At 38.2% G+C, this 144,179-nt stretch overlaps 1 protein-coding gene, 2 long non-coding RNA genes and 3 pseudogenes across 4 annotated transcripts; 5 read left to right on the top strand and 1 right to left on the bottom strand.

Moving 5' to 3' along the window:
* Positions 1-25,932: 25,932 nt before the first annotated feature.
* Positions 25,933-34,114, top strand: LOC140518044 (uncharacterized). Its single transcript, XR_011971812.1, has 2 exons — positions 25,933-26,246; positions 30,767-34,114. It is a non-coding gene; the product is annotated as an uncharacterized lncRNA (long non-coding RNA).
* Positions 34,115-35,141: 1,027 nt separating this feature from the next.
* Positions 35,142-36,511, top strand: LOC140517476 (small RNA 2'-O-methyltransferase-like; annotated as a pseudogene).
* Positions 36,512-48,321: 11,810 nt separating this feature from the next.
* Positions 48,322-48,894, top strand: LOC140525645 (large ribosomal subunit protein uL6 pseudogene; annotated as a pseudogene).
* A 17,445-nt stretch (positions 48,895-66,339) lies between these two features.
* On the top strand, positions 66,340-66,839 carry LOC140517469 (E3 ubiquitin-protein ligase rififylin pseudogene; annotated as a pseudogene).
* Positions 66,840-79,840: 13,001 nt separating this feature from the next.
* Positions 79,841-82,677, bottom strand: LOC140518043 (uncharacterized). The gene is made up of 2 exons (XR_011971811.1): positions 81,944-82,677; positions 79,841-80,761 (listed from the first exon to the last, which is right to left on the bottom strand). It is a non-coding gene; the product is annotated as an uncharacterized lncRNA (long non-coding RNA).
* Positions 82,678-83,432: 755 nt separating this feature from the next.
* Positions 83,433-122,217, top strand: FBXO33 (F-box protein 33). Of its 2 annotated transcripts, XM_072629782.1 has the most exons (4): positions 83,437-84,109; positions 111,360-111,470; positions 116,360-117,045; positions 118,914-122,217. In XM_072629782.1, exons 1-4 carry the CDS (start codon positions 83,496-83,498, stop codon positions 119,183-119,185), a joined length of 1,683 nt encoding a protein of 560 aa, XP_072485883.1. In that variant the 5' UTR covers positions 83,437-83,495; the 3' UTR covers positions 119,186-122,217. The 2 variants fall into 2 exon arrangements, with proteins under 2 accessions (XP_072485884.1, XP_072485883.1); XM_072629783.1 differs by lacking the exon at positions 111,360-111,470 and having other exon boundaries at positions 83,433-84,109.
* Positions 122,218-144,179: the final 21,962 nt, after the last annotated feature.

Here is a 144,179-nt window from a genome sequence, read left to right as displayed (position 1 = left end):
AAGGTCACTTGATATAATTTCTGCTATTTGACGATTTTCAAAAGACCACAATTGGTTTTCTATAATATCTTAATGCCTAAATCTTATTAAGTTCGCCAGAAACACAAATTGCGCATTTAATTACCTATACATTTATTACATGATTTTGTAATGTTTAAAAAGGTTCAAAAGATGTTAATTTCTAGGTAATTAACAATTTTATTAATAATGTCAGCATTTTAATAGAAGCCTGGTCATTTGGCCATCTCTCTCTTAGGCCAAAGACAATAATGGGGGCTCACTTGTTATATGCCCGTTAGAAGAGGAGCATTCCCAAGGATGGTGGTCAACTCTGATGCGTTAACAATTAATGAAGAGAAAACAAATATTACAGTGAGTACCTGGACCTGAACTTTGATTATGTCATTTACTTCTAAGTCAGTCCCAGCCTTGGGCAATCTATTCAAATAATGTATCCCCATCCAAACCTGAGCAGAACACAATGGCTGCTCCACCTGGGTAGGGTCTGGGTAAAGGAGAACGTTAGTTCAACCTTCAGAGACTGAAGTCTTAAAATGAGGATAAAAGAAAAAGGGGGAAATCTGAATCTCCCTAAATCACTGGCTATTAATAATCATTTCTCTCAATTTCTTTCCAATAATTCGTAACTCTATAATCATTTCTATATTAATATCTCTGATATTTTATAAAATATCTTAGTGGAAGAGGAGATCTACTTAGCTTCTTTGCTCAATAGATATAGTCCTGAAAAGTTTAGTATAAGACAAATTTCATAAACCTAGTCTAAACTTACTAAGAGCTCATTATTTAATTGTGATAATTAACTGTGAATTCTTTTGTAACAGGATGAATCAATTTCCTAGTTTATATCATTATTGTCATGTTTTGTTGTTTGGTCATTCAGTCATGTCTGACATTTTGTGACCCTATGAACCATAGCATGCCAGGCCCTTCTATCCTACACTACCTCCCTACACTACCTCCTGAAGTCTGTCCAAGCTTATGCTTGTTTCCACGACGCTATTCATCTATCTCATCTTTTGCAGTTCCCTTCTCCTTTTGTCTTCAATCTTTCCCAACATTGGGGCCTTTTCCATTGTGTCCTGTCTTTTCATTATGTGGCCAAAGTATTTAAATGTCAGCTTTAGTATTTGACCTTCCAGTGAATAACCTGAATTAATTTCTTTAAGTATTAACTGATTTGATCTCCTTGCCATCCAAGAGACTCTCAAAAACCTTCTCTAGCACCACAATTCTGAAGTATTGATTCTGTGCCACTCAGTTTTCCTTAGAGTCCAGCTCTCACAACCATACATTGCTACCAGAAAAACCATAACTCTGACTATACAGACATTTGTTGGCAAGGTGATGTCTCTACTGTCCAGATTTACCATAGTTTTCCTTCCAAGAATCAAGTATCTTTTAATTTCAAGGCTTCAATCATGATCTGCAGTGATCTTTGAGCCCAGAAATATAAAATCTGACTCTGCTTCCATTTCTTCTCCCATTTTCCAGGAAGTATTGGGACTAGTTGTCATGATCTTAGGGTTGTTTTTTCTTTAACTTAAACTTCAAGCCTGCTTTTACACTTTCCTGTTTCATTCCCATCAAGCTTCCCAGCAACAATGAGAGCCTTGCCTAAACCTAAATTTGCTCTACCTGTTAACAAGACAGATCTGCTTCCCTTTTCCTGCCTCCCCTTCCTTGTGGATAAAAGTACCCAACACATCTGTTCCCCTTCCCTGTGGTTAACTGCCCATGCAGGAGCCCACATCTGGCTGAGTGCCCAAGATTTATGTATGAAAGCAAGCCCCTGACCTTCTCCAAGCTGCTGATTCACCTAAGGACAAACCCCATGATTTTGCATCAAAAAAGCCCTCTTGGCTAGGAGAATATCTGCCTCTTGAATTCTTTCCAGATGACCCAACTCCTGAACCTCATCATCCTCTTCAAATTTCTTAATTTTTCTTCACTTTCTGCCATCAGACAGGTATTGTCTACATATCTGAGATTGTTGATATTTCTCCTGGCAACTTTAATTACAGCTTTTGAATCATCTGGTCTTTTTGAATCATCTTTGAATCATCTAGCATTTCTCATAATGTATTTTGCATATAAATTAAATAAATAAGATGACAATGTACAGCCTTGTCATACTCCTTTCCGTATCTTAAACCTCTCAGTTGTTCCATGTTTGGTTCTGATTGTTGCTTCTTGATCCACATTCAGGTTCCTCAGGAGACAAGTAACATGATATGGTATTCCCATCTTTTTGTAAACTTGCCACATCTTGTTGTGATCCACACAATCAAAGACTTTAGTGTAGTTAATGACACCAGAAGTAGATGTTTGGGGGTTTTTTTCCTGGAATTTCTTTCCTTTCTCCATGATCCAGAGAATGTTGGCAATTTGATTCCTTTCAAAACCAACCTGCCTTCTGGTAATTCTCAGTTCACATATTTCTAAAGCCTAGCTTGCAAAATCTTAAGCATAACCTTGCTGGCATGTGAAATTAATGCAAATGTTTGGTAATTTAAACATTCTTTTGCATACCCTTCTTTAGGACTGGAACATAAACTGATCTTTTCCAATCCAGTGATCACTGTTGAGTTTTCCAAATTTGCTGACGTTGAGCATATCACTTTAACAGCATCATCTTTTAGGATTTTAAATAGATCAGCTAGAATTCCATCACCTCCACTAGCCTTATAGTTAGCAATGCTTCCTACAGCCCACTTGACTTCATTCTCCAGGCTGTCTGGCTCTAGATCAGTAACTACATCATTGTGATTACAGCTGATGCTAAGATCTTTCTTGTGTAGTTCTCTATGTATGCTTCCCATCTCTTCATAATCTCTGCAACTTCTGTTAAGTCCCTACCATTTTTCTCTTTTATCATGCCTATTTTTGTATTTTCTTGATATCTGATTTTTTAAAAAAACTCTCTTGTCTTTCCCATTCTGTTGTTTTCTTCTGTTTCTTTTCATTGCTCATTTAAGAAATCCTTCTTATCACTCCTTGCTTATCTCTGCACTCAGTTGAGTATATCTTTCCCTTTCTCCTTTCCCTTTTACTTTCCTTCTTTCCTCAGCTATTTGTAAAGCCCCTTCAGATAGCCATTTTGCTTTCTTGTTCTTCTTTTTCTTTGAAATGTTTTTTATTGTTGCCTCCTGTATAATATTGCAAATCTTTGTCCCCAGTTCTTCAGCACTCTATCTACCAGATCTAATCCCTTAAATCTATTCATTACCTCCACTTCATGTTCATAAGGATGTTATTTAGATTATATGTATATAGGCTGTTGGTTTTACCTACTTTCTTTCATTTAAGCCTGAATTTTGCAATAAAAAGCTCATGATCTGAGCCATAGTCAACTTCAGGTCTTGTTTTAACTATCTGCATAGAGTTTCTCCATCATGGACTGCAAAGTATATAATCAGTCTGATTTCAAAATTGACCATCTCGTGATATCCATGTATAGAGTCATCTTTTGGGTTGTTGAAAAAGTCTTTGCTATAACCAGGGGGTTGTCTTGACAAAATTCTATTAGCTTCTACCCTGTTCTATTTTGTATTCCAAGGCCAAACTTGCCTATTATTCCAATTATCTTTTGATTTCACTTTTTAGCATTCCACTCTCCTGTGATGAATGTGACATATTTTCTTAGTGTTGTTTCTAGAAGATGTTATGAATCTTCTTAGAATGAGCAAGTTTGGGCTCTTTGGCATCAGTGGTTAGAGATGGACTTGTATTATTGTGATGCTGATTGATTTGCCTTGGATTCAAACAGGTATCATTCTTTCATTTTTGAAATTATACCTCAGTATTGTTTCTCTCACCCTTTTATTGACTATGAGGGCTACTCTTCTTCAAAGGAATTTTTTGCTCACAGTAGTATATGTAACGATCACCTGAATTAAATTCACCCATTCTTCTCCATTAAGTTCACTGACACCCAAGATGTTTTTTTGTCTCCTGTTTGACCACATCTAGCTTCCTTTGGTTCAAGGATCTTCCATTCCACATTCCTATGCAATATTGATCTTTACAGCATTTAACTTTCATTTCATCACCAGACACATCCACAGCTAAGCTTTCTTTTGCTTTGGTGCAGCCACCTCATTCTTTCTGGACTTACTTGTAGCTGTCCTCCACTCTTCCCCAGTAGTGTATTGGATGCCTACTGATCTGAGAAGCTCATCTTCCAGTGTCATATCTTTTATAATATCAATAGTGTTCATGGGATTTTCTTGGCAAAGATCCTGAAGCAGTTTGTCCTTCTCCAGTGGGTCACCTTTGGTCAGAACTCTCCACTATGACCGGTCCATCTTGGAAAAACCTGCATGACAGAGCTCATAATTTCATTCAGACCATTACATCATAACATTCCAATAAATTAGTACCAGAGAATCTTCTAAACCTAAAAGAATCTTGTAATTTCTTTCTCTACAGCACCATTTATGTAATCCTCTTTACTCACATAGCCACCTTCCTAGTTCAGACTTAAAGCATAGAGCTGACCATGGTTCCCTGTTACTATTAAAGGCAAATATAAAGGTCTTGGTTTGACATTTAAAGGTCTTCATGAGTTGGCCTTTCTTGTACCTTTCCATTTTCTTATATTCTACCACCATTTACCCAACTCTATAATCTAGCCATATTGACTTACCTGCTGTCCGTCATATACAACCTTCCATTTCCTGTCTTCCTCCTTTGTGTTGGTTGTTTTCCATAACTAAAATCTCTCCCTCCTAAGCTCCAATTCTTAGAATTCCTGGCTTTATAAGAGCTCAAGCTTGTGCCTCCTCAAGGAGGCCTTTACTGTTCCCCATAGCTGAGAACCCTCTCCTCTAAGGTTACTTTTCAGATACTCTCCATTTATCTTGTATTTTCTGGTTGGTATGTATTATCTCCCTCATTAGAATATAAGCTCTTTGCAGACAGAGATTGTTCTTTTTCTTCATATTCCTCAATGCTTAGCATAGTGCCTAGAACATAGTAAGTCCTTACTAAATACTTGTTGATTGATTAATTGACTCATAACTTTAAAACAGGCAAATTATCCTTTCTGATATGGAGAAAGTAGCTGTTATAAAGCATCTAAAGGGCAACTAATAATGTTTCTCCATGAATTTACCAAAGAACTTGGAAAAGGAGCAAGAAAATTTTTCCTTTTTTGCCACTACCATCAGGCTTTGGTGCTCTGGTATTCTTATGTATTGAATAATTAGGAACAGCCTTCCATAGCTGACTGAACGCTTTATTATCTTTCCTTTTTTAAAAAAACAAATTAAATCCATTGATAGATGTTGGATGGACTTGTGCCTGTATGAATTTCATTCCCGCTCCTAATAAAAATGTAATGAATACATTCATAATTAACACCAAGTTTATGCCTACAATAGCAAAAACATCTAATAATTTTGCATTTTCCTATTGACACTTTTATTCACAAAGAGGCAGGACAGATGGTAAAAATGTGGGCTTTCAAGTCAGGATGATCTAGACTCAAGTCATACCTCTGAAATATATTGGATGTCTGTCCTAACTTCTTAGTATCCTAGGTAAAGACGATGAGATACAGAGAGTTGCCAATTGACATTAATAGAGGAAGTTTCTACACTGGAAGTTTTCTGCATTGATGAAATCACAGGTCCAGATTTTTTTAAAGTGTATTTAATTGTATCAATTTAGGTATAAAATGATTTAATTTGTGCACCATTTTATATTATCATGTAGAAATTATTTTTAGAGTACCCATGGTAAACGAGCCAAGCCATATACCCTTGATAATAATGTGTCCTAAACATAATACTAATACATATATGAGCTCAATTGTATCTTTTACTAGTTTAAGAGATAATATTGATATTATTGTTGTCTCTCACCTATAGAGATCAAAGGGTCTCTTTTCCCTTCCTCCCCTCCCCATCTCCCCACCCACCCATCTCAGTTCACACTAATAAGGAATGGGGTCTCTGGCAAGCAAACCTTTTACCTCCTCTCTTTGATCTCATCTCTCAGAGGAGAATAAAATATATGTCTCCTTAAGGATATAAGGAAATTTACCTCTCCTAATCTCTCCCACAACTACCATTCACCACTTAAGTCAGGATTGGTGACCATCAAATTTATACATATATATATATATGTATATATATATCAATAGGAACAAATGTATAAGTAGCAAACAAGGATAGTGAACAATCAGAGGACAAATGATTTGAAGAAAAAAACTGAAAAACAGGCAGTAGAAACAGAATAAACTTCTCCTCCCCTATCGCCTCTCCTCTTCTGGAAGAACCAGAAGAAAGCATCCATCAGTTCAGTGGGGATATGAGTTATAAGCCAAGTTCTCTTTAGCAGGCAAGAGAGAAAGCAAAGCCCTATTTGTTGTACTTCAGTCTCACCCAAAACTGCCATCATTGGAAGCTTCCTAATATCTGGGCTTCCTAATATCTCCTGTGATTACCCCAAAGTATTCCTCTGGGATAGAAGATCAAGTATACCACACTGTCCCTAAACCATCTCTTTCTTCTGTTTAGCTCAGCGAAATGGCTTTTCCCCAGAGTCCTCAATTCTTGTGCAAATGTCACTTCTGAATAAAAGTTTGATTGATTGCTATCAATACTTAAAATACCCTAGTCCCTTCACCAATGTTGTCTGGCAAGCTGAGAGGTGAAAAGATATGTAAGCAGATAATTTCTATGTGATTAAGTCATGTAATAAAAAGATAGTTTGGCTCAAAAGTGTCAAATGCTCTGGGATCTAGCCTCTCCAAGGGAGACTTCTCTTGTAGCAAATAAGAAGAGCTATGGCTGGGTGCTTGTTCCTTACTTAACCTATCTCCAATAAGGTTATTAGATTAGAATAACTTATATACAACACACTTCAAATACTGAAATTCTGAGGGTACAATACTTTGGGGCTCAGGATAAAAGGCACTTTCCCTGATCATTCTCAAGAAGAGGTTAATATCACAGCTTAGCTCACTCCCACTACACTGGGTACACAAAAGACCATTACAAATAACTACCATGTCTTTGATATCAAAGTAAGGAGTAAGCAGAGGTCTGAAAAGTTTAACAGAACAAAACAGACCAAAAAAACTCTAAATAGTAACTGGTCTTTTTTAGAATATACCCAAGAATACATAAAAGACTAAGAGAAAACTAAGACCTCAGTTCAGACTTTTGTGGTTGTTCAGTAGTTTCAGTCAAGTTCAATTCTTCATGACTCCATTTGGGGTTTTCTTGGCAATGGCACTAGAGTGGTTTGCCATTTCCTTCTCTAGCTCATTTTATAGATGAGGAAGTGAGGTGAACAGGGTTAAGTGACTTGCCTAGGGTCACACAGCTTGTATGTGTCTAAGGCCTGATTTGAACTCAGGGAGATGAAGTCTTCCTGACTCTGGGCCCAGCATTCTATGCACTGTACCAACTAGGGGAGACAATTAACAATGAAAGAATCCACATTTTCTCAGTCAATCAAAAGTCACCTCAGTGTAATATGATCACAGGGTCATCCTTCAGGGTCCTGCCAAACCTTAATGGGTTTATACATCTATATTTTCATTACCCATCTTAAATTTCTTACTGGCAATAAAACTGATTGAGTATTTTACTTACCATTAAGCAGGCCTTAATTAAATGAATAATTAGCCTTAAGGGAGAAAAAGTGAAAATGGAATAGAAGGGTAGAGGAAGAGGAAGGACTGTGGAAGAGTAGAGTTGAATAAAGTGCATAGGAATGCTAGTGAATGGAGATATAGAAGGGAAAAAGGACTTAACACTGTACCATCATATTTTATATTGTACATATTTGTATTCCCTGTTATACTATATGTTCCTTGAAAGCAAGATTTAAGTTTTCATCTTAATAAACATTTGTTGAAATGAAGTAAGTCTTTGAACTCCCAGTGTGTAGCACACAATAGGTACTTAAAAACATATGCTTGCACACAATAGATGCTTTAAAAATGTTGCTGGGTTGTTGTGTATTTATACATATATATCAACAGTATATATGATCAGTAACTACATGCCTAAATTACATGTAAGGTAAGTTACACACACACACATACATGTCATAGTAATACAGGGTGTCACAAAAGTCTTTAAAACTTAAAACTGCACTAAGACTTATGGAATACCCTGCATATGCATATCCAAAGAAAAAAATTAATAAGTCTGACAATTAAACAATGCAAACTAGCAATATGCCATCAAAAGGGAGACAGAATAGTGGACATTTTTAAGCATTAGTATATACACAGAAAAAGCAGGAATGCCTAACTAACAAGAAGATTTGACTACAGTATTTCCACAATACTGATACACAATCAAATACACATAAACAGCAAAGCAGTAGCATAACTCAGCATGTAGCATTAATATATGTATCTTGAAATATATGCGATTACATGCCAAAAGCATTATATGAGCAAACATTGGAATTATTAGCTGGCTATATGTGCAATCACTTTCCTGGTTTCATTTGTTACATTACGGGTTAATGTGGAACACAATGATCAATTTGCCCCTATACCTCAACTAAGCTGATGCTATTAGTTAACCATAGTCCTCCCTGGAACTATAGTTTTCCATTCCTTATTGGAATTTGTGGAGGATCTAATCTATCATCACTACTAGGTTCTGTAGAGTGTCTATGTGTCCTAGGAATCTCAGTGCCTGAAGTTCTTAGCAGGAAAGGCCCTGCTTCTGGATTCAATTCACTCCGCTTTTCAGAACTGGGCCTAAACAAATGTATCGGGCTATAGTAAACAATGTCTTCTTTGCTGGGGATGTTATTTATTTGTTTGTTTGTTTGTTTATTCATTTATTTTCAGATTTCAACATTCACTTCCACAGAATTTTGAATTCCAAATTTTCTCCCCATTTCCCCCCTCCCCCTACCACACCAGGACAGCATGCATTCTGATTGTCCCCTGCTCCAATCTGCCCTCTTCTCCACTCCCCACCAATCACCCTCCCTTCTACCTTCCTGTAGGGCAAGATAGATTTCCATACTCCATTGCCTATATATCTTATTTCCTAGTTGCATGCAAAAACAATCTTCAGCGTTCATTTTTTAAGCTTTGAGTTCCACATTCTCTCCCTTTCCCCCTCTTCATCCACCCTCATTGAGAAGTCAAGCAATGCAATAAAGATTATATATGTGTAGTCATGCAAAACACTTCCATGGCAGTCATGTCATAAAAGACTAATTATATTTCCCTCCATCCTGTCCCACCCTCCATTTATTCTATTCTCTCCTTTGACCTGTCCTTCTACCAAAGTGTTTGCTTCCTATTACCCCTTCCCCTAATCTGTTATCCCTTCTATTATCCACCTTCTCTTATCCCCTCCCCCCCTGCTTTCCTGTAGGATAAGATAAACTTCCATATGCAATTGAGTGTGTATGTTATTCCCTCCTGAAGCCACATCTGATGAGAATAAGGCTCACTTATTCCCTCCCATCTTCCCCTTCTTCCCCTCCATTGTTAAAAGCTCTTTCTTGCATCTTTTATGTGAGATGATTTACTACATTCTACCTTTCTCTTTCTCTTTCTCCTAGTACATTCCTCTCAACACTTAATTTTCTTTTTTAGATATCATCCCTTCATATTCAGCTCACCCTGTGTGCCCTCTCTCTGTCTCTCTCTGTCTCTCTGTCTCTCTGTCTCTCTCTCTCTCTATATATATATATACACACACACACACACACACACATATATATATACACACACACACACACACACACACACACATATATATATATATATACGTGTACACATATGTGTATGTTCATCCTTCATTGCCAAAGAAGATCATGCCATCAGAGAAATAATGACATGACTTGCACTTGACTTGACTTGAGGGAGGGCTGTGCAGGTTACCAATCTCACCTCTCCTCCAGAGCCATCTGAATCCAGTGACCAGATATTCATCAGGATGACTGAAGATGACCCAGGATGAGGCAATTTGGGTTAAGTGACTTGTCCAAGGTCACACAGCTAGTGAGGGTCAAGTGTCTGAGGTGAGATTTGAACTCAGGTCCTCCTAACTCCTGCACTGGTGCTCTATCCACTCCACCACTTAGCTGCCCCAAATATATATACATACATATACATGCACATATACATATATACACACACATACATACATACATATACATATATGTTCTTCCAACTATCCTAATACTGAGAAAGGTCTCATGAGTTACAAATATCATCTTTCCATGTAGGAATGTGAACAGTTCAACTTTAATAAGTCCCTTAATAAGTCTCTTTCCTGTTTACCTTTTCATACTTCTCTTGATTCTTGTATTTGAAAGTCAAACTTTCTATTCAGCTGTGGTCTTTTCAACAAGAATGTTTGAAAGTCCTCTGTTTCATTGAAATTCCATTTTTCCCCCTGAAGTATTATACTCAGTTTTGCTGGGTAGGTGATTCGTGGTTTTAATCCTAACTCTTTTGACCTCTGGAATATCACATTCCAAGCCCTCTGATTCCTTAGTGTAGAAGCTGCTAAATCCTGTGTTATCGTGATTGTGTTTCCATAGTACTTGAATTGTCTCTTTCTGGCTGCTTGTAATATTTTCTCCTTGACCATGGAACTCTGGAATTTGGCCATAATATTCCTAGGAGTTTTCCTTTTGGGATCTCTTTCAAGAGGTAATCATTGAATTCTTTCTATTTCTATTTTGGTTCTAGAATATCAGGGCAATTTTACTTGCTAATTCCTTGAAAGATGATGTCTAGGCTCTTTTTTTTTTTATCATGGCTTTCAGGTAGTCCAATAATTTTAAAATTATCTCTCTTGGATCCATTTTCCAATGAGATACTTCACATTGTCTTCTATTTTTTCATCCTTTTGATTTTGTTTTATAATTTCTTGATTTCTCATGAAGTCATTAGCTTCCATTTGCTCCATTCTAGTTTTTAAGGACAAATGGTGATGGGGGTGGGGTCAGGGCTGTGGTGGGGCTGGGACCAGGGCTGGACCACACTTCCCTCTCAGATAGGTGAGAGACCCTTCCCACTGACCTTTGAAGATGTCTTTGGTGTTTGTGGGTTGAATAGTCTGCAGAGCGCAGCCGCTGCCAGTGATTCATTCTCCTAAGGCCTGCTCCAGCTCCCCAGCATGGCCTACGCCAAACTGCACTCCACTTCCAGTCCAGTGATATAGACCTTTACAATCTTCCAGATTGTCTAGGGCTGGAAATTTGCTTCAGTCTGTCATTTTGTGGCTTTTGCTGCTCTAGAATTTGTTTAGAGTCATTTTTTACAGGTTTTTTGAGGGATTTGGGGAGAGAGTTCTAGCAGGTCCCAACTTCTACTCCACCATTTTGGATCCACCCCTGGGGATGTCACATTCTGAACCAGCATCTGGTTCAGATGCTGCTAGTATTTGAATTTTTTTCTTTTAGAGTCTATTGAGGTAAACATCCATCACTTGTCTCTCCCTCCTCATCAGAGTCAGCAACTCATCATGATGGTTTGTCTTTACAAGGCCCCATCAGTCCCTAGTGGTATTCTGTAAATAGTCAGGTTGCCCAGACTTACTTCAACTTCAATGGGAGTTGCTTTTCATCAGTCTGCTAACTTGAACACCAAGGTTTTTCAGCAGAATTCAGTCTACTTTTGGAAGGTTCCCTGTATCATAGGAATCTGATAGTGCCTACTTTGTAAGTCCAACACTTTAGAACCACTGGCTACCTAATAGAAAGTCCAAGGCTAGAAATATTGACATGGCATACATATGGTATGGTCCACTTTCATTCTTTTCTTCAAAGTCTGTATGCACATGTGTCTTTCCATTTTTCTACACCATCACCATAAATGATGCTTATGGGTTGCTGGACCATCAGATGACTTCTAAGGTCTTTCATGTCTGATAGATAACCCTGCCTAGATTGTTTCCAGAAGTCAGGAGTCAATGAGCTGGATCTCATAAATGGTTCCTTGTACACATCACACTCATGTAGTAAAAATATACCTATTCTATTATTGATTTTCTGCCTCAACCACTCCTTTCCATTCTTATACTGGAGAATCTCCAAAGTTAAATTTATTAGGACCCACTAGTGCTCTCTTGATGTTCACAGAAGCTGCTTGCCTCTATTCCCCTATAAATGTGAGCACATGCCACTTGACTAGTCAACATATGCAGATATTGGGTGCCTTGTTTGTAGTATCTTACCCATATTTTGAATAGAGTTGGCTCTAATCAGTGTTGATGCTTCACAAATGGTTGGTAGATTCAGACACACAAGAACCATAGCATAGGGTCCATCCATCTTCCGGGCAACATCAACCACTTCAAGCTTAATGTGATACATCCCAGGCATAAGTAGTCTCTGACACTTAGTCTACCAAATCCCAAACCTTTCTTAGGCTGTAAAAGTATTGTCAAGAGTAAAACAAAAAGTAAAAAGAGTAAAACAAAAGGGATAAACTGAGGCAATTCTCCAAGCAAGATAGCATTTATTATCAGGGGCATGCTGCCTGTCAATAAATGAGTCAGTGGGTTGCCTCTACATAAGCCAAAGACCCTAAGCAAAAGAACTGTTCCCCTTTTACAGGTTTTGGTGAGTACAGAACAAAGTACAGAACAGGGTAGATGATATTACAGAGGTGAGGGCAACATTACTGGGGGAAGTTTGATAATAGGGGCTAGTAATGAACCACCACCCCCCATGAAACTAAGAAGTGCTCATTATTTCAACGCAGCTGTTAGGTTTAGAGATAATGGATCAGACCTTTTGGACAGCAAATCAGACATTCTTGAAGGATAGCTTGCTGGTGTAAAAATACTAGACCCTACTTGCTTGTGTTTACACACATCTCCCAATGTCGTCTAAATTCCTTGAGGTAAGAGTAGACCAGTGATTAGCAGGAGAGCTGGATTTCTAATCTTAACTTAGGGCAGCTGACAAAGAGCCATTACTCAAGTGGTTACAGGACAAAATCAATTACTTGTAAACAGGATCAATAAGAAAACTATACAGGATCAATTCAATCTTTTTAGTATTTTCCTCAAATGTCTCTAATTGGAACAGGATGATAATTTGAGATCCACTGCCTAAGAAAGGGTTTCATTCCACGTTCTCCATATTGACCATCACTTGTGAACAAATTTATTGAGTCTAAATAGAATGGACCCACAAGTATATGATGATCATGCTTTTTGTTTCAAGGGTAATGGGCAACCTCCTTCCCTGGCTCAATTACGGTTTCTTAATGCTCATCCCGTAGATTTCAACTTCTACAGAAACAAAGCTGCATTCTCCTCATGAGTGTATCTAGCCTGCACAACTTCTCTGCAGTTGTAATAGAAGGTTATATGTCCCACAGCTGATCCAACACTTCTATCGATCTCCATAATGCCTCTCTGTTTGCCTCTAGATGGTACTGTTCATTCATCAGTCTGTCTTGGTCTCTATTCCTTTGTATCTTTATCTTTCTAAGAATAATGATTTTGTTCATGGGTTCACCTTACACCAAACATTCTGTAACTTTGTGCCATCAAATCTACATCTTCATAATGGCTCTGTTGCTTAGCTTTCATGGCCCATGTGCAAGAATATGTTATTCAGATGGTTGGAGTTTCTCTCTCTCTCTCTCTCTCTCTTTTTCTCTTTCTTTCCACACACACGTGCGTGCACATACACACACACACATACACACACACACACACACACACACACACACACACACTGTTTAATCATCAGCACTATTAGAGTAATGGGGAATATTTTTAGTTTATATTGGACCATAGATTTCTTTCAGACCCTCAAGAAGTTATCTTATGCTATATCAGATGTCTCACTGCAGACAGATACATACTCCAAGGTGGGGTCTTATAGTTTCTTATAGCCTAGCTATCCATTTGGTTCACCATCAACCCCCTTCATGCCACAAAGCTTCACTAATTTTTTTTATTACAGAATATATTGTTGACTTCGTTTATTTGTACATATCACAAAAACTTAAGTGAAATCATTCCATCATTTTTTTCATGTACCTTCTCCCCCTCCATTGAGCAAATTTTTCAAAACCTGAAAAATAAAGCTTTTAACATATGGTCACATAGTCCAGCAAATATTTTTCTATGCTATATATGACATGTGTGCATGTGTGTGTGTGTGTGTGTGTGCATGATATGGCCACCTTGGGAATTTTGATTGACTGTGCATATTTGTTTAAAAGGTTATTTTTTTCCCCAAAGGTGAGAGAGATAGAGAAAATAAATGTTTGCTAATTGAAAAAATAAAAATTAAAGTACACCCTCTGACACTTTCCAACATAATTCATCTTGTTTCTCTTAGGTACTTGACAATCCTGTGGTAGTTAGCCTATACCTTTACCCAAGAGAGCAAATGTCCTTTCCTAAGAAGACTCTACCTTTCTGCAATGAGACATGTAATCTTAGTTCTGCGCATAGGTGGTGCTTCTCTATACGACTCAAGGAATCTAGGCCTCACTTGGCTATAGGTAAGGCTTTTATTTCTAATATAATATAGACTTAGTCTTACCCAGAGATAATGTGTCTGTTTCTGGCAGATAGAATCTTTCTGCAGCCTCAATCAATCAATCCATTAACAATTTACTAAGCACTTACTATATATCAGGAACCATGCTAAGCAGTGAAGATAAAAAGAAAAAAGTCTATCTTTGTGGAGCTTACATTCTAAAGGAGAGACAACATATGTAAAAAAAAAGGCTTCTAATTGTGACTGAAGTCCAACCCTCAGCCGCTTTGTTAAAGTGCTCCTTATTCAGGAACCACACATTTCTGGAAGAAATTCCTCCTATTCTCCAGGTAGAAGTTTGCAAGCCAATTCCCAAGTTCTGGGATTTTATGGATACAGAATTAGATAGATGGATGGATAGACAGACAGATAGACAGACATAGATAGATACATAGATACGTAGATACATAGATACGTAGATAGATGAAGAGGTGAATAGGCAAATAGATAGTAGATAGATGGATGGAGAGATTAATGCATAGATAGACTAACAGATCATTTATTAAGCATTTACTCTGTGCCTGGAATAAGGTTAAGTGCTGGGATACAAATACAACTAATGAGACAGTTCCTGCCCTCAAAGAGCTTATATTCTAATGGGGAGAATTTTATCAATAATTCACTTTCTTTCAGCTCTGACTCCTCTGACAGAAAACTGCTCAGGCAAAATACCACAGCTAGAAATCTTTTTCTCCCAGTACTCCTGGTTGTTCCAGTATGGTCCCTTTCCACTGAATTTGAGCAAGAATACACATATCTTAGTAATGCAATGGTTAACCATGTTTATCATTATGGGTTTCAAAAACAAAGCAGAGGGTCTGAACCTGGAGTTCATGAACTTACCTTTATTTCAATAAACCTGGTTTCTTTAGTGATGCTATGTATTTTACTTTATGCATTCAAAAACATTATTCTGAGAAGTCCATAGTTTTCAGCTGATCAACAAAGAGATCCATTACATAAAAATTCCTGCCATAAAGGTAAACAAACTTTTAAGAAACAGATAAGTCTCAGGAAATAAATAGGCATGCATATTTTTGCAAGAGACAGAAGGGTGAAGAAAAGGGAAACTAAAGGAATTACTACCTTGGTCTGCAGTTGAGCGATTCTCCAACATAGCGTCTATCCTAGTAGTCCTCATGCATTTTCTGCTCGCATAGCCCCACTGCTAAAATCTGGTGCTGAGGATCTCATGATTGACACTACTTCCCTTCAGTGCATCCTCTCTCCTAATCTCCAGTGAAGCTGCTTATTCAAAAGTAAAGCAACTGGCTAGGAAAATGACAAAAAAAATGGGGAAAAAATAAGACAATAGAAGGTTACTTTCTTTGTGAAAAGGTATTCTTCCATTCTTTCAGAGTAAGAAAAACAAAGCATACTATCAGAGGAAGACATCAAAGTCAAATTTTCTACATCCAAAACTTCAAAAACAAAAAAAGATGCAGCGATCTCAGGTCATGGAAGAGCTCAAAAAGAATTTTGAAAATCAAGTAAGAGAGGTAGAAGAAAAATTGGGAAGAGAAATGAGAGCAATGCAAGAAAATCATGAAAAGTGAATCAACAGCTTGCTAAAGGAGACCCCAAAAATGCTGAAGAAAATAAAAGTAGGCTAACCCAAATGGCAAAAGAGGTCCAAAAAAGTCAATGAGAAGAAGAATGCTTTAAAAAGCAGAATGGACCAAATGGAAAAGAAGGTTCAAAAGCTCACTGAAGAAAATAGTTCTTAAAAATTAGAATGGAGCAGATGGAAGCTAATGACTTTATAAGAAACCAAGAAACTATGAAACAAAACCAAAAGAATGAAAAAATAGAAGACAATATGAAATACCACATTGGAAAAACAACTGACCTGGAAAATAGATCCAGGAGAGATAATTCTAAAATTATTGGTCTTCCTAAAACCATGATCAAAGAAAGAACCTAGACATTATCTTCCAAGAAATTATCAAGGAAAACTGCCCTAATATTCTAGAGCCAGAAGGTAAAGTAGAAATGGAAAGAATTTGCCCATCATCTTCTGAAAGAGATCCCCAAAGGAAAACTCCTAGGAATATTGTAGCCAAATTCCAGAGTTCTCAGGTCAAGGAGAAAATATTACAAGCAGCCAGAAAGAAACAATTCAAGTATTGTGGAAATACAATCAGGAAAACACAGGATTCAACAGTTCCTACACTAAGGGATCAAAGGGCTTGGCATATGATATTCCAGATGTCAAAAGAGATAGGGCTAAAACCAAGAATCACCTGCCTACCAAAATTGAGCATAATGCTTCAGGGGAAAAAAATGGAACTTCAGTGAAATAGAGGACTTCAAGCATTCTTGTTGAAAAGACCAGAACTGAATAAAAAAATTTGACTTTCAAATACAAGAATCAAGAGAAGCATGAAAAGGTAAACAGGAAAGAGAAGTCTTAAGAAACTCATTAAAGTTGAACTGTTTATATTCCTACATGGAAAGATGTTATTTATAACTCATGAGACCTTTTTCAGTATTAGGGTAGTTAGAGGGAATATATATATATGTATGTGTGTGTGTGTATTATATATGTGTAGGTATGTATATGTAAATGTGTGTATGTGTATATGTATTATATATGTGCATATATATGTATATATGTATAGATAGACAGAGGGCAGAGGGTGAGCTGAATATGAAGGGAGAATACCTAAAATAAAAAATTTACTGTTGATTGGAATGTACTAGGAGTAAGAGAAAAGGAGAGGTAGAATGTAGCAAATCATCTCACATACAAAAAGGAAGAAAGAGCTTCTACAATGGAAGGGAAGAGGGGAAGATGAAAGGAAACAATTGAGCCTTACTCTAGTGGGATTTGGCTTAAGGACGGAATAACACACACTCAATTGGATATGGAAATCTATTTTACCCTGCAGGTATGCAAGGGGGACATAGATAGGAGAGGGAAGATAATAGAAGGGACAGCAAACTGGGGAAAGGGATAATCAGAAGCAAATACTATTGTGGGAGGACAGGTCAAGGGAGAGAACAGAATAAATGTAGGGGAGGACAGGACAGAGGGAAATGTGGTTAGTCTTTTACAACATAACTACTATGGAAGTGCTTTGCATTCTTACACTTGTATGACCATACTGAATTGCTTGTTTTCTCAATGAGGGGGTGGGGAGGGAGGGAGAGAATATGGAACTCAAAGCTTTAAGAATGAATGTTAAAAATTGTTTTAGCATGCAACTAGAAATTAAACTGTACAGGCAATGGTATATAGAAATCTATTTTTCCCTACAGGAAAATAGAGGGGAAGAGGGATGGAAGAAGGGTAGGTAATAGAAGGGAGGACAGACTAGAGGAAAGGGTGGATGGGGTGCATGCTGTCCTGGAGTGGGGGGTGGGGAGAAATGGGGAGAAAATTTTGAATTCAAATTCTTGTGGAAGTGAATGTTAAGAACTGAAAAATAAATAAATTATATATTGGGGGGGAAAATAAATAAAAATAAAATCCTCACTAGGTACTACCATCCATATTAGCCATCATCCTATATCACTTCTCTTTCAGAGCCAAACTACTTGGAAATTCATCTCTACTCACTGCCTCCATTTTCACTCCTCTTTATCTTCTAAATATTCTAAAATCTATCTTCTGAACTTATTAATCAACTTAATTAATAATCAACTGCTCTCTCTAAAGTTACTAGTGCTTTCCTAATTGCAAAATCTAAGGCCTCTTCTCAATCTTTAACCTTCTTGACCGCTGTATAGCATTTGACACAACTTTCCATTGCTCTTGGATATTTTTTTCTCTGAGTTTTCATGACACTGACCTCTTCTAGTTCCACTCCTATTGACTATTCCTCACTCTCTATTACTTATTCATTATCCACGTCATATACCCACTGATTATGGATAAGCCCCTGAGGCTCTGTCCTGGCCCTTTTTGTCTTTTCTATACATATACTCTTGCTTGATTTCATCAGTTCCCATGTGTTCAATAGCCATCTCTATGTTGCTGACTCCCAGACCTATCTAACCAGCCCTCTTCTCCCCTCCTGAGCTTCAGTTCTGTATCATCAGATACCTACTGGACATTTAAGATTGGATATCCTGCTATGTGCCAGGAACTGGGCTAAACTCTGAGGATTAAAAGAAAGACAAAAAACAATGCCTGCTCTCAAGGAGTTCACAAGATGTAACCATGTACAAGCAATATACAGGATAAATCAAGATATAAGCGCAGAGGAAAGACACTAAAATTAAGAAGGATTGGAAAGGTCTTTCTAAATAAGATTAGATTTTTCTGAGACCTGAAGAACCCTGGAGGTGAAGGGAAGAGGAAAAGAGTATCCCATATGGGGACTATCACTCTAAGTTTTATAAAGCACTTTACCTATTTTATCTCACTTGATCTTCACAACAACCTCAAGAGATATTGTTATCAAAGATATTGTTATCTTCATTTTACCAGTGAAGAAATCAAAGTTGACACCCAAGGTGATAAAGCTAGTAAATAATCAGGGCAGGATTCAAACTGAGATTATCCTGATTCCAAAGCTAGTTCTCTACTGTGCCAAGTAGCTGCTGAATCTTGTCTTTCTGTCAGGGCAAGAACACTCACTTTATTAATATTTAGAATATGTCAGTAAAAGAAAAAATTCTACATATTAAGTTATAATTCTAGGCAGGGAGTAGCAATAGGTGGCATGTAGAGAAATAGGCCTCCATGAGTCGAATGGGCCTCTTCATTTTCTTTAGATACTTAATAGTTTACAGAAAACACATACTCATGAAAGTTTACAACCTAAGGTAAGGCATTCCTTAGTATCCCTTGAAGGGAGTTTGTCATGTTTCAAGGGAGAGTAAACAGAGGGTTTTCTAATGTTAGTCTGTCGTTGACCTTGGGAGTCCCAGATACTGTGGATTCTGCTTGCCTTTGGTTGTCCTTACACAAGAACTAGAAGAAAGAAAAACATAGGATTAGATGTGACTCTCCATTTACACTTGAAATGGAAGCTTATTCTATCTATCTTGACAAGGAGTCTAGAACACATCCCTTCTTTATCATCCACAGAGCTACCACCCAGCTTCAGATCCTCATCACTTCTCACCTGGAATTCTCTTAGAATCAAATAAAATTCTGTTTGACATTTAAAGACCTTTATAACTTGGCTCCAACCTCCATTTTCAGACTTACGTAATGCCTATGGTGCAGCCAAACTGGCCTTCTTGTTGTTCCTCCCACAAGATGTTTCTTTCATCTCCTTCTCTGTTGCCTTTCCAAGGTTTTCCCCCTTTTCTAGAATGTCCTACCTCTTGGCTTCTGTTAGAATTCCTAGTTTCCTTCAAAGCTCAGCTCAGATCATAACTCCTACATGAGGCCTTTCCTGATATCCCCAATTCCAAATGCCAGTCCCAGCCAATGAAAACAAAAATTAGCTTGTTTTTATTTTATACATATATTTATATGTCTCCATGCTGTCTCCCTTACTAGAATCTAGAGTAGAGTAGGCATTATTTCATTTTTGCTTTGTATATTCATTGCCTACCACGTTCATAGTAAGTGCTTAATAAATGCTCGTTGACTGATTAATTCAATAAATCGTCTATAGAGGATTAATGAGAAAAATGTGGCAAAGTAAGAAGGCATGGAGGATTTACAATATGCCTAGATGAAGCAAATATTGACATCATGAAATCATGATTCTATCAAACCTTGGTTACTACTGGATTTTTCTTTTTCACTAAACCAGTACCCAGATATTTATTAACTAAAATCCGTACCCAAGATTGGGGCAGTTGATTCCTTTGTGGGTTACTTACCTGGATTGAACCCAAGAGTTCTTCCCATTGTTTGTCAACACTGCCATCTTCTGACCAGAGGCAACATTTATATCAGCTTTGCTCCTGCTCCATGTCCATTCTAAGTCATCTTGGCCACAGTGACCAGCAGTAAGAGAACCCACTGATGCTGCAAGCTTTCCACCTTATTGCTGGACTAGATAAAGGGGTCTGTTCTTGAAGCTCTTGCTGAGCTCTCTAATTCTGAATTGCAGACTGCTATGCTGAGATTATGCCTGAAAATATGCCCTAGAAGTGGTGGGTGAAATAGCACACAAATTTTAAGAAATGTAGATGCTACATGTAGATATTTTTATGTAAATGCTGCATGTAGAAGAAATACAGTAGATGTTATGAAAATATTTGTTCCCAATTTGACATTGTCTACATTTTATTTGTCATTCTACTTTTTCCCTCCCGTTTGGAGTCTAAATTTACAAAATAACTGCTATTTCTAGAATTTAAACCTTTTTAGCAGCCTCAGTACTAACCATGGTGACAGATTCCATTGAGGACTGTATTGGCTCAATAGTGGCTACTGTTTCTCCATCAGGAGATCTGTTATTATCACAATTCTCATAATACAGAAATTTTATAACCAAAATTAATTTTCCTTATGTTTTTCTAGAACATTGGTATGGATTAAAATTATATCTGCAACTGAATTTGCCCAATTTGTTTCACCCTCTGAACTTGGTTTCTAAATTTCCAGTCTCAGAGTGTTCTATGGAGTAGATTACAGTGGGGAAATATGTTTGTTATGATTGGGCCAGGAGTGGGGAAAGGTGGGGGGAAGAGAAGTGGGAAGAGCAGTGTCTTCACCACTTTTAATAAATTAGAAATGCTGAGCAAGAGATTAAACTGTGGGAATTACCTTCTTTCCAATGCTTTCATTCGAAACAAACAGAAAGCTCCTTTTCCTTTTATATTCCTATCCTCTGGAAATAAGGGTCACTGGTTCACTCAGTGTCTAGACTGAGTATTTCATCCCATCATACTGGCTCCAGTCAAGCCTGATGTGTCCAACATATTTGGCTCCCCTCAGCTCCACAGCAGGTACTGAGAAAAAAAGAAAAGAGAAAGCAGTCAGAGAAAGTGCTGACAGGGTACTGGCCAGGAAAAACTAATCATTCTGGGTGAGTCCTTATAGTTGACTTAAATGAAATTCTGTTGTTCAATTCTGTTCAACTCTTTGGAGACCTATGTGAAATTTTCTTGGTAAAGATACTTTATTGGTTAACCTTTTCTTTCTCCAGTGAATTAAGGCAGAGACCAAGTGACTTACCCAGGGTCACACCACTACTGGTGTCTGAACCCAGGTCTTCTTGACTGCAACCCCAGTGCTCTATCCACTGAGCTGCCTACTAGCCTCCTGGATGAAATGCCCATTTAATAATTATATTGTATTTAGAAAGATTTGAATAATATTCTCCTTAACATTGACCCTTACTTTCTAAAATTTGAAAAGAAGGTTTACCATCAATGTTGCACTTGTGTTGTGAGCATTGTTATGGAAATTAAAGACTCAAACAGATCAATGTGATATTTAAACTTCAACTTCTGGGACAGTATCTTTGGGTTTTTTGTTTGTTTTTTGTTTTTGTTTTGTTGGGCCGACTCCAGAATTCCAGAAGAGTGAAACTTTCCAGAAGAGTGAAGCTGGAAGAAAGTTGGTTATCTATCTTGGAGTCACACAGGCAGGCAGGGTTGAGAAACACACCCAGTCTCTGTCTGCCCCCTGCCCTCCATGTGCTTTTCTTCATTTTTGAATGGCTGCTGCTGCTGGACAAAGGGATGAAGTGGTAAGAAGTTTGGAAGGGAGAGCTGAGAGTGATGGTTGATGAGACAATGAAAGCAGATTAGGGGAGCAGTTTTTGTCTCTCCTAACTTCCCAGTCAGAGAAGGAGTTAAATATGTAAGAAGCTAATTCTGTGTCTAAAATCAGCACCTTATTATCCAAAGGGAATTCATTTGAAGCTTGTTGCAATGTCAACCTGAAATAAAGAACGCTACCAAAGTAGCAAAACTAGAATCTTTAATGGAGTCAAGAGGATTGTGATCTCATGGGGCTACCATGCAGCACTGGAAGACTTGAGTGCCTAAGAGAAGCAGAAGGGGACAGGGTTAAATACATTTCTCTTTAGAAAGTCCACTGAGCCCTTTTCCCCCAGGATAGCACTGAAATCAAAGAATGAAGTTGTCCCCCCAAAGACAGAAGCCAAGTCCAAGGTCTTGAAGGCCAATAAGGCAGTGTTGAAGGATGTCCATAGCCACAAAAAGAAGATCTGAACATCCCTCACCCCTCACCTTCCGGTGACCTAAGACACTAAGACTAAGAAGGCAGCCTAAATGCCCTCGGAAAAGTGCCCCTCAGAGAAACAAACTTGATCACTATGCTGCCATTAAGTTTCCCTTGACCACTGAGTCTGCTATGAAGAAGATTGAGGACAACACCCTAGTCTTCATTGTGGACGTCAAGGCCAACAAGCATCAGATCAAGCAGGAGGTAAAGAAGCTGTATGACATCAACGTGGCCAAGTTCAACACACCGATCTGGCTTGATGGAGAGAAGAAAGCCTATGTCCAGCTTGCTCCAGGCTGTGATGCTTTGAATGTTGCCAACAAAATTTGAGTCATCTAAACTGTGTCCGGCTGTCCCACTGCACCAGTAGTAAAAAGTTTTCGCCAAAAAAAAAAGAAAAGAAAAAAGAAAGACCACTGAGAAGGCTGGGGGAGGCAGCAAAAGGAGAGTCAGAAGAAATTTGTTTTACAAAATAATCAGAATGAAGGGGCTCCTTTCTTTTTTCTTTTGGTTTTGAGAGCACTACTTTTAACTGGCTTCAACTGCTCTCAGGCAATTTGAGGCTCTGGGATCCAGCAAGGTCAGTTCATCGTCAGCCACGTTCAGCAGTGTCCTCTAACGGTTATTATTTTATTCCTCTAACCATTGTCTATGTGATTAATAATAAGTACAGATTTGGTTTAAAAAAAAAGGGTGGGTTAGATGTTTGTGAAGGAACAATTTCAGCAAGGCTGAGGCTTGAGGCAGGAGGAGCAGAGGGTAACTGCATTTGGAATAGGGCCTTTGAAATAGGGCCCCCCACCCCCAGCAATCTAAATTCCCATAAAAAACAGTCTATAAGTAGAGGGAGATTAATAACGTAAATGTAAATTGACTTAGTAGAAGAAAGCCCTAGTAGGCAAAAGACTTTTTTTTATTAAAAGAGTAATCTGTGCTTTCAAAGTAAGCTTCTTTCCTTTCAACCTTCTTAAACTTTTGCCAATGCCTCTAATAAAATGCTATATCAAGAGGATGACTCCCTTACTACTTACATTCCTTAGGCTCACAATGCGAGACTTGAGCATAAGAAGACTGGCTAGGGACAGTGGGGTCCTTAGGAGCATATTCAGGTGCTTTGCTGATGCAGTCTTCTACATGGAGTTTAGGGGAGCCCGGTTGTGGAAGTCTATGATAAGACCATCTTTCCACCTAAAAGCTTGCTCAGGTATTCTGTGGCTATTTCAGGTTTGTTTACTTTACATGGTTTTAAAAAAGGGGTGGGGAAGGACTTTAATTGACTAATGAGATAGAACTGGGAGGGAATACAAAGGTTCCCTTCACCATTCACTAAGTGGACCCCAAACAGCCAGAACATCTATACCTGGGCCATCTATTTACAAGTAGAAAACTAGATCCCTCCATTGCAGAAACAGAAGCACTCAGTCTTCAAGTGGGGGATGACACGCAGGCAAATACACTGCACAGAATAGCCTGTTATCATCATGCACTCTTAAATGGGAGGCCTCTGGAGGGGCAAAAAAAAAAAAAAAAAAGCAAAAACTGCCCCTGATGAAGGAGGGTGTGAGACCCCCACAAAGACCAGGGTATCAGGGGCAGGTCGTCTGGAGAAGAATTTACAAACTCAAGCATTGTTGAAGTCAAGGTAAAGATTTATTACGCTTTTCAGCGGGCAAGAATTCTTACTGAACCTGCAACCTTAAAGGGGTACAGGGAAAGTGTATTTTCTAAAGTATCATTTGTGCCAAATATGCTAACTAGGTGTTTTGGGGTGGGATTAGGGAGTGGTTAAGGAGTGGCCGGTTCTTAAAGGAACATGCACTTTTGGTATCTACTGTGCAGGTATTTTACCCAAAATTCATTGGAAAATAGCCCAAGGTGGGGGCTACCTGGAGGTGTGGTTTTAGACCTGAACCATCACTAAGTCAACCAACAGTCAGGACTGACCAGGAAAAACCAGGCTTCTCTCATCAATGTCTTGTTAGACAAGATAAATGTAAGGGAGTATAGGTATGTCCAAGTCTAGGGTACATGTGATTGGTAAATGAGTAGTAAATGTCGTTATGACCCAATGCACAGCCCGTTAAGCCAGTACACAGCTGGTTAAGCCTAATAAGTTCTATAGGTACAGTTGGCTACTATAGCAGGAAGGGAGATAATGGTTGTTGCTAGGGCAGGCTGTGTCCTTGGGCTGGGGAGAAACTTCCTGAGATAGTATTTTGAGGCTAGGGAGAAATGTGATTTTTAAAGAGAAATGTGATTTTTAAAGAGAAATGTGATTTTAGAATTGGGACCAAGTACATGCAACCAAGCACCCCATCACCCCCAGCCAAAGAGACTAAGAGAAGTCAGTCAGATGAAAGCACGTAGAAATACCACTATCCTTTTTCTCCTTACCCTTCAGCATTATCCTCTACGTTTCCCCTCTGTACTGTTAGTAGTTGTTGGGGTTTTGTGGAACTGCCTGGTTCTTGCCCTGACCTTCCATAACTACAAGAATCCTATTACAAAAGACTTTCCAAAGTACAAATAACAAGGCCTTAAGGCTTTATCTAGAGAAATCTGCATAGCAGTCACTTGATTTTAAGGTCATTCTTTCATCTATACCAAAATAAGAACTGTGTTCATATTAAACAAATGGTATTTTAAAAAGAAACACAAGGTTTGTTGCTTATTTTTTATACTTTCTTTTTGTATTATGAACTTGACAAACAACGAACATGAATGTTTATATATAAAAAGAATAGAAAAAGAGGGTTTTTGAAACATATATCTCTATTACATGGTACTTGGAATTTTAAATAGTATCTTTAAACTTAATAAGATAGTACTTCTAATGCCTAGCTTGTATTTCCTTCAGAAGCTCTTTCTGATCTCTTCTGTGTATTTTTAGACATATCATTAATGCACTTTGCTTTCTTTTTCTTCAATGCTATTCCTCCAATCCTCCCCACAACTTCTCCCCCTAAAAAAAAGCTCTCCTTCATAACAAATTAGAATAGTAAAGCAAAACAAATTCACAGACTGATCCTGCCTAAAAAATGTTTGAAAATCGTTCTGTACCTCTAGTACATCAACCCTGCAAAGAGATGGGAAGTATTCATCCACATTACTGTTTTAGAACTCTGGGTAAAATACCTGCGCAGCAGTAGATACTAAAAGTGCATGTTCCTTTAAGAACTAACTACTCCTAAACCCCTCCCTAATCCTGCCCTGAATCACCTAAGTAGCATGTTTGGCACATGTGTTACTAAAGAATATCCTATATAAACTTTAACTGTACCCCCTCTAAGGTTGCAGGTTCCCTAAGAACTCTTGCCCACTGAAAGCATAATTAATCTTTTCCATCTTGACCTCAAGAATACTTGAGTCTGCTAATTGTCTTTCAGTCAGCTCACACAGGGAACTCCAGTCTTGGGGTTCCTCTATCTTTCCAGCGCTCATCATATTGACATAACCTAATCTTGTTTGTCTTTCTTAGACCAAACTCTTGGAGGCTGACATTTTCATGCTATAACTAAGATAGGACTGAACTCTTCTTTCAACAGTGCTGGAATTGGGCACCCATGGGCCTCTTTTCTCCTGAAGTCTCAGCTCTGAAGAGTGGGTGAGTCTTATACCCAAAATCCTTGCTCCTATCTTTTGGACTCCCTTTATTTGGTTGCAGTCTGCTTTTCTCTGCTAACAGACTCTGGACGCAAAGACCTCATAACAGGTCTCTTCTGAAAGAATATCCTTTATAATTTGGCTATGGTCAGTCAGAATCCAAAATTGAGTATCTGGTTAACAAAACCACCTTATAAGTCAAGTCACTTTCAGTCTGATGACCATAAATGTTACCAGTGCTGGTGTCAATTGATGAAAGATAATCCTGAATTATGTTGGCGCCATTGGGGTTCCTTTGACCTGTCCAGATTAATATATCTCAAAAGCAAGTTAAGTTAGAAGGCTAATAAAATGTCTAGAGGTGAATGGGAGTATTTCCATCAGTGGTTTGCTGAAATGGCTGAGGGAGTAGAAAACAGAGGTTTCCTCCCTTAGGGCTCACAAAGCCAATTCAGTACTCCTACCAACACCACCTCTACCCCTTTGGCATGGTCTACCTCCTTCTACCCTGCCCTACCCTCTGGTTCAGAGGTCTCTGCCTGTCCCCCCCTCCCCCTTTCCCTGCTGCTGCCCCTCCTCCCTACTCCTCACCCTCCCACCTCTCTTCTTCCCTTGAGGCTCTGATCCTGATGGGGATAATTCCACCCTACTTCTGAATCAGATCCCTGAACTCAATCCCACCAATCCCATTAGAATTTACCCCTTTAGTGTGTGTGTTCGTCCTTTATTGCTGAAGAAGATCATGTCATCAGAGAAATGATGACATGACTTGCACTTGACTTTGTTTTGAGTGAGGGAGGGGTGGGCAGGTCACCAGCCTCACTTCTCCTCCAGAGCCATCTGAATCCAGTGACCAGATATTCCTCAGGATGACTAGAGATGACCCAGGATGAGGCAATTGGGGTTAAGTGACTTGCCCAAGGTCACACAGCTAGTGAGTGTCAAGTGTCTGAGGTGAGATTTGAACTTAGGTCCTCCTGACTCCTGCACTGGTGCTCTATCCACTCCACCACCTAGCTGCCCCAACCCCCTTTAAGGTAGTCAACAAATGGAGAATTCAGACCACTTAAATTGAAGATAAGGAAGGCCATGTTAAATCCACCATCAAATTTGTTTATAACTTTAGGGCATGGGTGGAGGCTGAATTACAGGCCATCAAAAAGGATTTTCCAGACCCCTGTTAGGACCATAAACTTTGCTGACCACTTCAGGGTCACCATCCAGTCTTACTGTCCAGAGTGGTGATCTAAAAAGCCTGGCATTTGTTACTATTGCAAAAGACCTGGGCATTAGAAATCTGAATGTAGGACTCACCTCAAGGTTATGCAGAGTAAGGGACACCTGGGATGCCAAGGCCTTCTCCCCACAACTATGGCCTATTGGTAGGGATTTCCAACACACTTAACTAAAGACAACCTTGAATTTTGTCAGTTCTAAAAATCTAAAATTCTAATTCCAAATTGGTTTATGTTAAAAAGCCAACAATGAAATTAGATTTGTGTGCACTTTGTCTCTCTGTGTTTGTAAGAAAATAACTGTCTGAAAGATTTAAAATGCAACCAGCCAGCAAACTTCCAAAGGCTCTGGTTAGATAGAGCACTGGGAAGGAACTCCTCCTGAGGCTTTCAGCAGGAGATTAAGACTTTTTTCGGGGGGAGGGGGGGGCAACCCTGGCCAAGTTGGGGCTACAAAAATAAAGTTAGATAATAAGTAATTTTGAACTGACAAAACAGGGTGAGACTCTCCCAGAAGTTGGTGGAAAGGTGGAATCAGGTAGCAGCAGCTTTATACTGATGAGGATCTAGACCAAGCAGTCCCAAGACAGCAAAGACTGGTGAGGGAAAGCTGAGTTTTTTTGGTACTCCAAAGTTGGATGAATTCAGGTTCAGTTAGATCCCAAAACTAAAGTTTGTAGATTACGTTTAAATTAAATCTAGAGCACTGTCTTTGAACACACCCATATATCCAACATCAGGGTAGTGTTTAAAACTGCAAAAATAAGTTTTTGTCTTTTAAGACACTTTGATCAGGGCTTTTATATCATAACCTTAAATGCAATAACTTTAGGATTTTGACAATTTGTTTAAAATGTATATTAACATTGTAAAAGCTGTGGGGTTTTTTCTAAGTAATGTTTGTGAAGGGTATGAGAGAAACACAGCTCTCTTGATTTGTAAATTATTAAGTGTTAGCTCTCCAGATTATAAAAGGTGAAAAGAAGCAGGATGAAAAAGGAAGGAAAAGATTTTTAATTTGAAAACTGCGTTAGGCAGTTAAACCTTTTGTAATCTGTTAACAGATTTAGGAATAGCCAGAACTACACTCATGGGTTCCAATAGGAACATAAGCCACTGCATGTCTCCAAAAAAAAATTTTTTTATAATCACTAAAACATCTAAGAGGATGTCTTTTTAAGGATTTGTCCCACAAACTTCTTCCTTTATTTGGGACTAGCAATAGACAGTGCAGATTTCTATCTCCTTTTGGAAGAATGAAAGATTTGGAACTCTTTGATCTTCTTAAGAACACCTGAATTTTATGATATGCAGATTAAAGAAGAAAATGCCCTGGATTGAAATTAACTCCGTGGTCAGGGAAAAGAAAGGTTGTTGTAAACCACTGGTTTAACAATAGTCAATTATTTAATTATTATCTCTGAAAGCTGGAGGTTTCTGCCTGGGAAACTAGACACACCCTGTCAGCATTAAATCAAATTAATTAGGTCTCTTTGCCTGGGCCAAAAGCAGCAGTACAAGTGAGAATCTTAGGGTTTCATTCCAGCACATTTAAGCTAACCTGATGATAACAGGTATGATTTCAAACTCTTAAACTTTATATGCATTTACAACTAGCAACTATAAATCCATATTTTATTTAAGTCAGTCTGACTTAAAGGAAATAAGAACAGGGTCTGAGAATGCTCTCCTTATAACTATTACAACCTAATAGGAAAAGATATTTGCTATTTGGCATTAAGAAATTCATTGTATTTACCTCGGTTTACTGTTTTATAAGGAGATAATAATGAAACCCACTTTCCAGGCTTGTCGTGGGGATCACACGATTGTAAAATGCGTGGCATAGAACAAATGCCATCTGCATTTTTTTATTATATCTTTTTTATTATATTTTTTTATTATATTTTTTATTATATCTTTAATTAGATATAATTGCTTCATACTTGGTAACTTTATACGAGTTTTTAGATGGGATCAATATACAATGTCAGTGGTGATGAGATGAATGATTTTCTGTGTAAAGCAATTTAGAAGCACATCCAACTAAATTAAGGTCACCTGATTGGTAATTAATTGGTTTTATTTCAAATTGAAATACATGATAATTGTTTATTGTATTGATATATTTCTGCATTTTCTTATATTATATAATTTAATGACAATTGTATCACCTATGTGATACATTGCTTTTTTAGAAAAGCAATTTCTCTTACAAACTAGTTGTTGTTAGTTTAAGAATTGTACTGTCAGAAAGAAAGAAAAAAATAGGTTAGGAAGCTGTTAGGTCATTCTATCTGACCATGTGCTGTAATATTCTGTAGTGCTATAATTTTAAAAAAACATAACTTACAAGTTTTGTCTATATTTAAAAGAAAGTTTCAGCTAAAATTATTTGGCTATCACTTAAGAAAAATTATGAGATTGTTAACTAAGCTCTTTGGAGTTTATAGTTTTAATCAAGTCCACCATAAACTTACCTGTGTGCTTTCACAAAATACCCCCAATATCCTGACATTCCAGAACAACTCTCCCCTCCTCTTTTCCTGTTCCCTTTGTTTATGTGTATGTACTTCTAGATATCCCAGAGTAGCCCTACCCATCCCCTTTCCTATTCTCTCTGCTTAACAAAGATGTAAATCTTTTTAAGTTATGAGGTTAAAGTCAGGAACCTCTCTTTATTTTTGTTTTAAAATATTTTTGTAAAAGGAAAATTGGTAATTTTACAAAGAAAAGATCTTGTAAAATTTCCTTTGTAAATCTACAAGGATTTTTAGAACCATCTAGTTATAAATTCTTATCAATCCTATGCAAGAGTTCTGTTGTGGAATTCCTACTGAGGAAATGGGAATCCTTGCACCAAATAGGAGTGTAATTTTCTAGTCTGCTTCATCTAAGGATATATTTATATATATTAGTTTGGAAGTTTGAGAAGTATAATTTTTAAAGGCCTATAGTAGACTGTCATTATAATAAGGCTAATTTAATTGGGTATGTTCTTGGCTTATAAAAACTGAATCTCCTCCCCATTACAAACACCTTTTTGACTAGAGAATTTAGGTAACTAGGAATTTTGTAGTAATTAAGTTTTAATAAATTCCAATTTTAAAGGATTTACTTTATGAAAGTTTAGTGATTATTCCTTTTAACATCAGGATAAATTTTAAGAAAGGGAAATATTTTTATGAAGAAATGTTCTGTAAAAAAACTTTTGTGTTCTTTTAGAAGGCCTACTAAATTTTCATCTGGAAGCTAATTTATTGCGATAATAATTTGATATTGATAGGAACTACGTCCAAACCTACTATGAATTTTCAAGTTTCCTTCCTACGTTTGTTGTGTCCTTGGACCAGCGTTAAATGGGTGCTTTCAGTGAAACCAAGCCAGAGTCAGCAGCAAATTGGAAGCAGCATCAGAGATCTCAAGCCAGTAATTAATACTAAAGCATCTGAATTGCTGTAATGAGCTGTACGTTGTAAAGATCTTGCTATTCTGATCTGAATACATTCCACGGCCTAAGCAAGAGTTAAAATTAGTGTTCAAACTTATCATACAGATGACGTGAAGCAAACAGGAGTGTCCAAGGCAGATGGAGCAAATAGGATGCAATATGTGACATATGAGATAAGATGCAAGATGTGAACAGCCAGAAAAATGATCAGAGAAGACTATGCATTGAAGCTTCTCACCATGGACTGACTTGCGTGGTTTCCCAATTACTTGACATTGGGGGCAGAGCCAAGATGGCAGAATAAAAGTAGAGACTTCCCTGAGCTTTCCCCCAAAGCCCTTCAAATAAAAATACCTGTAAAAAAAGACTCTTAACCATTTACTCGACATTCCAGAACAACTCTCCCCTCCCCCTTTCCTGTTCCCTTTGCTTATCTGTATGGACTACTAGATATTTCAGAGCAGTCCTCCCCTTTTCCTTTCCTGTTCTCCTTGCTTATCAAAGATATAAATCTATTTAAGTTGTGAGGTTAAAGTTAGGAACCTCTTTTTGTTTTCATTTTAAGGAATAGGATTTCAGTACAGACAGTTATGTTAGTAAAGAGTAGTAACTTATGAGCTCTCTTGTGTTATCTTAATGGAAATTTGATTTTACTTATTTTTGTTATATAAACAGGAACTAGAACAGGTGAAGGAATGTATGCAACCTACTTAAGACTCAAAGATGTTCAAATTGTTTAAGGGATTCTAAGAACAGTAGAGTTTTTCTGTGATGAATCTCTTACTGTTACCAATATGGGATTATAATCACATACCTGAAACTCTGATTATTGGAACTTTCTATTCAAGACCTTATGGGACTGTTAACTGATGTTATTTTGAGTCTGACTCAGGTATCATCAAGAAATGCTATTGAGTCAATAATCCATGATACCAGCAACCCTCTGGGGTCTATGAGCTGCATCTGTGAGCTGCAGATGGCATTCTCATGGGAAGAGTTGGGAGAATGATTATTTGCATGAGCTGAGGTAGGATTCTCCTGACTCAATTTCCCCAATGTGACACCTGGCTGACTTTAGTTAGGGAAACATTGTTCCCTTCCTATAGTTATGTCCATATTCTTTTACAGCAAATTTCTATTTTTATAAGCGCAATATTCGATCTATTAAATAATAGATCTACTGGAACATTTGAGTTACTGTAGTAAGAAGGAAATATAAGATTGAGCTATTTTGACCTAGAATGTTAGTCCAAACAATTAAGTATTTAGCCTTGACATCAGCTACTAGTTCCTGTATAAGTTAGGATCCTTTAATTCCTCATAGTGGTATGGGATAATTAGGTGAAGGACCCATGAAACCAGAATATGATTCTGTTATTTAACTAATAGCACAGCTGTCTCAGTTCTGTTACAATTAGATCTCTTAGAAGAAGAATGGCTTGTGGTCTATCTTGTAAATGCTTAAAAAGGAATATCCACTTTAATTAAGGGTTATTTATTTGAACAAGGCTAGAAGTTGGAAATGTTTTATTATAAATAACTTACTTGATATGCACTCTTTTAAAAATGATTACTCAATGTATTTACATATACCACCCATGAACCTTTTGTTACAATGATAGTTAATGTCAACCTTTAAATGAATTCATTTATGTATTGGAGCCCATAATTCCTTAGTAGAATCTCATTCTCCTAATGGGATTGATGCGAAGTATGAAAACTGGATTCTAATTTTGCTGTTCTTGAGTTTCTTAGATATATCAGCATGACAATTGGCCAACCTAAAAATGTAAGTTTCCTGGTCTAAAAGGTCCCAATTTTGATTTTATAATAATAGAGACATAAGAGTTGAGTTAACTTTCATTATTTGACCTAGTTATTGACAAGTGATTTAAAATTGTGTTAAGATGAGATTTATAGGAGATTTCAACAAAGAAAGAGGATCTCTATAAGAAGTCTTAAGAAAACACTCTGCTGAAAACTGCTTATATCACACCCAGATAAGGCAATTTCTTCACAGATGATGTCCCCAGACAGTTTATGAGACGAGACTTAGATGGACAATTTTATTCGTTGTTCATCTTTTCTCTTTGTGTCTTTTATCTAGACTGTCTAGTTACGAAGAGGGAACTGCCCCCTATGATTTGTCAATGAATCAATCAATTTCTCCCCTTCCCACCTCCCACTTTGCTAGCCATCATACATCCCAAAACTTTTGATCAGTTAGTGATTCATTAAGGAGGCTATGTCTCTCATTAGAATCAGATGAGGGAATCTGAAAAATCTACTTCCTTATCCAGAAACTAACCAGTGTAGGACATTTTTCTTAAAGATTTACCCAGACCAAGATCTAATCAGTAAAGGAAACTCTAAGTTTGGGCTAATGGGTATATTCCTGTTCATTGTGTTTGCTCTGACACATCTGGGAAAATGTTGATTCTAATGTCAAGACAGGGGATATGGAAATTGATGTCTCTTTGATCAAGATTTAGGTAATCTAAGTCATATAGCCCAACACTTTCATTTTAATGTAGCCCAAGTCCCAGTGTGTTAACCAGAGTTGATTGGCACCACTTGGGAACACCTACTCTTTGAAGGACATATAAACTGTACGCCTCAACCCCAAAATGGGCTCAGTTCCAATATTGCAGTGGCCTCAATCCCCTCTTCCTAGAAGAGAAATAAATGTGTAGATGGATACAACCTAGACCAACTCTCAGGGGTTGACACTTTGGAGTCTAGTTCCAAACTGCATCATAGAATGGGAGAATCAATTCATAGTCTCAACAAAAGTGCTTTAGTATGCCTATGTTCTCGCAGCCCCTCTAACAACTGTCACTTTATTTTTTTATTATCTTTACCAATCTGATGGGTATAAGTTGTTTTAATTTACATTTCTCTTTTGTTAGTGATTTCTAACATTCATATGATTATTGATAGTTCACATTTCCTCTTTTAGGAACTGTTTACTCAAATAATCTGACCATTTATCTATTGGGAAATAGTTTTATTCTTACAATTTATATCTGTATCAATTGCCTATATATCTTGGAAATTAGGTTTTCATTGGAGAAATTTGTTGCAAAGTTTTCCCTCCAGCTATTTCCCTTTTATTTCTAATGGCATTCCTGTTATTGATACAAGGATTTTTCATTTTAATGTAATAAAAATTATTCAATTTACCTCTGAGGTCTATTTTTTTCTTTTTTTATTATAATTTTATTTGTTTTCTGTGTTCTACAATCACTTCCATATATCTTGGATTTCTTCCCCCTCCTTCCCCACTGCCTCCTCATTCCCTCTCTGAGACAGCACACAATTTTATATAGGTTCTATACATACATTCCTATTAAATACATTTTCACCTAAGTCATGCTGCATAGAAGAATTGAAATGAATGGGAGAAATCATAAAACAAAACAAAACATAATACAAAAGAAAATGATCTGCTTCATTTTGCAATTGAATTCCATAGTTCTTTCTCTGGATATGGAAGGCATTTTGCCTTAAGAGACCATTGGGAATTTTTTAAGTCCTTGCATTGCAATGAAGGTAATTCTACCAGAAAAATTCCTCAAACACTGTGGTTGTTGCTGTGTATTAAGTTCTCCTGGTTCTGCTCCTTTCTCTCAGCATCAGTTCATATAAGTCTTTCCAGGCCTCTCTTCCTGTTCATCATTTCTTATAGCAAAATAGTATTCCATTACATTCATATACCACAATTTATTCAGCTGTTCCCCAACTGATGGGCATCCCCTTGATTTCCAGTTTTTGGCCACCACAAAAAGAGCTGCTATAAATATTTTTGCACATGTGGAACCCTTTCCCATTTTTATGATCTCCTGGGGATACAATCCTAGAAGCGATATTACTTTTTTGGATACTGTAGCCCTGTCTCCTTGGCAGCCATAGTTACAGAAGACTCAGAAAAAAAATCTTGCCACCAAAGTCCTTGGTCACCTCCAAAGCCTCAAAATCAGAAAAAATATGATTTGTAGAAATGAATAAAGGGCGAAAAGAATACAGATCTTAGTGAAGATGAAGAACAGGAATAGGGGTGGTAAGGGAAAGAGGAAATTGATGGGGTGATGGGACCTGGACCCCTAAAGGAAAAGACCATACCTCTAGAAGCAATCCAGTCACATATAGACCTGACCTTGTAATTCCTCAAATAAAAGTTACCAGTGCAGGCACTGCCTGCTCAAGGACCATGCCTCTGGTAAATCTTTGTATAAACAGAACTATCTTGTCTGTTTAACGAAGCTATCTCTGTTGACTTCCTGAATTTTCCCATAATTCCAGCAGTCTAGACCACTGGTGTCTCTGCTCAAGGCATCTGGCCCATTCCAGACTACTTACATATACCGACCATTCCTTAATGCCACCCAGATCACCTAATTAGCGTCCTTGACATCCCTTTCGTTGTTCCTTTTGCATACAAGTGTCAGCATCATCCTCATTAGTTTGCAAGTTCTCTTAGGAATTTCTACTTCTTCTATTATTCTCATAATAAACTTTGCCACTTGACTAGAAGACAGTTTGAATGCATGAATTCATTCCAGGTGACTGCCCTGCCTTATACTGTGACATTTTGGGGTTCCCAGCACCCTTAAAATGCATCAAAATGATAGGTTATGATCAGATAATGAAATTTCTAAGCACATGAACATGTAAGCAGAACACTTGTGGGTGATGCAAAACTTAAGAATATGATTCTCTCTGTGTGTAACTGAGGTGGAATGGAGGAGTAGGTAGTGGTAATTAAGAAAATTAAGGAACTGGAAAGTGAAAGCGTTTGAAGGAGTAGCAATACGTATATTGAAGGTCAGGGTGGAGTGACCAAACATTCAAGGAGTTTAAGTAAAGGAGAATATTAAACTCACACCTTTAATACCGTAACAGTGGTATAAGTTTGATTTAGATTTTGTATGGAAACACAAACCCCAAAAGTCTGCAGATTTGAGATGTACCAATTGTAAGTTCTTATGGAGGCAAAAATATGAATCCATTGAGGTGATTGCTGGACTGGATATTGAAAAGAACATATTAACTATGGACATTTATAGGTTACATACAGGTGCTAGAGACTATTATCTCTCCCCAGGGAGAGATCTTTAACTATTACCTTGTATCAGTATTCTGTGGTGGAAAAGATCCTTGCCTCCTTGGATTGGATTTGATAATACAGATAGAACTAATAGAACATCTAGAAGCCAAGGAGTGATCCAGTTTCCAGAAGTAATATTTAGATTTTTCCTCTTCAAACACAGTTATGATCAGCACACCAAATTCTAAATTAAATCCCTTGTTTTCAGAAAAGACACTATTCCGACATGCAGATCACAAGTTTGAATGGTACAGAATACAATTTCAGGGCTGGACTTTAGATGCAGAAAGACATTATGGTTATTTAGTGGCGTTTACTGGATTAGGGGAACCACCACCTGGAGCTGAGCCTGTTTGGTTCTGTACTCAGATAAGGGTCTTTGTGAAAAATATACTAAACACTTTTGAATCTCTACATAATGAAGTACTCACACAACAGTTGGTGCATTGATATATCCAAGTCACCATTGTTGACAAAGAGGATTGTGATTTGAGTGACAATGATGGGGATGCTTTATGATTTGGAGTGCTACAGTGGGAAGGAGCATAATGATGGTGGCTCTAATAAGACTTGCTTATGATGAGGATGATTGTGAAGATCATTGATTGCTAAGTCATTGTTGTTTTCACAAATTCAGGGAATTAAGCTATTTAATGTGCGAAAAAATGAGGCAGAAGTTGTAGAGGAGAGAAAGATTGCAAGTCAAGCACTGAATTCATTGAGAAAAAAAGAGAATGTCCTTGGGATCAATAAATATATGCCACCAAAATCTGAATTGAATGACAAATTTGAATAAAATGAAACTTAAATGAGAGTTTGTTAAATAATGGTGGTAGAGGGAGAGTCTAGAAATGGCAATGGATAGCAAGAAGTATTCTGACTCCCCCAATACAACCAATGGAAAGGGCAGAGAAACAATACGAATGAAACAACCAGTACTGAAAAGGGTAACCAGAAATTCAGTTTCATCAGGAGGTCTCAGCAAGCGCCAGCTGATGGAACAAATGAGAAAGTCACAAAGACTTGGACACAACTGAAACAACTGAACAACAACAAACTTGCAAATAAAACTAAGGTACTCCTTATGACATTTTATGTTAACTTTCTAATAAAACATTTTTAAAAGAATGAGGATGTGATAGAGAGAACCAAACAGTATACATGTGTATGCTAAATGTATAAGAAAAAAAAGTGGCATTTAGTGAGAGGTGGAAAATATGAAAAACAATAATGAACTTGAGAATTAGATAAGGTGATAAGATAGAGATACTGGTGTGAACTTCTTGTCATATTCAACTTCCTTATTCATCTGTCATCAACGAAGCTTAAAGAGAAGTACTTCTCTGTGGATTCTTGTTCCAAATATATAAGCTAAGAATTTTTTTTCCCAAGCAGCTTTAATAAAGGATTAGTCAACAGGAGTCAAAAACATAATGTGTAGGTCATTGACGACGGGTAACAGAAACAATATAACTACTTGGAAATTATGTTCTTAGGTGTAAAATAAAAAAAAACACCAAATACCTTGAGTATGAAATGTCATTTGAGCTACTAAAGTTAATTTTCTATGGGAATAAATCATTCTTTAACACTAAAAAAAAAAAAAGAAGTCCCTGAAGCACAGAGGCCAGAAAAAGGTGGCCTGGATCTCGAGGTGATGGAGGAGCCTCTGAGAAGGCCAAGGAGCAAAGCCACTAAAATGCTAAATGTAAAATATAGGCTCTCCAAAACTTGAAGAGTCCAATAGCCACCATATCATCTAAAATTTTCTACCACTATGACCTCATCCAACCTAGGCAGCATTATATAATCAATTAGTGGTAGATATCTATACCTTCGGGAAGAGGGAGCCCCTTTCTGATCTCTGCCTACTAAGCTGGGGCAATATGAAGGGGAATTCAGATACTTCAAAAAAGCAAAACTGAAGCTCTCAGCTGGTCTGGAGAACATGGGAAGTTGTGTGGTAACTTGCATCAAATGTTCAATGACAGCATTTCTGCCACAGATGAATGAATGCCAACTGTTTTCCAAGTGTAGACTGATTTCCTTCTAGTGGAAGATGGTGCTAAGACTAAAAGAATGCCCCTCCCCCCACACCCTGGGTTGCTAGGGAGAATCAATCAAAAAAGTATTTTTGAGTGCCTGCTGCATACTAGGCACTATGCTAGGTACTGGGTGTCAAATTCAAAGAATTAACAGTCATTTACTTACCTTCATATGGGAGACACAGGTAGTACATATATAAGTATAGTGAGTCTGTGCACTCGTATGTGTGTACATGAGGCCAACTACATTTCCCTCTCAGGGTTTTAGGGTACTCCTGAAAGAGTGATGTTATTTTTCTCTAATATTATCTGCTTACACCTCCATTCTAGAGTGTTCTTCCCATTGTTAACCATTAGTGACTGGTACCCGAATTTCATTTAATCAACTAGCATCAATTAGTCTTTGCAAATAAATATTTACTGTGAAGATATAGCAAGAACAGAAGTTACAAACATTTGCCCCTAATATGTGAGAGCATATTCTCCTCTGTATACCTCATTCCCTATGAAAAGTGGGCTCGGGTCTAACAGTTTTTGCATAATGTTTTCCCCCATCAGTTTTACTTCCAAATGTGACATAGCCATTGGATGGATGAGCCCATATCCATACTGCTAGACGGGGTCAGGCATGACCCTGAGGACTTTGTTCGTCACTGCTTGAGTTCCATCAAATCCCATCATGAACTCCACCACCAGGAGTTTTAACCTTTCAAGGTCATAACCATGTCACCACCTAAAATAAGGAAAGAATAGACACAGCAGAGATAGAGGGTCCCTCCCCCACTCAAAGGGACAGAGTAACTCATCTTCCTTGTCCAGTGCCAGACAAACCAGAAAGAGCCAGATCCAAGAGGTTGGTCTCTGGTTGGCAAGTGATTTCTGAATGTACCTCAGTTCCATCCCCACAGACAATCAAAAAGGCTCCTTTTCACCATGTAATTAGTGGACTGGAAACAGTTTCAGAATCCTTGTACATATTCCAAAGTTCATGTGGTGACTGCATCAACTAAGTACACTGTAAATGTAGATAAGGCCTGACAGGCTCACTGGTTTATCCTGGCTACCTGTTCCATATGTATATATAGAAAAATACAAAGAGAATAAATACAAAGGAGTCAAATAAATACAAAGGAGAGAGAGAGAAGGGACTAGCATTGGAAATAACAGTTAAAGGAAAAGATGGGAAAGGTAGGGGAAAGGCAATTTGACCCTGTCAGAATGTTGGTGGATGAGAAAGTATTACACAGAAAAGAAAGTCAAGGAAAGGGACAGCTATATAATGAGAGCTTATAAAGAGATTTCAGGCTCTTCCTGAACAACAGAGAGCTGGATGCTCTGAGAAGGAAGAATCTGCTTGTCATCCTAAGAATGAAACGATAGAGGCACAGTTGAGAGATCACCTAGAGGAAAGAGAGAAGCATAGTTTGTTAATATTTTCCTGCTCAGGAATTTGAAGCAGCTATTTTTTTTTCACCTGATAACCACAATAGACACATCTGTTGTATTCCAGGAGCATATATTCAAGACATTATAGAGAACTTTCCAAGACTTATCCAATAGAGGACAATCACCCAATTCTGGTGATTCATGTGAAAACAAATGATACTGCCAGAAGGGACCTAAAAAGTACTGACAACAGTTATAAAGTCTTGGGCAAGAAACTTAAGACCATAGGAATATAAATTATTTTTTACCTCATTGTTGCCTACTAAAAGCAAGGAATGTAGAAGAGAAAAATTAATTTTGGAAATGAATAGCTGGAAAGAAGGTAGTTTGTGGGAATGGGATTTGGACTTCAGAACTATGACTTAAAATTTAGGTATGACAGATGTCCGGTCAGAGATAGAGTTTCTCTAACAAAGGCAATTAAGAATGTATTTGTGTGGTGTTTTATCAATCTCGTAAAAGGGACTTCAGATTAAAAAAAGAATGATAGCTGTGGCATATAATTGTAATGGAATATTATTGTGGTGTAAGAAATGACAAGCAGGATGATTTCAGAAAATCCTGGAAATATTTACATTAAATGATACTAAGTGAAGTGAGCAGTCAGGTGAACATTGTACATACTAACAGCAATATTGTGTGATGAAGAACTGTGAATGACCTAGCTATTGTCAATAGCATAATAATTCAACATCATCCCAAAGGACTAATGATGAAAAATGCTATCCTCCTACCAAGAAAGAACTGATGTTGTCTGAATACAATCTGAAGTATACTCTTTTTCTCTTTCTTTTTGTTTTTTCTTCCTTCCTTCCTTTTTTCTTTTTTCCTTCCTTCTTTCCTTTCTTGTTCAAGTTTTCTTTCTTAATGGGGAAATATTTTACATGATGGAACATGAATGACCTACATCAGATTATTTACTGTTTCAGAGAGGGGGAAGAGGATGAAGAAAGTGACAGAATTTGGAACTCACAACTTTAAAAAAGTGAATGTTAAAAATTGTTTTTACAAAACACATTTTTACAAAAATTTGTAATTGGAGAAAGTATAAATATTATGTTTTTAAATAGTAGAGGGAAAATAGAGAAAAGAAAAAGAATAGTGGAAGTAGAAGCTGCCTATGTATGTTTCTCAAGGTAAATGGCACAGAGCAATGGTTCCCATGTAGTGAATCGCAAACCCCTTGAGGCTTGTGATGTTGGGTCAAGCCATTTGGGCTGAAAATTCTTTAATGCTACTGTTAGTAGTCAATAATTGCCCAGTTATGTTACAGATATATTTTTCTTCTGTGACAATAAGCATGTGCATGTTTGAAGCATTCTGGGTTTGTTTTTACAGCAATTAAAAGCCATCATGATTATGCACACAACTGTTTCAGTGTTCATGTAGTAATTACACCAAACTCTACTTCTGAGTAAGCTCAACATATTCTTGCACTTTTTTTCAAGCAGTCATCAAATTGTCTCCAAATCACACAAGAGTCCTATATTCAAATCCAAACTAATTTCTAATGGATGATCAGATGCCTGCGGGTAGCTGCATTTGTGTTTTGTTCACTACAACAGAGTAATTCCTTCATTCTCCTCTGTTATTCTATAATTATACCTCATTCACTGTATAATCATGTAATCAAGATGTTATAAATGTTTGTATTTTTGCAATGCAGATGTCAGACTGCCTGAAAACCATGATCTCTGGGCATGTGAATTGCAAGCCATCTTGATACCATTATGGATCATCACAAACATTCTACAGGAGCAAATCTTATATTGTTTCTATCGCAGTATTAAAGTTGTTTTCCAAGTCAAACCACTTCTCTTTATGTTACTGTTCTTCTACTAGGTGGATTTTCAAATGAACTGATTGGCAATGGTCAGTCAAAATTCAGTAGAGTTTCTGTAAGATTACAGCCACCTTGCCAGTGGTAGGACAGAAGAACATCACATCTGAAGAGACTCTTTCTTTACAAAAGGTACTTTGTATATAAACATTGTTTAACAACAACCACGATAAACCAATATGCACTTGCATTTGTCATTTGTCAATAGAAAAGTAAGTACTCTATATTAAAACTAGCTATTCATTTAACTGATTGGTTAGTTGGCTAAAAATAAAAAATGAATTTCTATCTCTCAGCAAGAGAGACTGTAAAATTTTCCTACTGTTTCATACCACATATTTGAGTGAATGAGTATTTTCAGTGTTCCTGTTTTAAATAAAAATTCAGAAATAAACTTGATGTTGAATTGTCTAACATTGAGCTAAATGTCCCAGCCTTTTTATAAATTTTTTAAAAATCCAATATCAAAATTTTTATCTGTCATTATTATGGTAAACATCTTCCAAGCTGAAATATATTTCATTTAAAATGTTATCTACATTAAAATTTGTAAGATAAAAAAATTTAACATGAAGTCTTCTTACAAATAATATAACAAGGCCTCTCTGGATTACTTATCTTAATTCTTATAGAATGTCCCACTAAATATTCATAATTATTTGATCGTTAATAACACAATTAGTTATTGATTATAATATAATAATCATAATCATACTCATACAATAATATGACTAGAACTGTATAATTTTTATATATTTAATTTTGATAATTACAAGTAGAATAAGATTTATATGCTATTATTATATAATATAAATATTAATTTACAGTTTAGGGGAAAACATTATCATTGTAGTTATTATATACCCTTAATGAATAATTACCAAATTTTGTTTTAAAGTGTATTGTACAAAAATACTTCAAAATATTTTGTAAATATTATGAATAGTATATTAGATTACTCTGGGTAACCACAACACTTTTTTTCATTATTGTAGAAAAGGGCTTGCAAAACAAAAAAAAGGTTAGGAACTTACTGCCAGAGGGAATAACTAAAAAGAAAAGAAAAAGAGCAGCTGAGATCCAGAACTTCACAGAATATATAATCAGAGAAAGGAGTTAGTAGCGCTTCAAATATTTATCTACATATAAATGCCCAGAGTTTAAGCAATAAACAAGAAACACAAGAGTTTATAATATAGGAGACAAATCTGGCCTTATAAATACCACTGAGATGTAGTTCTGGATGGTTTTTTTTTTTAATAAACAAAGGGAAATAATTCCTAAGAGAAGGAAAAATGGAATTTGACCAAAAAAAAGACTAATGTGGATACACAAAGAATTTGCCAATAAATTTATGTAGGGGGTGTGTGTGTGTGTGTCTGTGTGTGTGTGTGTGTGTGTGTGTGTGTGTAGGCCATGTATGTTTGTTCATATAGGCCTTTCTATATGTGGCCCACAGGGAGGCATGAATAGATACCTCTAGTCTCCTTTACCTATTCTCTCCAAAGGAGACTTTGATTCCTACAAAGAAGGGGGCAAGAAGCTAGAGTCAAAAGGTTGGTGTTGAATGTAGCTGACTTTGCCTACTCCCAGAGCTGAGAACAGATTAAACCAATTAAAAGAGAAGTATAAAAAAAAGCAATTAAAAAAATAAAAGAGGTCTTTCTGACCAGATGTCACCACTCCCTCATTTCCCCCAGTCTTCTCTATGAACTTTTAGTTATTATACAAAACAACTTACAAAACTACTTCTGAAGACTGTGTCTCCCATGAGATTCCCTCCCTGTAGAAATATATTTAAAACCCCTCCCCTTTGTCCCCTTTGGGCACTCCTGCACTCTGGGCTGCATATTGGTCTCAGATTGCAATTCCCTTGTCTCTGGTAAGAGATCCTAGTTTTTGCTGTTTTGGCAGTCTTCATTATTTCAGGTTGACCCATCTGGTGTCAGAAATGGGACTTGAAGATTTCTGTCCAACTGCCGCTCTCAAGCCCAGATGCCCAGTTCTCTTGTCCAGATTCAACTCAGCAGTCTGGCCTGAGTAAGTGAGTCTCTCAAATTTCCTGAACTCCTATCTTTTGTTGGTCAAGTTCTTGGTTTTTTAACCAAGGATTTGTTACAGTACATATGGGCAATTTTGGGTCCATTCCAACAGGTCCCCCTGAAAGGGGATGGCTTTTGTGATTATTGACCATATTTTGCCACTCTGAAAGGTCCCTCAAAAAAGGATGGTTGCCAATACAATGATCCAAGACAATTCCAAAAGACTTATGATGGAAAATGTTATCTGTTGGGATTGGAAGCTCAATTCCGTGTGGACAGTCTCGGGCAGGTAAAGGTGGGAGCTTCTAAATCTTAGAGCTCTCACGAGACCCTCCCAGGAAATGGCAGGGAATAGAGGTGAACCGGCTAGCTCGGGTATTTCCGCCTCTCCCCGGGAGATACGTGATGGGTGGAGTCTCCCTGCCCTCGAGGTCGTCCTGGATCTGGGCACACTATTGTTATCTAACAGCACAGTATTGAGATGCAAACTGTGTGGCTGAAGGTTAAGTAGGATTGAGGAAGCCTGAAAGCTCTCTTAGCACGTAAGGAGCCAAGAGGACAGTAGGCTCCGCTTTCTTCTTTCCTCTCTCCCCTCCCCCTCTCTCCCCGCTTGTACTTCTACTTCCAATCCCTTAAGATCTTAGCCTCCTTAGGAAATCTCCCCCTCTTCCTCCTAAGGAAGACCTCCCTGCACTTGTAACTAGACCCTGAAATAAAGCTCAACCCTTATTCGACTCTGGAACGTCCTTTCTCTCATATGTGCATCCGGCATGGCCAGCCGAAGACCTCAGAGGTGAGGTAAGAAAGACTCGGGTAGCCCACACAGGCCTCTAGGCCTGGCAGTTATCTACATCGAGAGAAAGAACTGTGGCATCTGAATGCAGATTGGTTTTTCCCTTTTGTTCTGTTTCTGCATTCACAACGTGACTAACGTGGAAGTACATTTAATATGGCTGCATATGTATAACCTATGTCATGTTGCTTGCTCTCTTGGGGAGCTTGGTTGGGAGAGAGGAAGGAAGAAAAAAATCAAAATCTTTTTAAAATGAATATTAGAAAAAGGACCCACATGTACAAAAATATTTGTAGCAGCTCTTTTTGTGGTGGCCAAAAATTGGAAATTGAGGGGATGCCCATCAATTGGGAATGGCTGAACAAGTTGTGGTCTATGAATGTAATGGAATACTATTATACTATAAGAAATAACGAACAGGCAGACATCAGAAAAACCCGGAAAGATTTATATGAATTGATGCTGAGCGAAATGAGCAGAACCAGGAGAATATTGTATGCAGTAATAGCCACAGTGTGTGAGGACTGTTTCTAATACACTTAGCCCTTCACAGCAATACAAGGACCTAAAACATTTCCAAAGGACTCTTGATGCAAAATGTCATCCACATTCAGAGAAAGACCTGTGGAGTTGAAACGCAGAATGAAGCAAATTATTTTCTATTTTGTAATATTTTGTTTTGTTTTTCTCATGGCTTATCCCATTTGTTTTAATTCTTCTATGTAACATGACTAATGTGAAAATATGTTTACTAAGACTGTATGTATAGAAACCATATAAAATTACATTCTGTCTCAGGGAGGGATGGGAGAGGGAGGGGGAGAAAACTTTAAAACTTACGGAAGTTATTGAAAACTGAAAACAAATTAATTTTTAAAAAGAATGTTAAAAGAACAAAACAATAAATAAATAAAATAAAAAATGAATGTTGAAAACTATTTTTATATGTAATTGGAAAAAATAAAATACTTTATGCAAATAAATAAATAAAGGATATGCCAGGCATATATTTTTACATTTGTTTGTCTTTAGGGAATGCCTTTTGTATTAAGTGTACTGTGTGTGTATATGTGTGTGTGTGTGTGTGTGTGTATGCACATGAATAACCTACCTATTCCAGAATGCCTAGGAAGAGAGATTTCTAAAAGACCAGACATTTGCAGTAGTAGATAGTGTCAGAAATCAGACAGTATCATGAGATATCTGAGCCCTAAGATATGATGGACTGATAAAATGGACATCAGGGGTGGATTACACTTACCCTTTCTCTTCTTCCCTGTGTGCCAAAAGAACTGCCTAAAAGTGTTCCTATCAATGCATCAGTCACTTCAATGCCTCTCTTGGTCAGCAACTAAATTCTTGACCAAGAGGGTGAATGTTAAATGTAGCTGACTTGCTTGACCTTAGGGTTGTGAATTGCTTGTGGGTTGTCTAAGTTAAAATAGAACTATAAAATGCAATTAAAAATAAAGAAAAGTGCCTTGTTTTGACCAGAAGTCACTACTCCCAGTCTCACCCCCCTTCAATGTAGACTTTCAAGTTGTTATGCAAAACAATTAAAACAACTACTTCTTATCGTTGTACCTCCCATGAGACTTTCTTCCTATAGAAATATATTTAACCCTGCCCCACCTTTACCTCCCTAGGGCACTCCTGCACCCTGAACTTCATGGTGACCCTGGATTGCAATTCCCTTGCCTCTGTTAAAAGACCCTAATTTTTGCTGTTTTATCTTTATTTCAGGTTGACTAGTTTGCTGTCTTCAGAGAGGTGATACTGGCCTAGAAGTATAAATGTCTGCCTATTTAAATATTGTTGGTCTGGGGGAAATCATTTTTAAGTTTAAACAATGATCCTGATAACTATTCCCTAATGGGGAAGGAGTACACCAAACTATATAGTCAAAGGCTTCACTTCCCTTCCTACCAAATGCCAGTTACTCAAAAACCACCCATAGTGAATAGCAAATAAACCCATTTATTCAAGTTGATAATGAACAGATATCAAAGTTATAGATTTAAATACACAAGACAATACACATAATGAGTGAGATAGTCCACTGGTAGCAAGATATCTCAGCTCAACCAAGAGAATCCCAGATCCTACCCAATGGAAATTCTGCAAAGTTTCTAATATGGTAAGTAGGGAATAGGGTCATGATCAAGACACTTGACTTTTTTTCAGAATTTTGCCCTCTTTACTAGGGACCTCTCCCTGCAAAAGATCTGGAAACATGTGTTCACTCTTGAAGCTAGAAGCCAGAAGAATAAGAGTTCTCCTCTCCCAAACTCTCACCAACTTCACACCCAGCCTCCCCTCTTCCCCCCATTGTAGGTACAAAACATCAAATAATTCATTACCACTAATGAAAAAAGTCTTATGCAAATAGGCTTAGTTATACTTCTTGATGATGGAATAAAGATAGGTAACAAAGATTTTATGCAAGAGGTTAGCACAGTACTACAAAAATAGCATCAAGGAAAGATACAATTCAAAATGAGAAGAAAGAAAGAGTAGTCAGTCCTTGAGAAATGTTATCCTTTTAAGCAGAATTTTTATGTATGTAGTTATTTGAGTCTGTGCCATTTCTGCTTTGAATCTATGCAGATAGTAAGGAAGGGAAGAAAACGGAAAGGTAGTAGTTTTCTTCCTCTGAAAACTGCCTGTTCATAATCATTGACCATTTATCAATTGTGTTCTTATAAATTTGACTTAGAGCTCTATATATTTGAGAAATGAGGCCTTTATCAGAGACATTGACTGTCAAATTTGTTTCCCAACTTTTTGCTTCCCTTCTAATCTTGCTTGCATTGGCTTTGTTGGTGCAAAACCTTTTCAATTTAATCTAATCAAAATCATCTATTTTGTATTTCATAATGTTTTCTATCCCTTGTTTGGTCATAAATTCTTCCCTTCTTCATATATCTGACAGGTAAACTATTCCTTGTTCTCCTCATTTGGTTATAGTATCAGTCTTTATATCTAACTCATGCATCCATTTTGACTTTATCTTGGTATAGCATATAAGATGTTGGTCTATACCTAGTTTCTGCCATACTGTTTTCCAGGTTTTCCAGCAATTTTTTCTTAAATAATGACTTCTTATCCCAGAAGCTATAGTCTTTGGATTTATCAAATAGTAGATTACTATAGTCATTGACTGTTGTGTCTTGCATACCTAACCTACTCCACTGATCCACCACTCTAGTTCTTAGCCAGTACCAAATAGTTTCGATAATTGTTGCTTTATAATAGAATTTAAGTTCTGGTATAGCTTGGCTACTTTTCATCACATTTCTTTTCACTAATTCCCTTGATATTCTGGACATTTTGTTCTTCCAGATGAATTTTGTTATTGTTTTTTTCTAGGTCCATAAAATAATTTTTTGGTAGTTTGATTGGTATGGCACTGAATAAGTAACTTAATTTAGGTAGAACTGTCATTTTTTGAATTGTTGTTATTCGAATTAATTTTTTACTTGATTCTCTAGAATTTTTTAAGTATGCCATCATATCATCTGTAAGGAACGATTGCTTTGTTTCTTCTTTGCTATTCTAATTCCTTCAGTTTCATTTTCTTCTTTTATTGCTAAAGCTAACATTTCTAGTACAATATTGAATACCAGTGGTGATAATGAACATCTTCATTTCACCCCCAATCTTATTGGAAATGCTTCTAGTTTATCCTCATTACATGTAATGTTTGCTTATGGTTTTAGACAGATGCTACCTATCATTTTAAGGAAGACTCCATTTATTCCTATGTTCTCTGATGTTTTTTAAAAAGAATGGGTGCTGTATTTTGTCAAAAGCTTTTTCTGCATCTATTGAGATAATCTCATGATTTCTGTTAGTTTTGTTGTTGACAAGGTCAATTATGCTGATAGTTTTCCTAATATTGAATCGGTTTTGCATTCTTGGTATAAATCTCACTGGGTCATAGTGTATTATTCTTGAGATAACTTGGTATAAACTTTTTGTTAATATTTTATTTAAAACTTTTGCATCTATATTTATTAGGGAAATTGGTTTATAATTTTCTTTCTGTTTTGACTCTTCCTGGTTTAGCATCATATTTATATCATAAAAAGAATCTGGGGGCCCATTTAGTACCAGAATGAAGACCATCCTAAGCAACCAGACCATCAACATCCCAGAAAATGTTGACATCTCCTTAAGGGTCAGACAGTTATTGTGAAGGGGCCCAGAGGAATCCTCCATAGGGATTTCAAGTGTATAAGTGTTGATCTCAGCCTCCTTGGAAAGAAGAAAAGAAGGCTGTAGGGGGACAAGTGGTGGGGAAATCAAAAAGAACTTGCAACCATGCACACAATCCATAGTCATGTACAAAACATGATCAAAGGAGTGACCCTGGGTTTTTATTAGATGAGGTCTGTGTGTGCTCACTACATCATCAATGTTGTTATTCAAGAGAATGGCTCACTTATTGAAATCAGAAATTTCTTGGGTGAAAAATATATTCAGAGTGCACATGAGACAGAGTGTTGCTTGTGCTGTTTCTCAAGCCCAAAAAGATGAGTTAATTCTTGAAGGAAATGATATTGAACTTATTTCAAACTAAGCTGCCCTGATCCAACAGGCCACCACAGTCAAAAACAAAAATTGAAGAAAAATTTTGGATGGCATCTATGTTTCTGAGAAGGGCACAATGCAACAAGCTGATGAATAAGTTAGAAAATATGCCAAAGGCCATGTCCTGAGGAGTCAACACTTATTCAGACGTCATAATAAAAATATTTTGTCAAAAAAAAAAAAAAAGAATTTGGTAGGATTCTTTACTTATTTTCTTTGCTTATTTTCCCAAATAGTTTATATAGTATTGTAGTTAGTTGTTATTTAAACGTTTGATAGAATTCACTTGTAAACCCATCTTCCTTAAGGAGATCATTGACAGTTTGTTAATTTCTTTTTCCCAAATGGGATTATTTAAGTATTTTACTTCCTCTTGTGTTAATCTGGGCAATTTATATTTTTTAAAATATTCATCCATTTCACTTAGATTGTCAAATTTTGGGGCATACAGTTCAGCAAAGTAATTGCTAATGTTTTAATTTCCTGCTCGTTGGAGGTGAGTTCACCCTTTTCATTTTTCATTTTTGGATATTGGTAATTTGGTTTTCTTCTTTTTTAAAAAATCAAATTGACCAAAGGTTTATCAATTTTATTGTCTTCTTCATAAAATGTGTTTCTTATAAACAACATATTGTAGGATTAAGGTTCTTAACCCACTCTGCTATCCACTTCTGTTTTATGGGAGAGTTCATTCCATTCGCATTCACAATTATGATTACTATCTGTGTCTTTCTCTTCATTCTATTCCCCCGCCCCCATTTATGCTTTTCTCTCTCCTTTCTACCTTCCCTTCTTATTAGAATTTTGCTTTCAGCCATTGTCTCCCTCAGTCTGCTCTCCCTTCTATTAGCCCCCTCCCTTTTTTTCCCCTTTGCTCTTACTATTTCTTCCCTCCCTTCCGTCCACCTCCTCCCCTTTCTTTTCCCTTTCCCCTCCTACTTCCTGTAGGGTAAGTTAGATTTCTATACCTATCTGATTATGTTATTCCCTCTTTGAACCAAATCTGATGAGACTAAGGTTCAAACAATGCTTATCTCCCTCCCTTCTTTCCCTCTACTGTAATAGGTTTTGGCACCTTTTGTGTGATATAATTTACCACTCTCTGCCTCCTCCTTTCCTCTTCTCTCAGTACAATTCCATTTCACCACATAGATTTTTTATCATCACATCAAAGTCAACATACCTATATCCTCTGTCTAAATATACCCCTTTTGAATGTCATAATAACAATAGAGTTCTCAAGAGTTACAAGTGTCATCTTCCCTTATAGGGATGTAAACAGTTTGCCTTTATTAATAACATGTTGTTGTTTCTTTCTTTCCTGTTTACCTTTTTATGTCTCTCTTGAGTCTTATATTTGAAGATCAAATTTTTTTGATGGTGGATATTTGGTTGTAATCCAAGTTCCTTTGCCTTACAGAATATCACCACATCCTCAGATATTTTAATGTACAAGCTGCAAGGCCCTGCATAATCCTGACTGTGGTTCTATGATACTTAAATTATTTCTTTCTGACTGCTTGCAGTATTTTTTCTTTGAACTGGTAGTTTTGGAATTTGGCTACTCTATTCCTTGATGTTTTCAATTTGGAATCTCTTTCAGTGGAGTCTTTTGATGACTATCAAAGGACCTCAGAGCAATTTTCCTTGATGATTTCCTGAAAGATGTTGTTCAGGCACTTTTTTTCATCCCGGTTTTCAGGTAGACCAATAATTTTTAAATTGTCTCTCCTGGATCTATTTTCCAGGTTTACATTTTCTTCTATTTTTTCATTCTTTTGTTTCTGCTTGATTGATTCTTGATATCTCATAGAGTCATTAGTTTCCATTTGCCCAATTCTAATTTTTAACAAGTTGTTTTCTTCTATTAGATTTTGTGCCTCCTTTTCTATTTGGCCAATTCTATTTTTTAAGGAGTTCTTTTCTTCAGTGTACTTTTTCCCCATTTGGCCTATTTTATTTTTTAAGCATTTGTTTTCTACAGCCAATTTTTGTCCTTCCTTTTCTAAGCTATTGACTCTCTTGGATACCTTTCATTTCTTTTCCCAATTTTCTTCTACCTCCTATATTTGAGTTTTAAAATCCTTCTTGAGCTCTTCCAAGAAGGCTTTGTGAGCTTGAGAACAGTTTGTATTCCCCTTTAAAGTTTCAGATGTGAGTATATTGAAATGTGGTCTTCCTCTGAATTTGTGCCTTTATCATCCCTGTCCCCATAATAAGAATCTATGGTCATTGTCAGTTTCTGCTTTTTCCTCATGGTATTTGCCTAATTCGTGACTTTTAGAGTTGAACTCTCCTGCTGGAGCACAGAAGGCACTGACCCAAGCTTCTCGTGCTGGGAACCCAGGACCTAGTCACTGGCTTTGTGTGCTAAGGCCTCAGATGTTAGCAGGTGGAGGTTGTAGGAGCCTGGCAGCATACATGATACTTAGCTGAGGTCAGCAACACTGGAGCTCTCAAGTTAAGGAGACTGGCCCTTTGGGGATGCCTGCTCACCTGGACTTTGTAGTTGAATGGTTGGCTTCTAGAGAATGTCTGCCAACCTGAAGCTGGGCCTCCTGGATTTTGCTTCCTGGATTTGTGCTGAAGCACTGGGCCATTTGGCTGCTACACAGTAGTGGTTTTCTGAGCTGGTGTCTACTGGTTCTCCTGCCCTCTGCTGAGGTACTCAGGGGTTCCTGGTGTTGGTGCTGGTCTGCTCCCCCATCCTGGGGCTCAGAATTTCCCCCTGTTTTGCTATGGTAGGGCTTGCCACTAGCTTGCTGGGATGCCTCCTGTCCTGTACTGCTCCCCCTTTCCCAGAGCAAGGGAGGCCTTTCCCATTAATCCCCCAAGCTTCTTGGGCTACAAGACTGCTGCACCTCATCCTTCTGCTGGCTCAGCTGTTGCAGAGTTTTCCTTGGGGTGATATTTTCTGGGCTTTTAGAGGTCAATAAAGGAGGATGAGAGCAACATATTTCTAACTCCACCATCTTGGCTCCCAGAAGCCAAAGAATTTTTTTAAAAATAAAAAGGAATCAAAAATTTAGCAAAAATTATCAATACATTGATATATTATATGCAATATTCCATTCCTGTGAAGCACCACCTCTGCAGTGGAAGGAGGGGAAGTGTCATCTCTTATATTTTATTTCTAGAGCCACATTTAATTGAGATGAGAGGTGTATTAAACATAGAGAATAATCCTTAGGACCAGATTTACATGAGCCATTAAAAACCCTAGAGTTGGTTGAGTGAGAAAGCAAGAGACTTTCCCACATCCTAGAATGCCCAGTGGCAAAACCAGTGCTATGCCTGAAAGAAAGCCAAGCTTCTGCAAAGGGAGGGGGTGAACTACTGGGCAAGGGAAAACCATATCTCTGAATTGGAGTAAAGTAGTAGGGAAACTCCTTCGGCCCACATGAAGAGAAGGGGGTATCGAGGTCCCTGAGCATGTATAGGCAGCTCAAGGCTCAGGAAAATACTGACTTCTCTACCCTACTTGCCAGTGCCATCTGGTGGCTATGAACAAATAAAATTTGACAAGGTAAATTCACACCAGTGAGGCAGTACAGAGAATCTTGAAGAATACTAAATACAATTATATGCCAGGAAAACTGAAAATTCTAAGAACATTAAATGTATATCTGCAACAACATAAAATACCCAGATCAGCAAAGCAAGAAAAAGAGCTTCTAAACAAGTCAATCTCAGATAAAGAAACTGAGCAAAATAAAAACAAGCAGTGATTGTTAGAGAGCCAAATTCCTGGGCCAGATGAATTTTCAAATGAATGAATAAAATGAATGAAAACACTCTTTTAAAATGATCATTATGTGCAAAGCAATGTGCTAAGCATGGAGGATACAAAAAAAAATGAGATGTCCCCATTCTTTTAAGGAGCTCACATTCTAACATCCAGATAGACCATTCGGATGCAGTGCAAATGAGAAGGTCCAGTAGCCAGTCAGGTGGTAATGCATCTTCATTAGTGCCATTTTAATTGATAAAAGTGTATATGTGTCTGATATTGAATTATTTGACAATGCCAACTTCTTTGGTGGTAAGAACTTCCTTTTCTAGGTCTTCAGTTAGCTATGCCTACACAGGAAATGGGTTCTGTAGCTCATTTAAAGTCAGTAGCTGGACTTTGTCTCCACAGGGCTTTCTCTCTTGGATGATGGTTATGGATGCTGAACTGGAAGTTGTAGCCTATAGGGCGGGTGCCACTACTCTGAAGGCCCTTAGGTGCAGAGTCCTTCCTCCATTCAAGATCTGAATTCACAATAGATATTTAAAGAGTAATTAATGCCTACGCTAAAAAATAGTCATCCAAATAAATAATGACAGAAGGCTTCCTACCAAACTTTCTTTTATGAGATGGCTAGACCCAAATCAGGGAGAGACAAAGTATTAAGAACCATAGATTGTTTTGTTAATGAACAATGATGAAAAAATTCAAATAAAATCATTCTTCCAAAGAAACCACAGAAACGTATGTTGTTGTGGTGGTTGTTCAATCATTTCAGTCATGTCTGACTCTTCATAATGCTTTTTGAAGTTTTATTGGTAAAGATAGTCTAATGATTTGCCAGTTCCTTCTCTAGCTCATTTTACACATGAGGAACCGGATTAGGTGACTTGGCCAGGATTATTCAATCAATTGTTGTCCTGTGTTCTGGGAAAGGACAGAAATGATATCACTATGTTGGGGTCAAGGTACAATGTGTTGTACTGTGCCTGTTTAGACCAACGTAAGCTCAGAAGGCTCTACCACAAGTCAGGTACAAATAGTCCGTATTAACACATGGAGGAGAGATGTCTCTAAATTTGCACACTATACATTTCCTTTGAGCTACTGGAATTCTGTTTTTTCATAGAGCACACTGCCTTCTTTGATGCAGGTATGCCATGCTAGACAATCCTATGTGAGTGTCTCCCATGTCTCACAATCAATTCCAAAGTTCTTCAGAACGACCTTGAAAGTGTTCTTTTATTGCTTCTTCTGACCTACATGTGAGTGTTGGCCTTGTGTGAGTTCTCCATAAAACAGTCTTTTTAGGCAAATGTATGTTTGTCATTCAAACAACATGGCCAGCCCATCAGAGTTGGCACTCTCTGCAATAGAGTTTAAATGCTTGACATCCAAATGCTTGACAGCTAGAGAAAGGACCCCAGTGTCAGGTACCTTATCTTGCCAGGTGATCTTCAGAATCTTCCTAAGAAAATTCAGATGTAAGCAACTCAGTTTCCTGGCACAGCATTTGTATATTGTCCAGGTTTCACAGGTATATAACAAAGATGTCATCACAGCATCTTTGTCGATCTTTAGTCCCTCCCACACTTTCCTTCAGAGCCTTCTAAACATTGAGCTAGCTCTATCAATGCATGAATCAACCTCATCATCTATGTGTAGATTCCTAGAAAAATATTCTACCAAGGTAAGTGAACTTATCCATAGCATTCAAAATTTCTCCATTTGCTATAACTGATGGTTCCATGGATGGATGGCATGGTGGTTGGTGGAGAATCTCTGTTTTCTTGGTGTTAATTGTTAGGCCAAAATTGGCACAAGAAGCAGAAAATTGATCCATATTTTTTTGCATCTCAATCTCAGAGGCTACACTGAGTGCACAATCATTTGAGAACAAAAAGTCATGCACCAACTCTCCCTTCACTTTAATCTTGGTTTGTAGCCTTTTCAAGTTAAACAATTTACCTTGAAGTAGTTGACCTTGATGTCATTTTCATTCTCACTGAAGGCACCTGACAACATGGCTGAAAATATCTTGCTAAAAAGCATGGAAGAAAGCACACAGCCCTGCTTCACTCCTCTAGTGACTGCTTACCCTGTGTCACACAGCTAGTGTCTGAGGCTGAATTTGAACTCAGATCTTCCTGACTCCAGGTTCAGCACTCCAACCACAGTGCCACCTTGCTGCCCACAGAAATATATCCAGAAAATAATTCACATGTCCAAGTTGGATATGATCATATTGGAATGCAAGGATGATCCAACACTAGGCAAACAATAAGATAATTAATCACATAAATAAAATAACAAAAACTGCATTATTTTGACAGATATGTTCAACAACATATAGTAATCATCCATTTTTTAAAAAAAATTTAAATAATAGAGACATACAAGGACTCTGCTATAATGTGATCAAATGCACATATTTAAAACCAAGAGTTAATATGTTTGTAATGGAGAAATACTAGACACTTTCCTAAGATACACCCTAACTATCATTTGACATAATTCTCGAAATATTAGCGTCAAATCTTGAAATAAATCAAAGCCATGAGTTGAGAAATAAAGCATCTTTAATTGAGATAATAGAGTAGCAAACCAACTACCTTGAGGATGTCCCATGAGTGCAGAGCACAATATGTTTCCCAATTAAGAGATCCATGAAAGGCTCTTTATACTTTTTGGAGGGGAAGAGGCAGAGGTCATATGATGTAACAAGGACTGGTCATGAGGCCCAAGTTGCCCTTGGCAATTCAGGCAAGGAAAACCACTTCATTCTGGCTGTGTTGTTCTTCATGCCATGAATCCCAATGGAAGGGGGCAATGACATCAGAATCTGAGATCCAGCTTAAGCTAGGTTCTTTTACAAGGTAAAATCTCTGGGTGGAGACCTAGCATGTGGTTCAGCTCAACCTAATCGACATTATCTTAGGGGTAGGAATATAAGAGCACTACTGGAATTCATGATATAGCTAGGGTGATTAAGGGACTTAGTATGTAATGTTACTTTTAGTATTAACAATTTCTCTCATTATATTAACAATTATTCTGTCACTAGCAATAGCAATAATACAAAAGAACAAAACGAAATGTATAAACAACAGCAAAGAGGAGATGGGATTACTCTTATTTGCAGATGGTCTACTAGCATACATAAAAAAACCTCAGAATCTACCCCCAAAACTGACCAAGATAATAATAAATATCATTTATATTGTACCTTTAGGTTTGTGCTTAAGGTTTGCAAAGCACTTTATATACATTATCTCATTTGATCCTTACAACAATTTTCTACGGTAGGTACTTTTACTATCTATATTTTACAGATGAGGAGACTAAGATCTAGAGAGGTGATAAATGAATTTAAACTCAGGTTCTCCTGACACCATGTCCATTGCTTTATCAACCCTGCTACCTAGAAGCGATGAGGCAACTCAGTGGATAGAGCAATGAACCTGAAGTCAAGAAGACCTGGGTTCAAATTCAGCCACTGACACTTACTAGCCATGTGATCATTAGTAAGCCAGTTAACCTTTATTTACCCTCAATCCACTGGAGAAGAAAATGGCAAACCACTCAATATCTTTGCCAACAAAAACCCACAGACAATATTGGCATGCTATGGTCTAAGTGGTCATAAATAGTTGGAAACAATTGAAAAGCAACAGCAACCTAGATTTAGTAAACTGGCAGGATACAAAATAAATCCACAGCAATCATCAATAATTTTATACAGTAGTGATTTAAAAAAAGGAAAAACTAACAAGAAAAATTCCATCCAAAATAACCACAAATTTCATAAAATACTTAATGTATCAATATACATGTAAGATATACATAAATATAATCAATCAACAAATATTTATTAAGCAGTTATTATATGCTAGGTACTGGGGATACAAAGTTAAAAAAAGATATAGGCCCTAACATCATATTATATTGGAGGAAACAACATGTACAACCATTCTACATAAAAAAGATTATATAAAGCAAATACAAGGTCGTTTTGGAGAGGAGGCATCATCATGGAGACATATCTAGAAAAACTTCCCAAAGGAAGTAATGTTTGAATTCAGTTTTAAGGGAGACAAAGGAGTTGAGAAGGGAATCTATCTAGGTAAGAGAATAGTTTGTGCAAAAGTACCAAAATGAAAGCTGGAATGTTGTGTGTGGGGAACAGAAAAAAAGGAGTTTGACTGGATCAGAGTCCATGAAATAGAGTCATAAGCCTGGAAATGTAGCTGAGATCAAGTTTATGAAGGGTCTAAATGTCAGAGGCATTCAGAGAAGTTGTTGAAGATAAGCGTCTTTGGGCATTGTTAAGCAGAGGAGTAATCAGATCTGTGCTTTAGGAATATCACTTTGGCGACTGTGGGGAAGATAGATTATAGAGGAGAGATCTATTAGAGGTTGATTTCAATAATTCAGGCAAGAAGTTATGAGGGCCTGAACCAGTCATAGTCATTTGAGTGGAGAAAAAGAGACAGATAGGAGAGATGTCATTGAAGTAAAATCAATAAGACTTATCAACTACATGGATACGTGGGGTGAGGGGGAATGAGGGGTTCAGCATGACTCCACAGTCCCAAAATTGGGTGTCAAGAAGAATGGTAGAATCACAGATGGGAAAGCTGGGGGAGGAGGGGTGAGGGAACAATGTGTTGCCCAGGACAAAAAGAAAAATTCTGTTTGAAATATCTAAAATTGAAAAAGAAAAATCTTTTGCAGAAACAAAATCAATAGTTAAAATAAGATGACAAATGATTTTTTTAAAAAAGCTATCCACCTCCGGAGAAATAACTGATAGAATCTTAAAGCAGATCAAAGCATATTGCTTTTTACTTTCTTTTTTTAAAAAAAAATTATTTAGCATTTTATTTTTCCTTAGTAACATGTAAAAACCAAATTTTAACATTCATTTTTAAAACTTTGAGTTCCAAATTCTCTCCCTTCCTCCCTTCTTCCCCTCCCAATTGAGAAGGCAAGCAGTTTAACATAGGGTATACATGTGTAGTCTTGCCAAACATTTCCATATTAGTCACATTGTAAAAGAAAATATAGACAAAAGAAAAAGAAAGTTAAAAAGTATACTTCAACCTGTATTCAGACATCACCAGTTCTTTCTCTGGGGATGGACAGCATAACAATGATAGGGTTTCTTGCTTTTGTTTTTTTTTTTCTCTCATAATAGTTATGTTGTGAAAGAAAACATATACAAAAAAACCAAAACAACTTAAGAAAAAAATAAAGTGAAAAACTTCAAAAAACAAATTTTGCTTCAATCTGTATTCAGACACCTTCTCTGGGGCTGGACAGCACTTTTCATCCCAAGTCCTTCAGAGTTGTCTTGAATCATTGTATTGCTGAGGATAGCCAAGTCATTCACAATTGATCATCTTACAATATTGCTGTTAATTTGTATACAGTAGATTTCAATTTTGCATTAGGCCATGCAAGTCTTTCTGGTTTTTCTGAGAGCATCCTGTTCATCATTTCTTATAGTACGATAGTATTACATCATAATCATATACCACAACTTTATTCAACCATTCCTCAATTGATGTGTATCCCCTCGATTTCTAATTCTTTACCCCCAAAAAGATTTGCTACAAATATTTTTGTACAGATAGGTCCTTTTCCTTTCTGTTTTTTATCTCTTTTAGGCTAACCTAGTAGTAGTATTGCTATGTCAAAGGGTATGCATAGTTATATATTTTGGGGGGGCACAGTTCCAAATTTCCCTATAGAATGGTTTAATCAATTCATGACTCTGACAACAGTACATTAATGTCTCATTTTTCCCACACCTCCTCCAATATTTGTCATTTACATTTTCTGTCCTGTTTTCTAATCTAATAGGTTTGAGGTAGTATCTCAGAATTATTTTAACTTGCATTTATTCAATCAGTATGAGTTAGAATATCTTTTCATATGGCTATAGTCATATGGTATTTAGGTAATTACCATTCAGGTAATTACTTTACCTGAAAACTGATTATACCTTTTGATCATTTATCAATTGGGGAATGGCTCTTATTTTTATAAATTTTACATAGTTCTCTATATGTTGGAGAAATGAGGCCTTTATCAGAGAAACTTACTTTAAAAAATTTTTTCACACTTACTATTGCTACCTGTATTTCCCTCCATCCAATTCCCCCATCCACATTTATTCTATTATCTCCCTCCTTTCACCCTGACCTTCCTCAAATGTGTTTTGCTTCTGATTACCTCTCCCCCAATCTGCCTTACCTTCTATCTTCTCTTCTGTCCACTCCTTTCTTTTATCCTCTTCCCCTTCTAGTTTCCTATAGTGTAAGATAGATTTCTATACCCCATTGCCTGTGTATCTTATTTCTCAGTTACATGTAAAAACAATTTTTAACATTTGTTTTTAAAATTCTGAGTTCTAAATCCTCTCCCTTCCTTCCTCCCCACCCACTTTCATCCAGAAGACAAGCAATTAGATATAGGTTATAAATGTGGAGTCATGCAAGACACTTTCATAATAGTCATGTTGTGAAAGACTAACTATATATTCCTCCATCCTATTCCCCCCCGTTCATTCTATTCTCTCCTTTCACCCTGTTGGTCCTCAAAAATGTTCACTTCTGATAACTTCCTCCCCAAATATGCCCTCCCTTCTATCATGCCCCCTCCTGTCCCCTTCCCCATTACTTTCCTGTAGGGCAAGATAGATTTCCATAACCAATTGAGTGTGTATGTTATTCCCTACTTAAACCAATTCTGATAAGAGTATTCATTGCCTCTCACCTCTCCTTTCTTCCCCTCCACTGTAAAAGCTTTTTCTTTCCTCTTTTATATGAGATAATTTACCCCACTCTACATATCCCTTTCTCCTTCTCCCAGTACATTCCTCTCTCTCACCTCTTAATTTTATTTTTTAGATATCATCCTTCCATGTTCAACTCACCCTGTGCCCTGTCTACATATATTCCTTCCAATTATCCCAATATTGAAAAAGGTCTCATGAGTTACAAATATTATCTTTCCATGTAGGAATGTAAACAGTTCAACTTTAGTAAGTCCCTTAGGATTTCTCTTTCCTGTTTACCTTTTCATGCTTCTCTTGAGTCTTGTATTTGAAAGCCAAATTTTCTATTTAGCTCTGGTTTTTCTCAAGAATGCATTAAATTACTCAACCTCACTGAATTTTGATTTTCCCCCTAACTGATTACACTCAGTTTTGTCTGGTAAGTGATTCTAGGTTTTAATCCTAGCTCCTTTGACTTCTAGAATATCATATTCCAAGCCCTCTGATCCCCTAACATAAAAGCTGCTACATTTTGTGTTATCCTGGTTGTGGTTCCACAATACTTGAATTGTTTCTTTCTAGATGCTTGGAATATTTTCTCCTTGATCTAGAAACTCTGAAATTTGACTATAATATTCCTGGCAGTTTTCATTTTGGGATCTCTTTCAGGAGGTGATCCTTGGATTCTTTCCATTTCTATTTTACCCTCTTGTTCTAGAATATCAAGGCAGTTTTCCTTGATAATTTCTTGAAAGATGATGTCTAGGCTCTTTTTTTAATCATGACTTTCAGGTAGTCTGAGAATTTTAAAATTATCTCTCCTGGACCTATTTTCCAGGTCAGTGGTTTTTCCAATGAGATATTTCACATTGTCTTCTATTTTTTCATCTTTCACTTTTGTTTTATTGTTTCTTGATTTCTCATAGAGTCATTAGCTTCCACTTGTTCTATTCTAATTTTTAAGGAATTATTTTCTTCAGTGAGCTTTTGGAACTCCTTTTCTATTTGGCCAATTTTTCTTTTTAAGGCATTCTTCTCCTCATTGACTTTTTGGACCTCTTTTTGTCATTCAATCTAGTCTATTTTTAAGGTGTTATTTCTTTCAATATTTTTGGAATCTCCTTTAGCAAGCTGTTGATTCATTCTTCATGATTTTCTTGCATTATTCTTATTTCTCTTCCCAATTTTTGCTCTACTTCTCTAACTTGGTTTTCAAAATCCTTTTTGAGGTCTTCTATTGACCTGAGACTAATTCGTATTTTTCCTGGAAGCTTTGGATGTAGTTTTGACTTTGTTTCCTTCTTCTGAGTGTATATTTTGATCTTCCTTGTCACCAAAGTAAGGTTCTGATAGTCTGAGGTTTTTCCCATTGTTTGCTCAGTTTCCCAGTCAATTACTTGACTTTTAACGCTTTGTTAAGGTAAGGCTCTGTTTCCACTGTGGAGGGCATACTGTACCAAGCTCCAGAATTTTGTACAGCTGTTTTCAGAGATACTTCTAAGGACCTGTGAGTTTTCAGTTCTTCCAAGGTAGTATGATGTAAAAAGAGGTGTTTATTCCTCTCCTGGACTGTGCTCTGGTTTATGAGTGACCACAAGGACTCTTTTCTGCCCTGGAACTATGAGAAGAATTCCCTCTCCACTGTTGCCACAAGGTCTGCTATGCCAGTGCCCCTCCTCACCCCAGGAGAGCCACTCAGGACTATGACCCAGATTCAAGAATGGACAAAGCAACAGAGTCCTGTTTCAGGGCCAGCAGAGATCCCTCCAATCTCTTTCTGATCAGTTGTTCAATCTCCTTATGGTCTGTGAGCTGAGAGTTCCAGAAGTAGCCACTTCCCACTGCCACCACCACTGCCCTGGAGCTGTGCTAGGGCTGAGGCTGAACTGTGATCCTCTCTCACCCAGGTCCAACAGCCCTGTCCTACTGAACTTCTAAGTTGTCTTTGGCATTTATGGGTTGAGAAGTCTGAAAACCACCACAGCTGCCAGTGATTCAGTCCTCTGAGCCCTACTCTGGGTTTGCTGGGGCACAGTCTGTGCTGATGCAGCTTGCACTGGACTGTGTTACTTTCTCAGCCTGGTACAACACACTTTTCCTGTCAACCTTCCAGAATGTCTTGGACTGGGAATTTGTTTCACTCTGTCTTTTTGTGGGTTCTGCTGCTCTAGAATTTGTTTAAAGTCATTTTTTTTTACAGATATTTGGAGGGATTTGGGAGATAGTTCAAGTGAGTCCCTCCCTTTACTCTGCCATCTTGGCTCTGCCCCATCTGGTTTTTTACTTTCTTTAATTTGTTCATGGTTTGCTTGGTGTTTTTTTTGGGGGGGGGGAACTGTCTGTATTTTCTTTCATAGCACAACTAATATGGAAATGTATTTTGCATGGCTGCATATGTGTTACCTAAATAAAATTGCTTGCTGTCTCAGGGAAGGGAGATAGGAGGAAGGGAAGGAAAGAATTTGGAACTAAAAGTTTTTAAAAACTGAATGCTAAAAATTGTTTTTACACGTAATTTAAAAAATAAAATATAATATAATAAGAAGAGAAACAATTAAATCAGAAGGAAATCTTTATAACACCTGTATATGTTAAATGTTTGATTCCAAAATATACAGGGAATAAATTCAATATCTAAAAACAAGAATCATTCTCCAGTAATTAAATAATTGAAGGATATAAACACAGTTCTTAAAAGAAAAAAATGCAAGCTATCAGCATCCATATGAAAAATGCTCCATTGTAAGAGAAATGCAAATTAAAACCATTCTAATGTTCCATCTCATACCCAGTATGAGGAATGGCAAAGATAACAAAAAAAGAAAAATGACAAATGTGGGAAAGGACACAAGAAACCAGCAAGCTTTCATGCTGTTGGCTGAACTATGAGTTTCTACCCCTATTCAGAAAAACAATTTGGAATTCTACCCAAAAAGTCATGAAATTGTATATCTTCCAGTGACAGTGCTGCTAAGCATAGATCCCCCGGAGAGATCAAAGAAAAAGGCCCACACACAAAATATTCAAAGTAATTTTTTTATAGCAAACAGCTGGAAACTAAGGAGATGCCCATCCATTGTGGAATGGCTGAATAAATGATGGCATGTAAATGTAGTGAAATATTATTGCTCAGTAAGAAATGACGAATATGATGGATTTGCATGCACCGATACAGACTGGAGTGAGCTTCCCAAGAGGATGATTTATACAATGACTACAACAGTGTAAAGAAAAATAATTTTGAAAGACTTAAGAACTCTGATAGATGCAATGACCAGTCATGACTCCAAAAGACTGATGATGAAATATGTTTCTTGCAATCTTTGTGTTCTGAAACAGTTCCTCCTCTTTTTACAAATTCCTTAGGAAAACCAAGTCTTTCATACACTGGCTTTGACTGATTCAAAGAGGTTTACAGCTAGTTCTGAAATTGTTTTAATCAAGAAATATTCTTACCTAACAAAGGTCATTACTTTTAAGTGAATTGGTATAATAAATGTAATCTTACCTTTACACGGTTGTGGCCAATGTGTGGATTTGTCTTTGCTTGTCTAGTCTTACAAGGGAGGGCTGGTGTTAAGAATGAATAGGGGAGTGGTAGCGATGTCCCCTTGGCTATTTTTTAAATGCATAGAAAAGAATGAAGTTCAGAGGGAGACGGACAGCTTTGGAACTAATTCCTACATTTGGCCTTCCTATTCTGGTTAAAGACCTAAAAGGAAGTTAGTACAAGCATGAGCTTTATTAGTATGTGGGTGCAGCAAGCAGGCAAAAAACAAAATACACACACAAACATATACACACATTATATGGCAACACAGAGATCTGGCAACACAGGGTCCATAATACAGTGGCAAAGATATTGGTGGGAGTACATACGTCTCCAAGTAGGGTCTGAGAAGAGAAGTTTTATACCTTAAAGATGGTCTTGGTGGAGAATAAGTAATCCATGCCAAATATAGGAGGAGGCATTCCTAATCAGACCCAAATGTGGTAAGGAAATTCCTCTGCTCACTTATCAATACCAAACAGGAGGGAGAATTTCCTAGTCAGAACCAAAAAATGAGTGATGATTTGAGTTTTTGATCAGAGGCTCCAGATATGAGAGTTGTTTTTCAGCCACTGAAGTAGACTGGGATCACCTTGTCTAAAGAAGAGCATAAATAATTTACATGTTTGACACACGGTCAGAATAAGTCAGGACAGTGGAAAGTATTGTTAAAAACTATCTGTTATTGCTAATATTTTTATGGTCACCAGGACCACATAGCCTAAGTGACTCCATATTGGAGTTATATCATTTATAACTACAATATCAAACAATACACTTTTAAAATCACAATTATCATAATAATGTGTTGAATTTGTAATTTTTTTAAAAAATAAGCTGCATGTAGTAGAGATTTCTGGTTTCACATACATTCTTTTTTTTGTATGTGGAAATGTACCTGTTAGGTAATGTTTGTCAAGTTCAAAATGATTTTTTTAAAAATTAAAATCCTGAAAATAAGAATAGATTATGAGAAAATATCACTAGACCTGTTTTAGACATGCTGAGTATAAGACGCCTACAGGATATTAGTTGGAAATATCCAGCGAATAGTTGGTTACGTGGGACTAGAGCTCTAGTCCCACACACACACGTACACACATACACACACATTTACATTGTATATATATATACATGTATGTATATATATACGTGGATATGTGTGTATATGTGTGCATATATATATATATATACACATACATCTATACACACACGTGTGAGAGACAAAGAGAGATCTAGAAGCTATCTAGATATAGATATGATAATTAAATCCATAGTAGCTGTTGAAGTCACTGAGAAAGACTATAAAGAGAAAGAAGAGGGCCCAGGACAGAGTTTTAAGGTATCCACAATTGGGGAGTAGAATATGGATGATGATACCTGAAAGGAAACTGAGGAGAATCAGAATAGGCATGTTTCTGTCTGACATTATGTTTTTCACCAAGCCCCAAAAGGCAGGAGCTTCCCAAATGAAATTCACAGCCCTTCCAAAGTGTTTGTTCTAACAATCCTAACTAGAAAAACAACAAGAAATTGAAGAATGTGTATTGTTCTGGCTATTATATGTAGCTTAATAGACATAGCAGATAGACAAGGATTTGAGTTCAAAGCTGAATGGGGGAAGAAAGTATATTGTTTTCATTTAGAGAAATTTTTTCAACAACCCCAAAAGAGTCTCTGTGAAGCAAAAACACATCTGTTTGGCAATAATACTTTTCCATTGTTGCTATAAAGCATTAAATCATGGAACATTGTGATCTCCAAATACTCAAAATTGTAGGGCTCCAAAGCTCCAAAGAGAGACTTATCGTAACTGCAAGTAGATTGCAAAATATTAACAACAATGACTTACTTGCAAGAAGTGTTGTAAAACATACCATACCAAGAGAGAGGTATGAAGACATAAAGGAAAGTCAAAAACGTGATTCTCTATTGAGAATTTGTAGGAGGATATGGGACGTTGTAAGGCACCTAGGTGGCACAATGGCTAGAGTGTTGGGCCTAGAGTCAGTAAGACTCATCTTCCTAAGTTCAAAACTGGCCTCAGACACATCCTAACTCTGTGACCCTGGGCAAATCACTTAACCTTGTTTGCCTCAGTTTCCTCATCTATAAAATGACCTGGAGAAGAAAATGGCAAACCACTCCAGTATCTTTGACAAGAAAACTCCAAATGAAATCACAAAGAGTTGGACACAACAAAAAAATGACTGAACAACAAAAAATTGGAATATTCAATGTAGTATCTACATCAATAAGATCACAGATTCACTGAAATATTAAAAGTATGCCTAGTAATATATGTAATCTCCCCTTCTTATAATTAAAAATCCCTCCTTTGAGGATAATAAAAACTATGTTTTCCTGCAATTCATTTTAGCGTTATTATTGGCCCTTAGGCACCAGTAATGGTATAATCGGGTCAATAATGATGAAGTATACTTCTTGCACGTATCCATTTTTGTGTCTTTGTTCAAATTGTTTCCTCTGTCTAGAGTGCCAGATCCCATGGTGATCCTACTCATTCTTCAAGTCCCAGGCCAAAGGTTCCTTTTTATATGAAGCCTTCCCTAATCATGTCCCCATTCTCCCAAAGCTGAATGCCTTGGAATTAGCAGATTCCTTCTGCTTCACTGCCCATGCCAACAAATTCCCAAGTCTTGAAAATTCTTCCTTTGAAATATCCTGTGAGAAGTTCTAAAGAAGTTGTAAAAACAGGTAGAAATTTTGGTTTCTACTGTGTTAAGATCAATATACATATCTTTTATTTAGGGGTTAGCAACTAGTTTAAAAGCTTATAGACCCATTGACAGTCTCTATTTGTATGTTTCTTTTTGGTTTTGCTCATTTATTTTCGTGTGTTCTTATATTCAAATGGGTCTGTGATCACATGCATTTGATTATTCCCTCTAGCAATACATATCTCTCCACCCCTCTTTGCCTATCCATGTAGTATGACTCTTGTCAATACAAAATGTACATGTCAATACAAAATGCACATGTCGATGCAAAAAAAAGGTATGCTTCAATCTGCACTCTGAGTTCATCAGTTCTCTCTCTGGATGTAGAAAGGCTACTGCTGCCACAACACCTGAAGCAACCCTGCCCAGATCAAGGTGCCCAAGCTAGGCCCCTGCCTCCAAAAAGGTGGAGCAGGGGTCAATGGCAGGTTTTACCACGTGGGCAACTTGCTGCAACTGATTCTCTCAGGATGGATATCCTGAGGAGGCTCAGAAGCCCCAGGGAAGGAGAACACAAGCATATTCCAACACTGGGTATAGCTTCTTCCCTTTCCCTTAAGGGCTCTGAACTACAAAAACTGTGGGAGCCACTTTGGAAACACAACCAGGAAGCACATGTGCTTGGATTGTAAGAAGAATTTCTGAATTTCCTGCTCGGACTAAGTAGGGAACAGTGCCTTCCTTTGCTGTCTCTGCTTTGTTTCCTCACCACAGCCTTTCATCAAGAAAAGCTGATGAAAATGAAGACTGATGGCCATGTGCCCCAGGACCAAGAAGAAGTGATATGCCTGGAGAATGTAGCAAGCACTTCAACCGAGGATGAAACACAGTCTACTGACTCTGAGGACAATTTGATGCCAGGGCAATGGAGTCTGATCTGTGTGAATATGGAGGACATTGAGATCCTCACTGTATGGCAGCTCAAAGAGATCCTGGCTCAGAACTTTGTCAATTACAAAGGCTGCTGTGAGAAATGGGAGCTGATGGAGAGGGTGGCTTGGCTATACAAGGAACAGAAGGTCTTCCAGCTTTTGGTATCTGGCACTGCAGATCACAATAAGGAGCCAGCACTATCTAGTGCAGAGGAAAATATATGTAGATCTGCATGGACTCAACTGTCAACTGTGTCCTATTGGAGTGTGGCCAAATGACCACTTGTACCAAGTGTGGGAAATAAATGAACAAGAGCCCCATCAGCCACCATTATGGGATCTGAGCTGTGTATGTCTCCAGATCCTGATGGCCAGAACCAGGTCCCTCCATGCCTTATGGGGCAAATCAGTTCACTTGTGGATTGATTGAGAGATTTGCAAAGTATCACCCCAAGGCCATGACCATCAAGAACAAGAAGAAACCCTGGGAGTTTCCTGCTTGTCTGCTATTTGTGTCCTTTCCACCTCATTTTCCATCTCAGGGTCAGAATCTGATAGGATTCCCTTCAGGGGTGGGAAACCTGCAGCCTCAAGACCACCTGTGGCCTTCTAGGTCCTATAACCTTTTGACTGAGTCCAAATTTTACAGAATAAATTCTTTTATTAAGGATATTTCTTCTGTAAAGTTTGGATTCAGTCAAAGGGCTGTACTTGAGAACATGGAGGGCCTCAAGGCCACAGGTTCCCCACCCCTACTAGCCAATGAGGATTTGTTAGCCCCGGTTAAGGCAGAAATCAAATGGTCTCAATCCCTGTTTCATACGATCATTTGGTGAAAATGAATTTGTGATGAACACAAACTTCCCAGTAGTCAGACCATGTTGGAGCACTTTTTCTTCCCTTCAGTACAAACCATATTTTTTAAGGATCTTTTTCTGCAAAATTATCCCTCAGTGTCTATTATAATTCATCCCTCTGTGGAGACAACTCAGTGCTGATTTTTTAATCATTCAGAAATTTTTTCTTTCTATTATACACATGGCTGTTTTTTCTTTCTGGTTTCTTGAGTTTAATTCAGTTACTAGTAATTTCTCTCTCCTCATGTCTTCCTTTGGCTTCTTCAGCGCAAAAGGAATTAATTGTCCTCAAGAGTGAGTAACTGGCTGTAAATGCTCTCACTAAAACTAAAAGCATAGTGTGGTGTTAAACAAAAGCCATGATGTCTTTTCCTGTCCCATCAGTTATGTTGTAGGGAGGCAGGGGGACGCCCTGGGGCCATAGGATCCAAGTACCCATGCATTTTGACTGGCTCTTGTTTTGTCATTGGGTTCCTTGTTTAGTACCTTACTTGGACTGACAAGAAAACAGAATTTTTATGCCAGTGAATCTTTTGCTCATTGAAAACAAATCTTTGAAGGTTGTTGAAAGTGTCAACATAAGAGTTCAGAGTGTGTGATGGGAAGGTATTTGTACCTGTAAAGACTTGCAATGACTTATTAAAGCTGCCTGATTAAGCAGTATTATTCATAAGATGAACTTCTCGTTGTTAAATTTCTTTTCCTACCTTGGAAGCGAAAGAAACATTTGGCTTGCATATGAAAGAGAAATTCTAAGTCCCAGAGAGAAAAGGGAGAACTTACATGGACTTAAATTTGCCTTGACCATCATTTCAGGGGTTGGTGGAAGAAAGATGTGGATACTTTATCTCTGTCCACTCGTTCCTTTTATTGACTTTTGATCCAGCTACTCCAGCACATCTCTTTAGTCTCATTCCCTGGATTGAAATGCCAGATAATTGGGGGTTTTTAATTTGTCCTTTTTCTAGGTTTTTTTAGTTGCATGCACAATTCATTGATCTTTTTCTATTTTGTCAATGTAAGAATTTAGAGAATTAAATTTTCCCCTAAGTACTGCTTTGGCTGCATCCCATAAATTTTGGTATGCTGTCTCATTGTTTTCATTCTCTTTAATGAGATTATTAATTGTTTCTGTGATTTGTTCTTTGAATCACTTATTCATTAGGATTAGATTATTTAGTTTCCAATGAATTTTTAATCTATCTTTCCACTGCCCTTTGATGAATATGACTTTTATTGCATTAAGCTCTGATAAGAATACATTTAATATTTCTGCCTTTCTACATTTGATTTTGAGATTTTTATGCCCTAATACATGGTCAATTTTTGTGTAGGTGCTATGTGCTACTGAGAAAAAGGTATATTCCTTTCTGTTCCCATTCAGTTTTCTCTAAAGGTCTCTCATATCTAACTTTTCTAATATTCTATTTACCTCTTGGGTTTTTTTGTTGTCAAATTTATCAAGTTCTGAGAGAGGGCAGTTGAAGTCCCCAAGTAGCACAGTTTTGCTGTCTATTTCTTCCTGTAACTCACTTAACTTCTTTAAGAGAGAATTTGGATGCTATACCACTTGGTGTATATATGTTTAGTATTGATATTGCTTCATTGTCTATGGTATCTTTTGGCAAGATGTAGTTTCCTTCCTTAACTCTCTTAATTAGGTCTATTTTTTGCTTTTACTTTGTGTGAGATCAGAATTACTACCCCTGCAAAATAGCATTGAAAGAATCCACCTATCACCTTCTGAAAGAGATCCCAAAAATGAAAACACCAAGGAATATTGTTGTCGAATTCCAGAACTATCAAGTTAAGGAGATCAGGTAGCTTATCACTCATAAGTATATAAGTATATGACTCCTCAGCCCTATAGTCTCATAGACAGACAAGTAAATGGTGGCTCAGGCATACAGTGTGATGCATTACCCACTTAAGAACCTATATTTCTCAGACGCTGTGCTTATATCTGGTTGTGGTTCCTGGATAAACTAACAGGGACTAAATGGGAGGGGTCCTTAGGGAAAGCTAATAAGTACGTGATCTAGCCTGTGAACCCTACCCCCCATTTATTGACCACAAGGGCATTATGATTAGGAAAGTTTTCTAGTATTGCATACATGATTAGGCAAGGTTTCATGAATAGGTAGAGCAATAAGGGATAGAGCAAGAAGTGAGTCAGAGCAGTCTGAGCTGGGAAAGAGAGAGTAGGCAAGCAACTAGCATGAGTAGGAGAGTTTGTTTGTGATTTTGTTTAAGCAAGTCTGTTTGTGGTTTATTTAAGGGAGCTGGTTTGTGGGAAACCCAATAGAGGGAAAGCTTGGGGATAGAAGTGCCCCCTGCATTGTTATTGTGTATAGATTTCTTTGTTGCTATGAAGGATTTGACTTTCTGGTGTTTGAATAAATGTTTTGATTCTGTATTCTATGAGGAAAGTGTGTTATATTTTGGGATTCAGAACTGTGCTGGCATAGGCACACTGGTGCCACATTTGGCAATGAGAATAAGATTGCGAAATATCAGACTTCTATTTGGAGGCAGAAAGGCTTTAGAGAGAGGGATGGATATCTCATGATGGAAGGATTTACATTATTACTCCCTAGCAGAAAATGGGCTGAAAGCATAGGGTTCTACGAAAACTTGGAACCAAAGCTACCAAACGGAGAACTTTGAGATTTGGAAAGATGTTTGCAAGGAATACCAATAGAAGTGGGGAAAGAACTGGCAGGGGTGTGTAGGAAAGGATAGACCTTATTGACAAGTTATCGCCTTATGTATAGGAGCAGATGTCTCTAGCAAGCTTCTGTAAGAGAAAATTCAGATGGAAAAATGAATTAGCTGGGTTGTATGACAAGCTTTCTAAGCTATAGCATTCAGTTTCCTTTGGAGGAGCAAGCTAGAGGGTTTCAGGTGGTAGAATAAAAAGCTATTCATTTAGTTCAGAAAAATAAGCAAAAGGGTAACAAGAGGAAGGTACATGCAGCCTTTGCTTAGGCTGGACTTGATTGGGACCCAAACACCTGCCAGGAGGATGTGTGGGAGGAGAATGAAATAAAGTTATGTGAGGAGGCTGAAGTTTGTGCAATATTAAAAAGAAAACAGGATAATCAAGGGGGCCACACAGTGTTTGGGGAGGTAATTGAGGATTTTACTCAGTAGGAAGTCACAGTTATTTTGAGTCAGTCTCCCCAAAGGATGGAAGAATTGTTGCTACCTTGGGTCGTGAGAATCAATGAAAAAGATAAATTTTCTTGAGAAAGAAGAGTAAATAGCCAATGAATTCTAAGTCAGAATAAAGACAAGAAAAGAATTATTTACTGCTCTATTGAGAGCAGGGGTAGATTTTGGAAGACTAGATGGCATTCCAACTAATGAACTACACAAAAAATATTGAGAAAATGGGCTTGATATTAGACTTAGCAGGGAAATAATAATTGCCCCTACAGATCCTCCTGAAATATTGCATTTTAAGTTCATCACACCTGCAGGGGAGAATAGGAAATTGGCCAGGCCCCAGATGAGATTAAAGAAAGTACATCTCTAGACAGAATGATTACCTCAAATCTGCAAATTAGGAAACAGTAAACAACAGTGAATGAGGCTATGATAATGGCTTCATGAACTCTAGAAGCATGGCTGATCCTATATCTACCCTGCTTGTGGTTATTGCCTCTTTGTTTCTTTTTGGCTTTTTGTTCGTTCACCTTGTTTGTCAGATTTGTTTTCTGCAGGCTTAATACCCTCCACCTGTAGATGCCTGACCACTTAAGCTGGATGTTACCCCTGTCCGATGTTCTGTGTCACCCCTGGACCTGGCATTGAACAAGCTCTGGATGCCTCCTAAGGAACTGCCCACTCGGATGGGACCTCTTGGGGCAGGGACAGCTCTACATCCAATTTCAGCAGGAAACATCTATGGAAGAAGAGACCTTTGCCTCTCATCCCAAGGGATTTGGGGCCCCTTTCATTCAAGGGAGGAGTGATGAGGTGCTTGTGCTTAAGCCCCACCCTAAGATTTTAGTTTATATGCTTAATTTCTGTTATCCCTGTTAAAGTTCTGTTGACACCAGTTGCCCCACCGACCTATGTAATGAATACAAAAGATCTTGGGGCCAAATGCAATGTTAATTTAAATGGGAAAATCTTTCCCATCCATTCATAGGCCCATGTGACCTGCCTAGGTCATATGGAAGTCTGAGTCACATGGAGCCTGTGGTGGGAGGAGTTTGATGAACAGATGGAGTAGGAAGGGGTAGAACAGAAAGTGAGTTAGAGCAGTCAGAACTGGGGAAAAGAGAGCAGGCAGCAACTAGCATGAGTGGGAGAGTTTGTGATTTTGTTTGAGGGAGCCTGTTTATGGTTTGTTTAAAGGAGCTGGTTTGTGTGAAGCCTAACAGAAAGGAAGGCTTGGGGATGGTAGTACCCTCTGCATTGTTATTGTGTATAGATTTCTTTGTTGCTATGATGGATTTGGTTTTCTGGTATTGGGATTTGGCATTGTGGTGTTCAAATAAATGTTTTGGTTCTGTCTTCCATGTGGAGAATCTGTTATATTTTGTGATTCTGAACTGTACTGGCATATTCATAGCCACCTAGGTGTTGTGAATATTGCATTGGCACTACAGAAGCATGATAGAGAGTATTTGGGTGAAGGTTAGAAGAGAAAGAATCTGAAGTTATTTGGTCAAATGTTTGACATGATTGCATATGTATATCTGATTGCTTACCATCTCAGGGAGAGGAGAGGAGAGGGAAGAATGGTGGGATATACCACATGGACAGAAAGAGGAAAGGAGTTTGGGAAAGAGATCGCAAGCCTGGTACAGAGGCATGATATAGTAGTGATGAGGGACTTCATTTATCAAGACAACTACTAGAGCTTTGTTTTTATTTTTTTCTGTGCCAAAAGCAGATTAGCTAATAGCTTCTTCAGTTGCCTCAATGATAATTTTATCATTCTAAAGGTGGAAAAACCAGAAGACAGAAATTTTATTCCTAATCTGATTTTAACTAACAGAGAGGAACCGATTACTTGGAATGGAAATGATAGAACTCCAAGGGGAAATGACCGAACTCTTCTAGAGTTTGGGACAGAGGAAAGGAAACCTGGGGATGGTTTGACATCCACCCTAAATTTCAGAAAAGCATATTTTCAAAAGGTTGAGAGGAAAGATAGGCAGGATGCAATGAACTAAAATGCTTTGGAGGAGTCAGCTCAAGAGAGATAAGAGATGCTCAGTAATGAAATTTTAAAGACATAAAGGGAAACAATTACAGGAATGACAAAAAAAAGGGATTTCCTGAAGATGACAATCTGAATATATATAAAAACTCACAAACAGAAAATGAAAGCAAGATCAAGTTATTGAAGATAAATATAAGAACTTGGTCCAGTACTGTAAAAATCATATTAAGAATGCTGAAGTTTAGAATGAGATAGGACTGGTGATTGAAACTTAAAATAAAGCTTCACAAAAGGAGTTTCGTTTTTAGCTATAATAGAGATAAGAAAAGGATCAAAGAAGGGATAAGACCCTCATTTGGAATTGATGCTATATAGTGACAACTGGAAACAGAGAAATCAAAACTGCTTAGCTCTTAGTTTGTTTCCACTTTACATTTGAAATGACAGAACAAAAATGATCAATAGAGTTGATACCCAGGACAAGGAAGGAGACAGTAAGAGAATACCAACATATTCTTGCTATCAAATAAAAAATTTTTGAGCACAGTCAAAAAAAGTTGAGAGACCACTGATCTAAACTGGCACGGGGTCTTTGAAAATTTTTAAAACAACTATGTCTATGTTTCTGAAAAGACTCTGGCCATATATAGTAGGAATGAATATGTTACTTTAGGATGAGCAGTTCCTCATTTTGTTTTAAGTTTCCATTTTATGTCCCCTAAATATGGTAAACAAAGGAAAAACATTAGCTAATGATGTTAGTTTTGATTGATAGTTTCCTTTCATCATAAGCTTAGGTAACAATCACCAGTCAGAATGTAGATACAACTTATAAAAGCTCCTAGCTAGGACCATTAAAAATTGAAGGCTCATACTCCTATATTCCTTGTCCTTGGAAATGAAAGTATCCTGGGTGTTTATTTCAGAGCAATGTTGATTCATGGAGACTTGCCAAAATGCTGAACTGGAGGATACACATAGTTTATGACTGGGGAGAGAAGGAACATGTTATAAGGACAAGATCCACCAGGATATTTAAAGAATCACATTGGTGTTTTGATCCTAGAGGGTTTGATGTTTTCATTGTTGAATAGCCAAGTTAATTTTTTATTTCATGCACTAAATGTAAGTTTTATTAGTGTATAGTCAGTGCTAATAAGTATAGGCAATAATAAATCAGTTTTTCTCATGCCCTCTGCCATTTCCCCAAATCCTAACTAAAACCTCTACCTGTTGAGACAAAAGATCCCTGAATCCTAGGCTTACATTCCTTTTTTCTTTCATCTCTTCATTTCACAAACATTAATTAAGTTTCTCTAACAACATATACAAGGGTAGAGCATGAATCTTACCAGAACCTTTATTTAAGTTATTATTTAACTATTTATTTATTTATTTAAGTTATGTTAAGTGTTATCCAAATGCACAGTGAAGAGAGAATTGAGTCATTTCTCAAGTGGTCTCAGGGAGATATTTTCAGAGATATAGATCTCATATGGATTGTGAAAATATAAAGCTAAAGCTTTAATTGTTTTGTAAAATATTGAGGAATTACATTTTGGCTAATGCCCTTTGGTACCACCTGGATGAAAAAACCTTATCAAGGCCTAATCAATGTTAATGAGACAATGTCCTTTTCTGAAGTTCTTTGGCATCAGCTTTAACCAAAAGCCTAAATTTTTAAAGGAAAAGTTAATCAAGTTAAAGAATCTAATTCCCTGAAACTTAGATTAGAATGTGCCTTGTTTGTGATGACAGGGATGTGCTGGTAAATGTTTAACAACCAGATCTCAAAAAAATAGTGTACTTGTGACACATTTTTAATTTGTATGTAATCTGGGCATGTTTTGGGCACATCCAGCTCACCTAACATGGAAGCTCCTTGGAGGGGCCTTTGGAGCATGTCCAGGTTGCCTAACACTGAAACTGCTATATCCCTTACTTCCTTTGATTGGTTGCCTCCATTTTTAAAAGTGGCAAGATTGTCATCTTATTGCCTCTCTTTGGCCCACTCTTATCTGCTGTGTTCAGAGGGTAAAGATCATATATCACCCACAGCATAAGCACCAAGAATTGAACCGGTAAGAGGAAGAAAAATTTCCTTCCTCTCCTTCTTTTATCTCAGCTCAGAGTAATGGGCCTCGAGGTATCTGATTCTGTTCTGTGTTTTTTATTCTCCTCAGTTTCAGATGCTGGAGGTGATCCCCATGGGACTACGACTAAGAGCCATGACTACCTTGGAGCCAGGATTGCAAGCAGGATGGTGCAGTCAGCCAGGCCAACATAGAAGCCAGGGACTCTAGTCTGAGGGGGAGGGTTTGGAACTGGGACTGTGCTCTGTGGGAAGCTAGCTCTACCATAAACCTAATCCCCATCCTCTCGCTAGAGACTAAGGTGGAATGGGGGTTGGGTGTTAGGGGAGTAAATCTGTATGTATGTGATTACACTTTTTTGAAGTAAATATGTAAAAGTTAATCCAGTTGTTAAAGACTATTGGAACCGAGATGCAGAGAAAGGAAAGTCCTTCCAATGGGAACATCATGAGTGGGGACTAGACTATTTGCAGAGAGCCTAGACACCACCTAGGTAAAGGTACTGGAAAACCCTGGGGGGTAAGTGAAAGATAACACACCTGGCCTTAAGGCAGTGCGGGTCAGAGTAGTCTGTCTTTCATGTATAATTTGTATTTTCTCCAGCACTTTCTTTTTATTTATTTATTTAACTTTTAACATTCATTTTCACAAAATTTTGGGTTCCAAATTTTCTCCCCATTTGTCCCCTCCCCCCACCCCAAAACACCGAGCATTCTAATTGCCCCTATCACCAATCTGCTCTCTCTTCTATCATCCTTCTCTGCCCTTGTCTCTATCTTCTCTTTTGTCCTGTAGGGCCAAAGAACTTTCTATACCCCTTTATCTGTATTTCTTATTTCCTAGTGGCAAGAACAGTACTCAACAGCTGTTCCTAAAACTTTGAGTTCCAACTTCTCTTCCTCCCTCCCTCCCTCCCCACCCCTTCCCTTTGGAAGGCAAGCAGTTCAATATAGGCCAATCTGTGTAGTTTTGCAAATGACTTCCATAATAGTTGTGTTGTATAAAACTAACTATATTTCCCTCCATCCTATCCTGTCCCCCATTACTTCTATTCTCTCTTTTGATCCTGTCCCTCCCCATGAGTGTTGACCTCAAATTGCTCCCTCCTCCCCATGCCCTCCCTTCCATCATCCCCCCCACCCAGCTTATCCCCTTATCCCCCACTTTCCTATATTGTAAGATAGGTTTTCATACCAAAATGAGTGTGCATTTTATTCCTTCCTTTAGTGGAATGTGATGAGGGTAAACTTCATGTTTTTCTCTCACCTCCCCTCTTTTTCTGTCCACTAAAAAGTTTTTTGCTTGCCTCTTTTATGAGAGATAATTTGCCCCATTCCATTTCTCCCTTTCTCCTCCCAATATATTTCTCTCTCACTGCTTGATTTCATTTTTTAAAAATATGATCCCATCCTCTTCAATTCACTCTGTGCACTCTGTCTCTATGTGTGTGCGTGTGCATGTGCATGTGTGTGTGTATAATCCCACCCACTACCCAGATACTGAAAAGTCTCAAGAGTTACAAATATTGTCTTTCCAGGTAGGAATGTAAACAGTTCAACTTTAGTAAGTCCCTTATGACTTCTCTTTGCTGTTCACCTTTTCATGGTTCTCTTCATTCTTGTGTTTGAAAGTCAAATTTTCTTTTCAGCTCTGGTCTTTTCATCAAGAATGCTTGAAAGTCCTCTATTTCACTGAAAGACCAATTTTTCCCCTGAAGTACTATACTCAGTTTTGCTGGGTAGGTGATTCTTGGTTTTAGTCCTAGTTCCTTTGACTTCTGGAATACAATATTCCACGCCCTTCGATCCCTTAATGTAGAAGCTGCTAGATCTTGTGTTATCCTGATTGTATTTCCACAATACTTGAATTGTTTCTTTCTAGCTGCTTGAAATAGTTTCTCCTTGACCTGGGAACTCTGGAATTTGGCCACAATGTTCCTAGGAGTTTCTTTTTGGATCTCTTTCAGGCGGTGATCTGTGGATTCCTTAAATACTTATTTTGCCCTCTGGTTCTAGAATCTCAGGGCAGTTTTCCTTGATAATTTCATGAAAGATGATGTCTAGGCTCTTTTTTTGATCATGGCTTTCAGGTAGGCCCATAATTTTTAAATTGTCTCTCCTGGATCTATTTTCCAGGTCAGTTGTTTTTCCAATGAGATATTTCACATTATCTTCCATTTTTTCATTCTTTTGGTTTTGTTTTGTGATTTCTTGGTTTCTCATAAAGTCATTAGCCTCCATCTGTTCCATTCTAATTTTGAAAGAACTATTTTCTTCAGTGAGCTTTTGGACCTCCTTTTCCATTTGGCTAATTCTGCTTTTGAAAGCATTCTTCTCCTCATTGGCTTTTTGAACCTCTTTTGCCAATTGAGTTAGCCTATTTTTCAAGGTGTTATTTTCTTCAGCATTTTTTTGGGTCTCCTTTAGCAGGATGTTTATTTGTTTTTCATGCTTTGCTTGCATGTGTCTCATTTCTCTTCCCAGTTTTTCCTTCACCTCTCTAAATTGATTTTCAAAATCCTTTTTGAGCTTTTCCATGGCCTGAGCCCATTGAGTGGGCTGGGATACAGAAGCCTTGACTTCTGTGTCTTTCCCTGATGGTAAGCATTGTTCTTCCTCATCAGAAAGGAAGGGAGGAAATACCTGTTCACCAAGAAAGTAACCTTCTATAGTCTTTTTTTTCCCTTTTCTGGGCATTTTCCCAGCCAGTGACTTGACTTCTGAATATTCTCTTCACACATTCTTGCCTCTAGATCCTCCCAGCCAGAGCTTGGGGTCTGAGATTAAAATGCTGCTTCCCAGCCTCAGGGCTTTGGGCGGGGACGGGGCTGCTATTCAGTGTGAGATCAAGTTTAGGTGCTCAGGTGGGGGCAGGGCCGCCACTCAGGGCTCAGTTCCGTCAGGGGGTTTATGCAGAGATCTTCAACAATGGATCCTGGCTCCTGCCTGCCTGGGGAGCCCTGGTCTGCTCCCGCCTCCGCTGCTGCCTCCTGAGGGGGCCTGAGTTAGGGGGGAACCCCACTCTCCTCTCGGCAAGCCCAGAAGACCGTCTCACCAACCTTTAGGGCCCGTGGGTGGAGGGACCCGCGTGGCCGCTGGAGATCCCATCCCTGAAGCCTGCTCGGATCTGCTCCTCTCGGTGCCCCAGGCCAAGGCAGGGCTGGGCTCGGCTCCTGGTCCGCAGCTCGAAGGACCTTTTGCGAGAGGTTTTGAGGGCTCTCTGGAACAGAAATTTCCTCCGCTCCATTGTTCTGTGGCTTCTGCTGCTCCAGAATTTGTTGGGAGTTCTTTTTTACAGATATTTTATGGGCTGTGGGTTCGGAGCTAGCGTATGTGTGTCTTTCTACTCTGCCATCTTGGCTCCACCCCCTCTCTCCAGCACTTTCTTAAGACTAATAGTTAAGACTTTCTTAAGATTAATACAATCAAGCTTTCTTTTATTTTAAATAGTATCTCATTTTTTCTAATTTCATATAAAGATAATTTTAAAAGTTAATGTTTTCAGTTTTCAACAGTAACTTCCATAAATTTAAAATTTTTTCCTCCTCCCTCCCCAAAATGACCTGCAATCTTATATGGGTTCTACACATACATTCTTATTAAACATATTTTCACATTAGTCATGTTGCATAGAAGAATTAAAATGAATGGAGAAACCATGAAAAAAACTAAAACATAACAAAATAGAAAATAGTCTGCTTCATTTTGTGTTCTGACTCTATAGTTCTTTGAATGTGGATGGCATTTTGCATCGAGTCCTTTGGAAATGTTTTAGGGTAAAGACAATTTTAAACATTCATTTTTTTAAAATTTTGAGTTCCAAATTTTCTCCTTCCTTCCCTCCCCTCCTTTCCCTAAAACAGTAAGCAATTTGATAGAGGGTATATATGTGCAATCACGTAAAACATATTTCCATATTAGTCATGTTGTAAAAGAAGAAACAGACCAAAAGGAAAAAAAAAACAAAAAAATAAAGTGAAAATAGTATGCTCCAACTGCGCTCTATCAGTTTTTTTCTCCGGTCTAAGTAAGAAACAAACAAATTAGGTTGTGTCCATGTTTTAATTTCTCTCAAGCTCAGGATATGCATTGTATAGGAGTTACAGTCCAGAACTGGTTCAGTTTGGTGATTTGGATATTCAGCTTATATACCTTTTCAACAGGGGCTGATATCACCTCACCATCATTTTACCAGAGGAAATACCTATTTTATCAGGCTACCCTGCAATCATACCAGACCTCTACCCAGCCTTGGGCTATCTAGGCAGAAGAATCTGTCTCCATTCAAGCCTTGGCAGAATACAATGGAGCTTCCATACCTTTGCTTAAATCAGTTCAGGTGTGGGTTGGCATTTGAACAGGCTAAGATTCAATATAATCTCATTATCAGTAATGTCCTTGTGAGGAACTTTAAAGAAGGGGACTGGGGGGAGGGGAATCTCTGAGTCTCCAAGATACTGATTACTAAGAAAAATAATTTTTCACTCTAGATATGGTTAGCATTTTTCAACATGAGTCCTTTGGAATTGACTTGGATCATTTTATTTCTGAGAAGAGCTAAGTCATTCATAGTTGATCACAAAATGTTGCTATTACTGTGTACAATGTTTTTCTGGTTTTGCTCACCTCACTTTGCATCAGTTCATGTAAGTCTTTCCAAGATTTTCTGAAATTTGCCTGTTTGTCATTTCTTATAGCATAACAGTATTTCATTACATTCATATACCACAACTTGTTCACTCATTCCCCAGTCGATGGACATACCCTCAATTTCCAATATTTTGCAACCACAAAAAGAGCTGCTGTAAATATTTTTATATGTGTAGGTCCTTTTCCCTTTTTTATGATCACTTTGGGATACAGACCTAGTAGTGGTACTACTGGACCAAAGATTATGAACAGTCTGATTGCCATTTGGGCACAGTTCCAAATTGCTCTCCAGAATGGTTGGATCAGTTCACAACCTTATCACCAATGCATTAGTGTCCCAATTTTCCCACATCTTCTCCAACATTTATCATTTTCCTTTTCTGTCACATTAGTCAATTAAGCCTAGGAATGAGGTAGTACCTCAGAGCTGTTTTAATTTTCATTTTTCTAATCAACAGTGATTAAGAACTTTTTTCATGTGACAGTTTTCTTTATCTGAAAATTTCCTGTTCATATCCTTTGACCATTTATCAATTGGGGAGCGATTTGTACTCTTGTAAATTTGATTCAGTTCTCTATATATTTGAGAAATGAGGCCTAATAAAACTTTATTTTAAAATAAAGTGCCAGCAGGCCATGGTTTGACACCTCTGGTGTAGATAATCAGTAGAACAATAAATCAATCCCTAATATGAAGAGCTTGTATAAACTGGCTCTAGTACAATCTCATTGTGCTAAGAGTGGGAATATTGTTTGATTTCTCCAAGTAAGAGTCAGAACAGTATTAAGTGCCTATTATGTGCCAAATATGGTGATAAACTCTGGGGATACAAAAAACGATCCCTGCCCTCTACAAGTTCACAATCTAAAGGTGGAGGATAAGATGGAAACAATGATGTTCAAGCAAGATAAACTGAAAATCATCTTCAAGGGAGGCATTCAGACCAAGGAGGACCTGGAAAGACTTTTTGCAGAATGCAGGATTTTAGCTGAAACTTGACAGAAGCCAGGAAAGTCAGCAGGCAAAGAGGAGGACAGAGAGAATTCCAGATATTGGGACAGCCAGCTAAAAAGCACAAAGTGAGAAGGAGATGGAATGACCTATGAGAAGAAGGCTAGGAGGCTGGAGTCACTGGATCTTAAGAGTATGAGAAAGGGAGTAAGCTGTAAGAAAAGTAGGAAGGGATCAGGTTATAGAAGATGAACTTGGAGCCTTGTTTTATCTTTTTTATGGAATCTTGTCTCCTTTCATGAATATGATAGAATATAAGAAAACATTGTTTGAGTGAGTTAGCAGGGAGTTCACAGTTAGCAGGGAAATACTGCCAGTTTGGATCTTCTTTCAATGGAGAATGCTCTTGTCTCTGTCTCTGACAGGCATTAGAGTACATCGTTTTTCTCCTGCAGGATTTATGTGCATCTTCTATCCCTTCTCAGGCTTATTGTGCAGGGAATTCTTGTTTATACAGGTAGGAGTTACATTAGAATTTAAATTTAAGTTCCAATTTAAAGCTGGAAGAAATCATTAATTAAATGAGTTAATTAATTTGAAACTGCAAGAGAGCTTAAGAGTTATCTAGTACAACCCCTTCATTTTAAAGAGGAATAAACTCTTCATGTAGCCTAAAGAAACTGTGACTTATTAATACTAATAATAAATGACACAGTTGACATAATTCTGGTTCTCTTGTTGAAAAGAGGGCTAAAATTTTAAGGCCTAAAAATGCTCTGTTGAGAGCTAACATAATTGATTCCATTTTATCCTGTATTTGTCTTTTTAAAAATTCGATCAAATGATGTTCCCATCACTCCTAGCTCCACCTACTGAATTCCCTGACTTCCTTTAAGTCCCAACTAAACTCATCTTTTACTGGAAGCCTTCCCCACCCTCTTAATCATTGTCTTTCCTATTTATCCAGTACACAGGATAGCTTACTTTGCTTTGTAATCTTCCCCTTCAAATGGTAAGCTCCTAGAGGCTAGGGACTGTCTTTTGTCTCTTAGCATAGTGCCTGATTACACACAAGGCTTAAGGTTTATTGATTAATTGACTGATACTCAAAGCAATCCCCCACATTCAATACCTTTTTATCTCGTAATCTTTTATTGACTACAAAAGAGGACATCAAGAACTCTATTTGACCTGGGAAGTTGTCCCTTCTCTATCAGATAAAACTTGTAGTAGACATTCTTTAATGGATGGATGGATGGATAAAGAAGGGTACTTAAGTCCAGTGTGAATGGCCATACTGACTAGGACACCTTTTTCCAGTAACCTCTTTTAAGTACCTTTTCCCTAGTAGGGAATTCTTTCAGCTCTGACCCAACAGAGCAGATCTCTTTTGTCACCCTCTCAGGATTCTAAGAGAATTCATGCAATACTCTGAATTAGCAGTTTTTCTCTTAAAACAGTGATGCCTTGCAACTTCTACATTCTATGAAAAACTAAGGGCAAAGACCCAGATAAAGACCCAAGTTCCTCAACGTCCATGTTAGACCTAAAGTTACTTCAAGCCCAAGCCTGCCCTGTACTTGACTTTCACCAAGCAGTTTCTAGGCAGGATGCTGTTCTTCCAGTTTGTGCTTTTAAGAAAAAAGGTCTAAGGTCTACAAGTAGGGGAGCTGTCACAGCCACCCCGTACCTAAGAAGGCTCAGTGGCTACTTCCTAACCTTACACGTGCTTCCCAACCTACCTTTCTGCAACCAAAGGGAAACTTTATTGTATCAGGGTGACGTCATTTTGGTCCTCTTGGAGAAGGAAGGACAACAACCAGTTACAGTCTAGAGCCAGGATGGTCCTCGGAAGTCGTCTGGACCGGATTCCTCATTTCACAAATAATTAAATTTAGGTAAAACCTAAAAATCATGATAGCGAAGAGGGATGTAATGCTTTAAATTTTGCAACCAAAAAAAAAAAAACCACCCTGGAGACTAAGGGAGTGTCCGTCTATTATAGGGAAATGCTTAAACGAATTATGGATGTAATGGAAATAAGAAGTGACAAAATGGACAGTGTCCGGAAATGGAGACGACCCCTAGGAACTGTCTCTGAGGGAAGTGAGCTCAGGACAAGGTACAAGAACAGCGTTATAAAGGGAAAATAGTTTGGAAGGACTTTGTAACCCTAATCTCTGCAAAAAACACGATTCCAGAGACCCAGGGCCGAACCACGCGGCTTGATCTGGACTTCAAACGCCAGGGAGACATCTTCCTCGTGGCAAATACGGAAGTTTGTTTTGCACGCCTATAACCCTCGTGAAGGTTTTCTTTCTTTTTATATGCAACAAGGAAGGAAAGAACGGATATTGGTTAACTGGAAAAAATGAGCGAATTATTCAAATAAAGCTGGCACCCATTTTACGTATACAGTAAATTACTTGCTCTTCGAAGAGGGCTGGAAGGAGCTCTCCTTTTAGAAAGGAGGTAAATTTGGTCGAGAGAAGTTTCACAAAGGATTAAGCATCCGGGGTGGAATTCGAACCCAGGTCCTCTTCCTCCGAAATGCTTCAATTGTAAGGCGAATTACGATTTCCTTTTCCCCAATTTCTCAAGTATGTTTATCCGCTGGAAAATCGCCCCCGCCCCATCGCGTTTTGCTGCGAACGTTCTCAAACTTCCCGACGTTCCATCGGCCTGGTGCCACACACAGCTTGCCTCCGGGAGGGCTGTTGGCGAGCTCTGAGAAGGGCCCGAAGCGCGTGGAGACCACCTCCAAAAGGCACCGCGACGCCAGGCTCCACCCACCCACGGAGGGTAGCAGACCACACTTCGGGTTTCCCAGCCCCGCCCCGCCCCAGAGGAAGAAGGGGGCGGAGCGGGGCGGGAAGATTCGCCCTGCGTCTCCTCCTACGTAATCAGTCACGTGCCTCTCCTCGGGCCTTACCCAGAATCTACCCTCCCCCTTTTCCGGAAGTCGCCAAAGTCTGACCGAAGCTCCTCCCACTTCGGATGACGTAAAACTCGGTATCTACCACTGCTCCACTCCCATCTCTTGCCTCAGGGGAGGGGCTCTTTTTCATTGTGCTTCTACTTAGCATCTCCAGTTCCCTGTGGGTGCGAAGGACGGGCGGTAATTAAATTATCTTTAAGGCTGCTAGCGGTCTGAGTGGCTTAAATAGTGGAGAGAGAGGCTGTAGTTGGAGTCTAAGCGCTTCTCCTTCTCCTCTCTCCCCCTCCTCACGAAATGTGCTCTGGTTAGTTCCGCCGGGACTCACGGCGGCCCCGCCCCCCTCTCCCTTGTCATTGATGTTGTTGTTCTTGTCAGTACCGCATCCGCGACAGCAGCCGGGAGCCCGAGCCAGAACCGCCTGGGCAGCGCGGCGGCGGCGGGGGCGGGAGAAGGAGGATCCGGGTGCCGGCGGTCGGCGGCGGGTCTGGATGGCTCTGTGTGGGCAAGCGGCGGGCGCTTCGTCGCTGCCCAGCGAGCTCATCGTGCACATCTTCTCCTTCCTGCCGGCGCCCGACAGGCTGCGGGCCTCGGCCTCCTGCTCGCACTGGCGCGAGTGCCTTTTCTACCCGGCGCTCTGGCCCCAGCTCCGCCTCAGCCTCCGCGTCTCGCCGGCCGAGCGTCCCCGACTCGACTTCCTCATGCGCAAGTGCGGCTGGTTCGTACGGGAGCTGCGCGTCGAGTTCGCGGCGGAGAATTACCTGAGCGGCGGCGGCGGGGGAGCTGCTGGAGGCGGCGGCGGCGGTGGTGGAGGCGGCGGCGGAGGCGGCGGTGGAGGCGCGGGGAGGGACCCGGGAACGGGAGCCGGCGGGGAGGAGGCCGAGGCTCTGCAACTCTCCACCGGCTGGCTGGACGTGCTGCGCACCTACCTGGAGCTGGTGCTGTGCGTTCTGAGCAGCATCCGGAACAACAGGTAAGGGTCGCCCTCCCCCCCCGCCGTGCCCCCGGCTCATTTCCCGGCCCCCCACCTTGGGCCTCCCACCTCCAGGCGGCCTGTACCTGCGCTGCCCCTTTCGGAGGCAGAAGCCCGGCTGGGGGTTCCTCCGAAGCCGCGGACCTTTCCCGGTGGAGAAGGGGCGCACCGAAGCCAAACTCGTTCCAGCACATTTATGTGCAGGGCCGGGGCGGGGGGGGGGACGTCACCTCACTTTTTCCAGACCTTCTCCAACCCGGGGACGACACCAGCCTCAGGTTTAGCTTTTAAATGAGGGCTCTCGAAGACTTTGCTTTTCTGCCAGCTAACTAGGCAGGTATAGACGGACTGACAGGTGGTGGTGTTCCTCATTTTGCAGATGGGGTAGTTGAGGCACAGAAGAAGTGAGGGGGAGGCTCACAACCAGGGGGAGCCTTGGGAGAAGCAGGGGATATTACTGGAGTCTCCTGACTCCGAGCTCCTGCACTGCGCAATTCCTGGAGGGGAGGAGGGTGGGGAATTGGGGGGTGGTCAGAGAGAGAAATGCTACAGGTGTCTCCTAGAAATGAGGTGTCGAATTGGATAGTGTTGGATTTGGAATATGGAAGACCTTGGTTCAAAATCCAGTCTCGGACATCAGCTTAACTGTGTGACCCCAGGATAGGTTGCTTAATCTCAGTCTTAGTTTCCTGGTCTGTAAAAAAGAATGGGGTTGTTAGGGTCAGTAGGGTAATTCTACGTAAAGGTTGGGTTAGCAGATCAGTTCCTGGCTATTTGGGCCAAACCTGAGAAAGGATACTTGTGTGGGAAAAGTGAAGAATGGGAAGGAATTAAGGGTATGTTTTGTTTTACATCATCCCTAATTGTTTCATATAGAAGTTGTGTCCTGGGTAGGTTGGTGGGCCAGATGTTAGTATAGGAGCGAATTGGTTACTGCTCTGATTTTGTGTTAACTTTGGCCAGATTCTGAGTCAGCACACACTTTCACCTCCTCGCCCCCCCACCAGTATCTCTAGAATCCCTTCCATATATAAACTGCCCAGTCTAAAGTTAGGAAAGAGAATGTCCTAGGGAGACATGGGAACACTAGGTGTTGGGGAAAGTCCCTTGACTGATTCTAAAACATTCATACCTCTGTGGTCAGCCACTAGGGTAAAGGGTTCTAATTTAAATTCAAGTCACACATGGTCATGGCCTTAACATATCTCTCCAAGTATGTCCCTGCCAGAAGAAAAAAAAAGTTAAAAGCCTAGGTTCAGGGCACAGTTATGAAAATGCGTTTTTTAAAATCAGTTTTTCATTTCATTCATTTTTCATTTTCGTTTTTCATCATTTCTCCTCCCCCATAGAAAAAAAACCCAAAAAACCTATGGCTCATTTTGTATCTTGAGTTTATCTTCCTGTCAGTAGGTAGCATTCATCACCATTAGTCTTCTTGAAACTGCAGTTCTGATCACAATCTTTCAGAGGTGTTTGTCTTCCGGTATTGTATACATTGTTCTGATTCTGCTCGCTTCACTCTGTATCAGTGCATACAGACCTTTCCAGGTTTTGCTGAAACAATCCTTTTCATTATTTCTTAAGGTTCAGTAATAATCCATATGTAGTATTCAAATACCATAATTTGTTCGTCCATTGCCTAATTGATGAGCAGGCAACCCCGCTTTTTTCCCCAGTTCTTTGAAGCTATTAAAATGAGCTGCTATAAATATTTTGGCACATATGAATCCTTTTCCTCTTTCTTTGCTCTCTTTGGAGTATTGGCCTAGTAATGACATCACTGTGTCAAAGAATATTATGCTTAGTTTATTAATTTTTGGGGTATAGTTCCAAATTGATTTCCGGAATGGCTGGATCATTTCATCACTCTACCAACAGTGCATTAATGTACCAATTTTTCAGAAGCTCTCCATGCCCATATCCCGCCCCCCCCCCCCAACATTTATCTATTTCCTTTTTTCTTTTTTTAAAATCACCTTTGCCAATCAGAAGAGTGTGAGATGGGGACTCAGGTATTTACTTTGCATTTCTCTCATTTTTTGTGATATGGAACATTTTTTTCATGTGGCTATTGGTAGCTGGTATTTTTTCCTTTGAAAGCTTCCTTATCGTATACTTTAACAATTTATTCATTGGAGAATGGCTCTTATTCTCACAAATTTGAAACCATTCCCCATATATCTTAGAAATAAGACCTTTATCAATGAAACTTGTGGCAGATTTTTTGCTAGTTAACTGTTTCCCTTCTAATCTTAGCTGCATTCAACCTACAACAATTTTTTAAAAAACCTATTTTTGACTGTTGATGAAAATCCACCTTCTCTCCCTCTCATTCTTTCTTCCTTCCCAATGAAAAAGAAAACCAAAGTGATGATAAACTTTTAATTCCATCTCTTTCCCCCTTTTTTTGAGTAGTTTGGGAAATGGAAAGGCCATACCCATGTCTCACTATCAGATAGCATCATCTTTCATACAGATATACCCCATTAGTTATGCACAGGTTTCATATCACCGATTGAATTTTGGTATAAAGCTGTTGTCATCTTCTACTTCTTAACTTTCTGTTAGCTTACTTTTATTTTTAAAATACAGCATGTAGGCATCATTTTCTACTAGTAGTATTACGAAAGCTTTTAAAAATAAATTTAAATGGGCAGAGTGAAATACATCTCATAACAAAATTTTTAATTCTTTATTTTTAAAGTATAGATCAGAAACCACTAAAAAATGAAGGACTTTTGCATCTGAGTTTTCCTCTTTGAAAGTATCATAAAATGTTTATTCACTCTATTAATAGTCAGCTTTATTGGCAGATATGGTTTAAATTAAGCTGTTTTATAGGTTTGGTATTTAAATTATTTAATCACTTGACCTACTGGCTTCAGATCCGCTAAAGAGACAAAAGATATATCTTAAAACTTCTCTTATTAAAATCTTTCATGTTTTAGTTTTCAAACAGGAAGTAAAATTCATTAATAACCAGTGGCAAGAATAAACTGTATAGAGCTCTTTACACTTGAGTTAGTTTTTATAGCATTTTAAAATAGATCACTGATCCAGTGTAAAGACCAAAAAAAAAGGAAAAATAGATCAGATTATAAACTTTGAGCTTTCAAGAATTTTGGCTAAAATAGATCAGATTATAAACTTTGAGCTTTCAAGAATTTTGGCTGACTCCTTATACAACACAGACTTACTTTGTTTTGTGCCAGTTATTTTCATCTTTTAGAGGCAGTGTTAAAACTTCAAGGACACTATTCTTCACAAAGGATAATTTACTTTTTGGCTTTGTTTCTGGTTTTTAGACAGACAGTGCCTGACTTAACCCATTTATATTTAGTTAAATAAATGTCTTATTGAATTGAACATCCTGCCCTCTGTATGCTTGGCTAGCTAAGGGAGTAGGACATGGGGATCTGGGCCATACTGGGTCACCAGAAACATATTTCTCAAGTTGCTGGGTTCCTTTTCTCATGATGTGGAAGTTAGGGATTCCCTTCTGGTTGAATAGCAAGGATTGAAATATAGTACTGTTTCAGCTATGTTATAGATTAACTGGCTTGGGAATATACCATTTTGAAGGACATTGGGGTACAGTTGAAAGATAATTGGACATAGATTAAGAAGACTTGGAGTTGTCTCCAAATGCTTTTCATAAACTCTACTTTGATTTATTTATTGGATTTATAGAGAGAATAACAAAACTGTACTCAGTAGTGTTCTCTTCACAGGATAGCCTTCCTTGTTATCAGATTGTTGACTTTATTAAGACCGTATGCTATGTTTTTAAGAACATTTCATCTTATGTTCGCTCTTAGTGGAGGTTAAGATTAAAGAGTTATTTCTGATTGGTTTTATTAAATTGGACAAAGCATAGCTGGTAAAGGGGAGACACCAGGGAGCCTTGTGTTTCATATTATTTTCCTGGCAATGGGATTGAATCCAAAAGAGTTATTTTTTTTAAGGTTTCATAGTAAATTAGAATAGGAAAAATTCTTTTTCATTTGGGATTTCTATTTGAAATTGTAGGTCATGACTTGAAGTTAGTTGCTATCTTCATATTAAATGTTTATTTTACTGAATGATTTTTCTTCACTATTGTGTACTCAAAAAAAGTGTTTTGTCATTTCAATACTTTCTTTAAAGAAATCCGTTTAAGGATTAAATGTCTTGGAAGAATAAGGGCTAGCCTATCCTCCCAGAAAGGAAAATGTTTCCTAGGAAAGAAAGGTTAATAACTCCCAACAGTGGAGACCCAGTAGATATAATCAATTAAAATTGTTAAACCCATTATTTTCCTTCAAGGTAGCATAAAGGAAATCATTTTATAGGGGGAAGAGGGATGTCTTGAAATTTACCCTCTGATAGCCTCTGTTTTAGAGGGATCACAGACATGGTATTGGTCTCCTACCATAGATGAGAAAGTATCTTTTGGTCGTTTTGACAGTCTAGAATAGGTAGCTGGAGTAGTTCGAGGTTAATTGGCAAATACATAGAGTTATTGAACTGTATATAGGAATGATTTTACATATATATACATTTGTGTCTGTTGGTAGCCATCATTAGGGTAGAAGGGGAAGGGGAGGAAAAAAAGGAAAAAAGTTACATGATAACTATTATATATTTAGAAGGAATAGCAAGTTGTACATAATAGAATTACAGTTTCATGTGTAATCTTTTTTTCTATTCTATTTTGGAAATGTTTGTTTTATTTAAATTCAGAATAAAATAAATATGGATATGGGGGAAAAGAATAATATTATGAATATAATATGAAGGTATAATTTACTGAAAGATCAGTTTATATGTAGTATTAATAAACATTTACTTTTCCTGAGTAGCAACCTGAATTTAAGCTGTTGAGAATCCTCTTGGGCTTTAGTTGAAAGCAAGATTAAATAATTTCACTATTAACTGAATAATGAATATTTTGTTTAATACAGTTGTTAGTTGTAATTCCATTAAGTCCAACACAAAAACATGTTTAAGATATATCTTAACTCTTCCACATCCATACGACCATCCAAGTGAGATTTTAATGTAATTTCAAATGTGTCTATATATGTATGTATATGTACACATACATATACATACATATATATTTTTTTTAATTTTAAAGTCTCACGTAAGTATTCCTGCTTAGGCCTAACCTCTAGATCTAGGGAGTTAGTTCTTTTTCTAAGGGAAAGTGTGTGTTCATTATTCCGTTGCCAAAGAAGACCATGCCATCAGAGAAATGATGACATGACTTGCACTTGATTTTGTTTTGAGTGAGGGAAGGTTGTGCAGGTCACCAGCCTCACTTCTCCTTCAGAGCCATCTGAATCCAGTGACCAGATATTCATCAGGATGACTGGAGATGACCCAGGATGAGGCAATTGGCATTAAGTGACTTGCCCAAGGTCACACAGCTAGTGAGTGTCAAGTGTCTGGGGTGAGATTTGAATTCAGGTCCTCCTGACTCCTGCACTGATGCTCTATCCACTGCACCACCTAGCTGCCCCTTAAGCCAAACCAGGAAAGAACATGGGGGAAAACTTTTGGCCAAGGCCAGTAAGGAATATTATTTTAGGCCAACAAAAATCCTGCTGACATTATTGTTAGTGAATGAGATACCAGATATCACTACTGAAGTAGTGAGTGGGCTATTCTTCTGGGTGGACTTAAAACACACTTAATACTTAGATGAACATTAACATTAATTCCCTAATAGTTGTTCAGTCATTTCAGTCATGTCCAACTCTTCATCATCCCATTTGCAGTTTTTTGGCAGATACTGCAGTGGTTTGCCATTTTTTTCTTCAGCTCATTGTACAGATGAGAAAACAGGGTTACATGACTTGCCCAAGGTCACACAGCCTGTAGATCTGAGGCCAGATTCTAACTTAGGAAGGTGAGTCTTCCTGACTCCAGGCCCAGCACTTTATCCAATGTCCCACCAAATTGCCCCTCTCCTAGTAGTAATTTGGCCTAACAGAGTTTTATAAATACTGTATTTCAGCTTATATCTTTCCAGGATAGAAAAGTAATGGGAAACCTTTCCCAACCCCTCTTAATTCTCTTGCCTTTCCTCTGTTATTTCCTGTTTATCCTGTATGTAAGAAGTGAGTCAAGGGATGGCCCCTTGACTGGGGAGGGGAAGACCCTTAGGATTACTGAGCACGAGAGAAACAGTTACTATTTACATTCACTCTGAGTGAAGGGGGCCTATTCATCGAATGGCGTTGGCCCACTCAAAGAGAGAACTTGAAAAGATCTTAGCTTAAAAAAAGCCAGGGTTTCCTACTTTAGCCTGGGCTATCTCCAGTTCCCTGATCCATATCTGGCCACTGGACCCAGATGGCTCTGGAGGAGAAAGTGAGGCTGGTAACTTTGCACAGCCCTCCTTCCACTCAAAATCCAATTGAATTGCAAATCATGTCATCATCTCCCTGACCGTCATGGTCCTCTTCCAGAAGGAAGGACAAACCACAGCGATCTCTACATATAGCTTGCTTTGTATATATTTGTTTGTTGTCTCCTGATTAGGTTATGCCTACTCCTTGTGGGCAGATTATATTTGCCTCATTGTAATCCTGACACTTAGCACAATGCCTAGGTCATAGTAGGTAGTTGATGTTCATTGTTTGAAAAGGAATGCGCTTGATTTCACTTGTATGGTTGATATTACATTTCTTGCCTTCTCAGTGGGTAGGGGAGGGATGGGAGGGAGGAAGAGAATTCATAACTCAAATTTTTTCAAATGAATGTTAAAAACAATAACAAATTAAGAGGAAAATTTAAAAAGTAATGCCTTATGTTCCCTCTAAATTCCTGAGGTAAATTTAAAGTTTTTTGAAATATTAAGTATTTTATATCCTGTCTACTTCAACCACCCACCGATAGGGACCTTATCTGTCTTCAGGATATCAAACTTTAAAATTATTTTCTCTGACCTGCTATCCCTCTGTCTATGCAACTCCCTCTGAACCTGTCCTTAGCCTTTGTAAAGATCCGTACTTTGTCATGCAAATTTTTAATGCTGTGATCATTTGTTATTGCCTGTTCTAGTGATATATGTATGCGTCAGCTATTCCTTGCTGAATTGTAAAGCTCCGTAAAGTCTGGTTCTCTTGTCTTAATCTTTTTTAATCACCTCGTTCTTTACATAATAGGTATTTAATAAATGTTGAAATTTAAATATATTGAAATCATATCTGTACCTTACTCTCCCATTAAAGGTGAAGTTATTAGAAGTGAAACACCTCAACATTTCTTTCAGATCTTCAAAAGTCTCTTCAGAGGCTTATCACCTTAACCCTCTTATCTGGACAAAGAAGTGGTTTTCATCCTTGCCAAGTCTAATACTTTGATCTTCTTCAGTTCAGTCCTTGCTCACTTCTTCTGACCCTCATATATATATATCACTTACCTGTCTTCACATTCTCCTTTTATACTAGGGTCTTCCTCCTGTAAACATGCTCATAGAGTGGGTCCTTCCTGCTGAACCTATAAACATACTCAGGTCTCATTTTACCTTCCCCCCCAATTCTAAGCACCTTCCCATCTTTTTCTTGCTTTTCACTGTCAAAACTTCCAGAAAAAAGTAGCCTATAAAAAGTAGCTCCTTATACTTAACACCCACTCACTCCTCAGCTATTTGCAATCTGGCTTCAGTTTCTGCCCCCAAATTGAAACTGTTCTTTATATCACCACATCCCCGAATGATTTTCTTAGTGCTCATCTTGCTTGACCTCTGCAACATTTTATGCTCTTGACCACCCTTATCTTCCTAATGCTGTCTTCATTTTCTATAACATGTATTTACATAGGCTTTCTCTTTCCCCTTGCTTTCATTGGCTCCTCTTCTTTCTTCCATTCCCTTTAATTTAGGGTTTTTCCTTGGCATTCTCACCTCAATATTCTCTCAGTAATACCTCATTGACATCCAAAATTTCAACCATTAATTCTGAGCTGGTGATTCCCAAATCCATGTCTTCTGTCCTGAACATTCTTCTGAGCTTTAGAGCCACATTTCCAACAATCCTCTGAAATATTCACCGGGGTATCAGTAAAATACTGGGACCCCAGGCTTAATATATTCAAACTAAACTTTTAATGTCATCTGTGTTTTCTGTTAGTGGCATAAATATTCTTCCTGTTACCTAAGCACAAAATCTTGGAGTTATCTTCACTTCCTTTTAACCCATCTTTTGCCTGCTATTTCAAATGAGTTACTAAGTCTTTTGTTAGTTCTACTTCTCTCTCATGTTTACTTCTCTGTTCTTACTGCTTCCACAACTTAGTTTAGTTTCATATCTGATCTGGTACAATATTTCCCTTAACCTGATCTCTACTCTCTCTTATTGCTTTTCAGTTTATCTTGTAAACTACAAGATGTAATCTTCCTAACTAAATTGCTAAGAACATCGTTTCCCTGCCCAAAAAACCTTTAGCAGCTCCCCATTGCATAAAGACTACTATACTTATATTGACATTTTAGGCCCTCTACAACCTCTTGACCCTAATTTACCATTCTGTTTTGACACCTTCCCTTCACATATCTTAAAATCAAGTCAAATAGTCCTGTTTGCATTTTTGCTGGGATATGTCTCACTTTCTTGTCTCATTGCCCTTGTTTATAACTTTCCATAATCATTCCCTGATTATCATCCTTGTTTAAATCTTGCCCATCCTTCAGGATCCAGATCAAATACCATCTTTTCTTTTTCTTTTTTCAGAAGATAAAAAGTTTAATTTAGCATCAGTTGGGCAGTTGCTGGATGGATAGGATTGGATAAAAGTCAATAGTCAATAAATATTAAAGCAGGCACTGTGCTAAGTGCTAGGGCTAAAAATGTGAAAAAAGATGGTCTCTTCCCTTGAGGAACAACACAAAAGAAAGATGAAAAAGGAGGGAAAGGGAGCTACCTGCAGGCATGGTGAAGTCATTCAAAGAACTGTCCCAAAGCAGTGCAGCGAGGTGAGAAGTCTTCAGACTCCTTAAATGGTGGTTTTGAATTCATCCCCCCACCCTCCAGTCAGAGAGGCACAGGGACATGTATGAGGTGTAGTACCAAGGATGAGGAAATCTTACAGGATGATGAGGTTATCCCAATAATGAGCTTCCTGGGGTATGTTAGAAAAGTCAGTCAGAGAAGGGACACACACAAGCAGGGACACACACAAGCACGGAAACACACACACAAGCACGCCCGCACACACATGGTTTTAAAAAGCCTTGGGACCCAACTGTGTGTAATTTTTCGTTGACCACCTTCTCCTCTCTGTATAGATTTCTACTTGTGCATCCTAATTATGTGAAATAATTTTCCCTAACTTTCCTTCCACTCCCCTCTAGTGTATTCATCTTCCCTCAACATAATAGCACCACTGTAGGCCCTTGGGATTAAATTCTCTATGTCACCCTGATGATAACTTTCAGGGGAAACGTATGTGTCATCTCCCCATGTTTTAATGTAAAAAATTTATTCTTGTTTAGTCCCTTATTGTTTTTCATCCAGGTTTACCTTTTGTTGTTCCTTTTGACTTCTGTGTTTGAACTTCAGAGTTGTTATGAAGCTATGATCGTTTCATCAGGAATGCTTAGAAGTTCTCTCTTTCTTTTAAAGATTCATTTTTTTCCCATATACCATTATACTCAGTTTTGCTGGATAGGTTATTCTTGGCAGTAAACCTATATATGCTTTGTCTTCATGAATAGGTTCCAAGTTCTCCACTCATATAGTAGTGACTGCAAATCATAAGCAATATTCTGTAATTGTATTCTTTCTTTCTGGCTACATGAAATATTTTTTCTTTGACCTAGAAGCTCTGGATTTTGACTATCATATGCCTGGGAGTTTTCATTCAGAGGTTTCTTTTAGGAGATAACTAGTGGATTCTTCCTATATCTACTTTACCCTCTGATTCTAAGAGATCTGGACAGTTTTCTTTTAAAATTTCTTGAAATATGATGTCTAAGCTCTCTTTTTTTATGGTCATGTCATTCAATTAGTCCAGCGATTCTTAAATTATTCTTAATCTGTTTTCCAGGTCACTTCTTTTTTGCTATGAGCTGTCTTATATTTTCTAATATATTTTTTCAATCTTAACTCTCATAGTTTATCCACTTTCCTTCCTTCAGTGTAGGAACATGACTCTTTGTATCACTTGTATTACTGGCACAGTACCTCATATCTGTAAGGAACTCAGTAAGTTTTTGTTTAATAGAATAGCATTTTAACTGTGTGTATTTCTTTCAAGTTTTATTATAACATTTTAATGAAGCACTTTGGAACCTCGCGAATGAAAAGAATTTTACCAAACATACTGTCATGGTCATAGAGCTTTTCTAATTCTAAACCTTGAGACAGAACAAAGACAAGGCTCTTTGAAGACTATTTTTTGGGTAACAGGCAAGTTAGAATATTTTAAGATTAAAGGTTTTAAGATGTCAACATTTAGATTGACAAAGTATTTATGGTTTACTATACTCCTTCCTGAGAGCAGCTGAAATTAACTAGTTTTATTCCAAACTAACAAATAACTGATAGCAGCTAAACTCGGAAGTCTCATTCTAAAAAGATAAGAACTTGCATTGAATTTAATTCATATATTTAAATAGATATTTTTAAATAGCTGTACTTAGAAGATAAATGCAAATCACAGATAGTTGAAGAAAATGCTCTATTTTTTTTAAAGGATTGTAGTTTTGTAGAGAATGATGTTATTTTAGATGGTATGAAAAAAACATCACATCTTAAAATTTGTGATTTTTGAAATGCAGCCAAACATATTTTGATGTTATCAGGTTCCTAAGTAGGTTAGGTTTTCAAAAAAGAAATTTAAACATATAAACATTGATATGGTGAATATATAATTTTTCCAATGAGGAGGGAAAATGGGATTTGCCTGCAGAAAGTCAATGAGGATGCACAGGGAACTCACCAGCCAACTTAGATTTTTGAAAAAAATGTAAAGAGAATGGCAGCAAGGCAAGGTTCAAGAAGATGGCTATAAGAATATGGCAAAGAATTGTGAAAATGGTGTTAGGAATGCTAATGAGGTGAGGAATTTAAGGGGCAGTACATAGGGTTCAAGATATTGCAAGAAAAAAAGGATTAAAGGTTTGATGTGGATGAGATGATAGTACCTCACAATACCAAGTACAAGTTGTTCAACTCTGATTTTGTTTTAAGTTTTCTTTGCTAAAGAGAAGGAATAACCTTTGCATTGAAACTGACAGAACATAAATGACTTAATGTGTTAAATAACCAAAATAAATAAGAAGGCAGCAGGAAAACACTCAGCTTCCCTTGATGAATTCATGTTACCTGGTCCAGATGAACTGCATTCTTGGATCACAAAAGAATTTGTAGGTGTGATTGCTGAGAAACTCAATGATATTTGAAAGATCATGGAATAGAGGAGAGGTACCACAGGAATAGAGAAAGGAAAATGTTGACCCACATTTTCAAAAAAGGAAGATCTGCAAACTTATAGACCCTTTAGCTTGGCTAGATCATTAAAGCAATGGTTACTAAACTACAAAAAAGGGAAGCAATGATTACAAAAAGCAGCAGGAGTTTATGAAGAACAAGTCATGGCAGACTGACCTCATTTCCTTTTTGTAAGAAGTTGAATAAACTAATAATAGATGTGGGGGAAACTATGAATATGGTTTACCTAAATACAGCAAAACTTTTGGTCAAATATTTCATACTATTCTTAAGGAGATGATGGAGGGATTAGAGATAACACAACCATATGGATTCATAACTAATTGGATAGTGAGAATTAGGGTATTGTTAATGATTTATTGTCTGGATGACAGGAAATCTCCAATAAATCTCTTCCTAGGGATTTGTGGTTGGCCTTTTTATCAGTGACTTAGATAAAGGCCTAGATTTTGTATCATATTTGCAGATGATACAAAGCTGGGAGGGAGCACTAACACAGTGGATGACTTAGCCAGGATCCAAAAAAGACCTTAACGGTCTATAGCATTCTTTGAGCTGAATCTGTTAAGATGAAACTCAAAAGAGATAAATGTAGTCTTACACTGTAGCATAAAAAAAACCATCCTTACTGTTGTGGTTGTTGTAGGTTGTCATTAGTCCTCGAAGACACCATGACATCACAGAGATGATGTTGACTTGCAGTTGAATTGAATTTGAGTGACAGATGAAGCACAGATAAGCAAAAACTGGAGGTTTTAATGGACTTTAAGCTCAGTCTATGAATCAAGTATGTTGTGACAGCCAAAAAAGCTAATGTGGTCTTGGCCTACATTAAGAGGAGCATAACTTATAGGAATAAGGGGGTGATAAACTGTACTTTGACCTCAGCAGAATTCACCTGGAGTATCAAGTTCAGTTCTAGGCATGTGATTAAAGAAGAACATTAATAAATGGGAGGGTAGAGGTTAGTGAATATGGTAAAAGGCCTTGAATCCATGTTATATTTGGATTAGTTGAAAAATTAAGGATATTTTAGCCTGGAGAAAAGAAAAGATTCAGAGGGTAAATGAGTTGTCTTCAAGTATTTGAAAAGCTATCATGGAGAGGAATGTTTAGATTTGTTCTGTTTGGTATGCTGGGGGTAGAATGAGGAGCAGTGAATGAAAGTAGCAAAGAATAGGGTAGCTAGAGTTGGCACAGTGGATAGACTACCAGGCCTGAAGTCAGGAAAATGTATCTTTCTGAGTTCAAAGCTGGCCTCAGACACTTTCTCGCTGTGACTCCAGACAAGTTACTTAATCCTGTTTGCCTCAGTTCCTCATGTGTTACATGAGCTGGAAGAAAATGGTACATCACTGAGTATCTTTGCTAAGAAAACCCCAAATGGGGTTGTAAAGACTAAGACTCGACTGAACCAACACCAAAAGTAAAGAGGCAAATTTTGGTTTTGTGTATCAGGAAAAGCTTCCTAATTAAATTAGAGCCATCCATAAATGGAATGGCCTATCTCTCCTCTATATCTTTTAAAGCTCTTCATAGCCTGGCCCATCCCTACCTTTCCTTAGACTTCAATATCTAGTGAATATGGTAACCTCCTTGTTGTCCCTAACAAAATGCACTCCATCTCTTCACTTGTGCATTTCCACTGCCTGTCTCCGAGTCTGGAATTCTCTCCCTCCTCATTTCTGCCTCTTGCCTTCCCTTACTTTCTTCAAATCTTAACTAAAATTCCACCTTCTACAAGAAGCCTTTCCAGGTATTACTGTTAGTGCTTCCAGATTATTTTTAATTTATTCTGTCTGTACATCATTTGTACATAGTTGTTTGAATCTTGTCTCTTCTCATTAGATTGTGGGCTTTTTAGGGGTATGGGACTGTTTTTGCCTTTGTAATATTTCCTCACTTAACCCAGTACCTGAGTAGTAGTATATACTTAATAGATGGTTCTTGACTTGAGAGATAGTGTTACCTTGCCTTGGAGGCTTCCAAGCACTTGCTGGATCACCAATTTTCAGGTATGTCATTTTAGGATTAATTTTTAATTTTTGTTTTATGTACAAAACTGATTTTTTGAAAATGGTATCTTTGCCCACTAATCCCCTTTTTTTTTTCTTTTTGCCATCAAAGACATGCATTGAAAGCAACTTCTTTCATTGTTTTACTGCCCTACTTTCTCTTTTAGGATCTCTTTAGGGGCAAACTTCTTAATTGGATTTAGCAATTCTAGGGACAGACATTCAAACTGACAAGCTATCTCTAAGAGCTTATTATGTCCCCTGATAGATTATAAATTCCAGGAGAGCAGGTGTGATTTCTTATTAATTCTCCCATCACATCTAGCTTTTTACATAGTAGGTAGTAGGCTCTCAATAACTCTTGAATGATTGACTTCTTAAATGCTTTGCAGGCGTCATTCCCAGGGTGATAGCCTATGAACTACTGTTTAGAAACCTATAATTTGTCACACCTTTGGATATGTCAGCAAGTTATAGCCTAGAAAAATTATTCTTAGAAATGAAATGCACTAATTTTTGTAGGGGTTTTGGGGGGGGAAGGGGTCTGGTCAAGTATAGTGGTTTTACTATATTTATATTTTTTACTAGACATTCTTCAGCTAAGAGAACATGTGGTGGTTTTCTATTTTGGTGCGTCCATGATTCTTATCATAACAATAGGGTTAGTGCTCTCTCCAGCACTATAGATTACAACCTCTCCTTTCCTTCCCATTGTGTAAAATCATGTTTAATTCTTAGCCATGTCTTTCTCTAAATCTTTAATGGGGTAATCACTCCAGTGCACTGAAGGATTCACTTTATTTGCATAGTTGCAAGTTGTTTTACAAAATGATCATAATGATTCGTTAACAATGCACTGATATTCCTTTCTTCCTACAGCCCCTCCAACCCTGATTTTCTATCTTTCGTCATCTTTACCAATTTGTAGAATATGAGGTGAAACCTCTTTGTTTTTATTTTTCTTATTAATGATCTTTAAGTTCTTTCATATATTTATTAGTAGTTGCAGTTCTTTTGAGAACTGTTCATATCTTTTGACCACCTATCTATTGAAAAATGGTTTTAGATTTTGTGTGTATGTATGTATCAGTTGTTTATATATCTTGGATACCAAATCAGTTTCTTGCCTTGATCCTCACTCATGTTATGCCCACTAACTTTAGATGTCCCCTGATACTTGGTCCTGAGCCCTCTTATATTTCTCTTTCTACATTTTCTCACTTGGTGATCTCATCAACTCCCATGGGTTCAATTATCATCTCTCTGCAGATGGTTCCCAGACCTATTTATCCAACTCTAGTCTCTCTTCTGAGCTCCAGTCCCACATCACTTACTATCTATTGGACATTTTTAACTTTAATCCCTTATAGGCATCTCAAACATAACATATCCAAAGCAGAGCTTATTATTTAGGTGGCATTATGGACAGAGAACCAGACTTGGAGTCAGGAAGACCTGAGTTTGAATCCTGCCTCAGGTATTCCCTAGTTCTATAACCCTGGGCAAATCATTTAACCTCTATTTGCCTGCCTCAGTTTCCTCATTTGTAAAATGGAGATGATGAATAGTACCTGCCTTCCCCAGTTGTGAGAATCAAATGAGATCTTTCTAAAAAAAATCTTAAATTGCCATATAAGAGCTAGTTATTACTTATTTCCCGTCTTTCAAACATCTATGATTTCTGCAAAGGATCCTTCTAATAATCCAGATTTGCAACTTTGGTATCATCTTTGAATCTTTTTTTTCTCAGTCTAACATATTCAGTGATTTGCCAAATCTTGTCATTTCTTTCTTTAAATCTTGTGCATGTATTCTTTCTATTCAAATAGCCACCATTCCAGTTCAGAATCTTGTCCACCCCTCCCTTAGATTATTGCAACAATCTCCTAATTTAGTCTGCCTGCTGCAAATCATTCTCCACTCCTTTCTGTCTTCCAAACTGCTGCTAAAGACTTTCCTAAATTGCAGGTCTGACCCTTTCCCAGTAAACACCAATAGCTCCCTCTTACCTCTAGAATCAGATATAAACACCTCTGTTTGGCATTTGAAGTGACCCACAATCTGGCCCCTTCTCATCTTTCTAGCCTTTTAAACATATTAATCTTTATGTTAGATTTCAGGATTCCAGTCATACTAGCCCACTTGTCATTCTTCACACATGACTATCCATCTTCGCCATTTCTGTGCCTTTGCAGTGGCTTAGAATGCTCTCCTTCCCAGTCTTCTACTCTTAGAATTCCTGTCTTCCTTTGGAATTCAATTCAGTCGACACCTCTGGAAGGGACAGTTCCCATTCCCATTGCTACTAGTGCTTTCTATCTATTCTGTATTTTTCTTATGTATTGATTTATATATGTTGTCCACCTCTCCTCATTAGAAAGTAAATTCTTTTGAGAGTAGGAGAGTAGCTTTTAGCACAGTAATTTTAATCAATTTAATAAAGTTTAATAAATGTTTATTGGTCTCCTACTGCTGAGAACATTGTAAAGGGGAATTTGAGCCATGGGCTGAGGAATTGGCCCAAATGACCTCCCAGATCCTTCTCAGTTGCAGAATTCTGTGACTTTAAAATACTTTTGCAGAGTAGTGGATAAAGCATCAAATTTGAACTCAAAGGACTTTAGAAAGAGACATCATGGTACAGTATAAAGAATGCTTATTTTGGCATCGTAGAGCCTGAGTTCAATTACCAACTCTGCCACTTTCTACCTGTGTGACTTTGGTTGTTAACTTCCTCTTCTGTAAAGTGAAGTCCAGGTCTAGACATGAATCTGGAGGACGAGTTGACTATCTAAAGCCCCTTCAAGCACTAAATTTCAGACTCTATAAGGAGAGAGAATAGGTCTAGTGACTTTAATATGGAGTTCAGGATGAATTATAAATTTCTAGATTAGAGAAAACATAAAAGAAATATTGTAAAACAACATCAATAAAACTTTTTAAAAGTCACCCTTCCCTTTCCCCTAATCCCCATGGATACCTTTAATTAGAAAGCTAGTGTTATAGGTTCTTGTAAGGTTTCTCATTGGATAACGTCTTCATAATTTTTATTAAAGTAAGGCATTCAATGGCATCAAACTGTAAAATGACCTTGAAATTTTAGATATTGTATTCAATATGTATAAATATGGTGTTGTGCAATGGGAAAAAATAAGTTATAGGTAAATATTTAAGATGTGATTACTAGTATGACAGAATGGTTAGAGAACTGGCCTCAAAGCCAGAAAAACGTTGGTTCAAAGTTTTGCCTCTGTCACATACTGGCCGTGTGATCCTGGGGCAAATCATTTAATCTCTCAATACTTTAGGCAGTTCCCTCAGAGAAAGTACCAACCTGCGTTGGTGGGGAGGGAGTTTCCTCATCTCAGAATTAGGTATAGCAATGAAACCTGCTGTCCAGCCCCTATATACATTTAGTTAATTTGGGAAATGCAGCTAGAAAAGATAGATGAATAAGGAAGGCCCTTGCTATTTTTCTTCTTTAATAAATTAATTATTCAGACTTACAGACAATGTCTTCCCCCATATTTATAATTTGTTATAAATACCCTTTCTTAATTTTTCCTTTTGGTCACCATGTAAGTTTCCTTAAAGGCCCAGTAACTTCCAGAAGGGGAATTTTGCAATTAATAGGTATAACACAAGCTTTATCAGCAATTGAAGCAGATTATTTCAATTCACCAAATAGATCTTAAACAACTGATATGTGCAAGATTGGTAAGTATTGATAGTGGAGCTGTTATCATTATTATTAGCTTATTGATAGCTTAGGAGTCAGGAAAACCTGGGTTCCCCTTGGATTTAGATACCATCTCTCAGACTGGGTAACCCTGGCAAGTCACTCTGTCAGTACCCCAGGTAGCTCTCTCTGAGATGGCTCATTGCTAAGCAGTTGCCAGGTCTGCACTGGTAGAGGGTGTTTTTCTATACCAGTGAAATTACAAGTTGGTAGAAGTACTTCAGAGAAAAGGACAAAAAGAAAAACCATCTCTGCTTCAAGGAGTGTGTATTTTACTGGGGGAAACAATTTATATATAAACAAGTTTGAGGAACGGTGGAAGGCTTCTCATAGAGATGGCACCTGAGCTATTCCTTGAAAGATGCTCAATATTTCTGGAGGGAAAGGTGAAAAAGGAATGTATTCCAGGCATAAGAGACATGCTGTGCAGAGGCGTAAAGACTGAAATGATGAGTTCAGGAAAAATAAATAAGCTAGTTGGGCTGAAATTGAGGGTGACGGGGAATAAATAGCATCAAATAAGTCTAGAAAAGATGTGCTGGAGTCAGATTATTTTCCCTTATTTCCACTCCCAAATCTTATAACCTTTTCTCAATCCTCATTCTTCTTGACCTTTCTACAACCTTTGACACTGTCAGTCACCCTCTTCTCTCCAAACATTCTCTTCTCTCTGGTTTTTTGAGGCTCTGCTCTCTCCTGGTTCTTTTCTTACCACCTGACTGCTCCGTCTTAGTCTCCTTTGGTGTACCTTCATCCAAGTCATAACTCCTAACCATGGATGACCCATAGGGTTCTAGCCTGGGCCCTTTTCTTTATACTGTTTTTCAAAACACTTAACATTTTTTTGTGTGAATTCAGTCCAGTTTTATTTTAATTTTTGAATTCTCTCTGTCCATTCTCTCCCTCCTTCACCCATTGAAAAGGCTAGAAAAACAAAACCTATTGCAAATACCTGTAATCGTGCAAAACAAGTTCCTGAATTAGTTTTATGGAAAGAAAATAAGCTTTGATTTTATTTTATAGGGTGTTTATAGTACCTTATTATAAAAATTTGAGTTAAGTATTTGGTCTTAGGCTCTGTCTGCTGACCTTCACCATTCATTCCCAATTTGAAGGTGGGTGGCAGGTTTCATCATGAGTTCTTGGGAAATTTGGTTGGCCATTGTGTTGATTAGAGTTACCAAGTTCATTATTTATCTTTACAGTATTGTGATTACGTAAACTCTTCTCTTGCCTCTGCTCATTTTACAGGCCTTCCCAGGTTCTTCTGAAACCATCCCTTTCGTAATTTCCTAAATAACAGTATTATTCTATCACATTCATATACCACATTTATTTAGCCATTTCCCATCTGATGGACATCCATCAGTTGGGTTTCAAATTTCTTGAATATTGGAAACCCTAAAAACATTACACTACAAAAACTGGCAACGATACAAAAAGAGCTGTGTAATTTTTTTCCTCTTTCTTTGATCTCTTTAGGGTGGTGATATTTAGTGGTAGTATTACTGGGTCAAAAGACATGCCCAGTGGGGCGTAGTTCCAAAATGTTTTCCATGATGGTTGAATTAGTTTATAGCTCCACCATTAGTGCATTAATAACCTGATTTCTCATATTTCCCTCTCTGGCATTTGTCATTTTCCTTGTCATCCTAGCCAGTCTGATGTTTACTATTTTCATAGTGATTTAGAGCATTTTTTTAATATGACTATTAATAACTTGGATTTCTTCTTCTGAAAACTGCCTATTTATAGCCCTTGATGATTTGTTAATTGGTCAGTGGCTCTAGTCTTGTAAATTTGACTCTGTTTTCTACATAATTTAGAAATGAACCTTTCATCAGAGAACATTACTACAGAGTTATTTTTCCCAGTTTATTGCTTTTTTTCTTACATTATTTGCATTGGTTTTGTTTGCACAAAAACTTTATTTTTATGTAATCATAGTTACCCATTTTATCTCCTATGAGCCACTCTGTCTCTTGTTTGATCATGAATTCTTCCCAACCTGATAGGTAATTCTTCCATGTTCCACTAATTTGCTTGTCATGTAACCCTTTATATCTGAATCATGTACCTATTTTGAGTTTATTATCTTAGTATAAAGTTGTGAGATGTTCTATGCCAAATTTCTTCCAGACTACATTATAGTTTTGCTGTTTTTGTAGCTTAGTGAGTTCTTGACCCAATAGTTGAGATTATTAAACACTGGGTTACTGTGCTCATTTGCTTCTGTGTATTGTATGCCTGGTTTGTTCCAGTGATCAACCTTTGTAGTTTTTGCTCAGCACCAAATTGTTTTGACAGTTACAACTTTGTAGTATAGTTTGACATACAGTACTGCAAGGCCTTCTAACTTCCTTTTTTTTCATTGACTCCTTTGATATGCTTGACATTTTGTTTCTGCGTAACAGTTTTGTTATTTAGTTTATAGCTCTATAAAGTGATGTTTTGGCAGTTTAATTGGTATGGTGCTGAATAAGTAAATTTAGGTGTTGTCCTTTTCATTTTATTGGGTTCTCCTACCCACAAGCAATTCCTATTTCTCTAGTTCTTTAGCTCTGTCTCTATTTGTGTGAAGTGTTTTATAATTGTGTTCATATAGTTCTTGTGTATATCTTGGCAGGTAGACAGTATAAAATACTTGGGATTCTATGATTACTTTAAATGGAATTTCTCTGTCTCCTGCTGAGCTTTATTGGTAATATAAGTTACCCTTCCACATTGCAGGGATAAAAAATTTTTGCCCTCCCTTTGTACCAGAGTAGAAACCTGATTTTTTCTTTTATAGGGTGTTTATGGTACCTTATTATAAACATTTGGGTTAAGTATTTGGTCATAGGCTCTGTCTGCAGGCCTTCACCTGTCATCTTCAACTTCCTCAAAACTCCCTCCAAATTCCCATTTAATTTCTTATGCTGACTTGTGATATATTAACTGTGATGGGGAAAGTCACAATGTGCAAGGGATAACAATATAGAAATATTGATGCTTTGTGTGGGTTTATTTTACATACTGCAACTTTGCTGAAGTTGCTTAAATTAGTTTTTTAGCTGACTTGAGTAAATCATCATATCATCTGCAAAAAAGTAGTTGTTTTGTTACTTTTCTTATGCTTATTCCTTCTATTTCTTTTTGTATTGTTGTTTGCTGGCATTTGTAATATACTATTGAATAGAAATGGTGGTAATGGACATCCTTGTTTTTATCCTAGTTTTATTGGAAATCTAGCTTATCTCCATTACAAATGGTGCTTGCTTTTGATTTTAGATAGATATTCCCCATTTATTCCTGTGCATTCTTGTGTTTTTAACAGGAATGGGTATTGTATGTTGTTCAAAAACTTGTTTTTTTGGCTTCTATTTAAATCCTTTTTTGTTTTTGTTACTAATATAGTAAATGATGCTTTCAGTTTTCTTAATATTGAACCAGTCCCACATTCGTGGTATAAATCCAGCCTGGTCATAAGAACATGATATTTTATATTTTTGCTGTAGTCTCTTTGCTGATATTTAAAATTTTTTATCAATGTTCTTAGGAGAAATTGGTCTATAGTTTTTATTTTTCTACTTTATTCTCATTTAGGTATGGGGATCATAATGTGTCATAGAAAGAATTTGGTGTAGGATTCCTTCTTTACCTATTTTTTTGGAGGGGGAACTAGTTTATGTAGTATAGGATTGATTATTTAAATGTTTGGTAGAATTCACTTTGTAAATCCCACTCATCGTGAAGTTTTTTTCTTTAGAGTTCACTTATGGCTTGCTCATTTTTTTCCCCTAACATAAGCTTATTTAAATATTTTATTTCTGTTCTGTTAAATTGGACAATTCATTTTTGTCAGTATTTTCATTTAGATTATTCATTTTATTGGCATGTAGTTGGGCAGAATAGCTCTTAATTTACTTTTATTCTTCATTGATTGTGAATTCACTTTTTTTAATGTAATACTCACAGTAATTTGATTCTCTTCTTAATCAAACTAGCTAATAGTTTATTCATTTTTGTTGCTGGGTTTGTAAAAATTCCCCTATTTTGTTAATTCACCATTTTTTTTTTTTTACTTTCCACTTTGTTAAGCCCTCCTTCAATTTTTCAGAATTTCTGAGTATTTGATTTGGAGTTTTTAATTTGTTGGTTTTCTAATTTTTGTTATTGCATGCCAAATTTGTTGATCTGCTCTTCCTCTTATTGATGGAAAGAGTTTAGTAGTACTCAAGTACTACTTTGGCTTCCATTCCACAAATTTTGGTATGTTGCTTCATTGTTATAATTATCTTTAATGAAATTAATTCTGTAGTTTGTTTTTTGATCTACACATTGTTTAGGATTGGGTTAGTTTCCAATTAATATTTAATCTTTGCTTCCAAGGCCCTTTATTGAATATAATTTTTATTGCATTATGGTCTGGAAAAGATTCTTTAGTATTTCTGCTTTTTTTTTTTTGTCCTATTACAATTTCGTGTGTGTGTATGTGAAGGTGTCATGGACATTTGAAATAGGTATATTCCTTTCTATTCTCACTGAGTATTCTCCAAAAGTCTAAAATACCTTAGCTTTTCTAAAATTCTGTTCATCTCCTTAAATTCTTTCTTGTTTATTTTTTGCTTCAATTTATCTAGGTCTGAGAGGGGTAAAGTGAGATTCCCGCCATTATTATACTTTTAGTGTCTTTCTTTATGTAACTCATTTAAATTTTCCTTTAAAAATTTAGATGCTATGCCATTTGGTGCATGTGTTGACTGTTGGTATTAATTCATTTTCCGTGGTATTTTTTAGCAAAAAATGGAGTTTCCCTGATTATCTCTTAATTAGGTTTGTTTTTACTTTTCCATTGTCTGAGATCATGATTGCTACCCCTGTCTTTTATTTCAGTTGAGGCATAATAGATTCTACTCTAGCCCCTTATTTTAACTCTATATCTTTGTTTTAAACCTGTTTCTTATAAACAACACATGGTTAGATTCTGTTTTCTAATATATTCTGCTATCCTCTTCTGGGTGAGTTCATTCCATTTGCATTTAGTTTTGATTGATGTGTATTTCCTAACATCCTATTCTCTTATATTTCTCCTCCCCTCCTTTTTTTCCCTCTGCCCCTTCTTTGAGACTGTTTTGCTTCTGATTAGTATTTCCCTTAATCTGTTTCTGGTTGGGAGTTTCAGCAAACTGCTGCATGACTCAGCCACTGTTGGCCTGGCAGGTTTGGATCATGCGAACTGCAGACTCTTGCTGCTGCTTGGTCTTAAGGTTTTATGCTCCACTCCAGGGGTTAGAGGAGCAAGGCTTCCTGGAAGTTGTTCTCAGGGCAGCCGGTCCTCTTGCTTTGGATCTGTGACCAGTGCTGAGTGGTAGAAGATAGAACTTTCAGATAGCTCCTGCACCCAGTGTTTGCTCAGGAATACCCTCTGATCCACTTTCTGGTGTCCTGTCTTGACCCTCGCAGTTCCCGGGTGCTAGAATACTCCCTGTTACTGCAGCCATGTGCTACATTCCTGGCCAGACATCCCTTTTCTCCACCCCTCTAATCCTGGTGTATGCAGACCTCCCTGTCCATCGCTGAAGCTCTCTTGGGCTGGGGAAATGGCTCGCTATGACTTATTCTTTTCCCAGTCATAATGTAATCTGGTGTATTCTCTAGATCCTTTGTTGAGGAGATAAAGGGGGAGAGCTAGCTTCTGCTGCTTCCTCTCACTCTACCATTTTGGTTCTGCCCCTCCCTCCTATACTATTTCACTTGGTCATGTGCTCTCTGTGCTAAAGATTCTCAAATCTGTTTTCCAGCCCTAAATTCTCTGATAATCTTCAGTTTCACATTTCCAGTTGCCTATTGGGCATATCAAACTGGATGTCCTGTAAACCACTTAAACTCAATATGTCCTAAATTAAACCCATAATCTCCCCTCCCCCCAAACTCTGTCCTTCCAAACTTCCCTGTTACTATCAAGGGCACAGCACCTCTGTCCTACCAATCACCCAGACTCACAACCTAGTTTTCATCTTTGACTCCCCACTGTTTCTCGCCTCCCCAGCCCCATTATCCAGTCTGTTTCCAAGGCCCATTGACTTCACTTTTTGCAACATCTCTCAAATATACTCCTCTCCTCTAATAGTACCACAACCCTGTTGCAGGCCCTCATCTCCTTATACTTGGACTGTTGCAGTAGCCTGCTTCAAGTCTCTTCCATTCTGGCCATCATCCTCTACTCCAATGCCAGTGTAACTTTCCTAAAGGGCAGGTCTAACCGTGTCACCCCCTATTCAATAAACTGCAGTAGCTCCCTGTCACTTCTCAATAAAAATTGTGTTTGGTGTGCAAAGCTTTTCATAACTTAGCTCTGTCCCCCTCTCCTCCTCAGCCTGCTTCACCTTTCCAGACCATTCCCCTCATTCTCTTTGATCCATTGACACTGACTTCCTTGGTGTTGCTTGAGTAAGACACTCCATTTTTCAGCTCTGGACATTTTTATTTGCTGACTTCCATGTCTGGAATACTCTCCTTTCTCATCTGTATTTTTCAGCTATTTTTAATTTGTAACACACCAAGATAATATTCCTTACTTTCTTCACCCACTCCATCCAGCCACATTTCTGCCCAGCCTATCTTTGTCTTCTCTGGTCTAAACCACCCTCCTTTCTTTTTCAGACATGGTTACTACCTTCTTCACCTTGCTGGTCAAAAAATTGCCGAGGAATGAGGATACCCAGGTTGGCACAACACTAACAAAGATAGTAATATCCTAACACAGAAATACTGTAGTATACTTTTGAGTAACCAAAAGTTTTCTCCATGAAATACGGGAGGGTGAGGGAGTATGAAGAGGGGTTACGAAAAACAAAGAACATTTTTATTAATTCCCCTAAGTTATTAAGCGCTTCCTTTTTATTAAGATATCAGGTGTGAATAAGGAAGAGTCCCCTAACCATTTGCCTCTCTAGACACATAATTAAATATATTGCATATATACTTATACACACATACACATAACAGATTAAAAATGTCCACTTTCTAATATGACCAAACAGAATCATACCTATGATAGAAGAAGCACAAAACCTTTTGTGCTAATAATTCTCCTACTCAAAAAAAAGAAAAAACAAAACCTAATGGATCCCTGTTGAGTCTAAAGTTTTCAGCTTGACTTTTTTTTCTTAAAAGGCTTTTTTTAGTATGAGGACAATAAAATCAGCTACCAGTTTTCTGAAAAAAAAAAAAGTCAGTTAACTTTGTCCAAATAAAAACAACTCTATAGCAATTCTTAATTTTAGCCACTCATAAAAGGTACTAAATACTAGAGTGTGCAGATGGTATAATCCATCCAAAATTCCTAGAAAAACAGCTTTAGAAAACATTTCCCTAATAACTGAGTCAGTAGTGTCATTTTAGAAAACATATTTGTTGGGTATTTTCTATTTGTAAGTTATTAAAAGATAGAGAGACTGAGATAGGGTTCTTTTAAAGTATGACTTCTTTGATCATTTTTATAGTTTCTGGTTTGTGATTTCTCTGACGTGTGTGTGTGTGTGTGTGTGTGTGTGTGTGTGTGTCTTTTAAGAATTGGTGATTGCAAGTGCCATCTGTCCTCTGGGGAATGTAATTGAATCAATCCTGTTTACTCTAGGGTATAGACATTTATATAGATAATTAAAAGCCGTCTTCATTACTAGGGTCTTTATATATTGGAAGTTTATTTCTATTCCATTATAGAATCCAAACTATCATTACTATGTAGAATCACGAAGGTAGGAGAAAATAACCATAATCACATCCTAAAACCATCCTTGTGGCTCTCCTGAATACCCTGAAAAGATTTGTGCCCATGTCAATTGGCTGTCAGTGTTGTTTTTTTCCTTTCACCCCTAAAACTATCTAACTTAAAAGATAAATGCCAATCTGGGTCCAAGCAGCCCCATAGAATTTAGATTCTATGCCAGCAGAGGATCAGAGACACCATTCCTTCCCACTCCTTCACCTATTTCCTGGCCTGACCTTCCTGCAGGGTTGAGACAGAAACACTTCCATCAGTTCCTCCCATTGGTCCCTTTGCCTGAAGTTAGAGGAAACCTTCCTGAGGCTGAACCCTGCTGAACTTATTCAGCAATGATTAATAAATAGGCTTCCACCAGGTCATACCCTTCCTATGCTAGTGATCTGGAACCTCTGGGTGTCATTATACAAACTCCATTTGAGGAATGGAAGTGCTAGTGTCACTGAATCAGAGTAAATTGAGAGGAATAAGAAGACCAGAAAGGTAGGAGGGGCCAGGTTATAAAGGACTTTGAACACCAGAGGATTTTGTATTTGATCTTGGAGGTAATGGGAAGCCACTGGAATAGGGGATGACATGGTCATACCTGCGCTTTTTTTTTTTTTTTTGGAAGATCAGTTTGATATCTAAGTGGAGGATAGACTGGACGGAATAAAGAGAGTTACAAAGCAGGAAGGCCAACAAGCAGACTATTGCTGTAGTCCTAGTCATGGGGATGAATAGATAGATAGATAGATAGATAGATAGATAGATAGATAGATAGATAGATCAGACAGATATCACACAATACATCTTCACATCTTGTGAAGGTAGAAATGACAGGACTTGGCAATAGAGGGATATGTGGAGTAAGAGTGAGGAACTGAGGATGACGTCTGTGTTTTTGACAGTAATAGGGAGGTTTGAAAGTTGGGGAAAAGGGGATTCAGTTTTGGACATGTTGAGTTTAAGTTGTCTACTGAAGACCAATTTGAGATATTTTGTATACAATTGGAGCTTGGAGATTGAAAAAGTCATCAGTCAGCAAAGAAGTTAGGGCTGGATAAAAAGATGCGAGAATCATGTGCATATAGATGATAATTAAATCCATGGGTGCTGCTGAGATTACCAAGAGAAATAGTCTAGAGGAAGAAGAGAAGAAATGGAAAACTAGGAAATCATCTTTGGGGCTTCCCATCCCCATAGCCAGAATATATAGTAAAGAATAGCCCTTAATAAAAAAAATTTTGGACTCCTAAGTTTGGGTGAGGGATTCCTTTTTACCCACTGTAGTTTACCACATAATCACTTATTTGGAAAGGCATTGCTCCCAAATGAAGGAACTGAAATGGGTAGTAGAAAGTGATTAAATATCCTCATTTTTTATCTCCTTAAATCCTGAGAGACCTTATTTCCTTGTCCAATTTAAATATGCCATACGTGTTCTCATAACATATTTTCGACACTCAAAGTCTTTGGAAATTGGGCGGGGAGGTGGGTTAGAAGGGAGGAAGGAGCAAGATATTGTCAAGGAAATTAAACAAATTGAACAGAACTCTCCAAGTGCCAGTGGAAGCTGAAAATTTTATATATTATTCCTATACATTTCAAATTACAGCTATTAAATAATTACAATAGCAAACCTTTAAAATTTTTTCATTTTTATTTTTCAAAAAAAAGTCTTATGAACAAATCATCACATACTCCATGTGTATATGACAATTAGGAATATAAAAAGCAGTTTTGAGCTGGAGAAAAAACAAAGGGATGTTGTGAAGTTACGGTGCTGCAGTGTCCAATGGAATGTCAGATATCAACCCTCCTTCTGGAATAGTTTTGATGTTTTGGTTTTTTTTTTTTCATTCATGATCTCAGTATAGACTATCAGGAGAGTTTGGATGTTTTGAAATATTTTAAAAGATACAAGTTTTTTTCATTTTATCAAAATGAATGTTTTTCTAGATTTTCCAGTATTCCATATGGAAAGTGGATTAAATTTAATAAACGTACTTTGGTAGTTTGTAAAACTTAAGATAGGTGAAACAAAACACCTCATTCATTAGTCTTTCTAATATCTCGTCGGAACAAAATTGAATGATTTGTGACTGAAATTATAGGAAAAGGCAAGATTGTTATCTGTAGTATATCAATCCCCAAACCTAATTTTTCTTGTAAGATAACTATGTGTTCTAGTCTTCTGGACAATGAATTTTTTCCTCTTGTCCTAAGAAAATGAACTGAAGGATCTAGATTGTAAAAATTCCCATGTATGGAGCAATTCAGATTATAATTTTTTTTTTCTTTGTAGGAACCTCCAGAAGTTTAGTCTTTTTGGAGACATAAGTATTCTGCAACAGCAAGGAAGTTTATCAAATATATACCTCAGCAAGGTGGACCCAGATGGCAAAAAAATTAAGCAGTAAGTTAAATAATTTAATTCAATTCAATATTTATTAAGCACCTACTGTGTATAAAAAGCACTGCTTGTAGAGAGATTCAAAGTTTAGATAAGGCATCATACCTTTATGGAACTGCCTGCATAATATGAGATAGGATACACCTGTAAATAATTACCATACACATTGTTCATAAGAGTTAAGGAAAATGTTATGTGCTTATGAAGCGGGAATGCCATTGGGGGTGAGAGCATTAATGCTGCCCTACAGTGGGACCTTCAAGGATAGATAGAAACTCAGTAATGTGCCAGCACAGTGCCTGGCACATAGTAGATTCTCAACAAATGCTTGCTCACTGACTTGAGCAAGTTGGGGAAAGGAAGCATTTAAAAAAAGATTTTGGAAAGTATGAACAGTGGCATGAAAGCAGGAAAATTAAGTTCACTTACCAGGAATGTTGACAATTAGAATTAGGCAAGAATGAACATCTGGAACATAGAATAGACGAGGTGGTGATAAAGCTGAAAGAATTGATAATACATTTAGGTGGATTCAAAACTAGTCTGTTGTCTTGACCCAAGGAGTTGTCATTAATTCAGTGGATGTGAACTTGGAGGGGGATCTCTGTTGGCATACCTCTGGGATCAATCCTGTACTCCTCAGCATTTTATCAATGACGTGAATGAAGTCATAGAAGGTATGCTTGTCAGATTTACAGATGGCAAAAATCTGGGAGAGATTGAATGACAGAATCACTTAAGATTCCAAAAAGAATTCAACAGTTTAGCATGATCAGCTGAATAAAACATAAAATTTAATAGGAATAAGTGAATGTTATATTCTTGGGTACAAAAAAAATGTAGCCTGATCTAATGTTACTAATAATATCAGTACTTAGGGTAACCTATAATTGTTGGTTAGGAAAACTTAAAAATTCCTTATCCTTATTTTGTTATCTTGCAGTAGGTGGTTTTCATAGGAAATAGCAGTAGTTTGCATTTCTGAAGTACTTTAAGCACTTTCCTCACAATCATATTCTCATGTAGGTGATTCATGTTAACTCCTGTTTTACAGAGAAAGAAACCAAGAATCAGAAAGGTTATGTGAATTATCTGGGATCACATGAACAAATAAGTGCTGGAACTAACAATTAAACCCAGGCCTTCTAACTCTTCAGACTAATACTCTGACACTGTGGTGCTTCGCTTGCAACTTGACAAACATTTGTTAAAGTTAGTGTACGCATGGCACGCTTAAGTGCTGGAGAGGACTGTATGAGATGCAATTCCCTTCCCTAATGGAGCTTATAATCTAGTATACAATTATAATGCAGATGGGTCAGATAAATCATGTTTGATTTATGCTCTGCATGTATAACCAAATAATTTTAAACATAGGCAATGTTAAACATTGCTATGGTAGAATTGTAACTGAAATTCTTACCGTAAGTTGGAAATATATTTCTGAGAAACAAAATTCTTAAGAGAACAATATTGGCATAAGCAAAAAAAAAAATGAGCTATTTATGTTGGTCATACATTATTTGTAAATATAAAAATCTGAGTTTTTTACGCTTTTTTGTCTTCCTTTTCCCATCATACTATCCTTTAGAAAATGGAGCATATTGATTATGGAAATTGTTCCTTTGTATCACAGTTTCACTATGTATTAGCCAGTGAAAAATAAACTGTGGGTCTCAAAACTTAGCCATTGAAAGGCTGAAGTTTGTCACATTTCTACTGCCAACAGAGCTAAGGTGGACTAGACCATGTTGATACTAGTTGTTTAATTTAGTCGTGTTATAGCCACTGGGTTTTTTGTGTGCAAAAAGTAGCCAATCCATTTAAATGTAAGAACTAAACTTGTTATAGTGAGTTAATTTTGTTTGGCCTGTTCATTTAGAGACTTTCTTAGTTTCTCTTTGAGTACCGATTTCTTTTTATCCCTACCAGTTCCAAATTGAACACTGCCTGCCCATTGCAAAAGAGCCATTTTGTTCTTCAAAAATATAATTATTTCTGTTTTTCATCTCCTTTCTACATCTACCAAAGAATAACTGTAACTGACCTATCACTTTTATGTGTATAAAAGTTCACTTCCCAATTCTTCAGTATACAGAACAGTTGTGGCCTCTCTTAAGAGCAGAGAGCAAATCCTTCTTTTGGAAATACTATTTTGTGTCACTGGTATGACCACATTCATTCCTCCATGGTTTTGGTAAAAGGAGGCAGAAAATAAGAAAATAATTAGAATCTGAATTTAATCTTTTTATTTCAGTTTCTTCTTGTCTCACAAAAATCCAGTGGTCCTAACTATGATGGCACAGTGTCCAGTTATTTCATTTCTGACTGTTTCCTCCTGGCCCCTTTTATTTAAACTGCAGAAAAGTTTATCAGAGCATCTAGAGCCAAAAAACTTCACACTCTGGGAAGGAATCGGAGAAACGGAGAATTGGTAGATAATATTATTAAAAAGAAAGACTGAATGTAAATCACAAAATAATATATTTCACAAAATATAATAGTTCTTTGATCTAATGGTAGTCTAGCAACCAACTGAGTACCTGAAAAGGAACAAAAAAATGTCTTAAATAAAATAACCCAAAATAGATGTCACAAAGTTCATGTACTAATAAAGCCTTTTTTCATTTCATGCAATTAAATTTAGAGATGTAAGAGACCATGATAATCACATAGTCCAACCTATTTGTTTTTCTAGATGAGAGGAAACTGAGGCCCAGAGAGGTTTAATTCATTCAGGTAGCATGTAGAGAAGCTAGATGTCAAACACAGAAACTCTCCAAATCCATTGTTCTTTTATACCAGAGCCTTTTTAGAGCAAGTTTTTAATTGACATTCGTTCAGCAGATATTTATTGAGTCCATAATAGGTACAAACAAAATTAAGTTAGTAAGCATTTATTAAGCACCTACTATGTGCCAGGACAAGCTTCATTGCTTGATTTCTTAGCAAATTAGAGTAGGTATGATCTCAAGGCAAATATATGGACAATAACAAGAAATGACAATTGACAAGCTGACAAAAAATGATACAGGAAAACTTTAAAAAGAAGACACTAGAATTCAAAAAGCATGCTAGACTGGGGACATTTAGTGTAGGAACAAATAGCCACATGTATTTCAGTAGCACCTGAGAACATCATTGTATTTCAATACAGCATAACAATTATTGTTTATAATAATGACCCTGAATCACTGAAAAAGGACTAAATGATGTTTTTTGTGCTCTGTGGAAAGAAACAGCAGACTTGATGTCAGGACTGAATTCAACTATCAATCCTGACACTTAATATCCATGTGACCATAGACAAGTAGTATGAAATGAGGACATTGGACTAGATGACTTAAGTCCCTTCCAGCTCTCTAACGTTCTGTAATTCTGTCAGTTTGATGTAGCATAGATACAAGATGTATGTGATACATTTTAGAAAGATTTTATCTCAAAATGACTAACATAAAAGGTTTGAACACTTGAAGTAATCATCAGTTATCTGGAAAATTCACTTATATAAAATACCTAGCTCATTCCCTAATAGTGATGGATAGATTAAAGTGACCCTATATGTGAACGATCTTTCCATTATCAGTTGTTAGGAATGTTATATATATTAGCCCAGAATGATCCCCTAAGGAATTTTTTAAAAATTGAGGATACTTCTGCAGTACATAAACTTCCAAAGTAGGATAGTATAGTATTATTAAAAATAAATTATTAAATGTAATTTCTTAAAATTTATATTTTTTAGAATATAATGTAAATTTTAAAAAATTTCCTAATTTGTTTCTACTAGACAGAACTTAAATCCAGTTTTAGGGCAAAAGGAAAAATGTTTGATTTTTCAACTTATTTAAATTATTTCTGCATTCCTTATAGGAAAAAAGGAAGGAAGTCTGAATAAAATACATACTGTAGATCAAACTAAAGCTCTCAGAATATTGAAATTTTGCATCTTCACATTAAAAGAGGTTATATGTTACGGACATGGTCCAACAGGATAAAAGCAATGCTTCATTTTGTATTATATACCCAAATATTACATTTTAGAGATTCTTGAGAAAAATAAAAAGAATCATTTTTTCTTTTCCTCCATCTTTCATGGGAATTTCCTAACAAAAGAGTTGTAATGGTCAACCATATTCCATGCAACTTTAAAAGCAAAAATGTGGCTAGGCATGATAGTACACACTTGTAATCCCAGCTGAGAAGGTCGAGGCTGGCAGATCTCTTGAGCTTAGGATTTCTGAAGCTGCAGTGAGCTATGCCAATTGAGTATCCACGCTAAGTTTTGGCATCAATTTGATGAGCTCCTCGGAGCTGGGGGCTTCTAGGTTGCCTAAGGAGGGGTGAACTGATTTGGTAGGGTCAAAGCTCCTGTTCCAATCAGTAGTGGCATTGGGTCCATGAGTAGCACTCTCCATTTCCAGTCTAGACAGATAATGAGACTTTCTTTTTTTAAGGGGGGAGAAAAGTAAAACTCCTTGAATTTACTGGGTAATTTTGTCTTTTTTGTTAGCCTTTACACAAATGATACTATCAAAACTATTATTTATTTTTCAGGCTGCCCTCCCCTGTACCAGTAGAATGAATAAAATTGCTCTTTTCTACTATACTGGTATAAAATGTTACTTTCTCAGGGTGAGTTTCCAAATGTCTGTTTCCAAATCATTTCCAAATAAAGTATACTGCATCTTAATCATTAATCTTCCATATAGAGGTTAACAATGGATTGTAGTAACATCACGTAAATGTTGAATAGATGTTCATTACCTAAACAAGAAAAAATGGATCTCAACCTTGCATACTGTTTGGCAACTGTTTTCTATAAAAGCAGTGTTTTAAGGGATTAGAGACAAGTGTTAATGGAATTACTGTGGTTTATGTTTTGCTTACAGAATTCAGCAACTGTTCGAAGAAATATTGGGTAATAGCAGGCAACTGAAATGGCTGTCTTGTGGGTTTATGTTGGAAATAGTAACCCCCACATCGCTGTCATCTCTCTCAAACCCTATCGCCAACACCATGGAACACCTGAGTTTACTGGATAACAACATCACTGGTAACACCACTCTTATTACCGCAGTTGAATTGGAGCGCTTTGTGAATTTGCGCTCACTCGCCTTGGATTTTTGTGATTTTACAGCTGACATGGCAAGAGTCTTGGCTGATAACAACCATGTGCCTTTGCATCGACTGTCTCTCATAGTACATAATATTTCCTTGATGAACAAGTCTCTCGACAACATGCCAGAAGATGAAAATTGGAAGGCCCTAACACGAAACAGCACTAGCCTTCGGGTTTATATAATGGCTTTTGATATCAAGAGTGATGACATGCTTAAGATTCTTAAACCCAGTATACCACTAGAGAGGATTCATTTTGATAGCTACATCACTTGTGTTTCTGGGGCTGTTGTTGACCTCATATCCAGGCAGTATGACAAGTTCCTCACTCATTTTATATTAATGAATGATGTGATAGATACATCTGGTTTTCCAGATCTTAGTGACAACAGGAATGAAGATCCTTTGGTTTTATTAGCATGGAGGTGCACAAGGCTCTCCCTTTTGGCGGTTCATGGTAGGTATTCCTTTGCAACAATGACTGTCTTTGGCTATGTAGTGAAAAGATGCATTTTATTATACTTGGAAAATGTCATACCAATAAATAACTATAATTGTAACTCTATTATTGTTGATCTTTACACTGTCAAATGTGGAATAATATTTTAAGAATCTCTAAGGGAATTTCTGCTTATTTGCCTACAGTTTCATGCTCCTGTCAGCTTAAATAATGGTTTTATCAGCCTTGCCTATGTAATTTTCTGTTTGGTCAAGTCTCATGACATGATATTCAGAATTGTAGCCCTTCTAAAAGAGGGATATACTAGATTCAAATGAAAAATGCTTTCACTGTATCAAGGAGTATATAAGGCAGAAAATTTTTAAGCAAGTAGCTTGTCATAATGATTATATTTTCATTTAGAGCTTCAATTTTTATAATAAAAGCCATCTCTAACTTTTCTAAAAACTAACCAGGGTATAATTTGTATGTTGCTTTGGTGGTAGATGATGGTATGTAGATAAATGGTAGTTTTGCACACGATTTTTGGGGAATTTGTGTAAATTTTTTTTCCCCTGGGGTCTACAAAATTACTTTGGTTCCACCATACATCAACAAGATGGTTGATAGTTCCTTCCTCACTTTTCTGGTCTATATACCTTTCACTCGTTTCTCTGCCAATTTACTTAAAATCGAAGTAAATTGAGAAATTCAGGTTGTAGAGATCATGTAGTATTCCTTGAGCCCTTACGAAATCAGGGCTAGGGGTCAGTGAACCAAGCCATGAGCACATAAGCCACAAACTTACTAACTGTCTTACCTGCAAACAAATTCCTTTAAAAACTGATAAATTGCATAAAGGAAGAGAGGATTTATATTAATTTCTCTGCCTTATCTTTTAGATAATAAGTAAAAGCAACATATTTACTGTGTCAAAAGAGGTGATGACCAGCTGATAGCTGTTTTTTCTTTTCCCCTTAATGTCACCAATCCTTATTTGAATAGTTTACATTCAGTTAAAATTTGGTTAGAAGCACATTTGCTTTGTCTTTATTAGTCATAGGATAATCATGTAAAACCAAAAAGAAAGTCTTTGAAATTCTGAACCTCTCGGTGTAGCTGTTTTGCATATATACATTTTCCTTGAATTTTTGTCTTGGGATTTGCCAGGTATCATCAAAGAATACAACCAAAAACGCACCAAGTGGTAGCCAAAATGGGAATTTGGATACCCAAAAATAGAATAAATGCTGTGTATAATTAACAACACATAATTTTATCATAGTATTCAATAATTAATCAGTAATCCATTCATAAGACATTCTTTACAATTTGAGAAATTTTATTCCTTAAAACATGTTGCCACTCCTACAGATCAAAATTGTGAGATGGGACTTAAAAATTTACTGTGATTTTAAAAAGTAAGTTAATTGGTCAACAGTCTAAGGTTTTGGTTTTTTTTAGTTACTAATTGATTTTAAAACTTTGAAAAACATTCACTAACCCACACTTTGCTAAGGCATATTTTATAGATCTTATAAAAACATTGGATCAGAGAATAGTTAAGCTAGAAGAGAACGTGCCCATCTCTTGATGATTTGTCTAGTATTTTCAGATTATTTCATTAGGTCTAAAGGAAACCTTGTTTTACTTTAAGATCATTTTTTATCTTGGCAGGCAACAAAATACTAGTTCCTTTTCCCTTTCTTTTAAATAAGTTAAAGAAAATATATCTAAGGAAAAGAAAGGGGGTCAAACTATTACATGTCATGTAATTTTAAAGGTTCTCAGAAGGAGCTGAACAAGGAAGAGGTGGAAACCACCTTGTTGAGCAGACATAATGAAAAGGAAGGAAATCACAATGTTTGGTCTCTTATGTTTTTAAGGTTACACAGTGTGGGCTCACAACCTCATTGCCATTGCTCGTCTTCGTGGCTCTGACCTTAAAGTGCTTGAAGTCACCGAGGAAAGCATTGATTTTGATCAAGGTGAACTGGCTGATCAGGATGTGGATCCCGTGCATAACCTTATTGAGCAAGTATCGCTAGGCCTGGGCCGACCTTGGCATGCTGTTATGGACATCGAATCTCTCAGTGTCTTCACTGAACCAAATCGTCATTTTTATAGAGAAATGCAAAGCTTCAGTGAAGGCATCTAACTTTTTTTTTATTTACAATTCCTGTGGTTACATATGCAAGTAGGGTCTTATTATGTTTTTCAGTAGTGTGAATTAACCCCTTTGTGCTGTGTTTAATCAGTATTAGCTATATAGAATTATATATGTATATTCTACTTCTTGATCAAAGAACGTAGTCGGGTATTGGTTTAGAAGTTGAAAGTGGCAATATGTGGGGCTTTCACGGTTAATGAACTTGTATACAAAACCTTAAAGAGATACAGCTGAGGGTTGTCTGAGGTTGCTGGCTAACTTTATTTTTCACTGAATGACTGCATTTTCATTGTTTTTTTTTTTAATTGAGTCAGAGTTCTGTGCTCTGGAGCCAAAATTTTTTTATACACATATATAAATATGTCCATAGCTTGGTGGGTTTGTATGCAATGCATTGTAGTCATGCATTCTAATAGCATGTCATTGATTTTTTTTGAAATTTAAAGGGGAGAAAAAGAATTTGATCCTAAATGAGATCCCTTTAACAGAAAAGCAAAGGCTTTATTAATTTGCATCGCATATGATGGTTGATATCGGCCATTGCCATTCTCTGCTTTGTGATGTCAAACAGTAAGCTAAACACCAATTTGTCCTTTTAAAAAAAAGTTCCTTGCACAAACAAGAAATTCAGATCATTGGGTTTTTTTCTTTGCTCTTTTTTGTTTGGTTTAATTTTGTTCTTCATCCAATTAAGTTGTTCATTTAAGGTAAAAGTTAGCTTTTAGCCCAGATTTCAAATAGTAGATGGAAAAGGAATATACCATCCATCCATGGTCAGAAACTCTTTAAAGGAAAAATCACAACAGATATAAACATATATGCTTAACATTGGTCGTGAAATCCCTCACAAGTCACTGGATTTTTCTCTGTCAGCGCCTGTGTCAGCTGCCAAAGAATAGATTAAAAACGAAGAAGTGCCCACATGCTGGCAGGGGTGGGCCATTCGGCCAGCCAGATACTGCTAGATTGTAATATATAAGGTCGAATTTCGACCTGTGGTACACAGCTGTGCTGTGGCTCAGTCAGCAACCTCAGAACTCTTAAACATGCACCTGTTTCACTGTGAATAGTGAATGTAAAGTAAAGAAAGGAAAAACTGAAGCTTGTTCTATCACAGGTATGAGCTGCTATGATGCATGAAGAACATTCCATGAAGTATGTTTTAAAATCTTGTTATATCTGAGAGGCTTTAAAAGCCGATTTAACTGTTTCAGGGCAACCGCGGTACAGACGTGGTCTCTGTGAGACTTCCACCTGACCCAAGTTTTAAGTGGTACGAATGTTGTGCATTTAATGTTAAAGGACAGTCTGCAATAATAAAGTAAGTAGCCAATGTGGGTGCCCAGCAGTGCTGAGACCTGGCTGCTCTATTGTTAGCTTTGGAAAACACAATTTATGCAACAGATGTCCAGATATGATTCTATTTATGGAAAATTTATATGTTTTGCAAATAGTTTTACCATCTTATATTAAAATGACCTTTTGACAGGTGTGCGCTGTTTTGTCTCCAGTGAGCACATACCATGCGGATTTTATATGTACATCAGTAGAGTGAATCCACTGGCACAGTGTGTGTATATGCCAGATGTGGTGAGATTTTATCTGATAAATGTGATCAAAATAAAAATAACTCCTGACAGAAACTGTAAGGAAACCAGCTGAATGTTTGACCTGATGACTGATGTTGTATGGTTTATGTTCAATGTATATTCTTTTAAGTAATGAATAAAGCATTAAAAATTGATCATTGTAAAACATTTTATTGTATCAGCATGAGAACTTTTAGTGTTAAATTGCAACAATATTTCATAAATTGTGTATAATCCTCTGTTAGCTCTCATTGTATTCTGATGCGACAAAGCTCAACTTCTAAATTTCATCATAAATGGTCTTTCTGTTAGGCTGGTTATTTTTGTAAGTTAAAATTTTTTAAAAATCAAACTTTAGGAGAACTTCCAAGATTAAATGCAAAAGATTAGATTGCTTATTAGCACAAACCCTAGTGTATTATGCATTTGATATGCCTTATTGATACAATAAAATTTAAATTGTAGATTACAGTTATCTTGATTTCTAGAAATTCTTGCACCTATAGCATATGCTAGATTCAAAAACAATGCTTCAGAGAAATGTGTAGTATTCTTATCAGTGTCCCACTATTAAATAGATTACAAACACCTATATTGCTTCAGTTTGAAATTTTATGTTGGTGATTAGAATGGCAAAAAAGGCATTTATGGTAGCTTCAGTGTCTCTAAGAAAAGCTGACAAACAAGTAGTTGTCATGACTGTTACTATTTATCTGTTTTCAGAACACATCTAACCTTGTTTAATCAAATGGGGCGAGTGGGTAGGTATGTGTAAAATGTGTAGGTCTAAAGTGACTAAAGTCTAGTGACTAAAAATAGTCATTAGAATTAAGAAAGATATTTGGAAGAAATTGTGTGATAAAAATGCTCTTCAGCTGTGTCCAAACTTTTTTAACAGTGTAGTCTTAATAGCACCCACATTGATGGATCACATTAATAAGTTCTTACAGTTCAGGACCATCTCTGAATAAATTAAATATTTAAATTGCAAATAATTTTATTCAAGGTAAAATGGGAAATTAAAATCTCTTCAGGTCTTAGAACACTCATCCTCTGAAATTCCAGTTCTTCTTTCTGTATTCTTTATACTTCATTCTTATACTTTAGAATCTCTGCAAATGTTTTCATTCTCTCTCCAAACACCTTGTGATTAAGGAAGATGGAGAAGTGCTTATGTGCATTACATTTGAGAAGCAAACGCAAAGTTTTAATTTGCCTCTTTCCCCATAAAATGCTGGTTCTTAGTGTCACTGTAGGTGAATCAAAAAGAATTAACACCAAATGTGAAAAATATACAGACTTTGATCAGATTGTTGGTAACAGAATAAGATGAAAAGAAAGTGGGAGTTATGGATGTTAATGTTCTACCTATTCTCTGTAAGACAAAACTATAATAAACAGAAATGAGCCATATTGCCCCTGGATCCACAATTACGGTTGTTGTTGTTGTTGTTCAGTTGTTTCACTCGTGTCCAACTCTTTGTGACCCCAGTTGGGTTTTTTTTTGGCAATGGTAGAGGAGTAGTTTGCCTTTTCCTTCTCAAACTCATTTTACAGATGAGGAAACTGAGGCACGCAGGGTTAAGTGACTTGCCCAGGGTCACACAGCTAGTAAATATGTGAGGCCAGGTTTGAACTCAGGAACATGAATCTTCCTGATTCCAGGCCAGCAATCTTACCCACTGTGCCAACCTAGCTGCCTAAATTATGGTTGTACAACCAATTCATAATCCTGAATAAGACTAAAATGTCACAAAAGCAAGGAGAAAAAATCAGACAACCCAGATTCAGAGATTAGGTGCAGAAGATTAGACTGTCTAGGACAAACCAAATGTGTTACATGTTTGATACACCTTGTTGCTACTGGTTGGCTTTAATCAGAGTAGTATATGAATAAGGGGGAACAGAGGGAGGAGCATGTAACATATGCCAGGCACGGTTCTAGGCACTTTTTACAAATATGATCTCACTTGATTTTCATAACAACCTTGTGAGGTAGATGATACTATCGTCATCTCCCTTTTTCAGTTGTGGAAACTGAGGCAAACAGGTTAAGTGACTTACCCAGGATCACACAGTAAGTGTCTAAGTCTAGATTTGAATTCAGGTCTTCCTGGCTCCAGGTCCAGCTGCTCTTATCTACTGCATCACCTAAGGGTGGTACAGAAGCCAAAGAACCGGAGGCCCCTTAAGGGTTTAAATGATTGTGCATTAGTTGTATTCCACTTGATGCAGTTTTTCAGCAGAGAGGTATAATAATGGGTTGTGACATACTCCCATTATTTCCATTTGTTTCATAAATAATAGCAGCGACATCATTATCGCTTGTTCTCCATGTTAAAATGACGCCTTACTTCAAGTGCACTTCAACAACTTCAGTTCATCTAGGAGGCAGCACAGCCAAGGACTCACAACTAGGGGTTTGCTTGCTTGGCAATGCCCAGTACATCCTCTTTGTGGGAACCAGAGTGCCTACTGTCCTGCTGGAAGGTGCGGGGGAGGAGTGAATCCAAGAGAGGGTAGACATCAGGGAAGGAATGGCAGGATTTTTGTGTAGGCCTGCAATATGCCCCTTCCCCTTTGCTTCTTTCCCAGTTTCTGTTGACAGATAACAGTCCATTCCTACATTCCATTCTTCCCTCATATGTCTGGAAGCCAAGAAAAAGATGGAAAATTTCCAGTGGGACAGGTGGCTAGGGCCACTTGTTTTTTACTGCTTCTACCACCAAGTCCTATGATCTGAGCTGAAAACAGATCAGCAGATGGAAATAAGACCAAGGCCTTGCGGTGGCAAGACTAGCCAGGGAGCAAAAGCAGGGACTGAGTTGCCAGCCACAGTGAAGCCTCATTCGCTGCTAAAATGGAGCCAGGAGACTGATAACAAGCCTTCCAAGACCCGCAAGTGCATTAAGACAGATTTGGGACTCTGCAAAGCCATGGAGAAATGAGGAAGGTGCTCTTAACAGCTACAGTTTCACAGTGACTGCCAGTCTTTCCCATTGTCTCTGCCTCTCCTCCCTGTCCAGACCAGATCCAACTGTCCCGGCCTCTCCTTGCTATAGTCTTTCCAACCACATCCTTTGTTTTCTTCATCCTAGGGTCCTCTGCCAGTGCAGGTCTCTCAGACCACAAAGGGCTTAAGCAGCAGTAACTCCGCAGCCAAAGTGGGCAGCGGTCCCTCTTTGCCCATTCCCCAGAAGCTCTCCATCTCATTTGCTCTCAACCTCATGGAAAGAAGGGGGATAAAATAGTGTGGACTGGTAGTGTCTTGCCAAAAACTAGAAAAAGGGCCTTGGGGCCTTTTGTTCCCAAACAGATGAGATGCGTTGCTGAAACTCACTACATTCACATAACAAATATCTGAGAAACCAAAATAGATATCGCAAAAACCATGCCCTACAGTTCACATACTCAGTAAGAAAGCCTTTAAAGGAAGCATATATGTAAGTAAAGACTTATTAAGTAAAGATTTAATTTGGAGGTCCTATGCCAAGGTTCTTTAACCTGGGGGTATATAATACAGTTTTTAAGTTTTTTTATGTAACTTTCAATAAAATTGATTTACTTTGTAATTCTATGTATTTTAACTTAAGAGAAACTTTTTAAAATGTATGTATCTCATTAAAGATTTCCCAATTACATTAAAACATTTTAAATAATTTTTTAAATTATGAGTTCCAAATTCTTTCCCTCTCTGTCCCCTAAAAAAAAATTCTCAAGAGACTTCATAGGCTTTACCAAACTGCCTGAGGAGGCTGTCACACACACACACACACACACACACACACACACACACACACACACACAGTCTTGCTCTTTTACTGTGTATTTTAGACTCAACTCTAATGAACTTGGTTGTCTGCTCTAATTTCACACCAGTAGAAGCAGTCAATTTAGAGGAGTCCTACCAGTTCAAGTACTAAAAGTAGAAAGAAGTGACAGGTGATATCAAGATGACAAAAATTATAAAAAGCAGCACTCCCCAAAACCTCAGTGTAGGGACACAATCCTTCAAAAACCTTGAGGGCACGTGAAAAAATTCCTGTATCCCTTTCCTGTTGACCGTAATTCTTGATGTAATCTAATCAGTGGGTGAATGACATTTTAATATATTTTTGAAGTAAAAATGTGCTAACGTCTTGTATTACAAGCAGTACATATTCATTAACCTCTGATTGGAAGAACTTGTCCTTACTACACTTTGATGTAGTGTGTTTAATTTTCTGATGATACAAAAGCTATACCTGGCAAAAGTAAACATAATGTCAAGATATATTATTTATCATAATGTAGAAAGCCATAGGTTGAATTATGAGACTTTTCTAGTCCCCACTGGCACTAATTAACTTTGTCACTAATTAGAAAAAGCACTAAACCTGTTTGCCTCAATTTGTTCTAATAATAACAGCCTTCTCTATCCTCTGGGTTGTTTAAAGAAGAATAAAATGAAATAATGTGAAAGACTTTGAAAAGTTAAAAGTACTACGTAATCTTTAGTAAATCTGTTGAGTCAACTAGAAATAAGAAGGAAGTTCACCTCTAGAAATAAGCATAAATACATCTAGAAGCTACTGACATGCCAAATTCAAAATAGCACCATTTATCATGTTTTCAAAGTTTTTCAAGATATTGGGACTTCTACCATTATCTTCTGTTACCATCACCACTTTTCCTATATCTCCGTGACATAATCCCTAATTGGATCTCCTATCTGAAAAAAACTTGTAAATCATCTGTGATAATTTTGTTAACACAGACAGCTGATGATTTTTTTTTCTGAATTGATTGATTCAGATGATTGTGACATCATGTAATCACTCAAAATAGTTCCAAAGTTTTTTGGAATAAGGGAAGGCTACATTTTCCATTTATCAGAATGATTTAATGCTACTTTGAATGTATAAACTGATTGTGACGTTTCACATAATGAGCACTATAACGTGTTATTAAAATTGTTCCATTTTCTAGTTCCCTTCTCTCTATTCACATGACTATTGTAACAGCCTCCTGTTTGGGCTTTTCTCCTCAGTCCATCCTCTGAGTACCTGCCAGTGATTTTTCTAAAGTTCAGGTCTGACCCTGTGACCCCGTTACACAATTAACTCCAATGGCTCTGTTGGCTAGGTTCAATATAAGAGCCTCAGAGTTCAACCTGACCATGAATAGCCCCTGTACTTCCATCCTGGGTGAAATGGGGAGACCAGTCTTGAAGAAAAACAAACACCAACAATAAACATTTCAGGTAGAATCCTGTGTAAAAAGGTTTTCCAGTAAACTGCTGATACTCTATGATAAACAACTGTCACATCTATAAAGTTAAGAGCTATAGGCAGTTAGGTGGCACAGTGAATAGGATGTGGGAACTGGAGTTAGAAAGACCTGAATTCAAATCTGGCCTCAGACACTAGCTGTGTGACCCTGGGCAAGTCACTTATCCACTGTTTACCTCCGTTTTCTCATCTGTAGAGATCGTCGTAATAGCACCTGCCCCTTCACCCCTAGTTGTTATGAGGATCAGATGAGATGATATTCATAAAGTGCTTATCATATGGCCTGGCACAGGTGCTTATTATGCTTGTTTACTTTATTCTTCTGTCTTTCTTTACACAACCACTCAAACTGTCTCCCTTTATTTAAAAAAAAAAAGATTAAGGAACAAGGAATGAAGGGTACGTATCTAGAAAATAATAAACTTGGGTTATAGTTCCAAATGTGTTACTCATCCACTTATCTGACTTTAAAGTCACCACCTCTCTGAATCAGTTTCCTTCTTTACAAAATGAGGCAAATGACATCAGTCCTACCTAATTGCATTGATAGTTGTGAGAGAAAAATAGCACTTTGGAAAGTGTAACGCAGGAGAGTTTGGATAAAGAGAAGCTACAGGGGTAGCTGGTAACCAAGCTTTTATAGTAGTAACTCACAAGAATAGATACTAACAGAGAACAGGCTTCATATGTGGTCCTTATTGCCTTCAGCTAAGGGCATCAGACATCAGAGTGGGTAACTTCCAGAGGTACTTGCCCAAAGTTTAGACAAAGCCAGCATGCCACTAAGAGGGAAGTTCCCTGTTATACACAGGAGTATAGCCAGAACCACTAAAATGAGGGTATTTTCTAAATTGTTCAATAAGGCTGGGAATGAGCGGCAGGAACGTAAGAAACTGAACTGTGCCATCCAGCAAGAAACTGGAGGTGGAGTGGGTGCCCAGTCTCTGGATTTAGCACACATACACCCTGGAAAGACTGGGCCATACATCTGTTAAATCCATGTTCACTGTTCACAAAAACTCATTTCTATTCAACAAATATTTATTAAATACCTATTATGTGCCAGGTACTCTCCTATATGCCAAGAATACAAAGATAATGAAAGAGTCCCTGCAGTCAAGGAACTTAACATTCTACTGGGGGATACACAATGTTGAGGTCAGAGTCAGGAGACCGGTTTGGGTGTGAAAGAATTCACTTAGACCTCTGTAGCCATTGGAATCCAAGAATGTTGGGGTGCTACCTCAAATGATGAGGAAAAGATGCATGGGTCCTAGTGTCCTGAAAGAATTCAATCAGGACAGTCTCCAAGTTAAGGGAAGACATTTACTGAGCAAGTAGGCTTGCTCCCTATGAGGCAGAGCCCCAGTGGGCTCTACTCCACATAGGAGGCAGAGCTTAGGCTACAGGCCCTGTTCCCTTAAGGGAGCAAAGCAACCCCTGCTTCTCATTGGAGGTTAAAGCAGTTAGCCCAGTTAAACGTATAGTTTAAATGCAATTTTATGGAACGGGGGGAAGGGGACAAGAGAATGGGAGGAGCAAACATGGCTCCAAAATGCCTGGGATATCAAGTAGTCCTGAGGTGTCTTATCATTTAGATAAGCAAAGGGGAAAAGGACTTTAGGATTCCCTCAAACTCAGGAGGAGTCTCACAAAGTACAGGAAAAGCAACCCTTAATATTCTTTTTAACCCTTAGGGCACTGTTTGTATCCACATCAACAACATGTACACAGGTAGGTGTAGTAGGGGGAATTTAATCTCATGGAATATGTGTGAGTATGGGCAATTTTCATGGAGGGCACAGTGAGTTGTCTGGTCAATTTGAGGAAAACAATCACCTTTAAAGGACTTTGTGATGATGCAACCAATCCTAGATGGTCATTTGTTCCTTCAACACATGACAGGCACTAGATGATCACCCCCTTTTCTGGGTTGGCTGCCTTTTGTCTTAAGGGCCTATCTCAATTAGGTTTAAGAAAGGATTGGGGTGAGGGGTGGAGCCAAGATGGTGGAGTATAAAGATGCACATACACTAGCTCTTCCCCCATGACCCATAAAATACCTGTAAAGAAAGACTCTCAACAAATTCTAGAGCAGCAGAATGTCACAGAGATTTCCAGCCCAGGGTGACCTGAAAGGCCAATGGGAAAGGTCTGGCCCACTGGATGTGGAGCAGAACCCAACCCAGCCTTGGCCAAGCAGCACAGCACCAGGAGGACCCAAGCAGGCCTCGGGGGCAAAATCCCCAGTGGCAGTAGCTGCAGTTTGCAGATTCCTCAACCCATAGGTGCCAAAGGTCAGTGAGAGGGTTTTTTCAGCTGGCTGAGAAGGGAGCAGGGTCTTCCCATAGCTCTGGCTTTAGGGGGCAGCGGCAGAGGCTGCTTTGGACAGCAGCCCCTACAGCAGCCCACATCCATTGATGGATCTTAAAGCCCCTGGGGGAACTGAGCAGCTGATCCTTACCTCAGCTCTGTGTGGTGGCCCTGCCTCCACCTAATGCTCCTGGGGGAATTGAGCAGCTGATCTTTATCTCACACTGAAAGGTGGCCCTGTCCCCGCCTAAAGCCCCTGGGGGAATTGAGCAGCTTATCTGAATCTCAGCCCCCAGTAATGGCTTGGTGGAACTGGAGGCCAGGTGGTTGTGGAGAGGAAACTACTACTCACAGATTCTGGGCACAAAAGTTTCTGGTTGCTCCCAGACCAGTGTACACGCATGATTGTGCCACCTTGGAGGAACTGAGACCTTAGAGATCCCCAGAGTATACCCTACTCTTGACAAAGGACCCAAAAGTCAAGAACTGGTTGGGAAAATGCCCAAAAAAGGGGAAAGAATAAGGCTATAGAAGGTTACTTCCTTGGGGAACAGATATCTTCTCGCATCCTTTCAGATGAGGAAGAACAATGCGTACCATCCACCATCTTGGCTCCACACCTCACCCCAACATCCCAAACATCCAAAATAAATATTCAATGGTCTCAGGTCATGGAAGAGCTCAAAAAGGATTTTGAAAATCAAGTTAGAGAGGTGGAGGAAAAATTGGGAAGAGAAATGAGAGAGATGCAAGAAAATCATGAAAAGCAAGTCAACAGCTTGCTGGAGGAGACCCAAAAAAATGCTGAAGAAAATAACACCTTGAAAAACAGTCTAACTCAATTGGCAAGAGAGATTCAAAAAGCCAATGAGAAGAAGAATGCTTTAAAAAGCAGAATTAGCCAAATGGAAAAGGAGGTTCAAAAGCTCCGTGAAGAAAACTTCTTTCAAAATTAGAATGGAACAGATGGAGGCTAAGGACTTTATGAGAAACCAAGAAATCACAAAACAAAACCAAAAGAATGAAAAAATGGAAGATAATGTGAAATATCTCATTGGAAAAACAACTGACCTGGAAAATAGATCCAGGAGAGACAATTTAAAAATTATGGGACTACCTGAAAGCCATGACCAAAAAAAGAGCCTAGACATCATCTTTCATGAAATTATCAAGGAAAACTGCCCTGAGATTCTAGAGCCAAAGGGCAAAATAAGTATTAAAGGAATCCACAGAACACTGCCTGAAAGAGATCCAAAAAGAGAAACTCCTTGGAACATTGTAGTCAAATTCCAGAGTTCCCAGGTCAAGGAGAAAATATTGCAAGCAGCTAGAAAGAAACAATTTGAGTATTGTGGAAATACAATCAGGATAACAGAAGTTCTAGCAGCTTCTACATTAAGGGATCAAAGGGAGTGGAATATGATATTCCAGAAGTCAAAGGAACTAGAACTGAAGCCAAGAATCACCTACCCCGCAAAACTGAGTATAATACTTCAGGGGAAAAATGGTCTTTCAATGAAATAGAGAACTTTCAAGCATTCTTGATGAAAAGACTAGAGCTGAAAAGAAAATTTGACTTTCAAACACAAGAATCAAGAGAAGCATGAAAAGGTAAACAGTGAAGAGAATTCATAAGGGACTTACTAAAGCTGAACTGTTTACATTACTCTATGAAAAGATATTTGTAACTCTTGAAACTTTTCTCAGTATCTAGGTAGTTGGTGGGATTACACACACACACACACACACACACACACACAGCACAGCGTTAGTTAAATAGGAAGGGATCATATCTAAAAAAATAAAATTAAGGGGGTGAGAGAGGAACATATTGGGAGGAGAAAGGGAGAAATGGAATGGGGCAAATTATCTCTCATAAAAGGGGCAAGAAAAAGACTTTTCAATGGAGGGAAAAAGGGGGGAGGTGAGAGGGAAAACATGAAGCTTACTCTCATCACATTTGATTCAAGGAAGGAATAAAATGCACACTCATTTTTGTATGAAATCCTATCTTACAATACAGGAAAGTGGGGGAGAAGGGGATAAGCAGGGTTGGGGAGATGATGGAAGGGAGGGCAATGGGAGGAGGGAGCAATTAGAAGTCAACACTCTTGGGGAGGGACAAGGTCAAAAGAGAGAATAGAAGAAATGAGGGGGAAATATAGTCAGTCTTACACAACATAACTATTATGGAGGTCATTTGCAAAACTACACATATATAGCCTATATTGAATTGCTTGCCTTCCCAATGGGGATGGGTGGGGAGGGAGGAAGGAAGAGAAGTTGGAACTCAAAGTTTTAGGAACAACTGTTGAGTATTGTTCTTGCGTACAGTTGGGAAATAAGAAATACAGGTAATGGGGTATATAAATTTATCTTGCCCTACAGGACAAAAAAGAAGATGGGGATGGGGGAAGGAAGGGAAGTTAGAAGGGAGGGCAGATTGGTGGTAGGAGTAATTAGAATTCTCAGCATTTTGGGATGGAGGGAGAGGAGAGATGGGAAGAAAATTTGGAACTCAAAATTTTGTGGAAAGGAATGTTGAAAACAAATTTTTTTTTAAAAGTTGAGGAGGAAAAGCAATGTTTTAGAGTTAGACAATTTTATTAAGGCAACTAGTCATTGGAACTATTATTGGTAATTAGAGAAACAAGTGAAGATGCCATTAAATGAAATCAATGAAAAAAAAAGAAAGAATGGATTGGGGCAGGCTATATCAAAGCTAAGTTAAAAGATTGATTAGACACATGCACATCCCACTCTGAGGCTCTTATACTGAACCTTATAGTCAATAGAGAGCCATTGGAGTTAATTGTGCAACGGGATCACAGGGTCAGACCTGCACTTTAGAAAAATCACTGGCAAGTACTCAAGAGGATGGATTGAGGAGAGAGGCTATTACAATAGTCATGTGAACAAAGAGAATGGGACCAGAAGATGGAGCAATTTTAATAACACCTTATAGTTCCCATAGTGTGAACAGAAAATGCCACAATCAGTTTATGCATCAACACAGGCTCATCCTAGTAGACCCTAAAATGGGAGTAACATGCCACTGTTCCTCTCTCCCCTGTGTAAGAATAGTTTCCTCACTAGATTTCCCTTGAGGTTGGTGGGAGATAGTGGTAACTTTTCCCCCACCTTAGCAACATGGTGGCTGCAAGCACATGGCAGGTAAACCTTGACACAGCTAGGTAGGCTGGTATTAGACTTTGGGGCCCTGACTCCCTCTCTGTTTCTGTGCTGGATCATAGGTTTGCAAATAGCATTCCTGATGAATATGTCCTACCTTGGAGGCAGTCTTGTGCATACAAGAGGTCAGGAGATCCTGGGTCCTTGATCAATAATGCCTATACTGCTAGAGGTATATGTGCTGCAGTTCTTGGAGGACAAAAGGATGAGCCCAACCCCTAACCTGAATTGCAGGAAGGCATGGACATGGAAGGAATTGTTTGGATATTGCAAAGCTGAGGTGAAATTTAAAATACTCATTTGGTGATACCAACAACTAATTTATGTTTAGATATTTAAGCCTCAGTTCTCTGGGAAAGAATGAGTATCTTAAGATGAGTCTATCAGTGAGTTTTGCATTTCTTTTGTGTGAAAGAACAAATAGCTGTCCTATACCTGATTTATATTGTGTACCAATGAGTGAGGGTCTTTCAAATTCTTGCTTTGGGGTAGACCCTAGACTTTAGCTGAGCTTAAGATTTAAGTAATTCATTCTGAGGCTCCATGTTGGGAATGTAAATAGCCAAGAGTATAAGAAAGAACCTAATCCTTTCATTAGAGACCAGGCTTCCCTAAGACTGAACCCAGTCCACTGCTGTACCTGCCTTGCTCCAAAGCAGAAGGCCTGTGAGTGTAGAGGGGGCAGACAAAATACCCCAGCCACCTTGGACTCAATAGCATATCACATAAGTAAAAACAAAAATGATGCATTGTAATTTTACAAGGGAGCTAGCACAACCAACCTGGCATCTTCCAGGAAAGGCTCCATGTAAGAGGTGGAGCCTGAGATTATCATGCCTCTTTTTTTTTTTTAATTTATTTATTTTACTTTTAACATTCATTTTCACAAAATTTTGGGTTCCAAATTTTCTCCCCCCTTGTCCCCTCCCCCCACCCCAAAACACCGAGCATTCCAATTGCCCCCATCATCAATCTGCTTTCTCCTCTATCATCCCTCTCTGCCCTTGTCTCCATCCTCTCCTCTGTCCTGTAGGGCCAAATAACTTTCTATACCCCTTTACCTGTATTTCTTATTTCCTAGTGGCAACAACATTACTCAACAGTTGTTCCTAACACTTTGAGTTCCAACTTCTTTACCTCCCTCCCTCCCCACCCCTTCCCTTTAGAAGGCAAGCAATTCAATATAGGTCAAATCTGTGTAGTTTTGCAAATGACTTCCATAATAGTTGTGGTGTATAAGACTGACTATATTTCCCTCCATCCTATCCTGCCCCCAATTACTTCTACTCTCTCTTTTGATCCTGTCCCTCCCCATGAGTGTCGACCTCAAATTGCTCCCTCCTCCCCATGCCCTCCCTTCCATCATCCCCCCCAACCCTGCTTATCCCCTTATCCCCCACTTTCCTGTATTGTAAGATAGGTTTTCATACCAAAATGAGTGTGCATTTTATTCCTTCCTTTAGTGGGATGTGATGAGAGTAAACTTCATGTTTTTCTCTCACCTCCCCTCTTTATCCCTCCTCTAATAAGTCTTTTGCTTGCCTCTTTTATGAGAGATAATTTGCCCCATTCCATTTCTCCCTTTCTCCTCCCAATATATTTCTCTCTCACTGCTTGATTTCATTTTTTTAAGATATGATCCCATCCTCTTCAATTCACTCTGTGCACTCTGTCTCTATGTGTGTGTGTGTGTGTGTGCATGTGTGCATGTGTAATCCCACCCAGTACCCAGATACTGAAAAGTTTCAAGAGTTACAAATATTGTCTTTCCATGTAGGAATGTAAACAGTTCAACTTTAATAAGTCCTTTATGACTTCTCTTTGCTGTTCACCTTTTCATGGTTCTATTCATTCTTGTGTTTGAAAGTCAAATTTTCTTTTCAGCTCTGGTCTTTTCATCAAGAATGCTTGAAAGTCCTCTATTTCATTGAAAGACCAATTTTTCCCCTGAAGTACTATACTCAGTTTTGCTGGGTAGGTGATTCTTGGTTTTAGTCCTGGTTCCTTTGACTTCTGGAATATCCTATTCCATGCCCTTCGATCCCTTAATGTAGAAGCTGCTAGATCTTGTGTGATCCTGATTGTATTTCCACAATATTCAAATTGTTTCTTTCTAGCTGCTTGCAATATTTTCTCCTTGACCTGGGAACTCTGGAATTTGGCCACAACGTTCCTAGGGGTTTCTCTTTTTGGATCTCTTTCAGGCGGTGTTCTGTGGATTCCTTGAATACTTATTTTGCCCTCTGGTTCTAAAATCTCAGGGCAGTTTTCCTTGATAATTTCATGAAAGATGATGTCTAGGCTCTTTTTTTGATCATGGCTTTCAGGTAGTCCCATAATTTTTAAATTGTCTCTCCTGGATCTATTTTCCAGGTCAGTTGTTTTTCCAATGAGATATTTCACATTATCTTCCATTTTTTCATTCTTTTGGTTTTGTTTTGTGATTTCTTGGTTTCTCATAAAGTCATTAGCCTCCATCTGTTCCATTCTAATTTTGAAAGAACTATTTTCTTCAGTGAGCTTTTGAACCTCCTTTTCCATTTGGCTAATTCTGCTTTTGAGAGCATTCTTCTCCTCATTGGCTTTTTGAACCTCTTTTGCCAATTGAGTTAGCCTATTTTTCAGGGTGTTATTTTCTTCAGCATTTTTTTGGGTCTCCTTTAGCAGGGTGCTGACCTGCTGTTCATGCTTTGACTGCATATCTCTCATTTCTCTTCCCAGTTTTTCCTTCACCTCTCTAAATTGATTTTCAAAATCCTTTTTGAGCTCTTCCATGGCCTGAGCCCATTGAGTGGGCTGGGATACAGAAGCCTTGACTTCTGTGTCTTTCCCTGATGGTAAGCATTGTTCTTCCTCATCAGAAAGGAAGGGAGGAAATACCTGTTCACCAAGAAAGTAGCCTTCTATAGTCTTATTTTTTTTCCCTTTCCTGGGCATTTTCCCAGCCAGTGACTTGCCTTCTGAATATTCTCTTCACACCCACTTTGCCTCTAGATCCTCCCAGCCAGAGCTTGGGGTCTGAGATTCAAATGCTGCTTCCCAGCCTGAGGGCTTTGGGCAGGTGCGGGGCTGCTATTCAGTGTGAGATCAAGTTCAGGTGCTCAGGTGGGGGCAGGGCCGCCTCACGGGCTCAGTTCCCTCAGGGGGTTTATGCAGAGACCTTCAACAATGGATCATGGCTCCTGCCTGCTTGGGGAGCCCTGATCTGCTCCTGCCTCCACTGCTGCCTCCCGAGGGGGCCTGAGTTATGGGGGCACCCCACTCCCCTCTCGACCTGCCAAGAAGACCCTCTCACTGACCCCCATCACCTGTGGGTGGAGGGACCCGCGCGGCCACTGGAGAATCTGTCCGTGAAGCCTGCTGGGATCCGCTCCTCTCGGTGCTGCGCGGCCAAGGCAGGGCTGGGCTCGGCTCCGGGTCCGGGGCGCGACAGACCTTTTGCGAGAGGTTTTCAGGCTCTCTGGAACAGAAATTTCCTCCGCTCTGTTGTTCTGTGGCTTCTGCTCCTTCAGAATTTGTTGGCAGTTCTTTTTTACGGATATTTTATGGGCTGTGGGTTCGGAGCTAGAGTATGTGCATCTTTCTACTCCGCCATCTTGGCTCCGCCCCTCATGCCTCTTTTTTAATAAAAAGGAGCATGTACATGATTGTGCTGGTAGGTGCATTAAGAGATTAATTTATCTATCTTCCCATGTCTTCAAAAAGTATTGTATGTATATATTCTGAAATATTAAGGATAAGTGAAAATGCTGCTCTAGTTTGGCACATGAGAAGTCCAAAAAGAACATTTTAAAATATTTTGACAAATATTTCCAAAAATCTCTTTTAAAAGCCTTCTCAAATACTTTAAAATGATTCACTAATTGCTCTGTTAGCATAAGAAAAATATTCATTCCCAGATAAGTCTTATTTTTCAAGGAAAGACAGATTAAAAAATTCTCTTTTTGCTCTCACAAAATGGTATTATTAACATAACATTTTTGTGAGAACTGTATTATTGAATATGCTTCTTTTTTTGTATATCTTTAAGATATAGCATTTTGAAAACCTGTTTCAGGTTATTTCGATACATGAGTATAGTACCTATCACAGGCATAATGGGAAAAATATAGTTGCTAAAGTAACAAAAGCCACAAAATTCTGTTTTTAGGCAATAGAATTTTGAAGAAGGGATGTTCTTCTCTCCCTCAAAAATTTTCTTTCCTAATCCTCAAAAAACTTGCAATTCAAAGTACCATGTTTCTGGAAGCGCCACCTCCTGTTGTTCAGACTCTTTGTGATATCATTTTGAGGTTATTTTGGCCAAGATATGGGAGTAGTTTGCCATCTCTCTAGTTCATTTTACATTAAGGAACTGGGGCAGAGTTAAGTGACTTGTCCAGGGTCATACAGCTAGGAATTTGGATTTGAACTCAGGTCTTCCTGACTCAAAGTCTGCTCTATCCACTGCCGTACATAGCCACCACCTCCTACAAGTGGCCTTTTTGATTTCTACCAGTTATTAGTGCTTGGCCTTCAGTCTCCTTTTCTCCCCCCAATCACTTTCTATTAATTTTGTACATATCCTGTATTTACATATCTGTGCACTGTTATCCTCCCGCCCCCCACTTTGTAGAAACTAAGCTCCTTAAGGGGAGGCATTGCTTTCCTTTTATCTTTGTATCCACAGTACATGGCACATAGTACATGCTTAATAAATACTTGTTGAAATAAGGTGTATCTATCTTTGTACATCCCCTTCTTTAGGTAGCCCTCAGTTTCTGAGCTCCTAGTCCAGGTAGCATTGCTATGGAAATGAGAAACTCAAGTAGATGGTGTCCCAGAGTCCACCAGTGTGGTAACATCTTTTTGAACATGACTTTATGGTACTCTTTGTAGAGGACGGTGGAAAAGAGAAGCCAGAAGGAGAGACTTCATTCTTTCTTGTGCCACATATGTAGGTAGCGTCCAGTACTATTTCCAGTCTTTGGATGCTTGGTTCCCTGTTCCCTCTTTCTGAGACTTGTGTGGGCTGCTGTCTCTGAATAAGATGGTCAAGACTCGTGAGGTGCCAGGGAGCCTGTCAAGAGCAGTGAGTAACAGTTGCCAAGATAGCACAAGCCCCATGCCAGGGAAGGGGCAGCTAACTCTCCATCAACTGCCAAACTCTCTGAGTTCTATCTCTCTTCTCCCAGGGAGGAATTTGAGTGATGTAAGCTGATTCTGACTCTGACTAGGGAGCTAGCAGCATGAGCTGCTGGTTTCTTGTTATTCAATGAACTGCTCCCCACCCCCCTGCTCACTGACCCTCCACTGCCATCATTTTATTACTATTTATAGACAAGATATTTATGAAACACTTTCTGTGCGCCAGGCACTGTGCCATAAAAGCACTGGGAATGCTGACATAACCAAGGAAGACAGTCCCTGCTTTCAAGGAGTCCTCATTCTAATGGTAGAAGACAACAGATAAAGGGGAACTGGAAAGGAAAATGGTGGACTCACAGAACTGTAAAATATGGGGATGGCCTAGAAGTAACATGGAGCACTGGTTTCAGGCATGATAAGGTCACCTCTCATAGCCCAGTGTCCCAGAGTTGGAGTCCAAGTAGATGGAAGAAAAATCCAGAGGATTCCAGGCACATAATCTACTGACATTTGTTTCCCCAATCTAAGAAGGAAGGCCAGAGACTGGTAATGGAGAATCCGTAATTCCCCACCTGGGTATCCTGATGACTCCCATTTACTGAATCACTTGTGGTCTGTTTCATTCAAATGAGGTCCCCTGAATAATATAAAGCATGCTGTTCAGAAGTCTCATCCCTCAGACCCTATGACCCTGTGTTTTTGGAGGTCTCTATCCACAACAAACAAGCTGGGTGGAGGTTTTGGCAGGAACCAGGAGGTGGCCAAAATAAGAAAGTACTAGGCTTTCTGGAGTTCCAAACTCCCTAGAAGGTCCACTCATTATACTGCCCTTGAAAAAGTTCCGGTGGAGCCAAGATGGCGGAGTAGAAAGACGCATATACACATAGCTCCGAAGCCACAACCCATAGAACATCGGTAAAAAGGAACTCACGGCGAATTCTGGAGTAGTAGAGGCCACAGCACAGTGGAGCAAAGGAGACTTCTGTTCCAGAGGGACCTGCAAACCTCTCGCAAAAGGTCTGTCGCGCTGCGGACGCGGAGCCCAGCCGAGCCCTGCCGCGGCCGCAGCACAGAAAGGAACAGATCTGAGCGGGCTTCAGGGACAGGATCTCCAGTGGCCGCGTGGGTCCCTCCACCCACAGGTGATGGGGGTCAGTGAGAGGGTCTTCTTGGCAGGTCGAGAGGGGAGTGGGGTGCCCCCATAACTCAGGCCCCCTCGGGAGGCAGCAGTGGAGGCAGGAGCAGATCAGGGCTCCCCAAGCAGGCAGGAGCCTGGATCCATTATTGAAGGTCTCTGCATAAACCCCCTGAGGGAACTGAGCCCGTGAGGCGGCCCTGCCCCCACCTGAGCACCTGAACTTGATCTCACACTGAATAGCAGCCCTGCCCCTGTGGAAGCCATGAGGCTGGGAAGCAGTATTTGAATCTCAGACCCCAAGCTCTGGCTGGGAGGATCAGGAGGCGAGGTGGGTGTGAGGAGAATATTCAGAGGTCGTCACTGGCTGGGAAAATGCCCAGGAAAGGGAAAAGAAATAAGACTATAAAGGGCTACTTTCTTGGTGAACAGGCATCTCCTCCCTTCCCTTCTGATGAGGAAGAACAATGCTTACCATCAGGCAAAGACATAGAAGTCAAGGCCTCTGTATCCCAAACATCCAGACTAAATATTCTGTGGGCTCAGGCCATGGAAGAGCTCAAAAAGGATTTTGAAAATCAACTTAGAGAGGTGGAGGAAAAACTGGGAAGAGAAATGAGAGATATGCAGTCAAAGCATGAACAGCAGGTCAGCACCCTGCTAAAGGAGACCCAAAAAAATGCTGAAGAAAATAACACCTTGAAAAACAGGCTAACTCAATTGGCAAAAGAGGTTCAAAAAGCCAATGAGGAGAAGAATGCTCTCAAAAGCAGAATTAGCCAAATGGAAAAGGAGGTTCAAAAGCTCACTGAAGAAAATAGTTCTTTCAAAATTAGAATGGAACAGATGGAGGCTAATGACTTTATGAGAAACCAAGAAATCACAAAACAAAACCAAAAGAATGAAAAAATGGAAGATAATGTGAAATATCTCATTGGAAAAACAACTGACTTGGAAAATAGATCCAGGAGAGACAATTTAAAAATTATGGGACTACCTGAAAGCCTTGATCAAAAAAAGAGCCTAGACATCATCTTTCATGAAATTATCAAGGAAAACTGCCCTGAGATTCTAGAACCAGAGGGCAAAATAAGTATTCAAGGAATCCACAGAACACCGCCTGAAAGAGATCCAAAAAGAGAAACCCCTAGGAACGTTGTGGCCAAATTCCAGAGTTCCCAGGTCAAGAAGAAAACATTTCAAGCAGCTAGAAAGAAACAATTCAAGTATTGTGGAAATACAATCAGGATAACACAAGATCTAGCAGCTTCTACATTAAGGGATCGAAGGGCATGGAATAGGATATTCCAGAAGTCAAAGGAACTAGGACTAAAACCAAGAATCACCTACCCAGCAAAACTGAGTATAGTACTTCAGGGGAAAAATTGGTCTTTCAATGAAACTGAGTACTTTCAAGCATTCTTGATGAAAAGACCAGAGCTGAAAAGAAAATTTGACTTTCAAACACAAGAATGAATAGAACCATGAAAAGGTGAACAGCAAAGAGAAGTCATAAAGGACTTATTAAAGTTGAACTGTTTACATTCCTACATGGAAAGACAATATTTGTAACTCTTGAAACTTTTCAGTATCTGGGTACTGGGTGGGATTACACATGCACACATGCACACACACACACACACACACATAGAGACAGAGTGCACAGAGTGAATTGAAGAGGATGGGATCATATCTTAAAAAAATGAAATCAAGCAGTGAGAGAGAAATATATTGGGAGGAGAAAGGGAGAAATGGAATGGGGCAAATTATCTCTCATAAAAGAGGCAAGCAAAAGACTTATTAGAGGAGGGATAAAGAGGGGAGGTGAGAGAAAAACATGAAGTTTACTCTCATCACATCCCACTAAAGGAAGGAATAAAATGCACACTCATTTTGGTATGAAAACCTATCTTACAATACAGGAAAGTGGGGGATAAGGGGATAAGCAGGGTTGGGGGGGATGATGGAAGGGAGGGCATGGGGAGGAGGGAGCAATTTGAGGTCGACATTCATGGGGAGGGACAGGATCAAAAGAGAATAGAAGTAATGGGGGACAGGATAGGATGGAGGGAAATATAGTCAGTCTTATACAACACAACTATTATGGAAGTCATTTGCAAAACTACACAGATTTGGCCTATATTGAATTGCTTGCCTTCTAAAGGGAAGGGGTGGGGAGGGAGGGAGGTAAAGAAGTTGGAACTCAAAGTGTTAGGAACAACTGTTGAGTAATGTTCTTGCCACTAGGAAATAAGAAATACAGGTAAAGGGGTATAGAAAGTTATCTGGCCCTACAGGACAAAAGAGAAGATGGAGACAAGGGCAGAGAGGGATGATAGAAGAGAGAGCAGATTGGTGATAGGGCCAATTAGAATGCTCGGTGTTTGCGGGGGAGGGGACAAAAGGGGAGAAAATATGGAACCCAAAATTTTGTTAAAATGAATGTCAAACAAATTAAAAAAAAAAAAAACTAAAACTAAATAAATAATTTTAAAAAAGAATGTTACTATCGGAATAGGAAGCTGTATATAGTGAATTCATGGTTTCATGTGTTATCACCTTTTTTTGTTGTACTATGCTATAGAAATGCTTGTTTTATTACATAAATTAAAAATAAAAATAAAAAATAAAAAAAAATTAAAAAAATAAAATAAAAAGTTCCTTGTCTGGTGTTGGGCCCTAGTTTCTACTGAACAGATTACTCAGGCTCACACACAATCACTCCTTGACCAGAGCTGCCCATTTTAGGTTGGGTTGATGCAAGATGAAGAAGAAGAGGAAGGATGGAGCATTTAGGCTTCTATTGTTAAATGGAAAGGTACATCAGAAATGATAATTGTCCGGGTCCCTCTGGTGTTTGTACCCTTCACAAGCAGGTGTTGACTATACAGAGACAACCTTCGGACCAGATCTCGGCGCCCCCCTATTAGGATCTGGCTGCTGAGAAACACCATTTTCCTGGGTGACTGACGGCTCCATTCACAATGAGAGACAGGCACACAAAAGTGGACTTCGTGGCCATTAATCTGATATGGTACTCTGACATACCCTAGGGAAATAGGGTTTTGGCAAGTCTAGGCTGCATGGCTGATATGTGAGTCTTGAGGCAGAAAAGATCTTTAATTCTTGGGAGGTAATCAAGGATTTGCCAACTGGTCTGGGGCCTGCAGAGCACAAGACTAAATAATCAAAGGCTCTCCTCTTTGGGATCAGGACCAATGCAGAAATTTTGCTAATGCTTTCCATAGCAGTTATTTGTGGGGCCTGTCAGCACCTGTCAGACATCATATGCTAAACTACTAGATTGGCACTATTACTAGAACAGCAGAGGTTGAGGAGTTGTGCCAATTTGGACCTTGGAATGGTGATGCCATGTTATGTTAGGCATGAGACCATATGATCCCCCTAAGGACAAGGCAGTTAGGTATTCAAGGGCCCAGCCAGGGCTTTGTACCAGTCAAAGCACTCATCTAACCCAAGTAGTCCTTAAACTGTTCCCACCTGGCAAAATGGTACTTTCTCATCTCAGGGGAAGAGGTTTGCCCCAGTTAAACAACAGCTACATCGTAACACATCTGACTTCCCAGGTAATTTCTATCTCCCAGTGACAAATCAATAACATCCTTGGAAGGGCTTCTCTGGTTTAGTGGTTTCTAAGATCCTGGTATCCAGGAAGGCTAACCTGATAGTAACAGACTGTTTTTGGACACAGTTCTAGTTAACCCTCTTCGGCCCTGATTCGTTCCTCAGCACAATTACCTTGGCCTCAGGGCTCTTGCCTTTTCCAAGGGTTCTATTTACCTGAAGCAGCTCAGGTACCTCTCATTTGGCAGGTTTCCTTTCCTCTGGGATGGTTCAGACAGCTCCTGCCTGGATAGGGTTTGGAGGACCAAAGGGTACTTTTACTGGAGGGTCTTTATTTCTAATAGCATGGGAGAGTCAAAACTGTTGCTATGTACCTATGTTGTTCAGTTTCCAATTCTTCGAGACCCCATTGGGGGTTTTCTTGGCAAAGATATTTGGGTGGTTTGTCATTTCCTTCTCCATTTCATTTTATAGATAAGGAAACAGAGGTTAAGTGACTTGCCCAGGGTCACACAGCTAGAAGTATCTAAGTCCAGATATGAACTCAGGTTTTCCTGATTTCAGGCCCAATACTCCATCCACTGTGCTACGTAGCTGCCCTCTTAACTATAGCAGATGTGTATTTGCTTGGAAGAAAGGGGATTCCTTAGCTGACTTGGTGCCAATTTTGAGTCACTGGATGAGGTTTCATTCCTATTTAGCACCTATGAAAGAAGGGGGCAGCTCCTCCAAAGAGGCTTCTAAGGGGGCAAGATTTTTTGCCATTCACTTAATGTAGCTCTCAGAGCAGGGGAGGTTTTGGCAGATGGGCCAGAGAATACTGAGTAGTGTATAGGAAGAGCCTCAGGATCAACTTAGTTCCTGAAATACTTCACAAATAAGAGGTTTATGACCTCTTAGCCTCTTTACTACAGATGACCCTGATGCATAATGAATTGTTAAATGTGACAAAGGCATCAGCGCTGTGGCCTTGACATTCCCCATCTATTTCCTAAGGCTGATAAAACTTGCAAAATAGCCCGAAGACTTTGGCGCTGCACCAGGATCTCCTAGGATCCTTGTTTCACCTAAAAAACAAAACAAAACAAAAAAACCTTTATTGCCTCAGAACCACAGAATTTCGGAGTTGGAAGGAACCTCAGTTTCTGTTTAGTCTAACCTACACCTGAAAAAATTTAAAATTCATCTAAGAGATGCTAAATTTTTACTCAGAGACCGTCAGGAAGGGAAAACCCAGTGCTTTCAGGAGGCTCATTCCAGTCTGGGATGGCTCTCATTGTTAAGTTTTCTTCACACCAAGCTTAAATTCTCCTCTTTGCAAACCTTCTCCTGTTCATTCATCCTTGTTCTGACCTCAGGGGCCAAGAAAATATCTTTTTTTACATGGAGTTTTTACATGGAGTTTTTCAAATACTCAAAAACTGATGTAATGTCCATCTTTCTTTCAGATTAAACATTCCAAGTTCCTCCTTCAACTGATTTGTTTATGGCATGATCTTGAGGTTCTTCACCATCCTGACTGGCCTCCTCTGGACAGTCTCGAATTTATAAATGTCCTTCCCAAAAAAGGTCTTCACAATTGTCCACTAGCCAATGTTCACCACCAATGAAAGGGCAGGGACTCTCAGTCCAGAATAAGATCATGGCAGCTTTTTGGTCAACACTGTTTAACTCAGGTTGAGCCTACGATTCACTAAAGCCCCAAATCTTTTTCAGGTGAACTGCCACATCTCACCCATCTTATACTTGTGAAGTTGATCTTTCTGAACCCAAATATAAGACTTTTTATTTACCCCCATTATATTTCTTCTTATTTGACTTGACTAAATGTTCCAGCACTTTGGTATCCTTTTGAGGACTCAATTTCACCCAGTGTACTTGACAGGACCCAAGAACTATAGCATTGGAAGTGACTACAGATAGAGATAGGTGCATAAATCATTCTCATCCAGATTTTATACCAATAAGAAAGAAGGAATGTGTATCAGTAGTTAAAGATAGTATAGGAGAATGGGTACTGGATTTGAAGTCAGAAGACCTGGATTAGATCTCCAACTATGCCACTCCCTCAGTTCCCTCATTTACAAAATGACTGGGCTTGCAGGTGAATGAGATGACCTCTGAGCTCAAATCTATGATTCTGTGACTTCAGGCGATTGTTGTTGCTCAGTCGTTTTTCAGATTGGGGTTTTCTTGGCAAAGATACTAGAGTGGTTTGCCATTTCCTTCTCCAGTTAATTTTATAGATGAGAAATTGAGGTAAACAGGGAAGTGACTGAGGCCAGATTTGAACTCAGGAAGAAAAGTCTTGTGCTCTATCCACTGCACAACTTTACTACAGTTGGTCTAAGCGGTAGCTAAAATGGGAATACTCTTCCAATAAGTGGAACTCCAGTGACTTACTATTCCAGGGACTGCCTGTTTCATTTGGGGGCATTTTTTCTTTATATAAGACCAAAATCTGTCTCTGAATTTCCACTGGTCCTTGTTCATCTCAAATATCATTGTGTTGTGTGCAGAAATGAGGGTAAAATCAGAGCTCAGGCTAACAGACATTTTAGAAAGGATGTGAAACATCTACCTGCCTTCATTCAACAAAAACATATCAGGAATTTACTATGTAGAAAGAGCTAGGTGCTAGGGGAACACATAAAGTTTTATTTAACGTAAGATTAGTTTGTACCCTCATGGAGTTCCATAGGGTAACATCTTAGGATAACCACGCAGATAACTGTTATGAGGATGCTCATTAAATATACTGAGTGCCTTTT

The sequence above is a fragment of the Notamacropus eugenii genome, chromosome 1, assembly GCF_028372415.1.
Source record: "Notamacropus eugenii isolate mMacEug1 chromosome 1, mMacEug1.pri_v2, whole genome shotgun sequence".
Lineage (NCBI taxonomy): Eukaryota > Metazoa > Chordata > Mammalia > Diprotodontia > Macropodidae > Notamacropus > Notamacropus eugenii.
This window is presented reverse-complemented; position numbering and strand designations above follow the sequence as displayed.

What these genes read in the sequence shown, in the direction of transcription:
- FBXO33 (XM_072629782.1), top strand. Translation starts at nt 83,496, where the DNA reads ATGTTGTTGTTCTTGTCAGTACCGCATCCGCGACAGCAGCCGGGAGCC. An exon ending in AGCAGCATCCGGAACAACAG is followed by an intron (nt 84,110 to 111,359) that starts GTAAGGGTCGCC and finishes TTTTCTTTGTAG; the next exon opens with GAACCTCCAGAAGTTTAGTC. An exon ending in GATGGCAAAAAAATTAAGCA is followed by an intron (nt 111,471 to 116,359) that starts GTAAGTTAAATA and finishes TTTTGCTTACAG; the next exon opens with AATTCAGCAACTGTTCGAAG.